Source organism: Pituophis catenifer, unplaced genomic scaffold (assembly GCF_029215685.1).
Source record: "Pituophis catenifer annectens isolate HBS135680 unplaced genomic scaffold, rPitCat1.0.hap2 SCAF_13, whole genome shotgun sequence".
Classification (NCBI taxonomy): domain Eukaryota; kingdom Metazoa; phylum Chordata; class Lepidosauria; order Squamata; family Colubridae; genus Pituophis; species Pituophis catenifer.
The window spans coordinates 25,581,599-25,720,838 of NW_027256893.1; the positions used below are offsets into that span (position 1 = coordinate 25,581,599).

Genomic DNA, 139,240 nt, shown 5'->3' on the forward strand with positions numbered 1-139,240 from the left:
GGTATAGTGGTGAAATTGCTGGCCTCAAACTTTTGAGTTCTAGGCTTCCCTTCACCATGAAAATGGCCAGTCACTCGCTTAGCTCAGTTCTCTGCATCGGGTGGTTGTGGGGAAAATGGGAAGCAGGAGATGTTCGCCACCTTGAGTTACTGGGTGTTGTGCCTTGTGATTGTTGACGACTGTATCTTGTCCTTTTATGTACACTGAGAGCATATGCACCAAAGACGAATTCATTGTGTGTCCAATCACACTTGGCCAATAAAGAATTCTATTCTATTCTATTCTATTCTATTCTATTCTATTCTATTCTATTCTATTCTATTCTATTCTATTCTATTCTATTCTATTCTATTCTATTCTATTCATTTAAAAGGTGGGATAAAATGTAATGTAGATATTAATTTACACAGCTCCCCAATCTCACTGGAGGCAAACCTGGACAGCGCCCAATAAGGCAAAACATATATATGTAGGGAGCTGTAACCGATGATTAGGATATTCATAGATATTGTTTATATTGTTTCTCGACGGCCGCTCTCCAAAAAACATGGCGCGTTACGGCTTCCGGAAGGCCCGTTCGTTGGCGCCTGATTGGCTGCCTCGGCGCGCGCGCGCGGCTGCTATTGGCCGAGTCGGAAGGGCAGGCGGCGGCCTGCGCGCGTGGCCGAGAGCGGCGAGGCGGGAGGCGGGGATGGGGACGGCCGGAGAGCGCGGCGGCGCAAGGCCGGAGGCCGGCCCGTTCTTCACCTTGGCCGAAGTGGCGAAGCGCAGCAGCGACCGGGAGGCCTGGCTGGTCATCCACGACCGCGTCTATGACGTCACCCGCTTCCTCGACGAGGTGGGGGGCGCGACGGCGGCCGGAGGCAAAGGAGGCGACTTGCCGGCTTGGCGAGTGAGCGGGCCGCGCTCCTGAGACGCGGAGGACCGCCGGCGCCTTGGAGCGGAGGGGAGGGGGGGGCGCTGTGCCGGGAGATCCGTTTCTGTGGCCCCCGCAGCGGCCTGGCTGGCTGAACGGCCCTTCCGCAAGCAGATGCCAGGCAGGCCTTCGGGAGGTGGGGGGGGGGCTTTCTTATATTTAAAGTCATATCGTTGAACATCAGCAAATTCTATATAGCGGAAGGTTCAAGCCAGGACTGGTAGTGCAGTCACTTGAAGGAAGGAAAGCAATAGAACCGACATCCTAAATGACACAAGAGCTCCTTGTTTTATTTCTTTCTTTATAGGAATGTCTTCAACTTTCTTCTTGTCTGAATATATTACAGGCATGAAAACAACTAATCACAAGGTGAAACCATAATAAAATTATCATAACAGTCCACTGATTGCTCAAATGGTAGAGCCACCTAATCAGCACATTTTGCTTCAAATCATCTTCTTCACTTCCTGTTTTACTGATGTGTGTGTGTTGAGTATTTACTAAGGTAAATTCGTTATTTATTTACCTTAGTAAATAAATAGTTAAATAATGCTGAGGATAATATAAGGTCGCTGCCAGTCAGCTCAGTCAAGAGGGTATCGAAGTTGTCCTCAGGAGGGTGCCCAGGGAGGTGCTCAGCCCCTGTGATCCAGAGCGAGAGTTTAGAATATTTGCAGGGCAGAGGTCAGAGAAGGGAGAAGCTAACTTGATCCGGTAGTGCTCTGGGTGCTGGCTCTGGAGCCTTCGCCACTCCTAAGTGGTTGTAAGGTTGTCCCCACCTCAGCATGCTAGTGGAACATTATTACGCTGCCTGAAATATCCCTTGGCTCTTGATTAATCCAATTTCTCAATCTTTTTTGTACATCCGATTATGCTTCTTGTTGAGCTGGATGGATTATTTAAGACATCGGGAACAACAGCCTGTAAGGAGGTGCCAAGAATAGAAGTCCTTGTGACATCCTGGCCTCCTCCAGTGAACTGGAAGTTAACTTAAACTCAAGGTCAATTTATATTGTGAGCTGCCCAGAGTTTGATGGCACCAAAACTGAATCATGTAAATGAATAAATTAGGCCAACAGTTTGTCATTGCCTAATCTCAGCAATGCAAAGGAGTCTATTGAATGTCTTGGGATAAGTACCTTTCACTTTAGAGGCCAGAGAAGCAAAGGGAAGAAGGGTGGTCAATTGCAAAGGGTGCAAATGGAGCCCTTATTGACTGTTGTCGATGTCTTCTTGCTTCCCCCTATGTCCACACTACTTTTTGTATTTCTCTGGGTAAAAATGTGAAATCTGCCACAGGGGGAAACGAATGACGTCAATGAGAGATTATTCCCTTAACCTCTGCTCCCCACCTCACCCTTGGAGGAGTTTTGCCCTGGGAGCAAAATCCACCACAGGGTTCCTTGCAGTGTGCTGAGGGTGTGTCCGGGCATGTTTTGCCCGCTTTGCACTCACTGACCCGACAAGTTGTCTGGCTTCTGTACTGCTGTCAGCTGATGGCATCTGCTCCCTGGGGGCAGTGGGGGAGGGGGGGGCGGAAGCAGGAAGCCAAACATCAGTTGGAAAGATCATATAAGTAGCCTTCTCAGCATACTAGGCCAGTTGTCCTGCTGCCCTGCCATTATCAACCTCAGTTCAGCCACAGGGATGCCATCCCTGCCATCTTCCTGAGGGAACCAGCCAGGATTAATGCTGGGCATTCGGCCAGCAGAGCAGAAGACTTTCCCTTCCACTTTTGCTTGGTGGTGCACAGCTGGCAGCCTGACAATCTGCTTGCCAAAGCCCCTGCTGCCATCCAGCATCTTGGGAGCAATGAAGAATCTTGAGCAGCTAAGCCCAAAGCAGAATAAAGAACTGTTGTCACCCTCAAAATATTAGGGGCAAGAATACGCCATAGAAGTCTTGCAAATTTCTTGAAACAGAGAAGTGTGTTCAACATACCAGCATTAATCTGGCCAGAGATAAGAACAAACTCCTTCCGGAGTAACCAGAACTGCATGGGAAGTCATGTCTACATGACTGAATTGCAGCTCCCCAAATCCTTTGTTCTGGCCATATTTCTGTAGACAGACGGGTGGGCAAGTTTAGATGCCTGGAGAAGACCATACAGTCTATATTTGCAATATTGACAGTATCTATCTAGCTGCTTGGCTGATGGAAGCACCTTAACATAGTTCCCATCAGCCAAAGAAAAGCCATCATCCCTTGGCCGATGGGTTTCCTTAAGCTAGTTCCCAGAAAGGACATGACACACAACATGTTTATTTACCTCAGAGTTTCTGTGTAATTGAAAGGGCTAGGACTTCAATAAGGTTGCATTAATAGAATGCAGGCCTTTAAAAGTGTACTAGGAAAAGGTCCTGTTGCTTTCATCTAATCAGTTTTACTTTATGGTAAAATATTCCTAGATCCTCAGTGAGAAAAACCTTGAATGCTTGCCAGTTCTTTATACCGTTAGAGGGGTTGTTCTTTCTCTGGTTGCTCCTCTTTCTCAGACTTTCTGTCCTTTTTTAGCATCCAGGTGGAGATAAGGTTCTGCTTGAACAAGCTGGTAGAGATGCCACAGAGAGCTTTGAAGATGTTGGCCACTCCATGGATGCTAAAGAAATGCTCAAGCAGTATCTCATAGGAGAGGTCCATCCGGTAAAGTCTGATTCATAAAATAAATTTGGGGTCCTTGTTATACTTGTACTGAAAGGTGTTCTCCTTGGGGAGCAGCTCCTTTTCTGAGCCCCTGTGCTTCCATGGCCTTGGGAACCTGTCTTCCTTTGCTTAGCTTATCTGAGGATTCCTGTTTAGCAGGCCAGGCCGTCTCCCTTGCAAGTTATGAGCAGGTTATGCAAGTGAAGTCAGGCTTAGCAAAGAGAGATGGATGGTCTCACTCGCCTTCCTCACATCTCTCCAGAGGAATCTTGAAACAAATGGCTAAGTGACATGGATCAATCAAAATGGATATAAAAATGAATAGAAGATGGCTTTGGTTGTTTCCCTTATCCAAAGACATTTCATTTTCTGGGTGGTATTCTTTCTTCAGGGCAGCGAAGACCTTAACAGTGGTTATCACCCTAGATGAAAGAGAAGATGTAATTTCAATTCAATGCATTTTTGTAGATTTTCTACATAGAATTGATCCTTCTAAGTGTATATAGATAGATTTATTCTATTCGGTCCTGGCAAATAGATGGGGAAGAAATGGAGGTAGTGACAGATTTTATTTTCCTGGACTCCAAGATCACCGCAGATGGGGACTGCAGCCAAGAAATTAAAAGACGCTTGTTCCTGGGGAGGAAAGCTATGGCAAATCTAGACAGCATTCTAAAAAGCAGAGATGTCACCCTGCCAACAAAAGTGTGTACAGTCAAGGCTATGATTTTCCCAGTTGCAATGGATGGCTAGGAAAGTTGGACCATAAGGAAGGCCGAGAAGGCCAAAGAATGGAGGCCTTTGAACTCTGGTGCTGGAGAAGATTCCTGCGAGTCCCTTAGACTGCAAGGCGATCAAACCGGTCAGTCCTAGAGGAGATCAACCCTGACTGCTCTTTAGAAGGCCAGATCCTGAAGATGAAACTCAAATACTTTGGCCACCTAATGAGAAGGAAGGACTAACTGGAGAAGAGCCTAATGCTGGGAACGATGGAGGGCAAAAGAAGAAGGGGACGACAGAGAATGAGGTGGCTGGATGGAGTCACTGAAGCAGTCGGGGTGAGCTTAAATGGACTCCAGAGGATGGTAGAGGACAGGAAGGCCTGGAGGAACGTTGTCCATGGGGTTGCGATGGGTCAGACACGACTTCGCAACTAACAACAACAAAATTCTATTCAGACTTAATATTGCATTCATTTCCTGTATTTTACTTTTATAATCATTCAATTATATGCAGCAGAATATTATTAGTTGCCACCAAGCTCCCTGCTGACTCATCTAGCAGCAGCCTGTCCCCGTCTCCAGGGGTTACGAAGGAGGCCAGTCATTCTTTCAGAGGAGGCAGAAGGGGTGGTTTTTGTCAGATGTGTAACAAGAGTCTCTCCTCCTTTCCCTTTTCTCAACAGGATGATCGCAAACCTGATACTTCCAAGGTAAGGCCCAGTCCTGGTAGTGTGTTTTCCTTTTTATTCTAGCAGGGAAGCCTCCTTCAGTGCCTACAAAAATGCTGTAAGAACCGAAACATGTTTTCAGATGATGGAGATGTTGCATGCTGCGGAGGTATGAGGAGCTGAAGGGGGAGGGGGAGAACTACCCTTATACTGCTGGCAGAATGCTTCGGATCAAGGCAGTGAGCAAGAGGCTACTGATTTGTGAGTTGTCAGCCACTCGTTTTTTTCCACAGGCAGCATTTTTCTGTCTTGCAAGGGGTGCCACCTTCTACCTTGGAAGGAAAACTGCCCAGGGACTTGGGGACCTGTTGTGCAGACTGGACCCATGTCCAGAGGCAGCAGAGTTCTGACTGCCAGCTCTTGAAAGCCTCCAAGAGGAAAGGGCTTTATCTTTTTATCTTAGTGGGCCACCTGAGGGGATAGAATAGGAGAAAGTCCTCTGGGGCAGAGGTCCTTGGGTAAGGCACTTGGCATTTGATGGAGGAGCCGGGACTTCCTGGTTCCTCTTGACTGCTCAGTCTTGCAGCAGAGGGCGTGTGAGGAGGTCTCACGGTATGCTCTGGTACAGTCACTGGTGCTGTGGGTAGCCCTCCTGTGGAAATAGCTGAGTGACCTCTTCCCTTTGGGTAGAGTGCCGTGTGGTGAGCAGAGTGCAGCCCTTTGTAGCAAGGGAATAAAAGTTTTCGGCAGCTTAGCTTGCAGCCCAGTTGGTAATTGTCCTATTTTGCCCCTCCCTCCCTCTCTTGTGTCAACAAAGGCTTGGGATGAGCATGATGTCCCATCTTGCAGCTCGCTAAACTTGTCCCGAGAGAGTCATCCACTTTCAGCTGCCGTGGGTGGCCTTGATTTCTCCCAAGGGGCCTGAGGTGAGGCCAGAGCTGAAAACAGCCTTGTACAAGAGCCCCTCCCCATGAGTCATATTGGAGGCTGTAAAGGCCCTTTCTGCGGGGGGCCTTTCTGTGATTCTGGGGGAGAAGCAGAGGCTTGGTGACATTGTTCCTGCAAGGATAAAGTCTCCTGGGCTGGAAGTTTAATGGGAAGAGGGGCACTGGGCTAAATAGTCCTGCCTCGTCCTGGCTTGGCAGCCTGTGGGGCTTTGCAGGGTCTTCTCGCTTCCCTACCTGTTTTTTCAAAGGCACAAGAGAAGTTTACCTGTGGGGAGAGCCTGGGCTGTGGGGGAAGCACAGTGCTCCGAGAAAGGCTCCCGAGTCCTGCCAAATCCCTGCTGTGGGCTCTGCTCACTCCCTCAAATCAAGGGGGCTGGCGGCTGAACTGACCCCTTGGCTGCTTTTCCTTTTCCTCTTCTGCAAGGCTGTCCAGCTGCCCTTTGCACAACTCTCACTTGTGGCAACCTTTTTGGTAACAGCCAGACGTTCCCCAGACAAATCCTGTCTTCACTTTGGGATCCGTTGTGGATCCTCTGGAGGCTCTTCTCAGCCCAGGAAACCCCCTCTCAAGCCAGTCTTCTCTGTGTGTTTTTCCTTCCTTTGCCAGGCCTAATCGGAGGGCTGCTCTTGCATGCTCCCCTCCTTCCTCCCTGTTTGCTCCCTTTCTGCATGTTCAGCTAACGCCAGATCTGTGAGTTTCAAGAACCAATGACATTAGCATGACTCAGAGGTACCGAATCCTGTCTTGGGCTTTTTGAGAAATGCTTTTCCCTTTTTTAGGGAAAAAGTCCTGAGATTGGACCTCCTGCAATGGGGACAGGAACATGAAGAGGTTGAGATTCAAATATATGGTTGTGCCTGCCAGTCCTAGGGAGGGGTTTAGGGTATGATGATGCAGCTTTAATTAGAAAAGGGGAGACCAGAATTGATTTAAAGGTTGCCTTTGACATGACTGTAGCTGGCAATCTCTTGGAGGCCCCTTAGATGGGATTTGGTTAGAACTGAGGTTGACTTTCGGTTGGTGGCCAGCTGTTTGTAAGGTGACCATATCCTGTCACGGGAAGCAAGGCATGGTAGCGATTTGGCTTTCTTTCCATCCGGAGGTGCTTTGTCTGTCTGTCCTTCTGGACTAGCAACAAGGAATGGAACTGAAAGACAACCTACTTCTAGTTCTGCTATTGATGTTTCTTCCTAGTAGCAGCTCCCAGGGAAATGTGGGACAGATCGCTTCTTCTGGGAGCAAGGCAGGCATCTCAGGTTGGCTTCAGCCAACTCCTGAATCTGCCGCCTTTCCAAGTGACCTGCCCTTCACAAAGAGACTGCCCACACGCCCAGCTTCTGAATGGCAGCCTTTCCCGCCTTTTGCCTCTCTTCCAGCTGGGCAGAAATCTCCTTGAATATCCTGCCACATCCCTTGGACATTGGTTCCACTCTTGAACTGCCTTCACAGTTTTCCTATCTGAAAATTGCAGCATAAATCTTCCCCTTGCTGTGTCTTTGCTTCCTTGCCTCTGGGGAAGATGGTGTAGATTGCTGGGAAGTTGGAAGGGCTGACTGCAGAGTGCTCTGTAGTGGCATTTCTCACCTTCTGAAAACGGTGGCTCCCTCAAGTGCTGTGTCAGGCCCAGGGTCTCTAGGGGGGGTGCCTTCCAGTCTGGGGAAAACCTGTGCCCAAAGCACTGCCTGTGACTGCGAAGGGCCAAACCTCGGAGCAACTTGGTGCCTGTGCCAGGCCCAGGGGAGAAAGGCAAGAGGAGAAGGAAACAGTGGCTGTGTTTGCACAACTTGCTTAAATTGGTTACCTAATTGGCTTGTTTTCTGACTGCACCATATATGGAGTCATAAAGTACAGACTTAGGCTTGGTTTGCAGTACACGGTATAAGGGAACTGGAGTGCTTTCTGCTCCAGTTTTGAGCAGCAGGATGCTTTTGTCACGAAAACTTATCAAACCAACTTTGATACAAACCTGGCTTTCTCACAAATTCTATGTTTACTCTTTCTCTCCCCTCCTGTTCACGGCCATTATCTGTGATGAATAGCAGCCCAAAAATGTGTCTCTGGCTTAATTGTCTTACTGCTCTTGCAGTGGGATTATCTGTTTGACGCAGTGAGTTTCTGTTTGTTCGGCTGGGGCCTTTCTGGCCAGTCATCTGAGAAGGTCGCCTGCACCTCCCTTTCTGAAGACAGTTAGCATCCGCCCCATCCAGCCATTCTGCGCCATCAGTCCTTTATCCTTCCCAAGGTCTGGCTTGGATTTCAGGACTTGCTCTTCTCTGGAAACGTCTCATCTTTTCACAGGGTCTCGTCTTAGGTTTCCATTCTTCCTACCGACGTGATAGTTTTTCCTACAGTGAAAGGCTGTTGACTCACCGGGTGAATTCAGACACTGGCTCCTTCCTTTGTGTTTTTCTCTAGCATTTTGGGGGATGGGTGTGAGCAGAGCGACACGTCCGGGTCCAAGCCACATAGCTTCTCAGAAAAACAGCCATTATTTGGGCTGAAAAAGAAAGGAATTTTGTCTGAGCTGCCATTGTCCCATCTTGAGGTTTGCTTTGATGTCTCTCTGTTATAACACCCCAAAGAGATAAATTCTTCCTAGAGGCTCTTTTGTGTTCCTTTGAAAAAACAGCCTGTTTTTGACTGGCACAGCTTTTATTTTTCTGCATATAACTGAAACGTGATTCACTGTGTCATCTACACACAGGACAAACTGGAAACAGTTTTCCACAGCAAATAAAGACATGAGTTGTAGACTGCTGTAGATATTAACCATTGAAACAATTCTTGCACTGAGAAACGATCTCTGAGGTTCTGGCTGCCCCTCCGACTTCTCCTTCACCACCCCCACCGTGGGATACCCTTTGCATCGTCCTGCTGTCGATCAAAGAGGAGGAGAGCAGCTTCTCTTGCCATTTGCTTGCACCGACCTGGCAAGGACGGCAGCAGTACAGGTGGTTAGCTTCCGTTTGGGTAACTTGCTGCATCTGATGTCTGCGCAAGGAGATCTTCCTATAAACTCCTTAGAGCTGGTAGGACAGACAGGGCCGTGGATCAATGAAAGGATTAAAGTCGAGCTAAATTGAGTCCCATTGGGGAGTTAGGTGTAACCTGACAGTTAGCTTTTCTTCATATCTGGCTTAGAAATTTTGCCTGTGAACAGCCATGCTGTTTTGGGCAGGCCGCCTCAGAAGGCGCTGCATTTGCAGGAGGGTCAGTAAGAGACTCATTAACAGCTTACAGCACTGTCTTTTGAAACTTTTCTTTGTTGCTCAGACCACTCCTTCCTTTAGTCAACTCTGGACAAGGCATGTTAACCCTCTTTATCTTCTGCCCTCTCCGATTCTGAACAAGGCCAAGCTCTTAGAACCAAGCTGAACGCAAGGTTGCTCTTAGGAGAAAATGGGAGGGGGAGCACAGTGGCACAGACCCCAGCCAGCAAAGTGGAAGGAAGGAACAGGTCAGGCATCTGGTTCTTACGATGGGCTGGGAAATGTTGTCATTCTCCTTTAGAAAGGCCCCCTTTGCCTGTTGTGGAGAGTGATGGGAAATGGTGACCTACAGAATAAATGGGGAGGTGGACCAGGGACGGAAACTAAGACACCCCTTCTCCCCAGGATGTGAGAAAGATGGGAAGAGTTTCCTGGCTCTCTTGAGCAATTGTCAGCTTAACACAAGGATGTGCCTTTTATCTCCCCAGGTTCCAAGCCCATTCCATGAGTCAAGGTACAGTATTCTGACAATATTGTAAATCAAAGAAATGCGCTCCCTTTGGCTTTAAAAGCAGCCTGTGGAAATGTGTGTTCTCCTGCCTCAATTGGAAGGCTTCCAGGCATTGTGTAACTAGTAAAATCTACCTCCCTGGTGGTGGCAAAGAGAGGAATCTTATAGTTAGCATCTTATAGTTGGCACTTACCTTAGACCCATACAATAGGACTAATGCAAATGTAAACATGTTTTACATTTCTCTGATAACTTTAGAGAATTTCCTTCGGCAATCTTTAACTGCTGGCCATCATAATGCTGTGCCATGAAGTGGGAAATTCTGTAACGAGTGATGGTGTCTGCAACATGTGACCGCATAGTTTGGCTGAACTGTGCAGAAAAGGCCATGTTCCCCCAAATACATTTGGCCTAAGAAACTGAAATACAGCAGCTGCAACTCTGAAGAGGAACAGAAAAAGCTGGGCTGGAGATGTCAGCCTTCTTGCTGAATTTCAGTTGCTAGAACTTTATGATAATTATGCCCAAGATGATACTGTACGCAGATGTCCTTGGGGACACTTCACCTTCGTCTTCATCTTGCATGTAGTAGTCAGAAGTTCTGAAAGCCAGAATCACGGAAATGTGGCTTACACCTTTTCTTTCTTCCTTGTTCCTCAGCATCTGGACGGTCTGGCTGATCCCTATCCTGGGAGCCTTGGTTCTGGGCTTGATGTATCGCTACTACATAATGGATGGCAAGTCCTCCTGACTTGAGTCTGTAGGAGTTATCTGCACCCACCTCACTCCATTGACAGCTGTAGATGTTTTCTAATTTCTGATGGCTTCCAGACGTCTTTCACTTTTATCAGTTTAGTGCCTCTGCTACCTGCAAAGCCAAGCAGGGATCTAGGAAAACCATCATCTTTGCTGTAAACTCCAGGAACTGTCATTCCACTGCAATATGCTTTTTCAGGCATCTGCTACAAGTCATTTTCATTTAAATGGTTCTGATGTTGTAGAGTGGCAGTCGCTGCTTATTCCAGCTTGTCTTATCAAGCACTGTCAGCAGCCAGTGTGTAGCCAGGTTTCCTACAAAAAATTACCCCACTGGCATCTGCCAATGGGACTTGCTTGGGAGGATTTTCTGTAAGCTTCTCCTATACTTGGATTTTCAAATGGTTAAATTAAGTATATAATTTTAATTGTGTTTTGGTTTACATAGTCCTGTTTCATTGTATGCCTATTCTGTAATAAAAATCTCTCTGGACCAGCCAGATTAATTTCCTTGATGTGCCCAGCTGACCAGGTGGTCCTTCTGCTGTTTGTGTATCTTTGCCTATAGAGGGGAGGAGAGCTTTTGGCTTCTCCATCAGTGTAGGACTATAGCCCTGAGCTGAAGACAGCAGAAGCAGGGCAGGGCTGAGCCAGATTCTAGTTAGGCCAGCCCATAGCACCAAGCCCAGGGCCTCGTGTGGCTTAGCTGGAGTCTCAGATGTTAACTTTGGGCAGAAGGACCAGGTTGGTGGCAGATCATTACAGAACATCTGTGTGGCTGCTAAGAGTAGCTACTGACTTGATGGCACATAACAAGAGGTCAAGAAGTACAGCAGTTGACAGTATGTTTTGCGAAATGAAGGTCTTTCTCTTGTGAGGGGAACACTTCCCACAAAAAGCATGGAGCATTTGCCACACCACTGAGCTGCACTTCTGTCAGTTCTTCGGCCCTGAGCTGAAACCGCCTCTTCTGTAAAGGAAGTGCTGGCGGGGTGGCTGGCCACTTTGAACAGACGTTTTCGACGTCTTCTCTAGCCAGGTTGTCTGGTCTCAGTAGGTTAGGATTTTGCTGGACTCGAGTTGTCTTTCTCGAGCCCCTGGCTTTGGATTGTTTTGCAATGATTCCAGCTTCTTTGAAACTGGCTTTCTAACAGCCAAGACCTGCCAGTCATACATACATGAGAGCCTGAAGGATTTGGCAATGTCAGTGCAAAAAAATGCAACTAGCAGCCAGATTGGCCGTAGGGGTGACTGCATCTGCTCTTGTGGGTTTGTTGAAATTGGCTGATAAGAAACAAGGTCCCTGCATGTCTATCTCTTTCCCTAAATCCAGGGTTCAAATCTTGTCTTGGAAGCTGATCCCACTGGAATAAGGGTTATGATGGGAAACAGGCAGCAGCTGTCTGTTTCTGAGAAAGGGATGGGCTTCAGCAGGCTTATCTGTCTGGAGAAAAGCCACACAGGGAGCAAAACCTGTGGAGACTTAAGGCACCCTGAGCCTCTACCAGAAGGGTGCCGCCTCAGCTCCCTTGGGCAGACCCCTTCGCTTGGCACTCTTAAAATCAGATATGGGGCCAAGCTGGTTGGTTGAGAGTCCAAATATAGAGCAGTAGGAGTCAATTAAGCAAATGGATTTGGCAGCAATTCAGTAGCAGATCCATTCTCCCCTAGCCAGCCAATTCCTGAGGCCTCTGCATTGGTCTTCAGTGCTCTCTCTCCCCAGGCCGGAGGATGGATGCTCTAGCCTTAACTGCAGATGAGTGGCAGTCAGAACTGGGTCGCTGTTAGGACAGGACACGCTTTATACTAAGCCTGCCAAATTCTTTCAGTTTCTGGAAAGTCCTCCCATCTCCATAGACATCAGCACTGCCTGACTTTGCACCCTGCAGGAGTGCCTCTCCCCTCCCCTCCCCAGCAACCCCCAGTAAGGAACATCCATTTTGGGTATGAGATCCTTGGCATCTCCTGCTGGGTAGGGAAAGAACAAACTGGAGACTGAAGAAGCACCTTCTCTTCTGCAAATGCTGAGCGGCCATGGCCAGTTTGAGAGACCAGCAGTCAATGGACTCTTGACCAGCCTCTATAGTGGGCCAACATGGGGTCTCCCGTGGTTTTGCACTGGTCAGTCCTTGCACAAGAAGAGGTTCAAAGCAAAAGGGGCCATACAGCACTTGGGGTGCAGTTTGGATGGCTCTTTCTCAGAGCCACAAACTTGGCTGACCTCTGGAAACTAAGATGAACCAGGATGGGAAATTTATTTATTTACATAATTTATAGGCCGCCCATCTTACCTCCTGGTAACTCTGGGTAAGAAATCACCAGGAAAAGCTGCCAGCTAGATTGGAAAATGCAAACCCACTCCAGAACCGGGCAAGGCCAGGCCGCCTCATGTTGAGGCAAATTAACTGAGTCGGGAACGGAAAGGGAGTGCAAGATGAGTGAGGACAAAGGGGAGGCAATCTTGAATCCCACTGAGCTCAGCAGCCAGTTGGGGGAGATTAAGCAGACCATCTGATGAGGCTAATAGAGGCTCTGTTGGTACTCCTGATTCCTGGGAGTCCTATTCCCACGTCTGTGCCAAAGGAAGTTCTAAAGAGGGTTCTGTCACCTTTAGTGCTACGGGGGAAACTGGTAGACACAGCGACCCCTCCCTGAAGGCTTAACCTCCCCCCCCCCTTAGAAATGAACCTTTCTACAAGGGAAAGTCAAAACCCACAAGGCTGGAGACTGGGTCAAAGGCCCTTCAGAGCAGCTCTTTTGGAGCAAAGCCCAAAGCGGCACCAGACCCTCTGCACTGCCCAGCTGGAGGTTACGGGAGCCTCTGCTGTTTTGTTTTGGATTCCCCCTCTCCCCACCCCAGCACTGGTCTAACAGGTGTAAAGCTGCTATGGGAAAATAAGGATGTTTACTCAGAAGTGCGTCCTGCTGTATCAAGTGTGGCCTCTTGTGCAATAAGCGTGTACAGTGTCCGAGCCTTTAGTCCTTCTGGGTAGATCTGCATACTTGCCCTGAGGGATTTACAGAGTAAACCAAAAACCCTGAGTAAGATCCACCTGCCTGAGAAACAGACTGTGGTGCTTTCTGACCTGCTTGCTGCCCTCCATCATCGGCTGAGCAACAAGTGATTCCCCCCTGCTGTCCTCGCTCCCCTTCTCTAACAGCTTCTTGAAGGATCTGGTATCCACACGCATGCATGCATTTTGCCTGGAAGAGTTTTTGAAAAAGTGATTTAAACGATTTTAATAGGCAGATTTTTGTAACCCAAATAGAACAAGTAGCCCCAGGTGTAATGGAGACTACAGTGTCTCTAGGCCTAATGCAAGCACTGTTTTTAAGGCCAGCTTGGTAAGACGAGATTGATGGGGGAGATGAAGGTGGTGGCTGAAGGGGTCCTGCAGAGTTTGATTTCCCGGACCAAGGTCGGAGCGGCCAGGCTGCCTCTGCTGCGAAAGGGCAGACCCCCCAAAAGGCCTGGGGAAGGAGGGGGGGCTGAAAAACCGGTTTTGGGCTAGAGAGGCCGGATGCCTTCGCCACGGAGCAGCGGGCGAGCTCGGAAGCCACGGGTCAGGCACATGCCACCCGCGCGCCCCTCGCCCTCCGCCAGCCCAGCCGGGAGAGGGCTCCGCGTGACGGATCCGAGGGCAAAGCTGGCCAGGGCGCGGCTCCGGCCGTCCAGGGAGCGGGGGTCTCTGGCCCGGCAGGCCTGGGAGGGGCTAGCTCGCTTCCGCCCCCTGGCTGTCCGCTTGCGGCGCGCCGACTGGCCGCCGATGCCGGCTTCGCGGGCGGCGCCATAAATAGCGGGGGCCGGGCGGCATTGGCCAGTGGCTGCTTGGGCAGAGGCGACACGCTCTTGCTGCTCGGTGTCGAGGAGCGCCCCGACCTCGACGGGAGGCGGCCAGAGGACGGGGCGCCCGGCAGAGCCAACAGCCGAGCAGGCTCAGCGCGCCGGTACCGCCCGCCATGCGCTCCACCCTGGCCTCCGAGAGCGCCCTGTGCGCGGGGCCGCTGCACGCCTGGCCGTGGTGCGCCTTCGGAGGGAGCGCTGCCACTGCCGTCGGGCCAGGTAAGACCGCGCCAGTCGCTGGGATGCCCGAGGAGGGGCGCCGCCGCTCGCGGGGCCGTTTCGCGTGGTGCTCCAGCGGGGACGGGGGCTCGGGAATCCCGCGAGGTCGTGCGGTCTGGGCGCTGGACAGCGGAATCGGTCAGGGGGCGGCGGCGGGGCATCTGCCAGGCGGAAAGTTCGCCAAGGAGTGCGGGAAGAAGGTGCCCAGCCGGAGAGTGGAGTCCCCCGACGGCTTCGCTCCCGAACTAGACCGCCGCCAGCCGGCTCTCCAGCGCGCTGCAGAGGTGCCACACTGCGCCGATCGGCCCTGAGGCGCCCCGGCTGCGCTCGGGTTGCGGGCAGAAGAGCAGCGGCGCAACGGGGGAGGGGGGCTGGCAGGGTGCTCAGCCCATCTTCCTCCGCCCGCAGAAGGGACTCCTTCCCCAAAAGCATGCCCCCCGCCTCCGCCCCCACCCCCCGCCGCTCGTTGCTGTCAGAGAAGGAGGGCTGGAGACTGATCATTGGGGCCAAATTCCATGGCAACCTTCAGCTTTGCTGGGTTCTGAAAGGGCACTTTGAGCGGGGAGCTTCTGTTAAGGGACCAGGGTTCCCACAGAAGAAGGTCTGCTTAGAGGAAGGGAGAAAAGAAGCTGGGGTTGAACTGGGCGTCCTTGGCGCTCTCCAAGCTTGGCTATTTTCGTTCAGATGTTTCCTTACCAAACTTAAGTAACATCATCATTAGAGGAAGATTTTCGGCATGTGTGTTTGAATTTGATTCCAGGGCAAAGATGAGTCCCTTCTGGGAGAAGGGTGGTATACAAATTAAATTAATAAATAAATTAATAATAAATAAATATTTTGTGGATGGAGGGGCCTGATCTTTCACCTTCTGAAATCACTCCTTATGGGCTCATTTTACAAGGCCAAAATTGGGAAATCAAAGGTGCTGCTTATGGGTCTGATGAAAGGCCCCATTATCTGGCTGCATACAATTCAGTCCTGCTCAGTATCAACAATTCAAGGGCAAATGTTTGGTTTTTTTCTTGATTGGACAAAATTAAGTGACTTTTACATTTGGAAGGCTTTGATGCTGCAGTGAAACACCCCATAGAAAACCTGATTCGCCTAATGAGTATCATTTTTACTTTCTTTTTCAATTGAGCTAAATGTTATTTAAATATTCCCTAGGCGACATAGTAGCAAAATTAGAAACTGATCTTAAATATAAATGTAAGAAATAATTAAAATAATGCTGTCTTATTATATGATACTGGAATATACTCAGCAGAATCAAGACTAGACATGTGAAGTGGATACCAGCCCCCCCCTCCGCATCCTGTCCTACCACTCCAGCCTGTCAGTTGCATCAAACAGTTGCTTTTTTTCTTAAATAAAGGCAACGCCTCCAACTTTTGTGTGTGTGTGTTTATACTCAATATGAATTATCAAAAAGGAGAGGCGATGGAATTGTCAATATATTTATTTATTGTAGAATTTAATCACTAGGGCAGAGTTCCCCAAACCCCGGTCTGTGGACCAGCACTGGTCCACGGCAGGCCAGAAACCGGGCAACACAAACAAGCAAAGTCCCATCCGCAGGATGCAGGCAGTGCATCAAACCTCTCCCTCTCTGGTTCATGGGAAGACCTCTCTCCTAGGAACCGGTTCTGGTGCCCAAAAGGTTGGGGGTCACTGTGCTAGGATGATGGCGAGGTTGCTATTCAGAACGCTTCTGTCTCCTGTTTTCCCTACTCTGCCCTCTGTGATGGGCTGAGGTTGAATGTTCCTTGATTCTTTCAAGAGGAATGATGCAGTCTTCAACCCTTCGGGGCTTCAGCATTTTTCCACCTGCCCTTTGCCTGGCCTAACAGTCCAGAACACCCGGCAAAAGGAGTTAAGCGTGAAGGAAAAGGGCGGGTGACATTTTTCCTGCTGGTGCCGGTGCACAAAGCGAAAGTTGCCGTCAGCCTGTTCAAAGTCATCATGTTTGGAGCTGATCCTTGTGGCTGGGCTCCCATTTAGACTCATCTGAGTAACTTGTGTTTGGCCTAACCTGCCAAGAGGGGGAATTGGTGCAGGGCCAACTCCATTGCTGAAGTAACTGCCCGCCTGTTCCTTTCGCTACAGCCGAGGGTGTTGGGTGTGTGGAATCGCACAGACTGAATCAAAAGACATACCAGCAGCTCCTGAGTCCCTATCATTCAGTCTCTGCCTCAGAGGTGAAACAGTTCTAAAGATGCCATGGGAGGCAGCCGGGACAAGAAGACAGAATAAAGAGCTTGCTGTGGGGGCAGAGTGTAGCTCTGGGTGGAGCCCAGCAGGTGGAGGGGAGACCAATGCCCCCTGGCCAAAGTCTCCTTCCCTTCTGCCATAAAAAGCACAGCCCTGTTTTTGTCAGGGGCCTGTCCGGCAGCGGAAACCCTGTTCCTGGGCAAGAGTTTGGGGGGGGGGAGAAGGGAGGAGCAGTTTCTTTACTGCCAGTTTTTATTTCTGGCCATTGCCTGATGCTCTGGGATTTTATTGTTTGTTTTGTGTGTCAGAAGAGAGATCAGGAGGTGCAGCTGGGGTGTAACAAGCAGCAAACAAGGTCTTTAAAGATGGCTGGCGCTGGGAGCAGAGGTTGCTTCAAGTTGCCACATGCCTTCCTGCTTGTAGCATCTTGAAGCAACTAACAGGTTAGTTAACTAACAGGATTAGGGTTAAGGTAGCAACTACCCTAACCCTCAGAAAGGTGAAGGAGGTCATCATGCAGGTCTTCCTGGCTGTGGAAGAGCATGGACAGGCACAGCTGTCTGCAGCTGGAGGGAGGGAGGGTTTAGTCCTAACAGCCCTGAACCCAAGGAAGACAGAGGGTGAGAAGGGAGGGGAGTATGGAAAGGGAGGGGCCAAGGAAGGAGAGGAACTATAGCTGTCTGGTGCCTTGAAGCATCTTGGCCTGTTGCCGCCCTTTTCCTAAGCCAGCAGGCCATAGCCCCTCTCCAGCAGGAAAGGCTGTGCTATTTATTTAGAATTTTTATGTGTCTGTTTCTCTTAAATAATCAGTACAGAAAACAAAAAGCCATAACCAAAATGAAAACTATCCCAATACAAAGAAGAAAAACCAAGGCCCTGTATAGCAGTGTGAGAGCATCCTGATTCTAAGGATGGGCGAAAGGCCAGGTTTCAGCAGTTTTCTGGATGCTAAGAAGGTTGAGGAGGTTCCATAGGTGCAGATTAGGCATACCTACTCAGTCCCATAAGGCTGCACCAAGGGGATCTGGAGCTGCCTACCCTGTCAGATCTGGTGCAACAGGCAGAGATGTCTGGTCTCTTCTCACTCATTGCTGAATTTGCTCCCCCATCTGACCAGATATCACCCCCCTCAATCGCTTATTGGCAAGACAGTCAGACTCCATGCATGATGGAGGGGATTCCAAACGTCCTGCCTTTCCTCCTCCTCCTCCTCACTTTACCTTCACCTGGCCAAGGGCAGCACAAAAGTGAAAAGTGAGTGCAAGGCTGGAGCTGAGCTCCTCCCTGAGCTGCCACGTCAGCCTCGGCCTGTGTGTCCACTGCTGTCCTTCTGCTAGGGATCCTGCTGGGAGAAACATTTCAGGAAATGCCGGGGAGTTGGCCCTGAATCTCCTGGGCTGTTGACAGATTTGCATTCTCTTCTGCCTTATTTTTCCACGTGATCGTTGGAAAATAATTTACCTCCTGACTCGTGATTGCCGCCTATTAGGAAACACCTGCTAATCTCTCCCAGCCCCTGAATAAAACAACTATTTTAAAATCAAACGGTTTAATCTAAACCAATATGTCAAGAGTCCTCCCATCTAGCTCTGGCATACGTAGTATGTGTGCCTTCAAGTGAGGGCTGACTCTGAGCAACTGACAGGTCACTGCAGTTTTCTTAGCAAGGTTTTTCAGGAATGGTTTGCCATTGCTCCTTCCTAAGGCTGTGAGAAAGTGACTGTCCCAAGGGCACTGACCTGACTTAGTGCTAAAGGCACGGCTGGAATTCTTTTATGTGTGGTTGAGATTCCTGCATCTCCCTAAGCCCTTATGGTTGTAAACCATGGTTTATGCTGAAGCATGTGTGAAGCAACCATTTTGGCTTGTAGTGTTGCTTTCGATACCATCGACCATGGTATCTTACTGCAGCGACTTGGGGGGTTGGGGGTAGGAGGCACTGTCTTACAGTGGTTCTCCTCCTACCTCTCAGGTCGCTCGCAGTTTGAATGGGCGGGGGGGGCAGAGGTCTACCCCGAGGCCCCTAACCTGTGCGGTGCCTCAGGGGTCAGTTCTCTCCCCCCTACTCTTTAACATCTCTATTAAGCTGCTGGGTGAGATCATTTGTGGTTTCAGGGTGAGGTATCATCAATATGCTGATGATACTCAGCTATACATCTCCACCCCAGACCACCCTGGGGATGCCCTTTCCGTAATGTCCCGATGCCTAGAGGCGGTAGGGGCCTGGATGGGTAGGAACAGGCTCAGACTCAACCTCTCCAAGACTGAGTGGCTGTGGATGCCAGCACCTCGTGTTCTAGAGGTCCCATCACTTTTGATGGGGGGGGGAGGTACTTGCTCCCGTTGAAAGGGCCCGCAACTTGGGTGTCCTCCTGGATTCCCGGCTGTCGCTGGAAGACCATCTGATGGCCGTGACCAGGGGGGCTTTTGCGCAGGTTTGCCTGGTGCCTTTCCTAGACCGAGATAATAATAATAATAATAATAATAATAATAATAATAATAATAATAATAATAATAATAATAATAATAATAATAATTTTATTTCTATACCCTTTGCACGGTCACTCATGCCCTGGTTACTTCTCGCTTGGATTACTGCAACTCCCTCTACATGGGGCTGCCCTTGAGGTGCACCCGGAGGCTCCAGCTGGTCCAGAATGTGGCCATGCGGGTTGTTACGAGAGCTACCTGTTACTCCCGCATAACACCTCTCCTACGTGAGCTGCACCGGTTACTAGTGGTCCTCCGGATCCGCTTCAAGGTGCCGGTACTTACCTATAAAGCCCTACATGGCTTAGGTCCGGGGTATTTGCAGGACCATCTCCTGCCCGCCTCCCACCGTCCTGTCCGCTCACACAGGGCTGTCCTCCTCAGGGTACCGTCGACCAGACAATTTCGGCTGGCGACGTCCAGGGGTAGAGCGTTCTCTGTGGGCGCTCCTGCCCTCTGGAATGAGTTACCCACCAAGCTCCGGACGGCCCCTGATCTCCGCTCCTTCCGTCGAGGCCTAAAGACTTGGCTGTTTCAACAAATGGGCTGATTCTGATTCTTGGGTTTTATTATTTATTTGTCCCTGTTTTAATTGGTTTTTAATTAGGATTTTCCTTTATCATTGTATGTTTTTTAACTTGTGTTTGCCGCCCTGAGTCCTTTGGGAGAAGGGCAGCATATAAATATTTGTACGTACATACATACATACATACATACATACATACATACATACATACATACAAAATAAATAAATAAATAAATAAATAAATAAATAAATAAATAAATAAATAAATAAATAAATGTGTGTATTTGGGGTTAGCTGGGTTTGGCCAGGTTAGCTTTAGAGTGGCTATTCTCAACCTGCTCTCCAGATGTTTTGGATCACAATTCCCATCTAACTGAATAAACTTTTGTGTGTGTATAGAACTTTCTGTAGTTAACAAATGGATGTCCTTTGTGGAAATGCCATTTATTCATAGCAGTATCAAAATATTATAAATTTTACAATATACTTCTTGAGGAAAAATAAAGCTTCCACAGCCTGCAGAAGAAAACAGTTCCAATGATTGATGGGAATGATGCCACATATGACTTAAATGACATTATTTATTGAACGTTCTTAATCTGATTACTGAATTAAGCGAGGTTACTGGTTCAGACAATATACAGAGCTGTAAATTAACAAAAGGGAGTTTCACAACCAAGTCAAAATCTCACAACCCAGCCAAGGCAACAGGCACTAAGTTAGCGCCAAGATGTGGAAATGCAGGTTTGCCTCCATTCACCTGGCTAAGCAGGATTGTGCGCACAGCCTGTAGCATTTGTGGCTGCCCCGGTTGTTTTGGCCGGGCTTTCCAGAAGTGGAGCAAAGTTGAGAGAAAGGCAGCCCAGGTAGCCAAAGCGGAGGCGGCTCCTGAGAAAACCGCCCAAGACAGAAAAGGCTCCCGTGGGCAGGCTGGGGGTGGGGGGGCTTTCAGGAAGGGCACCCAGAACTCGGGGAGGGCATTCAAAGCACCCCGCCGGGACGGAAAGGAGGGGCTGGTAAAGGGAAGCGTTCCCCCCACCGGGGCCCGCCTGCTGCCGCCGGGTGGGCCGGGCTCTTGGCTGCTCCCCTGGCTGTGACCCTTCGCTTCCAGCGCTTCCATGACGGCCTCCCTACACCCAGCCCGCAGGGCGCTGGGCAAACCCGGGACGCACGTTGGGTTGACTGCGTGCTGCGGTCCGCTGAACGAGTCGGACTCGACGGCGTGTCCTGGCGGGGGGGGGGGAATCGCTCCGACCTGGCGCCACTACCCCCCCCCACCACTTGGGCGCCACACCTCCCTACTCAGGCCCCGCCCCTTTGGCAAGCGAGGCTCTTCCCTCGGCTCCGCCCTCTCACCTCCCCCGGGGGGGGCACCGAGCAGGTTAATTACTGCGCCTCTGCCCTCGCGACCCCTCCCCGGGCAGTTTTAGGGGCGCAAGCGCAGAAACACTGTTTCGCGCTGCGATCCTGCCCTTCCCCCAGGCACGGCAGGCCCGAGCGCATGCGCGCTCCATTTCCCTCTCGGTGCGCAGGGGTCGAAGGATCCCGAAGGCCGAGGATTTCCCCACGTTCTCGGGCGGGGCGCATGCGCCTTGCACTCGTCGCCGCTTTCTCGGTCTCCTACGGCCGCCGCTCGCGCTCGGAGCCGGGCGGCGCACGCGCAGTGCTAGGAACGAGGGGGCGGTCCCGCTGGGCGGCAGCCACCGGATTCCTGTCAGGAGCGGCGGCGGCGGCGGCGGCGGCTGGAGTGGCGCCCGCGGAGCCGCTTCTTCGTCCGCACCCGCAGCGCGGCCCCGGAGCGGCGATGCCCTCGGACTTCATCTCTCTGCTCAGCGCCGACCTCGACCTCGAGTCGCCCAAGTCCCTCTACTCCAAGGGTGAGTCGGCCGTCGAGGCCGCGCAGGGCCTTCTCCGCAGCCGGCGCCGTCCGGGCCGGATTGCGGGCGGCCGAGCGGTTGGAGCCTCGCAGCAGGCCGTCGCCCGGTGTCTGCGAGCCCCGCCGGCCGCGCGGACCCGCTTCCCGGGAGCAGCCAAGGCCGGGCGGCTGTGGGTGCGCGGAGGCCTCGCTTGGTGCCGCCGGGGGACGGAGGTGGCGCCCGGAAAGGCGGCCCGGAGGCGAGGGAGGCCGGGCTTCTCGCCCTGCCTTCCTTCCTCTGGCGCCGGAAAGCGGAGCCGGGCGGCACAAATACACGCGGCGGAGAAATGCGCCCGGTCGGTGGTGGGTGGCTTTGGCCGAGCCGTCCCCCAGGGCGAAAGAGAGTCTGGCTACCAAAGAGGCATCAAAGGCCCCGATAACTGGGACAGGGGCGCCGGCGGCCCTCCTCCCTTTCCCCTCCTCTGGCTGAAGAAATAAAGAAAAACTCTCACCAACCTATCAAGAGGCTGGGAGGCCTTGATGCTGGGAGTGGGGCTGCGTGGGAAAAATTAAAAACCGAGTCTGCCTGGTTGCCCTTGAAGTTAGAGAAGATCTAGTAACCAAAAAAGTCCCATTAAATTTCTATTTTGGGGGTAGGTGACTGTAGGGTAGCAGCAAGTGGGCAATCTTAAGCGTGAGTAGCAAACGTAAGATAAGTTAAATTGTTGAAAATGCCTGTTAACAGAAATTGTGTAGACAAATACTGTTGGGTATTACTGTTTGCTCAATATTGCTTCAATCAATTCTAGCAGTAACTTCAGATTTTTATCAAGCTGTTGATTTATCACAGTTTACCTGAAGCTTTGAATTTGGGAAGCTTATTTTCAAATTGGTATTAGTGTGGGGTTTTTTACCACACTAGTAAAAAAAACTGTTTACTGTTCACATTAGCTGTTTTGTGGTGTACAGGAGGCTTGTGAACTGATAGGTAGTGCTTGACTGTCTTCCTAAAAATATTTTGTCATTTTTGCTATACATCCTTCTCTTAGTTCCCTTTTCTATGGAATATACTTTAAAAGTATCTTCTTATTACAAATAGTTGTTAAATCTTTAGCAAAAGTTACTCTGACAACTACAGATAACCTTTTATTTAATTTAGCTCAATGATAGCAATTATCATACTAAGAGCCACGTGGTGGTGATAACCAAGCAAATATACATAATCTTACAATGTATTTGCTTTCAGAAATAATTCTGAAAGAATGATAGTAAATATTATTCAAGTAGAAAATGCTAAGCAAACCTAAATCAAAATGCTGATTGTTGCAAATGCACTGAATGTTGTATGTTGAAGTATTAGTCATTTTGTAAATAAACACAATTTCAGTAATTTTCATAGCTTTAGGTAAATATTTTTAAACACAATATTCTCACCTTTGTGGGTGAGCTGTATCTTCTTCAATCTGGGGTCCTCTACCAGAGACCTGGGAGTTTGAGGGTTCTGTGCAGTATCTTAGCTGTTCTTAACAAGGCACTCCTCTGGAGAGAAAACTCTGAGGTGGTTTCTGGGATCTATTGGAGCCTCTCACACCCTCAAGTTCTAGCATTGCTGGATAGCTTTGGTCTTTCTACATCCTCTAGTTCCTACTTCAGGCCCTGGTACTTCTCCATCTTCTCATACTTCTTCCTGTGTCAAGTGTTGCCGTCACTTGATACTGCTACATCTCTCACCATCACTGTCTTCTGGTCCTCATCTACTACCATGATGTCTGATTGGTTGACTAGTATCTGTCTGTCTATCTGGATCTGGAAATCCTACAGAATCTTAGCTCTCTTATTGTACCCAACCTTCTGTGTAATCTCCCATTCTGTATTTGTGGCGGTCTAGCCCATACCTTATGCAGATGTTCCTGTACACAATGTCAGTTACTTGGTTGTGCTGTTAGTGTATGCTGTTCCTGCCTGCTGCCACCATGTGTTGGACTGTCTCTGAGGCTTCTCTACGTAGTCTGCCCCTTGAGTTCTGTCTAGCGTGGTAGACCTCTGCTTCTGCAACTCTGCTGCTTAATGCCTGTTCTGCTGCTGCTATGATCAAGTCTTCAGTGATGTCTTTCATTTCAGCCCTTTCCTGCCATTGATAGGATTTCCCAGAGTCTAGCACCTCAGCTATCTGTCCATAGTACATCTCTATCAGGATCTCTTTTGTCATGGCAGTTCCTCTGCTTGATATCGCTCTGCATGGGTGAGTGGGCATAACATTTGTATATATTTAGCATAACATTCTTTCACCCAAAATGTAACAATAAAAAAAGCAATGCAGGACATTTTAAAGCATGCCTGTCTTTTATCTAGAAGCCTTATCTGATTGACTTTATTTCCTTCTGTTGTAAACACAATTTAAAAATAAACTAAAGGAATAATGTAGTGCTTATCTAAGTACTTACTGTAATACATGCTTCATCTTCAATGTCATGTGCTTAAGGCAATATATAGTGTAATCCTCTTTGGTTTTGCAGTAAGCTTATAAAGTAGATTCTGGTAAGAGACGGGGTGCCTCTCAGGGGGCCTAATGGCTGAACAGAGTTTTCAATCAGATGGTGCTAGATTGATGCTTGGACTACTTTGGTCAGTTGCAAGAGTTGATATAACAAACTAAATAATGCACATAATGCAAAAATGCATTAATAAGGTTTATACTGCAAATTTGTTTTGTGGCATTGATTTTGTTCTTAGTATAGAAAGAAGGTTGCAAGTCAAAGATGTGGCAGGAAACCAGGAAATTTATTTATCTTGGCTGCCACAGTAAATACAAAACTATTGCCTTTCTTACTCTTCATTTTGCATTGCATCTGTTATCATTTATATCTTACATTATAATAATGGCAGCAACATGGATTAAAAAAAATTCTTGTATGGTAACATATTTATAGGAATGTACAATATATTTATTCAGTGGCTTGCTGCATTCAATAATTACTGGGAAACATGATAAAATGTTCTTGTTTTAGACAATTGAAGTTTAATTTGGCAATTTATATGAATAATTGATCCTTGATTCAGTTGTTCATAACTAGCTTTCATATTTTTAAAAGATAAATACAAAAACCAAATACACAAGCATTCCTGTCTAACCGAGAACTGTGGCATGGCAGGGAAATAGCAGTGGTGGACTTTCTGAAGTAGACTGTGTTTACTACCGAACAGACTATAAATTGAGAAACACTTCAGTAATAGCAAATCTATTTATAGTCATCTCTACTGAGAATTTGGCAAGGACTTTCCGAGTATGGGCATTATTGGAGCACAGAAAGAGGGTTAGACAGGATCTGAATGCTTTGGCATTAAGTGCATGCGCCTGGTAGTTTGCCCTAGCAAGGTAGAACCATCAGAGATTTCTCAATCTCCTTAATCCCCACCTTAATTCCAGAGACATGAGAGAGATTTGGCATAGCCCTCAGCAGGTGGGGAGCCTAGCTGACCTTGACTGATATTGAAGGCCCAAATAAAAAGGGTTGCATTTCTCAGCTGATTGGATGGGAAACTACAAAGACACTTCAGGGCTTCAGTCTGGGAATTTGAGAAAGATACCTTGGGAGAAGGCAGTAGAAAACCTGCCAAGAAAATTAGCAATGAAAATTTATAAAGTCACCATAAACTGAGAGCACAAAAGCAAGCCTGTTTGTTTATCAAATTTATATGCTGTTTTCATCTCATGGTGTGCTTTTTATGTGAAATAAGGCTAGTAGTAGATCATGATTAGAATATGGTTGATTCTTGGTTTACTTTCTCTTCTGCCAAGGTTCTAATGTCTTACTTTCCATTTTTTGATCCAGGAGCACTTCTTGTGGAGTTTTGCAAAATTCAGACTAGTTTGCCACAAGTTTAATTGAGAAATGGCAAATAAGTACGATTTAAGTACACTTAAGCAAATAGAATTGTTTGCTTAATTCTAGGATTGGAAATTAGGAGCTCCCACAAATCAGGGCTGCAGTGGACTGGATGTTCCAGTTTGATTATTAGGAATGAAAGAATTGATTTACTCTTACATATATTAGACAGAAATCCTGATAGTATTAGCAATGATTAGAACTGGGGATTATTTAATGTGTCTATTTGTCTTTAGATCTCTGTCTTGACACTAAAGCTACTCACTGAGCCATTTCCCATGCTTGTCCAAGCTGCTTTCCTGCTACATCATATGCCTTTCATACTGGAACAGTATAACAGGCTTCAGAAAAGTTTATTTTTGTTGAATGCTTTAAGCATTGTGTATTGTGTACACACTATCAATTGTGTGTATACACTATCAATTGTGTATTGATAGCAAACACTATCTTTGACAAGTAAATTTGCAAATGAAGAACACTAAGTAAGAAATCAACATCAGGGTTCTGTTCTTGGACCACAGCTTGTGCATAATTGGGTATGAAGAATAACTGATATGGAGTAGAAATAGAAGGGCTGTTGATCTGCCCATCCCATTTCTTCCCTTTAGAAGTCCAAGGTTGGGTAAATAGCATTCTCTTTCTATATTTCCCCCCATAACCACCATTATATGGTTCATTGTACATAGAAATAATTTGATCTTCTGTGACTGAGAGCGAATTTCAGCATTGGTCTCCAGTCCAGTACCTTAAAGACGACTCAGCATTGTTCACCTTTGTCATTGCTGACTATTTCTTCATGTTTAAGTATGTTTTTTTATTGCAAGTGGTTGCATTCATGGTATAGGTTTCTTCTTTTTAGTTCTGTAGGCCACATGTCTCTAATTATGGAAACAAAAGAGAGCAGTGAAAAAAGGAGAATTAACTTCTTGCCACATATTTGGCCCTTACTCAAGCAGATGGATTTATTTTAAATCCTTCAAGCAAATGAAAATGGGAAATGCCTGATTGGAAAAATGCAATCAAAGAATAAAGGGTTGCTCTATCTTTCAAGTTTAACAAGAGTAGGCATTGTATTAGCAAAGTTTGGAAATAAGGTAATAATAGAACTTGGGTGATTTTGTTTTGAAACTTTGGTATTCTTATAATAAGGCCCTGTCTCTTTGAAGTTCTATGTACAGAATATCACAAGTTGCACTATTTTAATTTCACTATCTGGAAGTAGATGAGCTTAATTCATCAAGGAATAGTAGAAAAAGATGCTGGGTTACATGTAGAATGTCCCCCCCCCCTCCCTTATTCCTGGCTGCTGCAATCCTTTCAAAGGTTAATGTACAACCAGTATCTTTTCCTACAATTTTGCTAAACATGGCGAGATCTACACTTGAAGAACCATAATAGAAAAAAGAATATTGATTTTTAAATGGCAGCAACAGTTCACAGAATAAATATTACTTAATAATTGCTTCTGAGTTCAATTAAGTCAGCAAGTTGGGAGAAGTCCTTTCTTATGCTAGTCTTAAATTATTGTCCAGCAGAAGTTTATAAATATTGGCTTGGCTCACTAATGGCATTCTTTGTGATTGTCACCAATCCTCTTTTCTCTTATGTCCTCAGTCATGCAGAGTGGACTTTGGAAAAAGGCAGGATCATCTTTCATTTATGCAGGGCTTTAAGAAGATAAGATTAAAAACCAGTCCTCCTGTCAATTGCTCCTACAGTTTGTTTCTTGCTTGGAAATCAAAATGGAAATAGAACATAAAAACATTGAATTGAATGCACTCATCCTGAGGAGCTGGTGAATGCATTTGTGGATCCTTGTGCTCAGCCTGTGGTTTATGATCCATCTAGTGATCAGAGATTGAGATTTACACGAATATCTCGGTATATTCCTTAAAAGAATGTACTATAATGGTATAAACTGGACCTAGGACAAAATGTTGAAGTGTGAAACATTTTTTATGTGGGATTTCTAACATTCATATTTAGTTGAAACTTTTTCTGAGAGTTATGATACTAATCTGATCCGTCAAGTGGAAAAATGAATTTTATGAGAAATGTTGCATTCTTCCCTTTCAGTTTTATTTTCCAAATGGTATAATGTTTTAATTTGAAGTTCTGCTATTCAGAATATCACAGGCCTTTTCCAAAAGAAAATTCAGTCATTAATTTACTATTTGAGGACCCAAATTTCAGAATGATTTAAACTGATGCTTTTTTTTTTTTTTTTACTATATGTGGCTTAAAATATATGTTGAACTTCTCAAAGACTTCACTCTGCCAAGCTATCTAAAGTGAAAAATAGGTTGAACATTTCTACACCTTGTGTGGTTGTGTCATGGAACTGTGATACTGAAGGAAACAAGGAAAATGTTTTCCCCAGGAAAAAAATGTTTTGGGTCCTATGGTAGTTTCTCTCTAAAGAGTAATCTTTCATCTTGTGCAGAGTAGGTGAGGTAGAGGAGGATCCCTCCTTCAGGCATTGCAGCGGCTGAGCTTAATTCTCTGTCCTCGGTCAGCATGCAGGGCACCAGTCCACATTTTCCTTCCATACACTGAAGTTTTGTACAAGGGTTTATTTAATAATATTGCATGGAGAAAGTAAGTAAAGCTAAACTGAATGCTCATTGTTCCTGTTGATTTGAACCACAAACTTACTCGAGGCTTTGCTTCTGAGTCAGATTCAAAAAATACTGGCATTTCTACTGTACTTGGGAGGGGACCTAGAAAGTAATCCATGTATGTGCAAATTGTTTTGGCCTCAGTGGAGATTGTAGGAACATCATAACAGTGATAGTTGTTATATTAAATTATTGGTTAATTTTTTAAAACTGAGAGTAGGACAGATTGATGGGATAAATTAAAATAGGCCTGTATGATCATGCTAATGATCTAATTAAATAAAGCTGATTAAAATAAGTAGAACATTATACTGTATACATAAATGTTAAAAAATGTCCTAAATAATTGCTTGTTTAGATTGGATCAAAATAATCACATTTCTTGAATCAGATTTTTTTTGTGCAATAGGAAATTAGTTGTAGATTAGTACACATATTAAGGGAACTTTTCATGAGAATTGGATTGTGGAAAACAGAATATGATAGAAAGTAGAACAGAATTCTTTCCCATAAACTTTTATTTTTCTGGCACAAAGCATAATTAGCTCTCTGATATTGGGGAGTAAATATATAAATATATGAAAGATTGGATCAAAGGTATTCAGTAATGCTTTTAACTGTCAGACAGCATTTTTTGCTTTTATTTGTGATGCAAAAATATGTATCTTTGTTCTTCTATAGGCTTAAAATATGCATGTTTCTTAACAATTTTGGTTTTACATATGGGAGACTAGTGACAACTGCCTTTATTTTCTTTATTTATGTTTTGTTATTAAATAGCAATGAGCATTTGGTTTGGATCATAAATGCCTCTATTTCTCATTGGCAGAATCAGTCTATGATCTCCTCCCTAAGGAGCTGCAGCTGCCACCTTCCAGAGAACTCTCAGTAGCATCCATGAGTCAAACCAGTGGGGGCGAAGTGGGTTCGCCCCCCCCGGGCGTAGTTGCTGCTGGTAAGTACTTCCTTTGGTTTAGATTAATATTTTAATACATATGAATATTATTGAACACATGAGCAGTGCTGGAAAAGTTTGTAGATATAAAAAAAAGAAGCAGCAGCAACACTGGATGTTTTGCCCACTTCATCATCTCCAATCCTTGCATGCCTTTTTTTAATGTGGTAATTGCTAAATTATAATTGAGTGTTAAATATACCTCCAACACATTATTTTTGTTAGAGAAGAATTAAAGGAAACCAAAGTACTAGCTTTAATTAAATCATATTTCTTATAATTTGAACATTTAGTTACTTAGGAGTTATATGAAGGGACATCAGCTGAATAGAATTTAAAATTACCATAAATTAAAATAAACTGGGAAATAATTTGAAAGAGTCTCCTACTTAATGTAGGCTTTAAAGTCTTTTCTCCTATTTTTGTATTTATTTTATATTAGAGACTTCTGGAGGGAGTTGCCTGGTATAAGCTGTCTTGGACAGTTTTTATCTTGGAATCATATATATTTGGAATAGACTTTTTTCATAGTTATATTCCAGATTTTCTCCACAAAGCTGTTGCCAGAATTCGGCAACTGTCTGCTTGATTTTTGAAAGTATAATTTGAATCAAGGGTAAACACTTTGCAGCACTGCTCATTGTTAATGTATTTGAATTTTTTTCCTCATGAAATCTGTGGATATAAGTGTAGATTAGGAAGACTAGTCATTAAATTCAAAGAAGATGTCAGTTAAAAAGTCCTGAAGCATACTTTCCTTTGATATATAAAGCTAATTAGTTAAAGAGAAAAACAGCTGCAAGAATTTTGAAAAATGCTAGCATTTTAAACCCACAGATCTTTAATGTTTTTCATGTTTGAGCTCATTTTCAAGCATCTGAAAAATTGGCTTAGGAGAACTAGTTGTCTGTTACTTGTCAGCTTTGGTTGTCTGAGTCAGACCAATTCCTTTCAAAAATGATGTGTGAGTTCATTCTAAAGAAATCTAGTATGCAGTAGTAGATTCTCTTGCGTTACTCCACACATTGAGCAACAAATTGTTTCCAAATACATGTAGTAGTAGAGTAGAACATAGTTGTGTATGTAATAGACAGATTTTTCAGTGCTACTTTCCAGAGAGTTGGCAGATAAGCAATATTATTTAGTATAATATTGGTTAAATTACTTGACTAAGTGGTAGCTTGTATTTAATGCCTTTATTATACTCCCTAAAATATGGGCTTTAGTAGTAATAATCTTGGTCTGCTTTTTAAAGAAAGATAATATATTTATATAGCAGGACTAAACATAGGAAGGTTTAATTCCAAATGTTGTATACAGTGGAAAATTAACTTGCCCTTAAGGCTGGCTTAAAAATTGCAACCTTGCCATGCAAGGAATCAGCACAGATGACAAAGAATGAAAACTGGAGAACAAGAGAAATCTTCTATGAGGCTTGCCAAGATCTTTTTTTTAAAGTGGGGAGAGTTACAGTCACTTAAAAACAAAGAATAAACAATCTTGTGTATCATAGGAGCAGGACCAATAAGGCATATTTTTAAAAGTTCAATTAACATTTGAATACCATCAATGTGCACTAATGAGAGTTGTTTTAATGACAGTCCTCTTTACATTTCATTTTGGTTACATTCAGATTTGTCCATCCTGAATCAGTTTTACTGGTGTCATTGACTGATTAAACAGTGAGGACTGATGAGAACTATTTCCCTTATTTAAGACTTAGCTTCTTTTGTTTTCTGCTTCCATAGTCATAAGGTGAGCCAATATCTGGTTGCAAATCTGGTAGCCGATTTCTTGAGGAACAGGATTGGTTGAGCTCAAGCATGAGGCCCTGCAAGAACAGACTTCTAGTTCTAGTTCTACTATTGATTGGCTTTTAATTTGCAAATCCATCTAAACCGGTTTAAAGCTAAGACATGGAAATTAATCTGTCAAGAGCACATTTAATTGTTTTAGCATAAGAGGAATGCTTCATGTTCATCATTCCAGATGCAAGGTGGCTCTTTTATCAACGATCAACTATCATTTGACAGCTGTTTTTACATGTTAAACTCTAAAGAGATGCCTCTGTCTCAAAGCCAGAGAACCATTAATAATAATAAAGGAGCATACATTGATTTTGGATGTACTACACAGTATTGTATTACTAACTGAGACCAGTGTGAAACCAGAGAATGATCCTTACTCTCCATCTCTGAGAAACAGAAAGAGAAGAGGAAGAACTCGTGTTAGTTTATGCCTAAAAGACAGGAGGAAATGCTTGGATATCATGTGGCAGCCATGGCCCTGGCCAGTTCTTCTCCTGTCATTTTGCCAGCGAGTGTGTGAAGAACTGGTGCACCAGTTCAGCTTCTAGTATGTATAAAAATAATTAATTAAATTTCTACTAGCTAATCAAAATATATAAAAGAAGCATAAAACAGGAATAACACTTGTTTAACCTGAGCAAAATCATTCTTGAGCCTATAAAGAGATAGATGGCCGGAGTATTTCTTAAAGGGAAGATCCATAACTCTGAACTGGAGGTGCAAGATGGGCTTCCTGATAACCTCCTCTAAAATTGTATGTTGAAGAAATTATGGTACTACAGATACTGGATTTCCTAGCTGCTGTTCAGTGCTTATATTAAAAGCAAATTAAAAAGTAGATGCCTTTGAGTTCATTTTGATTCAGGATGATTCCATGGACACATCTAGATAGTTTACCTGACGTGAACATGCAAGAAATTGCAATCTGGCAACTCTGATGTTTCCTGGCATTCCCTATCTAAATATTAACCAGGCCTAGCTTTGCTTACTTTTGAGCTCAAATGATCAGAGTTGAGACATTGAAATCGGAATTATTATTTATTTGTTAAATTTATTTGCCGCCTGTCTTGCCATAAGGCTGCTCTGGGTGGTAGAATATTATGTCGATCAACTTCAGTCCCATGGAATTTACCACTTAAATTCTAAACAAGTCTAAACCAGGAACCATTATTGTATTCTGCTTCGTAGCATAGGGCAGCTTGGCATGTCTGTGATGAGAAGTATGCGGGCATAATTGTAATTTTTTAAAACATCTGCCCAAAGTTGCTGGGGCTGTGCATTTATTTAATAATAAATATTGAATTGAAGTATATTCTTCAAATTGATGCCAAGTAATATCCCAAATGAGTCCTTTGCATTCTAATGGTGTTTCAAAAAATTGGAAAAGCACGCTTTGAAAGAAGAGAAAATAAATGAATCACTTTATAGTTAGATAGGTGGCATATTAATTTAATAATCAATAAGCAGATAAATAAAAGATCAAGAACAGCTTCCTCTAAGTGGTTTAGTTTGTGTTGGAAATAAGAGCTCATGATGGACAAAGAGATATAAGACCTGCTATTCTCCCCAGTGCCTGCTGAGTAAAATCAGTTGCCTGTGGCTCAGGACACTCAGGGGTCTACCCGGAGAGGTTTAGAGAAGGGGTTTCTGTCCGTCGGATATGATTTCCCTGAGCTGGACCTTTTTCTTGCTATTGGAGCTGATATTTGGATAAAGATATTAGCTATCAGGCTGCACTGGAATGAGTAGTGGTTGCAATGTTTTACCAATGCTTACCATAAGTATGCTAAGGAAAAAGCTGCCTTTACAAAACATCAGAAAAGGGGTGGGGGGAGTAAGTGTTTCTGTCCCTGAGGTAAAATTCAGTAAACTAAGAATAGCACTTGGGGGGGGGGGGCTTGGGGGGGGAAGGCTGCCCTCTCAAAGGATGCTGTTGGCATCTTATCAGCAGGGCCCAATGGCAGCCTCCCAGGGCTCTGCCTCAAAGAGCTGAGGGCTAGTCTGCTGCTTGACTGCCTCTAATTATCATTTTTGATTGTCAGACTTCCTAGTCTGAATTGATGAACATGAACATCCAGTTAAAGTTGCAGGTAAGAAATAACAACTTATGCATCTGTCAGTACAAATATTAAGTTATTCTCTGTGTCAAAGCAGATTGGACTCTGATTTGATTTTTTAAAACGCTCTTGTGGCATGTAAATGTAATGGGAAATTTTAAACTATTTGGGCTATAATATAAGTGACCAATCTATTCTGAATCTGCATTGAATGTTTAAAGTAAAGGGGGTTGCTTTTTGATATTGCTGGGATGCTAGTTGTTTTCTCTATTAATACACTTAACTTGCATTCTAGCTTCGCCATTCAGAGACAGGCATCGTGTGGTGGGTTGTGTGCTATCAATAGTGAAGACAAATAGTACCAGAGACACTTAACCCATCCAATCTCACCCAGGGTATAGGTCGGTCTCGTTTCAGACTTCTTCATCAGTCTCTCTCCTTTCCTTTTTATTTTGTTTTATAAATAGTGGATTGACTTAAGTTAACCTCTAATAAAGCTTTTGACATTGTATCAATAAATGAAGCTGGAGAAGATTAGTAAGCCAAAGTTGGCATGAAGGTATGGAAGCAGATTTGCAGCCACTTTGTCTGTGACTTTGACAATACAAGGTCTGGTGTCCCTCTGTCTTTACTTCAGAACTTCTAACTTTTTCTTCACTGACTCTGGAAAGTCCACTCGCCCAGTAATTGGGAAGAATTGTAGCCAACAAAAAGAAAGAAATCAAGATTCCTAAAGGTTACTTGTATGGGGGAATTGCCTTTGGAATGGATCTGCCCTAATCCGTGTTTTAGGGGATCCACACATTTTCTTTTCGGTCTCCTGAACAGTGAAGAGTAGTGGCAAATGTCTGCCATGCTTCATTCATTGGCTGCTTGTGCATATATTGTTTTGCATGGAAATGCTCAGAAGGACACCCGAGGCACTGGGCCCTACCATCCCTATATGCTGGGAAAAAGCAGTTGCAATATCTTCTTATCGCTAGACTTATGCTTAGCATCTTGAAAAATCTGGTGCCTCTGAAGGCCTCCCTCTCAGAGTGCCCTGAACTCTCTCAGAGAATGAAATGCTAATGCAGTAAACAAATGCTTTAAGCTTTGCCTAAAGATAGCCATTTTCTCTATGCCTACCAAAGAGCCTATGAAGGACAGAAGTTTTTTTTATAAATTTAAGTCTTCCAAGAGGGAAGAAGACTATTACACTTTTTCTAGCAACTTGAGCAGCAGCAGCTGTATCTTTGATTAGGCCAGCTTCTCTGCTCCTGATTCTTGAGCTCTAAGATCTCAGTCTCATTGCTATAAAAATGCACTGGGCATTTAGATTATATACTCTTAGTCTCTGGAAGGCAGTGAGTGTATCTGTGAACAAGGCTCAGTACTGTTTGGAAGTCACTCTAGTTCCATAGTTGTAACACAGAACAGAGTCGATGCTTTTTGTATTGTACTATGCTGTTTTGTCTTGCTGTCTGCTTGCCTAGAGGCAGAATAATAATCTGAACAATGCTACTAAAATTGCTACTATGCCTTTTTAAACTACACAGTTTGTTTCAATTGCAGAATGGATAGTATGAGAGCACCAAGATCTTTGGAGGATTTAATTATAAACAATTAACCATTTTATTGCCACAATACTCATAAAAATATTTGGCATATGATTATAATTGTAAAAAAGGATTTGGTGGCACTTAGCTTTGTTGATGTGTAATCTCGCATTTCACAGAATGCATAAAACTAACCTGTCCAGCTTCAGTTTTATTAATAATGCAATTTTGATCCTAGAAATTAATTTATGCCCTAGAAATAATACTAAACATTGGAGTGCCCTGTAAACACCTGTATTTTAACAGCGGGAAATGAGATTTCCGATAACCCTTTCCCCAGATCCAGCCAATTTTTGGACATAATTCTTCACGAATGTCAGGTTTGAAGAGACATTTTGACTCTCCTGATTTGGGATTAATTTGTTTTTGAAGCTGCTTTAGCATCAATTGATCAGTCAAGGTTTTGCTATTGCATACTAAACATGAATTCACATAACACCCTATAGTTCTCCCATATGAAAAGTGAGCATGCATTCTTTGCTGAGGTGTATTCAGTCCCTTAAAATGAAGTCTCGCAAACTTCAAATACAGCAGGAGGATATCAATCCTAGGTTACACTCTTTTCTGCTTGATCCCTGTACAGGTAGTCCTCGACTTACAACCACAGTTGGGACTGGAACATATCTGTTGTTAAGCAGTGTAGTCATTAGTAATTAGCCTGATTTTGCAACCTTTTTTTGCATTAAGTGAACCGTGAATTTGGCTCCCCCCATGGACTTTGCTTGTCGGAAGTCCCCTTGAAAGGTTTTAAGTGGCAATATTCTGGTCCCGGGACTTTGTGTGAATACCTGTCAATTGCCAAGCAGCCAAATTTTGATCATGCGACTGAGAGATGCTGCGGTAGGCATAAATCACTTCTTCAGAGCTTTTCTAACTTCGAATGGTTGTTAAACAAATGGTTATAAATTGAGGACTACTTGCATATTATAATTACTGTGCTTAATTGAAGTAACTAAACTTGCTCATTTTTTTAAAGCTTTGAAAGCCTCTAATTTATATCTTGACATAGTTTATTATAAAATCAATCAAGCAGTTTGTTTTATTTGCCCTAATCTATCCTAATTGCAACCTGAAACACAGGGCTAACAAAATTTTACAAAAACAAAGCTGGATCACTTGATTTCCTTTGTGTATAAGCAAAATCATTTTTTTTCCTTTTCAAATATCATGTAAAATAATATTTTGGAGGAGTTACTATTTATTTGTAACATGCTTCTCACTTTGTGTTAATATTGTTTAATAAACTCTAATAATCATTGTGTTTCTTGGAAAGATTTTTATTTTCATGTGAATTCCCTCTGTAGGGAATTAATCTGGCATAATGGGCCAGTATGGATTTGGGTGATTGTACGAATTCCCCTTTTTAAATAAGGAAATGGGTTGTCCTTTTCCAGAGGTGACCGTCTTTATCTCACTTAACCCACAGATAAAAATGGATGCTAGGCTAACAGACTGGTCAAAACACCCCAGTCAGTATTTTGGACAGTTTACATCAGAGATGAGTTAGTCTTCCTACTTGCTCTTTTCTTATGTAGAAATTAAAACATTGTCACATTTTGCATGGGTTTTCCAACTTGTAGAAAGTATTGTTTATGCCAATGCAAGTTTACAGCATTCTTTCTGCATGTATTTCATAATTCACACAGAATATCTAATCAAAGCAAGTGAATAGCTGAGTGAGTGAATAATTAAAGTATACATTTGCTCTGTTTTAATAAAGATCACTTTAGAAATGTCAACTTATTCTAACTCAAAAGTGGCTGCAAATCAGCAATTATAGTCACTGAAACAAATTTTAAAATTTTCTAAGGAAAGCACTGCATTAATGCATGATATAAAAAAAATTTATAATTAAAATGCAGTTTTGAATGACTGAATTTTCCAATTTCAACCACTGCATTTGTTGAGGCACAAGTTTGAAAATGGAACTGGTATCAATCAGTGCTCTAGATTACTTTAGCAATTATCTGGCAATGGAATGAGGAATCGTGAGAGAATACCTCACAGATAAAGGTTCCTCTGAATTAAAGCTAAAGTAGAAGGTTGATATGATTCCCTCTTAATATGTATTTCTTCCATCTTTTGATGATGTACTAGTATTTTCAGTTAAAGTGACCACAAAGTTAGATAGCCAAGATAATCATTTATTTATTTTCGGAATATTTTTTTTAAAAAGATTGTAATACTTTTAAATAATCACACTAAAAGCTGAGTATACACACTGCACTTATTCCATTTGAGGCCAGTGGCTCATAAAAAAGTATTCTTTTGCATTAAGAAAAATATTGCCCATTTGTTTACCTTCTAGAGAAGGTGCCGCTCTCAAGATTCAATGCTTCTTCAATTTATCTGATTTTGTAAGACAAGTTCACGTCCCAAGTTAAGGTTTGTTTTGGTTCTTGATTTCACAGCATTCTGGAGCATCTCCAGAGATGTTTTAGAGCCCATTTAACTCTTTTTTTTTTTAATTTGATTTATATGCCGCCCTTCTCCGGAGACCCAGGGCGGCTTACAATGCGTTAAGCAATAGCCTTCATGCTTTTGTATATTTATACAAAGTCAGCTTATTGCCCCCACAAACTGGGTCCTCATTTCACCTACCTTAGAAAGGATGGAAGGCTGAGTCAACCTTGAGCCTGGTGAGATTCGAATTTACAGTAATTGCAGACAGCTGGTGTTAATCACAATGCTTTTAGTCTGCTGAGCCACCAGGCCCTCTTGAGCTAATTGAGCAGTTACTCTTGAGCAGTTACCTTGTTATCCAGAAGATTTTGGGGCTTGTGGGGTTCCTGCATAATCATTCCTTTCATTTGCATGAACCTGTCTTGCCTCTTCCCTTGACAGGGGCTGCTCCAGTTGAGTTCCTCATTCTTTCTTCTAGCTTGAAGAACGTTGAGCTACTTTTGACTGAGGAAGGGATCTCTGCCTGCCCCTTTCTGCCCCCACCCCCCACCCTCCTCCAAGAGCATTTATTCTTTCACCTGAGGGAGCTGAAACAGCCTCATTCTCTCATCAGGACCAGGGCACCCTCCAAGTTAAAACCTTAGCCAATGCTTTTTTTCTTTTTCTTTTTTTTAAAAATTCATAAATGACAGTTGGTACCAGTTCCATTTGTTGCTGTTCAGTTATTTTATATTTCATTTCTCATTTGATAATTGATATCTGGAATAATCAGCAGCTCTCTTCTCATTTATTTTCTCATTATTTTTGTTCCAGGATTTGCCTCTGAAGCAGGGAGTGTCTGCATTAAAAATGACCTGTAGTTCTCTGCTTCATAGGTTAGAAACTTATTTTAATACTTCGTGGCTAAGCACAGTCCCAGGTTTTTCAACAGTTCAGATGCTGAGCAATTGGCAATAATGTGGCCTAAAATGCACATTCCTGGGGGTTTCTATCATTTTCGATGGTCCAGATGAGGCAATGAAAGCACCTTTGTTTGCTTGCAACCATTTTGTGACTTACAGATTTTCTGAAAAGTCTGATTGCTACTATGCACTAAAATAAGAAATATAATTTGGATATCTTTTCTAAATACTTCTGTATTGCTTAAGCCTTATATTACTTGAAGCGCTTAAATTCCAAAACAAGCCAAATTCTAAAATGTTAATTTGGGGAAAGAATCGGTTCACCAAATCACGCTACTTCAAAGGGACTGCTATAGCCAGCAGAGTTGGGATCAGGGACCCTGTATTGACTTGTGGATTATACACCACAGATGCTTCTTCAGCTCCCTCTTCCTCCGTGGGCGGTGCTTGCAGCTCCTTTACCACCTCTTCCGGCCCCACCATTTACTCTACCTCAGTCACTGACAGCAAAGCTATGCAAGTGGAGGGCTGCTCCTCAGCCATGGGGGTAAGTAACCGTGGGGTAAGTGACAAGCAGTTAATCAATAACACAGTCCAGCAGCCGCAGCCACAGTCCACCCCGAAGAGGCACACAGTCCTGTACATCTCGCCACCACCAGAGGATTTGCTGGACAACAGCCGGATGTCCTGCCAGGATGAGGGGTGCGGATTGGAGTCTGAGCAAAGCTGCAGTATGTGGATGGAAGACTCCCCCTCTAACTTCAGTAACATGAGTACCAGTTCCTACAATGATAACACTGAGGTGCCACGTAAATCTCGTAAGCGAAATCCAAAGCAGAGGCCAGGGATCAAACCGAGAGATTGTGAAGAATCGACCATGGATATCTTTGATGCTGACAGTGCCAAAGCGCCTCATTATGTCCTTTCTCAACTCGGCACGGAGAGCAAAAGCAACTTGAAAGCAGGAAATGGGTTGGTATCTGCCTTTATGTTCTATCAACATATGTTAAAGCAGACAAACAAACTAAAAACATAACTTTGATTTTTCCCTAGAGTTCAGCACACATTTTCACTGAGAGAGATGGGAGAGCTGATATTTGATAGTTTCTTAAGTTTAGCAGTCATTGAACAGGAACGGTTGTCAGCTTTTCCTTGTGGAGCGTGATTAGCGTGTGGGGAGTTTTTCAGTAAGAAACAGGTTTAAAACAGAGAGCTTAAAGTTGGAATCAGCTCCTGCATATTTTCCGCAACAGAGATAATTGTGGGGACTTAAGTCCACACTTCACCTGCTTCTGTTTCACACTCTGCATCAGTTAAAGGCAGCTGATTTTGACCTTTCATATTCTTTCTAAAATGTTAAGATGAACCACATTTGTGTTTGTGTCATCTCAGTTCTGTAACTGATCTTTCAGAAATAAATCTCTATCCTGTTTTGCTCTGTGCTTCTCAGTTGTGTGTACGTGTATGCGCAAATGTTGCCTGCAGCCTGCTTGGGTGGTGGTTTCTCATCTCTTCGTTTAATTGCATCTTGATTTAGGAACTCTGGTTTGCATCCCACTTCATGAGTGGAAAGTGCACATGCATATTATGGAAGGAAATTGCTGATTTTCTACCCAATGGCAGTCCTCACCTTTGGAATCCAGAGGATCACAAGATCCTCAGTGTTGGCCATGGGACAATACGAGATGCATTTGCCTGAGAAATCAGCGACCCTCCACCCTGCTGCAGCCTATTGCATTGCCTAGAAACCTAAGTGACACTTGTAAAGAATTCTAATTTTCCTGGGAACAAGCAACATCTTGGGGCGCCATTTTGTTTGATGCCTCATGTCGGCCAATAAATATGGAAAGCTCTGATTATAATTTATGTGTGATCGAGGAATCTAGCCCACTCAGTTCTTTGCAAGTCAGGGTTACATGCTTAGGTCAAATCATGGCTTCTTCCTCTGAATTTTAACAAGGTGGACAAGCATAGCTTTGCATTTAAGAAGAGGCAAGCCACTGGCTGGATGGTCAGGGCTTGTTCTCTGTGTCGGTGGCAATAGGAGCAGTTGGGCCGTGGTGTGGTAGATAGTTCCTCATAAATCAGAATTTTTACCACTCTGGTTTACTGCATGTGAATGTGGACACAAAGTCATGCAGTGAAATCTTTTGAGTTTGCCTCCTCCTTTGAAGGACTTCTCTTGTTTCTTACAGAAAAGTCTATTTCATGTTATCCTTGGTCAGAAAATATTGAATTACGGGAAGAAAGATTTGCCATGTAAAGGAAAAGCCATCTTGCTTTGCCTTCTCTTGGAGGAGGGAGATCATAAGAGACTCTCCAGAGTGAGGCTTGCCGCTAAACAACTTTCCAGGCTATGATTGGAGAGGCCTTATACAATGTGGCCCGTAGTCTTATATGACCTGTTCTCCTCACACAAAATTTATAAAAGCCGTACAAGGACAACATTAAAATGAAAACTGCTGATTCTGCAGATTATCCACATTATCAAAAGTCATCTTCAGACTATATTAAAAGAGGCTATTAGAAGAGGTGATTCTTCAAGAAATAAATTCATAATCTGAAAATGAACACTGTAGTCCTATGAATGTTGACTTAGAAATCAACCCATTGAATTAATGCTGTTGACTATTTTTATAGAATAAATACAAGGAGTCAGTGTTGTTTAATTTTTTTCCAGAACTGAAAGTACTTCAGCTGCTAAGTAACTACTAGAATATAGTACTGGGTTTAATTAAAATAAAATGCTTTCCTATCATAGAGATTCAGAGGCTGCTTTATACTGTGTCAAGTTGTGCATCGCTTCCGTATTTGAAAGGGGAAATGTGGTTGGGCATGCACTAATTGCTTGAAATGTGCCTTTTCCCAGGACTGCACCCTGGTGCACACTCCCAATCACCGAGGTCACTTGGATTCAAAGTATTGCCCAGCCCTAACATTTTCCAAGAGCTCCTTGACTAGGGGAATTAGGAATTGATGCTTTTTTCAAGGATTATCTAGTGAGTTTTGTGGTCAAGTAGCAGAATGAATCCTGGTATCAAGAATCTGTGGTGCATATGAAATCTGTGGTAAATGAAACCTAATTTGGTGGGGGGGAGGGCTGATGGGGATAATTATTCATAATCATGATCAATTTATCAATGTAATTATCTCAGAAGGCAAAATTGTGCAATACACATATCGTATAAAGCAGATGTCCTATTTTGGCTGCTGGAGCTCTGATGTTGAGCTCCAAAGAATGCTCCTTTCATGTATTTGGGCTTCTATTGTATGTCAGAGTTCCTATTTCAGATGACAGGTCCCCAAACCCTGGCTGGAGGCATCAAGAGGTTGGGGGCTTTTTGCACAACAAGGCCTTCCGGAGGTCAGATTTTGAATAATGCATAGTTACATTTTCTAAAGAAGGATGGCAGGAATTTATTTGTTACCCATTTCTGAAGCAATAAAAGCCAATGGAAAATGTGGTGCCCATATCCTCTAGGCTGCTCTTATGTATTTGCATATATTCTCATAAAATGGGAAAGTTCATTGTTTTCAAAATGCAATTATTATCTAAACCTCTTTTAGAAATTAGAATCCTGTGCAACTGTTACTATTTAGCCTGCAGTAAAGATTGAATATGTTTGTTAAGCATTCTTATTCGAAACAATGTGAGTTTTATTCATAAGTGCCCAAACAAAATAAGGCAGAATTTCAAGTTTAACAATATTGCATGCTGTGCCTCACACCTGGAAGTTGACTTGTAAAACATAATTTACTTCATAATACACATATTGTTTATGAAAGACTAGCTAGGAGAGCTTAACACATTGCACACATGTTTTGTAAATATCTCGCCCAGTACTGGTTCTCTCTGGAACACAAATAGAAAGACCAATTTCTTGTTTTTTGGATGCCTGACAGAGCAAAGGTATCGGGCAGAAAAGAACAAAAAAATGAGATGCTAGGATCCTACTCTAATTTAATGAAACCTTGCACAAAAAGCTAGCTTAGATTTTCAGGGCTGGTAGGATGCTTAGAGAAAAAAAAAAGGCAGGGGATCAAAAGATATAAAATAACAAACCGCTGTCATTGCTTGGTCTAGCACAATCTATGGCCCACTTGTAGGCTAGCAATTATTGTAACTCTGTTCCTGATCTTGAAGCTAGAAGGGTCACGATAAACATTTCTGCACTCAGGTGACTGGTCTACCTGGACCGGAAACTTAGCTGAGAGAAGCTTTTCTGCCATTTTTACCATCCCAGAAGTTAGGGAAATCAGGGTCAGACCTGTTTGTGACAACCAAAGTCAGGCTGAAGAGTTATTTTCATGGTTCCTCTGGAGTTTATTCAAACAGATTTTATTTATGGAACTCCCCTTGTGGTGTACCTTTAGCTGGATCATTTTGCATTTATTTCTTCCCAGAGGCTCTAAAGCAAATAAACCACTCTGATCCGTTGCCATATTGCCTCTGCAAACGAACTCCTGAAGGATCAGGAGCAAAGCAAGCTTGATAGATAACATAGAAATGCAGCATCTCACTTTGAATGCATGGTGTTACCAATGGGAACTAATTGCTATTCCCCCCCCCCCCGGTTTATTTAAATTTATTTATTATAAAACTAAACTCTCTTTTGATTCTTTTACTTCTGAAAAGTCATCTTCGTGTTGCCAGTAGAAAAATATGCATGTGATCTGTCTTTAAATAGCTCAGGAGAACTGCATCAAATATAGTTTTTTTCAGCCTGGTGGCATGAATTCTTTCCATTAATATATTTGTTCTCAAGGAAAGAAAGAAATAATTGCAACCCAGCTTATTTAAATGTCACAATTTCAGTTTCTCTCATTTTAAAATGCATAGAAAGTGCCATGCGTGAATGGGTTGACATGATATACTAAAAAAATTCGGCAGCCATTTTATACAGGATTTAGTCTAAATGTCCACAGCCTAGATAGCTATGTCACAGTCAATGCAGTTATTTTAATGTGCTGAAATTAAATATATTTTAATCTAAAAACATCAGTTTGAAAATGTATTTAAACATATACTTGCCTGAAGTATATAGCAATAGGGCCTAGGAAGCGTTTGGTCTAGAAATGATCAGGATTTATTTTAACCAGGTGACATTTGTGAAGATGCGCTAGGTTAACTGTTCCAGGAACTGGCATTTCATGCAAGCTGGTGAACTAAGGAGGTTGTTTAAACTGTTTATGATTAAAATATAACTATAAATTTTATCCTCTAATTACTAGTTAAAAATATAGGTTTTTAGGTTTCTGGCTATGTTCTTTTAATTAAGTGACACAATTTTTGTGAAAGGGAAGTAGAGAAATGATGTAGGTCTGCATGTATGTCTCTGTGCCTCCTGGTTTCCCTGGCCATTTCGCTTGTTTGGAAGGAAAGCCTTTGGTAACCTGTTTATTAATCTGCTTTAATATCTCAGAACCTCAGAAGTCCCCAAGGCGACTGGAGGAAAGAAGAGCCCTATGTTGTGTGGTCAGTACCTGAGCAAAAGTGAAGGCAAAGAGCTGAAGATCCTGATACAGCCGGAGACTCAACACAGAGCTCGCTACCTCACTGAGGGAAGCCGAGGCTCAGTGAAAGACAGAACCCAGCAGGGATTCCCTACTGTCAAGGTATGCCAGAAGGGCCTGAGAGCTGCCCTTCCCTCTGACCTTACTGGAGTTTCTGAGAGTGGGCTAGTCAGATTTCTCAGGATGAAAGTTGTCCAATCCTCAGGTTTGTGGTGATGTTGTTGTTCCCGGCAAAGGACTGGATATTTTTTGGTTTAAGACAGGGAAGCCTTTCTAGCTGGATGGAAGGAGTGTAAATATAGAGCAGGGGCTACTCTTGGCTCTTTATGTCAAATAAATGCACAGAGCACCATCTGTGCGGCCTCTCCTGAATGAAAGAGGGTTGCTGTCACTGGTTTTTCATTTCAGTCTCCTAGAGAATATTGCAATTCTGGTTGAAAAAAATATGTGATGACCCTTGTTTTGTGTGTATTACTTGATTCCAAATATTCATTGACTTTGCACAAACAAATAGAGCAGAAGGTGCAGTGGACCTCTGGGGTAATTGACTGAAAAGTAGACACTTAAATAAGTTAGTTATCTAGTACCATGTTTCCCCAAAAAGAAGACCCTGTCTTATATATTTTTGAACCCTGAAATAAGCGCTTGGCCTTGTTGCCATGTGCTCAAAAGCCCGATTGGGCTTATTATTAGGGGATGTCTTTTTTGGGGTGAAACGGTATGTTTTTTTCTCTGAAAAATGAAGATGTGTTTCATTTAATTCCATACTAATATTTAGATCCTGTGGATATATGCACAGTTTCTAAAGAATAGCATTAAATTCTTAAGTGGCTTCTGGCTTCATCATAAGCATTTTTCTACAAGAGAGTATAATATATAAAAAGTCGACTCTGTCTTTTGAAAATGCTTTCTTTTTGGAAACAACATTTTATATATGCTCAAAATATGAATACAATAAAATCAACTTGAGGGTTTGATAGTATGTATGTATGTATGTATGTATGTATGTATGTATGTATTTATTTATTAGTTCAATTTATATGCCGCCTTTCTCCGGAGACTCAGGGCGGCTTACAATGCATTTAAAAAAAACATTATAACAACATTTAAAAATTAAAACATTAAAACCCATTCACACCATTCATGGCCAGATCTCACAAGATCGCAACAGCGAGATCAACGGCCCCAGGCCTGCCGGAAAAGCCAGGTCTTCACCGCTTTTCGGAAGGCCAATAGGGTGGGGATGGTCTGGACCTCAAGAGGTAACTGGTTCCAGAGAGCTGGGCAGCCACAGAGAAGGCATTGTTTAGCTGATGGGACCCGGAGGAGACCAACTCTTTGGGATCTTACCGGTTGCTGGGAGCTATGTGATAGAAGGCGGTCTCGAAGATAACCTGGCCCTGAGCCATGTAGGGCTTTAAAGGTAACCAACACCTTGAATTGTGCCCGGAGACCAATAGTGAGCCAGTGCAGCTCGCAGAGGATTGGTGTAATATGGGTGTATCTAGGTGTACCCACGATAGCTCGCGCAGCTGCATTCTGGACCAACTGTAGTCTCCAAACACTTTTCAAGGGTAGCCCCATGTAGAGCACGTTGCAATAATCTAACCGTGAGATGACAAGGGCACGAGTGACTGTGAGGAGAGCCTCCCGATCCAAGTAGGGTCGCAATTGTTGCACCAGGCGAACTTGTGCAAAGGTCCACCTAGCCACAGCTGTTAGATGTTGCTCTAATCTTAGCTGTGAGTCTAGGAGGAAACCCAAATTGCGAGCCCATTCTGAGGGGGACAATTTCTCCCCCTCCCCCAGAACCAAGGATGGACAATCAACATAGTCTTTAGGAGGCAATATCCACAGCCACTCGGTCTTGTCTGGGTTAAGTCTGAGCTGTTGACTCCCATCCAGACCCTCACAGCCTCCAGGCACTGGCACATCACACCCACTGCATCACTGAATTGACGTGGGGTAGAGATATACAGCTGGGTATCATCAGCGTACTGCTGATATCTCACCCCGAATTGTCGGATGATCTCACCCAGGGGCTTCATGTAGATGTTAAATAGGAGGGGAGAGAGGACCAAGCCCTGAGGCACCCCGCAAACGAGGGGCCTAGGGGTCGACCTCTGTCCTTCAACCAACACCGACTTTGATTGACCAGAGAGATAGGAGGAGAACCACCGTAACACGGTGCCTCCCACTCCCAGCTCCCTTAGTTGTCCCAGAAGGATACCATGGTCAATGGTATCAAAAGCTGCTTAGAGCTCAAGTAGTACCAAGATGGAGGAATGACCCCCATCTCGGGCTCGCCAGAGATCATCCATCAGTGTGACCAAAGCAGTTTCCGTGCTGTAGTCAGGCCTGAAGCCAGACTGAAAAGGGTCAGATAATCCGTTTCATCCAATGACCGCAGGAGCTGAAGTGCCACCACTTTCTCTACAACCTTTCCCACAAAGGGTAGGTTGGAGACTGGACAAAAGTTCTTTAATTCTGCTGGATCCAGGGAAGGCTTCTTGAGGAGGGACCTTACAACCGCTTCCTTTAATGGTTGCGGGAAGGCCCCTTCTCTCAAATATGCGTTAACTAAAGCCTGGAGCCAGCCTCGTGTCACCTCCCTGCTGGCCAAAACCAGCCAGGAGGGGCACGGGTCCAACAAACAAGTGGAGGAACTCATCGCTCCTACAGCCTTGTCCACTTCCTCAGGAGTCACTGGCTCAAACTCCTCCCACACAATAGGACTAAGACCTGCCCCCGTCAGCTCTGTCGGAATTGCCCAATCAGAGTCCAGGTCCATCCGAATCTGAGTGACTTTATCTGACAGAAACTGCACAAACTCCTCAGCTCTACCCTGCAAGGGCTCCTCCACTCCCCCTACATTAAGGAGAGAACGAGTCACCCTAAATAAGGCAGCTGGGCGCGAATCAGTGGATGCAATAAGTGCAGAAAAATGTGAACATTTTGCCACCCATATCGCCACTAAATAAGTCCTAATATAGGCTCTTAGGAGTGTTCGGTCAGATTCGGAGTTACTGGTCCTCCAGCGTCACTCTAGACGTCTCTTCTGGCGCTGCATCTCCCGGAGCTCCTCGGTAAACCAGGCAGCTTTCCTGGATCCACCGCCATGGAGAGGTCACAAAGGCACAATCTGGTCCAGTGCCCCGGATGCTGCCCTATTTATTTTATTTTATTTATTTTTAATTTTTATTTATTTTTATATGCCGCCCTTCTCCGGAGACTCAGGGTGGCTTACAATGCGTTAAGTAATAGCCTTCATACTTTTGTATATTTTATACAAAGTCAGCTTATTGCCCCCACAAACCGGGTCCTCATTTTACTCACCTTAGAAAGGATGGAAGGCTGAGTCGACCTTGAGCCTGGTGAGAATTGAACTCGCAGTAATTGCAGGCAGCTGGATGTTAAATGCTACCTTAGTAGGAGGCATTAGCCTCCTACGCCACTCATGCTCCTATTCCAGGCAGCTACCAGGGTCTCGGCCGGACTGTGGACAAGGGAGTCAGGTATCTCCCCAAGCTCCTTCTGGAACCCTTCAGGGTCCATTAGGCATCTGGGGTGGAACCACTTAATCGGCTCTGCCTCCCTGCGATGGAGGAGTGGCGCCCTGAAGTCCAACTCCTAACTAAAAATATCAAAATGTTTAAAATCCAAAGAATTCATCTGTTTTGCTCAGCAGAGGAAGACTGTTGGTACCAGTCAGTGTTCGCTGTTCAAAAAATGTTTGTGCTTGCGTTGTTGGCAGATTAATAGTGCTTCACGTGGTCCATTAACTCTTGGTTTGTGATTCCAGCTGGAAGGTCACAACGATCCTGTGACGTTACAGATATTTGTGGGTAATGACTCTGGCCGGGTGAAGCCCCACGGATTCTATCAGGCCTGCAGGGTCACAGGGCGGAACACCACGCCTTGCAAAGAGGTGGACATCGAGGGCACGACTGTCATTGAAGTGGGCCTGGATCCAAGTAACAGCATGACCCTGGCGTGAGTCCCTTTTCATTGCCCTGCTGGTGCCTTTGTCAGTCTTGATAGACTTCCATCCTGCCTTGCTCATCTCTGGGAACAGTGTCAGGGTTAATGTCTTCACGAGAGTAAATCTGACATTGGGATTCTTACTTATTTACTAATAAGATTTATAAGGGCCCCAAACACAAAGAGTAGCACTCTGGCTGATGTTAGACCCATTTTTGGCTAAAATTACATTTATTTCTTTTATGTACACTGAGAGCATATGCACCAAAACAAATTCCTTGTGCGTCCAATCACACTTGGCCAATAAAAAATTCTGTTCTGTTCTGTTCTGTTCTGTTCTGTTCTGTTCTGTTCTGTTCTGTTCTGTTCTTAGTAAAAAGAAGTATGGAGGTTCTTTGAGAGGATTTCTCTCCCCTCTCAGGCTGTGATGTGAACTGGAAGGAAAGCTTGTGGACTCTCATCATCAACCTTTAGCGCCTTCCTTGGTGTTCTGGTTATGACTAACAGCTTTCCAGTTCTTTATCAGCAAAAGTGAACAACTCTTCTGATTATTATCACACACACACACACACACACACACACACACACACACACACACTCACTCTGGGTAATCTGTATTCTAATTGCTCTTGACAAAAAGTGCCTTCCCATGATCTCTTCTGAAACTGTTTGAACTTCACAGGAGAGTCTGTCTCTGCTTTTCCACACAAGCCCTTCACTCAGGGCCTCTCTGAACACAGCAGAAGGGGATAGGCAGATTTAGTGCTGGCTCTGAAAATAGCCACTCTACAGAAGTCCCTCGGCAAGCTCCACATTCCCACTCTTAACGCCTAGAATACTGCAAGTCTCTCTTTGGAAGTTGGTCCCGTTTGACATCTTATCCTGAGTCAAATGCTTTGTTTTCCCTGGGAAGATGGATTTGGGTGAAGGGTCTTTTAGCTGGGCCCTAAATTCTCCTTCATTTGGGAAATGTAAAACTTGTTTGAGGAAAGCCTGTTTTCCAATGCTGCAGTGTATAAATTGTTCATTCTCACAAGAGGGAGAAGCAATGTAGTTTCATACTGATGATTAGTTGGTCCATTGATGAGCATTCAGCCAGTTGACGCAATTCCCCCTAGTAAAGTCAGATCTGAACCCTGAAGTAAATCGGTAATGCCATTTCTGTTTCTTTGTTTTGGAATATTGTTTATTTCTATGTTTAAATATATCTGCAGAGAGAGGATTAATCTTAGTGCTGCTTGAAAAGGTGGGAGGGAGGCTGTTGGATTCCGGATGGAAACAGAATACATAATAACAGAGTTGGAAGGGATCTTGGAGGTCTTCTAGTCCAACCCCCTGCTCAGGCAGGAAACCCTTTACCATTTCAGACCAATCATTGTCCAATCTCTTCTTAAAAACTTCCATAGTTGGAACATTCACAACTTCTAGAGGCAAGTTGTTCCACTGATTAATAGTTCTAGCTGTCAGGAAACATGGTGGACTAACATGTTTCTGCACTGTGGGGACCCCTCAGAGGCAAAGACTGACAGCCGGGCACTGGGCCTGAGATAACAGACTTTTCCAGACAATCTGAACTGAATTGTCATTAACTCATTCTATTAATTGCATATTGTATGGCAAGTTAAAGCTCTCAGGACCTTTTGCTTTTAACAGAGAAATCAAATTGTACACCATTTTAGAAGCCTGGGAGTTGGGTGGCATATAAATTTAACAAATTATTTTTATTGCAGTGTTTTCCAGGTATTTAAAAACCAGCATTGTTAGGTGATTCCAATCCTTCTACAAAAACTAGCCTCTTATGTCCATTGCATGCAGTGATGTATTTTCATCTCTTAAACTAAGGGTCCTAATCCCTGGTCCATGGATCAATACCAGGCTGCGCCATGCTAGCAACCAGGTCGCACAAACAAGCGAAGCCCCATCCATGACATGCAGGCAGCACGCAGAACCCCCCCCCCCCGATCCGCAGAAAATATCTTTCTCCATGGAACCAGTCTCTGCTGCCCAAAAGGTTGGGGGTCCCTGTCCTAAAGCATCTGTTGTATTGTCACCTTTTGTTGGTGGGAAAAGGAATTATCCAACAATATCTAGTGACGGTCCATGTAACAGATATCTTGTTTTCCAAAGTAAAGTTGAATGCTTGATCTTGGACAGGTCAGCTTTCTTACTACCACAGCTACAGGGCATTGAAATGTGATAATTTGGTGGTTGCTTCTGTTGTCACTGCAGACTGCTGCATCTCTTGAAAAGCTTGCCACTTCCCATGTATTGGCAGGACTAAAATAATGAAAACATTAATCCTATGTTGCTAGGGTGGACTGTGTTGGAATTCTGAAGTTGAGGAATGCAGATGTTGAAGCCCGAATAGGCATCGCTGGTTCTAAGAAAAAAAGCACTCGAGCCAGACTGGTTTTCCGTGTCAACATCCCGCGGAAAGATGGTTCTGTTCTAACGCTACAGACTCCGTCCTCGCCCGTTCTGTGCAGTAAGTGGCAAAGTCGAACTGTAAGGCAGGGCTCCTAATGACCAAAAGCCTCCTTACTTGTTGAGCTATCCTGCTTATCTACAGAGGATTAAACTTTACCAAAACAAAACCACAAGCTATTTTTAGTATTTACTGAAACAGAACTTAAGAGAATTTGCATAAAATGATCTATTTTAGTGACGTGAAGAATAAAACACGGATAAACAGAATTTGGATATTACATTAGGACCTCAGCTCATAAGTGTGTTCCATTCTGAAAATGGCAACAGCTGGCCATGAGTTCTCAGGGGAGGGAATTGTGCTGTACTTTCCCCTGTAAATGGAAAAGGAGTCTTACTTTTTGAATCTGACTTTTGCTTAAGCTTTTCATAGCATTTGTCCTTTCCACATATAGGCTGTTAGAGGCCTTAGGGTTATAGCTGATTGTGTGTGGGTATTTTCAGTTAAATCTCATTTTCTTTTTGGCGTAGCTCAACCTGCAGGTGTGCCGGAAATCCTCAAGAAAAGCCTGCATAGCTGTTCAGTGAAAGGAGAAGAGGAGGTCTTTTTGATTGGGAAGAATTTTCTGAAGGGAACCAAAGTGATCTTCCAAGAGAACATCTCTGGTGGGTATCAAGGTGTATGTGCCAAGGTTGGGCAAATGAAGCTCCAGGGGGACTGGAACGGCCAGCGTGAGAGCTGTGACTTCCTCAACAGCTGACTGGTGCCTTTGCATAACAACTTTCCTGCCTTGCTTTCAAACAGATGAAAGCTCCTGGAAAGCCGAGGCAGAAATTGACATGGAGCTGTTTCATCAGGTACTTGCTTCCTCAGGGATGTAATTATCCATTTGATCTTGAGAATATTAATTTAGGCATTACTATTAAAACGATCCCATTTTATGATATGTTTTGAAAGTGAGGTTCAGTTAGGCATGTAGATGCATTTTATTCCTGTGCTTAATGGGAAGGATAAATTTTCTGAAATCTCTGGAAGCTTTATGGCTGAATGTAGATTAAGACTGTGGTAAAAGCAATAATCTGAGTTCAGATCTTTTAAGCAAACAGAATTAGAGGGAAAAGTAGTATCAGATTGGAGTTTGTTGTTGTTGTTGTTGTTGTTGTTGTTAAGTTGCTTATAGGTGAGTTATTTTCTGCTGCAGCCTTTTGCTTATTTTATTTCTCTCTCCCAGTCTTTCCCTAAATTGCAAAATTGTTGTGCATTTCATTTCTTCTTTAAATTCTCTTTTGTGTGGAAGCCATTCCAACTTTTTTGAATTTGGCCATTTGGGAGTCCTAGTTTCAGCTGTGATAAGATGTCAGACTCAAAATGGTAATTTCATGTAAGGTGATCAGTTGTTATATTTAAACAAATCTTGCAGTAAATCTGCATTCAGATCAAAAATATAAGCTCCAAATGTAAAATTATTTTATAGCCCTTATTTTCTGCCTCAGGAAGGCCAGCAATAGCCTTTATATACCATTTGACAGTGCTTTACAGCCCTCTAAGCAGTTTACAGAATCAGCTTCATACCTAAATGAAATCCTCTTCACTTCTGTGGTGGAAAAAGGGATTGGGCTTTGTTGTCCTCACAGAAGCAGCTGTTAGCAAACTAGTAGTACTCTTGAGTCCAAAGAACAGGGCAGGTCTTGGATAGGGAGTTCCCTATCCATTCCTTCTCCTTAGTGGTTGTTAGGATTGGGACTCTGGTGGAAGTTTTCCTCAGCTTGGAAAGTCAGATTCACGTTCAGAGTTTGTGTGATTGAGTGCCAATGTACTTACTTGCCTTTAAGAGCTCCGTAGAGGAAACTTGAGTTTGTTTTGAGTCCTCTGCCTTTCCCTCTGTTCCCCCCTTCGATAAATTTTAGCAAAGGAAGTCACCAGCAAGTTTTTGTTTGTATGCCAGATTTCTGAAATGAAGGAGAGCTAGGAACAGGAACAGCCGGCCCTTTTTGATAAACATCTAAAATTTCTTATGTCAGATATCCCAGATTGGAGGCTGTTAATATCTTGCCACTTTTTTTTCCTTTCAGAATCATCTGATTGTGAAGGTGCCACCTTACCATGACCAGCAAATAACTACACCTGTTTCTGTTGGGATTTTTGTCATGACCAATGCTGGGAGATCACATGACATACAACAATTTACATACACTCCAGATACATGTATGTAAAAAGCACAATATTTGCAAGGTGTGGGGTCTTAGCCAAAGTTTGCACTGCTGGGCCAGGGAACACGAATCATTGGACTGAGGAAATCCTGGGCAGTGCTTGCAGTTTGAGAAAGAGACTGTGTGCAACTACCACAGATTTCAGGGAGCTGTGCTGAATGTTTCAATCATTGGCCTTTGGTTCTTGAAATGTGTACTCTTGTGCTTATTGTTGAACTGAAAAACTGGGAAGCTTGACATATAATTTCCTTGCTTACATCTCTTTTGAATGTTCCATTTCTTCGTCAGCAGCTCAGACTCTGAATGTGAATGTGAAGCAGGAAATATCCAGCCCAACCCAGCCCTGCTCTTTTGATGATGCAGCCAAAGGTAATTCTCAATTGCAGCCTTTCTTATCATCTTAGCCGAAGACTTTGTAAAACTGCTGAGTTCATCACATTGAAAAAGGGCCATCACAATTGAGTGACTTATTTGGGAACTTTAGGGCTACAGATGTTTTCTGTTAATGTGTGCCATTTCTCCTTAGATCTGTTTCCCAGCCAATTTCCAAAAATGCATTACAAAGTCTCGTGAACCTCTAACTTAACTCTGAGAATGATTTTTACTGTGGTGAGATATAAATGTAATAAACAAGCAAGACAGAGATTACCTGGCCTAACAAGCAGGCTAAGGTGTTTGTGCTGATAAGCTGAACCATAAGAGATGTGTCAATCCTCAGAGTGACATGGGTGTTTGTGTGTGTAGCAGCCATTTGGGTTGACATTGGCTTTCAGGAGTGTCTTTTACTGCAGAGACAGGCTAGTGCACAGCCAGGACTTGTCAGGAAAGATCCTCAGCTCTTCTCTGCATTAGATGCTGTATTTTTGAGTTTCATCCTCCTGGGGCTGACTTAGGGAGTGAATTCTCTTCTTTTCCTCCTGCAGCGAACTCCAGTGGCTGCAAGCTGGACCAAGTGAATCTTCTCCCCAGTGCCTTGGTAACTCCTCTCAGGTCAAACAGTGTCGTTAAGAATGAAGAGGCTGCTCCAATGGAACTTGTGGCCGAGAAAATGTCTCTTCCTGCCTTTAATGTAAGCAGCAGATGAAAAATGATTCTGGGCATATGTCTTTTATAAAAAAAGAAGAAAACTATAAAGATTTTATTCAGGACATTTGTTTAACATCAAATGTAGTTTGATATCTAATGTGACAGCTTTGGTAAGACTACAAATATTTCTTTCACTTTTTCCAATAGATAGGAGGAGTTTAACTGAAATGAAAATACTTTTTTTTCCCTTGCTTGTAAATAAGCAAAGGAAAGATGTGATAATACAATAATATGCCGTCCTTTTAAAATTGAACTGGCATAACAAACCTCATGTATTAACAGTTTTGCCCACCAGAAGAACTGTTGGCATTCTAGCAAAATCACCTGGGGAAAAAGGCTTTATGTCTTCTGACTGTGGTTTTAAGATATTATAATCCGTTCTGATAAAACAACATAACCTTCTTCTTCATGGTGGTGGTCATAACAATGCAAATTAATGGTGTAAGGAATGGATTTCTAAAAATTGGAAATATTTTCAGTGGAAAGTATATAATGTAGAATTCAGGATAGTTTATTTTTCTCCTTGAATTATGGTTAGGCAGTGAAAATTCTGAATCTTACTGCTATGTGTGCATATTTCTCTTCAGACAACCAGCGCCATTGGGCAAACTCAAACAACTTTGGAGACCACCATATCCAGCATCTTGGGGAACGGCCCTTTCTCCTCTTCTGCTTCTCATTTAGCTCAAGAGAGCGAAAAGCAGCCCCTGCAACCAAAGTATCCTCCTGAGACCAGGCCTACCCTTCAGGCTCCGGACCTGGTGCAGTCTGGCAGTTTTCCAGCCGCCGCTGCTCCGAACCAACTGCAGAACAGCGACACCCTCCTGCAGCAGCCCTCCCAGTTCCCCTTGAGGGAGCCTTCCTCCAGAGAGGCTTTGCAATCGGACAGCACAGCCATGGCTTTGTCCCAGCTGACGGAGGCCCCCCAACAGCCACCTCCCCTTCAGGAGTCCAGCCAGGCACTGCAGCAGCAGATCTCCTCAAGCATGTTCTCCTCAGCCGGCGGGGTGAGCCAGCTTCAGAGCACAATCCAGCAGCTGCAGGCGGGGAGTTTTCAGTCCAGCCCTGGTGGCAGTGGCAGCAACAGCAGCAGAAACGTTGACCTGGTTCAGCAAGTCCTGGAAGCTCAGCAGCAGCTGTCCTCTGTCCTCTTTTCAGGCTCCGAGAGTGAGGATGTTCAAGAGCAGCTCAATGTAGAAATTTTCCAGCAGGTTAGCCAAATCCAGAATGGAGTCAACCAGGGCATGTTTTCTTCATCAGACACCGTTCACTCAAGAGTAGAAGACCTTCTCCCCAGCGGAACCGAGACCATGCACCCACAACCAGAGACTTCATTGGCTGGCCAGCAGCAAGTGCAGCAGCAGGCGCAAGCGATGGAGACGTCTGCTGCGATGGTGATTGACATGCAGCAAGGCCTTTGCCAGGCCTCCAGCCGCATGCCATCCGACTTGTTCGCCTCCTCTTCCTCCTCCTCCTCCTCCTCCTCCTCCTCGGGAAATGGAAGCATCCAGCAGTCCCCAGTGTACCCGCCAACTTCCCATTTGATAGGTGGGCTGTCAGCAAACGAAGACATGCAAATGCAGTGTGAGCTGTTCCCTCCCACCAGTGTCTCCAGCAACGACGCAGGTACTCCAGGGCAGCAGCAGCAGGAGCAGGTGCCCACTGGCGGCTCTGCCTTGTTCCCTGCTTCGGGCTCTGCGGAAGGCAAAGAAGTTTCAGGACAAGCCAAACAGATGCAGAGCACCGTGTTTCAGGCGATGGTCCAAATGCAACACAGTGGGGAAAGCCAGGCCCAGGTTGCTCTTTTTCCTTCCTCAGAGGACATGATGGCTGCCGTTCAAGGCGCCGGAGCCCAGCAGCAGGGCGGGGGGCTCTTCCAGCAGAGTGGAGAGATGCTCTCTCTCCAGGCCGGCAGTTTTTTGCCCCCGGCTGCCCATTCCCAGCCTCAGCTGTTCCACTCTCAGAGCCCCATTGGGGACACCCAGAGCATCTCTCAGGAGACCCCCAGTTCTCTTTTCCACAGCCAGAATGCTGCCTCTTCTTCTGAACAGCTGCAGCAGCCCATGTTTCACTCCCAGGGGAGCCTAGGAGTTGTTCCGGACCAGCAGGCAGGCAGCCTGTTTCTCTCCCAGAATGCTTTGGGCTCCTCCGTTGCGCAGGAGGAGCAGATGCCATTCTTTGCCACACAAAGCTCTCTTTCTCCCTTGCAAGGCCCGGCCAGAACTGAGCAGCAACCCTCCTTCCAGCAGCCCCACCTCCAAGGCCCTCTGCTCACCCAGGAGCAGCACCAGTCAACACATCAGGGCCTCTTCCAGGCCCAAGTAACCCTAGGCCCCCTCCCTCCCTCTGGGGTGCCTCCCAACCAACAGGGGAGCATTTTCCAAGCTCAGCATTCACTTGTGGCTCTTCAGAATAGTGCCTCCACCCAAGAGCAGCAGCAGCAGCAGCAAAACATGCGGTTCAGTCAGAACACCATGGGCTCCGTGGCTTCTCAGAAGCCAACGCTGCTGTTCAGCTCCAATCCCAGCACGATGACCAGCCAGGAGCAACAGCAGAGCCAGCCTCTCTTCCACCCCCAGAGTAGCCTGGCCCAGAGGGGCCAAGAGCAGCAGCCCATGCAGTTCCAGAGCCAGAGTTCAGGCTCCACCCAAGCTGAGCCTCCACAGCCACCACCAAGTTTATTCCATGGCTCCCCCCAGATCCAGCTGGTCCAGGGATCCCCCAGCCCTCAGGAGCAGCCAGTCACCCTCTTCATATCATCGGCTTCCATGTCTGCCTTGCAGAGCAACATGAGCCAGCAGGAGTTGCAGCAACCCACTCTGTACTCCTCACAGAGCAACCTGCCAAACATCCAGGACACTTCATCGCCCCCCCAGCAGCAGCAGCAGCAGCAACAGCAAGCAGCCTCTTTGTTTCACAATGCATCTGCTGGAAGTTCCATCAGCCAGCTGCAGAACTCCACTTCATCCCCACAGACCTCCGGGATATTCCTCTTTGGCATCCAAGACAGTAAGTCTGAGTGTAAAGAGCACTAGATTTTCCTTGCTGGTCTGCCTCTAATGTTGGCATTCTGTTTTACATACCTAAGCTATGAAAACACAAATACAGACTTAATTCAGATCAAAATGCTGTGGGGTTTTATGGGCATTGTAACTACTTGGGTTGAAATTCGCATTCAAATTCATGATTCTGCTTAGTTCTCCCTGCTCAGCAAGTTTACACTTGGCTCTGAGTGATGTTTGCAAGACCATGTTGGTCATCAGCCTTGATCTAGATGCATTGTTGGAATTTTGTTTCTTCAGCAGGTTGTGGCCAGCTCTTAACATCTGGACCGGGCTCCGTGTCAGAGCAGATGATGACCCTCAGCCAAGCACAGAATGAGGCACAGCCATCTGTCACAGCTCTCCTATCCCAGCAAATGTCAGAGAGTCCTCAGATTTCTTCTGCAATGACCACCAATCAGAATATGAAGAAGATTGATGACTTGCTTGTATCCCTACAAAATCAGGGGAACAATACCATGGCTGGCTCCTTCTAACAAGTGAGGTAAGCCAGAACCTTTTCTCAAGCTGCAGAAGTTTTTAATTAATGAAATTGGAGAGCATGTAGCATTCTCTGTGCTGTTGTTTGCCTGGAAAGGAGATGGGATTAGCGCTCATCTTGCGAGCCGATTGAGCACAGGCCTAATTCTTGAATCAGGCACTTGTTTTGGGGTTCTTTGGAGGTAAAGGCAGCTCTATATCCAAAGGTGCTGGTTACCACTGAATGATTTTGCTTAGAAAACTGTGTGGATGGACTGTGTCGGCCATAATATATCATCTTAGTCATTACTGCTAGACACTTTTTTCTTTAAAAACTCGAGGCAGTTGAAATTCTGCCAAGTTGAATGCAGTTATAAAAAAGGCACTCTAGCACTGCCATGTTAACTTCAGCATTATTGGGCCCCAATCCAGAGTGAAAGAGATCCCGATAAACTGTGTCCTCTTCTGTCATTGATTCAGTTTCCCCCATCTTTACAACCCTGCATAATCTCCTCTTTCAGAGAAGCAATGATTGCTGCTTGAATTTAGGCTCCTGGAAGGACCGTCTCATCCCAGTGGGATTGGCCCGCCCCACTGGTGCTGGCAGAGCAGGCATGGGTTGGGCCCATCGGCCAGGGCATTCTGTCTATTGGGGTCCAGGAGTAGAGCCTTCTCTGCCATTGTGCCTGTCCTTTGGAATGTCTTGCCCCCCGAAGTGAAGTTGGCGCCAACCCTCCTGACTTTCGGCAAGAGCCTAAAGATCTGGCTCTGCCAGCTGGCTTGGGGTTCCAAAGGAGGGGCTTCAGTGTTGGGGTGGTTAATAGAGTTAAAAGAGCTCCTACCCCCTTCTCGTCCCTCTCCATTTTAGAGCTAGGTTGATTATCCAGATTTTTTATATCATTATATCATTATATATATTTATTATATCATTATATATATATTGTAATATATATATATATATTACAAACTATTCTAAAAATACGAGTTCCAGGTATATTAGTAAAAAAAAGAGAGGCAGACATACTGCGAACTCCAGAACTTAAGATTTTAAAATTTTAAAAGAATTAAAATTTTATTTTACTAAGCTTTCGTTAGCCATCTGCTGACATTGTCAGAGTATTAAACTACCATTACAGAGATCTCTGCCTTTATATGCCATTAATCAATTTAGCCCTTGCACGTGTAATAGGCCCTTCCAGCTGTCTCCCACTTGTAATCAGCTGTGTTGTTTTTGCTGTCATCATCCTGGACGATGGAGGCTTGGGGTGCAGACCACGGCGGCATCACCAGCTGCTACACCCCCCTCCGATCCCCACACAAAGCAAACTGACACACCATGAACACATGGCAAGAGCTCAAACTTGGAGCCAAACCAAAGCCCGGGATGTGGCATCATAGCCATCTGCTCAGGACATTACATCAAAAAACTCAGGATATCACAACACTAGAACTCAGGATGTTAACACACAGCCCATTACCCAGGTCATTAAAACACAAAAGACTAATGGGCACACATCAAGGACCTCACCCACACAGGATGTTACGAAACAGCCACTAATCTGCAAACATCAACTCCATCAACTAATCAAGATGTAACAACACTGGCAACCAACCCACTCACAGCAACAAAGCCAGCACCCCACATCTCCCCACCAGTATTTATAGAGAGACAGCAGCTCCGATCACGCTTTGCTCGCACAGGCACGAAGCCGAAGGCACCAGCCTGAAGATGACGAGAGTTGCCTTGTGGTAAGATGGGTGGCTAATCAGTTTTACAAAGAAATAAATGAACCTAGCCTGCTTAGCAGCCTGAAGAGCCAAGAGAATCACGACTCTAACCTACAGGTAGCAGATCTCACAGCTTTGCTCTACAAGCTCCAAAGTGTCCCAAATTGAATCACCGGCTACTGTTTCACTCATCACAGGGTGGCAGGCTGTGCCCAGCTGGCACCAGAGCCAGAGCAGATAGAAGCAACTATGGTGAGGCTGCTGGTGTTTTGTCCTGTTTACCTTCTCATGGACTTCCCAGACAGGAGTCTGTGAAAGCAATAAGCATAGAGAAGAATGGAGTGGCTGCCATTGTAGGGGCTCCAACATGAGCCCTTAAGAGTGCTGGGTTGTATCCACTTTTAATCTGATGACAGCCTTTCACTGAGTACCTTTTCACGGAGAAAACTCTGTTGTTGAAGGCTGCTGAACGCAAGGGAGGGAGGGTGAGTCTTTGTGTTATTTATAAATGTCTTTTTGTTTTCTTTCTTTCATTCAGAAATCCTGCACTGGACAGACTGCATTATCTCTGGTGATTCTGGAGTTTAGCAAAGTAGCGTTAACTCTTTGTTGAAAGATGGCCGGAAGCAACATTTTCATTCTTGCTTTGGAAGAACACCACTCTGGAAGTTCTGCTGAAGTGGGGGGCAAAGCCAGGTTTTATGTTATCCAGGCATGAGTTGGACTGTTATCCCCGTCCCCAGTTCTGAGAGGGATGCGGAGTTTGGCTGTCACGTGTCAGCAGCACAAGACAAGAACATTGGGCTTGCTCTCTCCCTCTCCCATTCTTTTTCTGGTTTTCACAATTCTTTGGGTGCATTTCCTGTGTCCTCAATCATTTGACGGTTTCCCATGATTTGTGGCCAAGTATGGAAATGGTTTCCATTGAAAAATGTGGTTTGAGTGGTATGGCAAAGTCTTCTGTGTATGCTGTGAATCCCACCCAGGATCATGGCTTGTTGCTGCACGTGTTGGGTGGTGAAAGTTTATGTCTGGATTGGGCTCTGAAGCAGCAGCTGCTCCCATCAGAGTGGTGGAGGATCCCCTGGGGTGGGGGAGGTTTGGGGAGCACCAGGAGGGCCTTGCAGGGAAGGCAGCCTCTGATCGGGGCTGTGGCTTGCTGACAGCTGGGCGCGAGTGACCTCAGTGCTATGCTGTTCTCCCTTCTCAGAAGGAACCAGTTGCTGGTCTAAGGAACTGGGCTCTTTTCGGAGTCTGCTTTGATCAAACGGTGGCTGACTCTTCTTAAAGCTTCTCACTGGAGTTTCCCACCCTTCTATTTAAATATTCTGCCATGTACAGAATTAACTTTTTGGAGGACCAGAAAACGAGAAAAAAAATGTTTGTGGTGAATGCATGGCAGGATTTAAGGAAGGAAGAGTAGAGTTTAGGTTGCTTTTGACACCATTGCCATTGCTGGGAGATGGAGGCTCCATGCTGGGAACATGGGACCTTCTCTAAGCTCCATTTTGAACTCAAAGCTGGGGAGCAGCCTCGCTCCTGCCAGAGGTGTTTGATAAAAGGCCAGTGCGGTCCAGGCCATGTGATCCTGGCATGCTCTCCTGGGGTTCACTGCCTGCAGCCACCTCCAGGTCTCTTGCACATCCACCATGCGTGGGGTGTCTGCCACTCCAGAGTGTCCCTGTGCAGCTCTTGCTGACCTCGGGGGCTGTTTTGAGTATGCCTCAGCTGTTTGTCTTCTGTGTTGAGAAGAATGTCACTTGTCTCCCTTGTGAGGGGGGGCCTTTCTCATGCTGTGCCAGTCCGTCTCTTCTGTTAGTGGTCCATGTGTTCTGTCCCAAGAAGTTTGGGTTACGTTTTCAGTAGTACAGGCTCTTTTGCCGATATGAAGGGAACTTTTCAGAAAGAGACCTACTCGAGGTCATTTAATTTTGAATACAGTTTTCAGTCGTTCAAGTTTTGGATGGTTTATATCCAATGTGTGTTTCATTTTTTGGAAAGCTCTATTTTGTATTTAGTAAATGATAAACTATTTTGCTATTTGTACTAGATGAGTACATTGGCATATATATATATATATATATATATAATATAATATATATATTATACACACATACATTCATACACATATATTCTTCTTGCCACAGATTTTTGTGGCAAACGTGAGTTTATAGTCTCTTCTCCCACCACATGGCGTCTGGTTATGGGGGAAAGGGGACAGATTTGTTAAATCTTCATGGAGTGTTTCTGTAATTTTTGTGGCAGGTGTTCCTTCTTCTGGCCATTCCATCAGTGCTGGCTGGCCGTGAAGGCAGCTTCATGGCCGAGGGATGGACCTCCTGCTGTGGGGGACTTGGCAGGGGAGTCCCATGGGGTGACTTCTTAAAAGCTGGGATTTGATTCCGCTTTTATTCTCTGTTGATGTCTAACATGGCTTTTTAATTTATAACACTAATACTTTCTGCTTTCCCTCTCTTGTAAATCCTATAGATTCCTTGAACCTAATTCTGATGCTGAGAAAGAGAGATGCACACATGTGGAGGGAATTATGGGGAGGCAGAGAGGAGAGTGCAAAAGTTCCCAAGCCAGTTTGTTGTTTTTTTTTTGGGGGGGGGGTATGTGTCACAGTCTGAGGTCAGCTCCTTGTTAAGAGGTCTCCCATCCTCTCTGAAGGGGGGATGAACAGGGGCTGTCTGGTGAGCTGCTTGGGGCCAATGCTGAGACATCTGGGACCAATCCTTCTTTGAACCGAGGTTCTGCTGATCCTCTTGCCACCTCTTGTGACATCAGCATCTGCTGCTTGTGCAAAATGGTGAAACTGATACTTTGTTAGTTGGTTTTTACTTTTCCTTGGTCCAGTTTAGGTCAATATTTAAATGTGCAACATTTTGAATATGTGATTTGGTTACCAAATGTATCTTTTTTGAGCAAAGGGGCTGCTCAGTAGCTGGCAGAGGCTGGTCCTACATCTTTGCTCCTGCTTTCTGTGGGCAAAGGGAGCGGAATCAGCAGAGCTTCCCTTGGCAAGCCCTTCACCTGGCTGCTTCAGCAATCCAGCTGGAACTTGCTGCGTTTCTGCACAAAAGCTGCATTCCCCACCTCGCTGTTTTCAGGGCACTGGCACAAGGAATGTGAGGGACACTGATGAATGAGAAGGCTAACGGGGAAGAAGGACCCATCTTTTCTTGTGGGAGATAGTCCCTGCCTTTTATGTCAAGCTCCCTAGCTAAAGCAGGGATTATGGAATTCATTTGTAGAATTAAGTAAGGCTTCATGGTTATAAGCCCCAGGAAGATGATTACAGTTTAAAAGAAAGTGTAGTATTTTAAAATACAGTACATCTCCTTTATTAAAGTTTATATTAAGAATTTTCCCATACAGGTAATCCTTGACATACATCCTTTCATTTAGTGACCAAAGTTACAACAGCACTGAAAAAAGTGTTTTACAACCGATCCTCACACTTACCATGATCATATGATCAAAATTCCAGCACTGGCAACTGGCGTGCATAGCTGCTGGTTCCAGCATCCCGGGGTCAAGGGACAGCCGTTTGAGATCTTCCCAGCCAACTTCTGACAAACAGAGTCAATGGGGGGAAGACAGATTCAGTTAACAACTATGTGATTGGCTTGACAATCATGGAAGAAAAGGTGGTAAAATTGGGTGTGATTCACTTAACAATTGCCATTCTTAGCAATGGAAATTCTGATCTCAGTTGTGGTCATAAATTGAGGACTACCTGTAGAATAAAAAGCAAATTGAAAGAAAAAAAAGTGCAAGAAATGAAAAAAAAGAAAAGAATTTAATGACTTTTCAACAGGTTTGGTTTAATAATCCCTCCTTAGATATATCATAAAATGTATAATCCCTCAGTCCCTTATTTAATCCACGCCTGGTTTAATCTTCAAACCCATAAACCACTTTCATTTCTTCTTTCTGGAAGAAGTCCATACGATTTCCAATCATTCAAAAAAAGTTTTTTTTTCTATGACTAAATACTGTAGGTCAGTTTTACCATTTCTGCAAATCCTGACATTTTCACAATCCATTCCTCCACTGTGGGGATTTCATTAACCTTTCATTCCATAGTTGTGTTTATGATAATCTTGCTGCAATTATCATCTATAAGATCAGTCTGCCATGCGTTTTTTATAATTCATTTTCCATAAGACTGAATAAAGAGAGTTCTAGTTTCTTGGAAATAGTAATCTTTTAAGATTCTTTGCATCATTGTGTGAATTTGTATCCAAAGTTTTATTGGCTTTCTTACAAGTCCATCATCATTATAAAATATCCTCTCGTGTTTTTAACATTTCTAACACTAATTTGAAATACTTTTATATTTTTTGATAACTTTCCTGGTGTCATAAACCAATAATACATCATTTTATTTAAAAAATTCCCTTAGATTTATAACATAATGTAAATTTAACATCAATTACCCAAGTTTTCTCCCAATATCAATCTCTATGTTATATCTAAAATTAACAGACCATTTTGTCATGCAATCTTAAACTTGTTCATCTTCTTAAGAAAAGTTTATACATTTTTCCTATTATCCCAAAGGTTCTTTTTTCAAGAGGCAACTCTACACCAGAAAGTCCGGCTGCTTCTTGAAAAAGCACTTTTGGGACAACTGTGACCTAGATGACTGAGAATCTCCATAGATTTTTCTATTACACATTCTTCATTTCTGTACATTTCAATTTCAAATTCCAAATTATATTTTTCAGTTCCACTTGTCTTTTTATCCAGATTAACTGTACCTATCCAAACCATTGAAAGCTATAGCCCTCTGAGATCAGTTGTTAGTCATTTCTTCATATATGCTGCTGGTGTTCTGTAGAATACTTCTTTGCTAAAAGTCAATAAAGGTATCTTCAGGCACAACCAGTGTTTATATTTATTTCATATTCTCAAAGCATTCTTTTTCACATAATTAAAATCCACATTGTTATGCTACAAATAAAAACCTACAGCAAACAAACCTCAGATTATGACCCTCCATTTCAAACATTCTTTTTTTTCTCAGCAAGACCCATCATTTCATCCAAATTAAACAACAGACTGCAAAGTATAAAGTCAAGCAATCCTAATGCTCCCTATCTTTTGCATCCTGCAGAATTTTGAATTTAACCCTTGATTTTTTGCCATGCCACATAAATCTAGATAAAATTATTGCTGCTTTTTAAAAAAAGCATTTTTCAAAAACTAGGATTGTTTGAAATAAAACATTATTTTGTTAATGTATTTGTTCTCACAGAAATTCTTCAAAGCTGTGCAAGTTGCAACTTCTCCTTTTTTAATAACACACAATTCGTATTAGCCATAGTAACATCTAACTGATTAAGATTCTGCCTAGAAACCTGGAGATTGTGAGTTCTAGTTCCACCTTAATCAAAAGCCAGCTAGATGATGACTTTGGGTTAGTCACTCTCCTTCAGACCTCAGGAGAAGGCAGAGACAAACCACAAATGAAATCTTGCTAAGAAAACTGCAGGGACTTATCCAGGCAGTTGCCAGGAGTCAAGACTGACTCAAAGGTGTGCACGCGTGCACACACACACAGACCTAATTTTTTTCTCAGTCTGAAGAAAAGCCAATAGTCACTCATAGGTGGGAGTGGATCCCAATCTTTGCAAGCAGCTTCTGATTTAGCCATAGCGAGCAGGCAGTTTCCCAAAGGACGAAATCCTTTTTCAGCTAGACTTCTGCACGTCCTGAAGCAATTACCAGGCTGATCCTCCCTTCCCCTCTGCTATAAATGCAGCAGCCGGCTTAGGCTGTTGCATTTGCGCTCTGTCGGCTTGGGGGTCAGCCTCCCTCTGTGGCAATGGAGTCTCCTTGGAGCCAAAAGCTTTGTGAATGCTAGAGAGGCTCTCCCTGCATGCCCCAGCTTCCCCAGAGTGTTGGTCACCTTGCAAAGGAAGCTGCGTGGATCATGGGAAATGGAGGCTCCAGGCTTTGCCTTCTTCCAGTGTCGTCCTACTTTCCTTCCTCTTATTTCCTGCGTTCCTGCTTTGCTTTGGGCAGGACAGAGATCAAGCAGCCATTGAGCAGCCCCTTCCGGACCCTGCAATGTGAATGTAGCCTGATTTGGCCCATTGTGCATTTGTGTATCCCTGGCTTGTGTCAGTGGGTTTCTCAAAGCACTGATAACCAATTTTCAATTTATTCTATTGAAGGGGCTGGGGTGGGGTACTTTGTTTGCATTTGTTTTTTTAGCTCTTCTGTGATAACTTGTTGGATATTAAAAGAGATATTTTGCTTCAGTTGGGATATTTGTATACTTGCAACTATATTTCTGTACACAGCTGCAGTCCAGAATAAAACTTTGAAAGTTTTCATTTCACGGTGTAAAACTTGTGCTGTTCTTTCCAACATCTTCCATGTAATAGCATTAATTCCCTGAGTTTTGCAAAGTGCCTTCCTCTTAGGCTCAGAAGCTGAAGAACACCAAGACTGCATGAACATCCTATCCATTCCAAAGCCTCATTTTTTCTGTTGCGCTCTCCATCTGACTTGCCACTTGGAGCTGCATACTTGGTATTCCTCAACAAATTTTGGGGTTGTCTGGGGATGCTTATCCTGGGAAGAGCATTGGGAGAAGTGCAGATTTCTGTCTTGCCAAAGTGGAGGGGGGAGGGAGTATGCGGGAATAAAATCTAGGTTTGATGATCTTCTGAACTTGGCCTGTATTTGCCTTTCAACTTGGCAGCTGCCAACAGAGATGGAACTTTTTGTTCTGTTTTATGGAGTCCAGACTGAAAAATGCTCGTGATAACCATAATATGTTGAAATAAAAATGGGACTGCCCCAAGATGCAGTTTGGGCACCGAGGTTTTAATTGTAATCATAATGGCCATACAAAGTGTAATCTCACCACTGCATTGGTATCCTCTATTAATTCTGCATTCTGAAACTTGAGTCAGTCGACCTGATGTGTCTCTCACAACTAAAGGGACTTTGCTTTACTCTGCTTTTTGAGTTGTACGTGTCTCTTCTGCAAGGCCAATGGCCATTTCTAAAACAACCTACAACTGCAGAAAAAGTGAATGAAAGCGAATCAGGTTACCTCGATGTAAACTGCTTATTTGGAAAACGGCAGTACAGGTAGTCCTCGAGCTACAACCACAATTGAGCCCAAAACCTATGTTGCTAAGTGAAACATTTGTTTGCCCCATTTCACGACTTTTCTTGCCATAGTTATTAAGTGAATCATTGCATTTGTTAACTTAGTAACATGGTTGCTAAGTAGATCTGGATTCCCCATTGACTTTGCTTGTCAGAGGGTTGAAAAAGGGGATTGCATGATCCCAGGATACTGCGACTGTCATAAATATGAATCACTGGCCAAGTATGAATTTTGATCACGTGACGGGATGCTACAACGGTCCTGTGAAAAACGGTCATGTCACATTTTTCAGTGCCATTGTAACTTTGAACAGTCACTAAATGAACTGTTGTAAATCAAGGACTACCTATAGCTATTATGGAGTGCATAATATTCTTTCACAGTCTGGCAAATTAACCACAGAACATTGGCGCAACGTACATATTCAGGGCTTTTATTTCACTAAGAACATTTACAGACAGAAAGGGAGGGGCAATGATCACTTCCTACCTAACATCTGACAGATTAGTCTCAGCAGTTGGATTTGGGATTTAAAAAGCAGGCACTGACAGCACTCTAAATATGCAAAGAGAAAAGGCCCCCAGGTTTTAGGCAACGCGAATGCTGAAGCAATGCTAGCAGACTTCTCTGATCCCATTGGCGGGCAGCCCTTCAAGGCAATCGAAGCCCCAATTACACCACCAAGAGAAAGAATAGAGTTGGGTGGAAAACCTGCCTAAAGGATCCGACATTGCCTTAGCTGGGCACTCAGGCAAGGCCCCGTTGAGGAGAAGCCCCTTTCCCTGCACCTGCAGGGGAGAGGGAGAAGCGGGCTCATGGCCACTGCAATCCTACACAGCTTCCCAATGGGACAATTACTTCTCCTGAGCCTTGACCTGGCTGTCTGGTGGGAATGGCTTCCCCAGGTGCTGGCCAACAGTCAGCCCGTATTTCTCCTTTTCCTGCTCTTCCTGGACATCTTTCTTCAGCACAAACCCCTTAGCAAAATTCAACTCAAAAAGGCTGTTTGGGGCAAAGCTGAGAGGCTTTTCTTCCCAGATGGCTGCCAGTCTCTTCTTCCAGTCCTCCAGGATTTGGGAGCGGACGTCCTCTGGAGTGTGCTGACCGACGCTGAAGGCAATTTGGGGAGCCAAGACTTGGAAGCCACAGAAATGAAGGGTGCCACTCTGCATGGGTAAGAACCAGAAGGGCCATAATGCTCGCCTGGAGCCAGGCAAATGCACCATCTTGGCATTTGGTCTTGGAGGAACCACCCGTACCCTGAACGCCTTGCCAGGTCCACAGAACCAAGGCCAGCAAAAGGCCGTTCCGTTACTTCAGAGTAGTTTATTTCATTATAAACAGAAAACTTGCTAGAGACTAAATCAACTGCCTGCATAACTACTAGATAATACCTTGTGAAATGCAGGGGGGGGTGTATGCGTGTCCACCTTTGCCGTCTTCCTGCATACCAGAAATTCTCTGCTCTTGGGAAGGTGCCCCTCCCTCCTGGGACTTCGGACTGCACACAAACTTTTCTTTAGAAATGCAAGAGACACTCCCAAGGCCGGCATTTCAATAAGACACTAAGCAACCTCCCATCCTCAGTCCAGATACTGAGCTGTTGCTAAGATTGGCCCTCACCTGTATCGGCCAGAGCAGGATGTTAATGTCTCCATTGATGCCTGCTGGGGTGTACATGGAGTCCATCCCGCCAGTGGTGAAGGACAGCACAGCCTTCTTCTTCTGCAGGCAAGCAAAGCACAGTCAGGCCCGGCTTCCCCAGCCGGCTTCCCCTGGAAGGAGAGGGACCGGCAGGGTCCTGTCACCACCACTGCTGCCTGACTGCTCCAACCCCAGACCAGGGGAGGGGGGGTTCTGCCATGTTTCCCCTAGCAACAGACGGCACTGAGGCTCAGGGCCAGCATGAGGGGCCCTTTGGGGTGGCCAGAAAGCGGTGGCAGCAAAGTGCCAGTTGGGTTTGCATGGCGGATGCCTGCCTGCCGGCCCCCTTTTGGTGGGTAGTGCAACTGCTCCCTGGTCCCCTGCCCAGCCAAGGCGGCCGGCTCCCTTCAAGCAACCCCAGCGGCACTTCCCTCCCCCCCCAGCCGCAGCCGCCTACCTGGAAGGGCCCCTGATCGTACATAGCGCCGTAGGAGTAGGCAAAGCCCTGGATGAGGATCCGGTCGAACCAGCCTTTCAGGATGGCTGGGAGGCCAAACCACTGCAGAGGAAACTGGAAGGCAAGCAGAGTCTGGCTCATCAGGCCCCCGCTGGCCTGGCTCTGATCCCTCCCAACCCGAAAGGCGGCGGCTCGGCGAAGCGCTCTGCCTGGGGCTTCGGCGGCTCCCCCCGGAGCGTCAGCCAGGAGATGCACTAGCCGCGCGGGCAAAGACCGAGCTTTGGGCGGGCAGGCAGGCGGCGCCCACCTGGAAGATGACGAGGTCGGCGGCTGTCAGCTTGTCCACCTCGCCCAAGATGTCGCTACTAAGGCGGCCTTCCTTCCAGGCCAGCCCGGCCTCCTTCGCGTAGTTGAGGTTGCGCGGATCGTCGGGGTCGCCTGCGGGGGTCGAGCGGAGGTTAGGCGGCGGCGGATAAAGCGGTCGGGAAGGGGGCGGCCGGGGTGGGGGTGGCGGTGACGGTACCGGCGAAGTCCGTGCGCGACAGGACCGGCTGGAAGTGCTGCGCGTAGAGGTCCGAGACTGCCACGCTCCAGCCGCCGCTCTCCAGCGCCTCGACGGCCGCCCGCTGCAAGGCGTGGTTAAACGAGCCCGGTTCCTGGTGGGCCAGCACGATCAACGCCCGTCTCGCTGCCGGGAGAGGAGGAGGAGGAGAGGAGGAAGAAGGCGCCGCCTGGCTCGGCTCCCACCGCGAGCAACCAGAGGAGCGGCGCCCCGGGCAGAGCAGGAGCCCGCCGGGCCAGACCCTCCCGACCCGGCGCTCCGGAGGGGCGGCGGCTGGCCGAGGGGGCCCCCCCGGAGGGAGACTTACCAGCCATGGATGGGGATCGAGGGCACCGCGGCGGCAGAGCGAGCGAGGAGGCGCCTCTAGCAGCGGCCGGCGACGGAGAGAAGCAGCGCGTCGGGATCCAGCGGGCGAAGCTGGCCTGGCAGGCCCCGCCTCGGCCTCGACCCCCGGCCTTTGGGGGCGGCGATCCCCACCGCGCCTCGCTCCGCCTCCCGTCGGGGAATGGGAGGCCCCTTCCCAGCCCCGGCCCTCCGCGGCCACTCAGTGGGTGCGGCCGGCGTCCCGGAGGTCTCCGGAGAGGGCGCGTCGACAGCCCCTTTGCCGGCCCTTGTCCCGCTAAGAGTGCTGCTCTCCCGGCCTTAGGACGCCTTTCCCCCAGGACGGAAGAAGCTGGGGAGCCACTGCCGATTGGCCTCTATCTCTGGCTCCCAGCAGCAGCCCCACCGTCTCTGTCTCCTTCAAAGAGGGGCAGCTGCAATGGAAGGAGCAGTTCCAGGAGCATTAAAACGAGGCGGCACCGGCTCCCCTGGGCCCCTTGGATTGCAGGCCCCGGTGGCAACCGTGCTGGTATCCACAACAGGAGAAGGGGCCCCAGAGGGCCTTTGTCCACTACAAACAGGTGGCTTCCTGCCAGCTCTGGGTGCCCCACCCATTGGCCCTCATAGCCTTCAACCCACTGAAACACCGCACCCAGTTATGCAGGAGCGGCTTCAAAGACATCAGAGACCTTTGCTGCCAAATTTCCATATAGGTTATTCCATATAGATTTCAGAACACAAGGCAGGAAACCCTGCTGGACTTGTCTGGTGAGGGTGGGTCCTAGGAAAGGAGCCAAAGCAGTGCAGACCCCTAGGAGGATGGAGTGGCCTCCACAAAGCCCTACTAGTTTTGCTGCCAATTCTGGTGGGCTCTGTGGCCTGGGCTCACACGAGACCCCCGTCAGAAGAAAAGCAATGGGCAACATTTTGGTTTTTGGGCTGAAGGGGTTGCGGAGTTCAAAGGCCAGCACGCCAACCCAGGCAACTGGGCATTAGCATGTTCCGAAAAGCACACTAGCTCTTCCAGGTTCTGTGCATTTAACTACCTGTGGCTGCTGAAATACAGCACGCTTATTCTTTTTCACAGGAAACCCTGCTGGAAGAAGTTTTAATTCCTTTCTTTAGTTTGCAAGTGATCTCTCGAGGGACAAAATCAAACACTGTAGGACAAACAAATTTGCTGAGTCTCCCAGAAGGATTGTTTCATCATATGCATGCTTAGAGCCAGAACCCCAAAGGAAGGTTGGTGGCATCAGTTAATGTTAGGAAAGCCAAGATGCACATTTGACAGATGAATCACACTTTAGCCTTGAACGGCTACGGTGAAGCATTTGGGAGCTTACCTTGAGCATCTTGGAAGAAAAGTAGCACAAAACTGGCCCATCTCCAGCCATCCAAATCCCTTCTGGGTTGTTGATGAAAAAAAGGAAGGAAAATGTAGGACCTCTGTGCCCCTTGGGCTGTCTAACCAGAGGGGAAACTAGGGAAGGGTCTCTGTAGGGAAAAGTTTCCATCAGCTACACCAAGCATCACTTGAAAGAAGCCAAATTTATTTTCTCCACATCTAAAAAACAGCCATAATTGAAGAAAAGCCAGGGTTTATTCCAAATACTGCTGCTATGGTTCTCGAGAGTCCAAGTCAACTTTCTCCAAAAGACACTTTTCCTGCAGCCCTTTTTGGATTGCCTCACAACAGCCCTTTCACCCATGTCCAAAGGGCTGAATCTGGCCTCTCTCCCTCACTTGTTTTTCACAAACTTCTTGCGACTCATGTTCGGGTTCAGGCGCCTCTTGCCCGCACCCAGTGCTGCATCCCGGATCTGCAGATTGGCTGCCCGGCTGTGAATGTCATGTTCAGCAAAGGGAGAAACTCCAGCCACATAATCGGGGTCAAAGGCATTGGTCTTCTGCCTGGCCTTGCGGGAGAGCCGCTGCTGGGGGAAGCGCTGATCCTCTGTCAGGTGGGGGTTACTGGCGTGCTTGCCTCCTTGCGGAGATGGCAGGGAGTGCTGTGGAGACAAGCCCGGCAGGCCGTTACCCCCCTGGAGGCAATGGCCTTCCCTGGGCTGCAGAGGCCCTGAGCAGCCTTGATCTGCCCAAGCGGTTCTCTGGCCTGGGGCTGGCAAGCAGGGAATGGCTGCCTAAAGTAGCTCAGCTGCTCCCAGCCCAGCGCTTCTCATGGGGGGGAGAGGGCGGTAGAGAAGAGGCCGGCTGAAGCATTGGCAGCCCCCGCTAGAGGGGAAAGGGCAGGCAGAAGCAGGCCACCAGGATGGGGCACTCACCCGGAGGCCACGTGGATTCAGGACTTTGGGGTTCTGAGAAAAATGCAAGTGGAAGCTGCCATCGTCTTTCACTGTCACGGCCACTTTCTTCAGCGTCTTGTTCCCACAGTGGGGGCAGAAAAGCCGGGTCATTTTTGACGTTGTCCTAGAGAGCAGCACATCAGCCCCATGAATGCCCCATGGCTTCCCAGCTAGTAGTCAGCCTGTGCGCTTGCAAACCACATACCTGAAGCAACCATGGCAACGCAGGATATAGCTGCGGGCATGCTGGATCAGGAGACCATTGAACGCCAGCACATTTAGCCCCATCTGCAGCAGAACGTTCTGGGAGGGACAGGGAAAAGGCAAGTCATGGGGGATCAGAGCATGGCAAGGCCCAACTGGGGTAAACAGGGGGCTGCCTGGTCTCGCCTGCTTGCCTGCATAGCAAAGTCAGTGGTGACGCAGCCAACCTGCACCTTGGCAGGCTCACTCCCCCAGCAAGTGCTCTTCTGGATCTGCTCAATGTTCCTCGGCGTGATCCAGCCCTCCTCCTTGCCACTCTCCTCCTCACTACTCTCCTGGCCTTCAGGGTCCTTCGCCTCCAATAGAAGAGGGTCTGCTTTCTGTGAAGGATGGAATAATTGGACAGGATCTCTGTCCAGCCCACTGAGTCAAGGAATCCTCTGTGTGCCAGTCATGGAGCCGCAAGGGAAGGGAGGCAGTGGCTCTCTTACCAACAGGCCTTCCAGGTCCTCCTCTATGTTAGGCAATGGGTTCCTCCAGAACAGGAAAGAAGAAAACTCAGTCTCTGCAAGTGTTACAGGATCTGCTGGATCTGTTTCTGCTTCCAAAGGGATCCTCTCATTCCCTGGGCATTTTGTCTCAGGGTTGAAAGTAAAAAAACAAAATGAATCTCAGTTGACGCCGGGCCTGTGTAGCAGCCTCCCCAGGGCACCTGTCAGTCAAGGCAGCAGCTGTCCCAGTAACTGGCAAAGAAGCAGCCCTTTCTCTGCAATCTTCCAGCCTCTTGTCTTTGGGAAGGTTTAGTAGGAGGCTCCCAGTGGAGGCTGAGCACCCAGGCCAGCACTGCTCCTTCCCACAGCCATCAGCAGAAAGGAAGCTGCTTCCCAGCCCTTCTGCCCCCACGCCAGACCCGGCGTGGCTGCTTCCCACAATTACCTTGGGGGGAACATGGAAGCCAGGAACATCAACCGGTGCTTCAGGGTGGCGGTTTGTTAAGCTGAGCTGTACCTGCAGAGTCCGGGGCAGGGAGAGACGGCACCGGGTGCAAGTCTTGAGCGGAGGGCAGCAGGCCCGGCTCAGCGTCCCCTTCCCCACCGAGCCCCCGCCTCGCACAAGCAGAGCATCTCGCAGGCGTAAAACTCGGCGCCGGAGGTACCTGGGGCCGCGGCTCCGTCCGCAGGGGGCGCCCGTCGCCATGCTCGGCCTCCAGCTGCAGCGTCAGGGCCAGCACCTGGATGTCGGCGGCGGAGAGGCTGCGGAAGTCGCCCGTCTGCTTGGAGAACTCGCTCACTGCGGGCACAAGAGAGCCGGGCTTTCCTGGGGGCCGACGGGGGGCGGGGGGCCGGGCCGGGGCAGGGCAGGGGAGGGGACTCACCTAGCCGCACGTGCTCGGGGAAGGGCTCCCGGAGGAGCAGCTCGAAGGGCAGCCCCGCCAGCCGCCGCCGCGCCGCCCGGTCCCGGATCTCCGCCAGCACCTCCCGGGTGGTGTAGACGCGCCTGCCGATCTCCTGCGGGGACAGCGGGTTAGACGGGGGGCTCCCCCTCCCCCCTCCCCCCGGCGGCCCCCGCCCTGGCTACCTGGAGCGGCGCCCCCCGCAGGAAGGCGCTGGCGTCGGCCACGAGATGCTCCACGGGCGCCATCCTGAGCCCTGCCAGAGAGCAGCCGCGCGCTAGAGAGGCACTGACGCCGGAGGAAGTGCCGCAGTTTCCGGGTGCCCCCACCCCCACCCCGACTCATGCGGCCGCTCTACTCCCCCACGCTCCGCTCGCTGGTCCGGCCGTGCCCGGGTGACCCGCCGTCACGTGACAGGCTCCAGAGGCGGAAGCGCTCGGGAGCCGCGCCGGGAATCCCCAGCCAGAAGCCCCGCGGGGCCCCGGAGGTCGCAGCGGCCGCGTCGCTCCGCAGGTGGGTTGAGGGCGGCCCCGGCCGGCAGGAGAGCCCCTGCTCCGCGGCCCGGTCCCCGCCGCCCGGGCCGGCCCGGGCCGCTCCTCTCCGGACTTCGCCCCGGCTGACCCAGGCGGGGCCTGTTTCGCGCCGCCGCCGCCGCCCTCGGATTCCCCGGGCGCCCGAGCCGCAACCCCAGGCGGGCCAAGCGGAGCGCCCGTAGCCGCCGCCGCCTCTTGCCGGCCGCGCCGGGACCTCGCCGCCCCCTCTGGGCTGCCCCTCTGCCCGCGTTGCGGCTCCGGTGCCCGCCGGTGTCTTTGCCGTGGGGGAGGCTCTGCGGCCGGCCCAGCCTGCAGCTGAAGCGCCCCGCTGTCGCCTTGCAGGTCCGGACGATGAGATGGCCTCCGAGGGGCTTCCTGGGCAGAAATCTCCGCTGACTGTGAAAGGTGGGTCCGCTTTGCCCTTCCCCAGCCCCGCACGTAGCTGCCCCCTTTCCGCCAGGGGAGGGAGGGAAGGGAGGCTTGTCTCCGGCCCGGCCAAGGTGCGTAGGCAGCAACAGATTTGGGCTGCTAGGGTGTCAGCCTTCTTCCTCCCCCGGTTGTAACGGGCAGGGGAAATGCTGCCGTCTTTTCTGCTGGGGGAACCCCCGCTCAGGCCGGAGCTCTGCCTCTGACCCCCGGATCTCCCCTGGCCGTTTTCCTCCTAAGAGCAGGAGCGGTTCCTGAACTGTTCCTGAGGGTTTCTAGCCGGATTCAGCCGCTGTAATGGCTTCTGTGTGCAGGGAGACGTTTCACTCCAGCTCGGGTTGCCCAGCCTAGGCCTTCCTGGGGTCTGCCCCTTCCCTTCCGTGCAGCCCTTTAAGGTGCCATAATCTAGCTGCAAAGCTCCCTGCGTGGTGTTTCTTCCTGTTTAGTGACCTTGAAAACCTCAGTCGCTCCTGGCTTTCCTCTAACTCCGTGTCCTTTGGATCCAGGAACTCAGCCTGGTGCAGGTGCAGCATAGTTGGGGGAGCCCCTCGGCACACCCCTCGCCTTCCACACCTGCCTGGGTGGCCCCTTCAGGCTGGCCAGCTGCTTCCCATGCCCCCTGAGTGCCACTAGGGGGCTCCCAAAGCCCAGCGGCTTCTCCCACAGTCTGGCCAGCCACTGGTGCTGCCCTGATGCCCTCCCTCCCAACTCTCACTTTGGAGGTTTCCAGGGAGCTTTGGCTCCAAATGTGAGGTGCCTAGAGGGAGCTCCCTCAGTTGGGTGTTGTGGCCCATTGAGGCGATAGTTGCTTTGCACCTGTGAAGCTTTGCCTAAACACTTTCAATTAATTGAAACAGAAGTTGGTGTGCTTTCTTGTCCCAGGCCCTCGGATCCTGCCAGGCACATAAAGGATGACTGCTGCTGTGTGCAGAGTGGCCTGATTGATGGGGAGGATGAGCAGAGGTCGGGATGAGTGTGGGCAGTCATGTCTACCCCTTCCTCCCACAGTTGTTTCAGCAAAGCCCAAGGCCCAGGGCCGCCAGTCTCGGATCACATCCTTTGTGGAGGTAGTAGCAGATGGACTTGCCAACGAGGCCAAGAAAACAGGGAAGCAGACCGGGAGCTCCGAGCTGCTCTGGAATGAGAGCCTGGTGCTGTAAGGACCGGGGCCCTGAGCCGTTTGGGGGAGGGGACGGACAGCATTGCTCCGGCGGCCGTACATCCCTGCTCCAGCTGGGCTGCCTACCATAGAAGCAGCCCCTTGCTGACCAAGGGCTGGGGGCTGTGCCAGGCAGATCTGCAGGAGGACTGGGTGGTGATTCCTCTGCTATAGCTGCTTCCAGGTTGGTCTGCTCTTAAGAGCAGAACGCTGGGTGCTTCTGTCTGCTGCTCTTGGGTCCTGCTTAGATTTCCCCCTTTTTTTTTAATGGTTTGCGTGTCAGCCTGGTCCCAGGGGCTCAACACCCCATCCTTCTCTTCCCCAGGAATGTCACTTCTCAAAGCCACCTGGATCTGAAGCTCTGGAGCTGTCACACCCTGCGCAATGAGCTGCTGGGAGTGGCGTCCGTCAGCCTCTCCAGCATACTGAAGCAGAGCAAGGGGCAAGGTATCTCTCTGCTCCACTGAACCCTGCCCTCGCTGGGCCTCCTGGCAGCAGAAACACCCAGCCAGGAAAGGAACAAGGCCACCTTGTGAACAGCTGGGCGGCCTCCTAGGCCCACAGTGGGGCGATGGCAGCAGCAGCAGCTGCTGAAATGGAGGTCATCTCTCCTCTGGCTGCTGGCCATCTTCTGCCCCCCTTGGCAGTTACTGGGGTGGCCCTCGCAGCCGTGGTGCATAAAGGTCTCCATTCAGGGGCAGCACAGCGCTCGGTCTGTTCAGCCCAGCTCCTCTCCCCGCCCCTTGGCTCCCATGAAGAGGAAGCAGTCTCCTGAGTGGGGCTGGGCTGAAAGAAAACAGGGAGAGCCGGGAGTGGGGGCTCCAATCTTCTGGCCTGGCAGTGTTGGTTCTGCTAACTTGGAGATCTCTACCACTTGGGGCAGCAGCATCGGATTGAGCCGGGAGCCTCGTGTGCCCTTGGAAGCACTGGGCCTTTGGAGGCCACCCTGCCTGAGGCGCCCTTAGTGGCTGGGGCCAGAGGGCAATAGTGGGGTGAGCCTCCCCTTTGCCATCTGCTTGCTCACCTGAGCCGTCCTCCTCTGTGGATACAATGCTCCTTTCATAAGGTGAAAGGCAATTTGGGGGAGCAAATGGATACAGAAGGAGAAAGGAATTTGCCTGGCCTCAGCTGCAGGGAAAGGCTTTGAACGCTGCAGCTGGGCCCCGGGGCTCTGGGGTGACACTTCCACAGCTGTTGTAACTCAGAATAGGCGAGATGCTGGGTGATGGGGAGGCCTGGAGGAGGCCTGGCTGCTCCATCGCCTGCATGCCCCAAGGGACCTGCTGATGCTTCCTCCTGGCTTACCCCAGGAACGGAGCAGCCAATGGACTTCACATCCTAGTGAGGGAGAGTGAGGAGGGGGAAGCCAATTGATCCTCTCTGAAAGAGCACCCTTGCTTCCGCTCCTTGCCAGGCTCTGCCCAAGAGATGCCCTTTGATGGGAAGAGCGGACTTGTGGGTGGACTGACCACTGGTGGATCTCCTGGTTGGCCATCCTTCTTTAAGCAATGACCAAACCGGCCAAACTCTGAGGCAACAGAGCCCCCCAGGAACAGCCTTTGACCCTGCTGGGAAGAGACCTTCCTGGGGTCCTGCTGAGCCCTGTGCCCTGCCAATCACCCCTCCTGAAGCAACTCTTCCTGAGTCCGAGGCTACCCGTTGGCCACTTCTGGGGTGGAGGGGTGGAGAGAGACCAACAGCCCTCTGCAGCTTGAGCAGGGGACGTGATTAGAACACATCCAGCCCCCTCCAGCACCTCCTTGCAAGGGCCTCTTTGCTCTCCAACCTTAAGGGGGAGGGGTCTCCCTTTCCTGCCTGGCCTGATGAGCCCAGCCCCAGCGGTGTTTTGCAGCTGGGCTGGGAGGAGGCTCTGTGCCAAAGCTGGGGGGGGGAGCAGTTGATTTCCTGATCATGGTTGTACCTGGAGCGGGTGGTGTATTGGGGGGTGGGGGTGGGGAGTTAAAAAACCCAGTCAGCTCTGTGGGTGAACTAGTGAAGAGCTGAGACAGAGTCCTGCCTGTCCTGCTTCTCAGTTTGTATTGAGGGGTATTTTGAGAACCCTCTTTCAGCCCCCCCTCCCCTTTTGCAGCTCCAGCCGGTGCAAGTGATGGCATGCAAGGGGGGAGGCTACTGAGCAAGGCTTCCTTATCTCCGCAGACACCAGCCCTGCAGGCTGCTGCTTGGTGTGGAGGCTGTCCTGGCCAGGGAGGGCAGCCCCTCCACCAGGACTACCCCGTGGAAAACTGGGTATTGGGGGCCCTTCTCTCTCTCGCTGCACACACAGAGTTGTTCAGCAGCCTTTCGGGACTTGGAAGGAGGTGCTCAGTTGCTGCTTCTCGAACTCATGCAGCCTTTACTTCCATCTTTTTCCATGGAGCCTGTCTGGATTTCCAGATCTTAAAATATAGAATCAACACTGAAAACAGTTTTCCAGAAGAGAATCTGAGTCCTATTTAAAAAAAAAAGAATGCCATGTTTTATCACGCAGAAATTATGGTTCTAAAATTCTTTTTTTCCTTTCTGGCAATTTTTATGTACTAGTTTGTGATTAGTTGCAGTTCTGAGGCCCTTTTACACTTTTCAAACACTGAACTACTTCTCCCCACCCCCCAGCCCAAAATTCAGACTCTTTCCATTTCTCTCTAGACCAAACCTCCTTTCTGTAAGCAGCATTTTCCCCAAGTTCCATTCCGTTCCTCTTTTCTGGAGTCTCTTCCTCTCCCCCACCCCCGACTCCTCAGTCAGCCGTGGGAGGTGCATCGGGGACCCTTTTTCAGGAGGCAGCTGGCATGCTCACCTCCCCCCCCCCCCCCCGCTGTGGCTACTGCCCGCTACTGCCCCGCCCCCCCATGGGAGTCCCAGCCAAGGGAAGCCCTGCTACTCAGAAGCCAGTTCAAGGCTCAGCCTGCTTTTGGGACCCTCTCTGGGGAAGCCCCATGGGATAACTGAAGGGGATCTGGCCTTGATGGGACGCACAAGTGGAGCTTTTCTTAGGAGGGGATGCGCTGAGTCCTCTGCTTGGAGAGGGGGACTGTCATCTATGGGGGGGGAGATATCTGGGAAGCAGCAGTGGGGAAGTGGACTGCTGAGGTGGGACAGAGCAGAAGTGGAATGTCTTTATGGGGCATCTCCCCCAGCATAAAAGGAGACATCTAGGGGGCCTGCTGGGCTCCCTTCTGGAAACCAGGCTAGTGGGGGGTGTGGGGGTGTCTCTGCAGGCTGTCTTGAGTTAGAGTTCGGCCTCAAATAGCAGGTGGGCTTCTGCTGGCCCCAGAAGAGGGATGCAGCCAGAACAGGGGGCGATGGGGAGGCAGTGGCTCCTGCGGGAGTGGTAAGGGTGAAGAACCAGCTGCCCGATGAGAGCAGAGCCCTGGGGTGAAGCCGGCTCAGGCATTGTGGGTGCTGATGGGCAACGGCTTTCGCCCTCGCAGTGGAGAACAAGCCGATGACCTTGAACCTGCAGGCAGAGAACAGAGGCGGTCTCCTCTCGGGCGGCGAGCTGACAGTCTTTCTGGATGGGCCTGGCATTGAGGTGGGCAGCCTGCCTAATGGCCCCGTCGCAGCAGCCGAAGGTGAGCAAGCAGGAGCTGCCTGGGATGGGTGGCCCTCCCTGTTCCTGCCTCCTTCTGCAGTACCCGGGCTGTTCCCTGAGGAGCCTGCAGGAACCTTGTGCCCCACCAGCCAAGCCCTCTGGGGGCGAGGAGCAGCCTCTGGTCAGACTGAGGTGGGCAGATGTTCCTGCCCTGGGGCAAGCAGGCCGTGGGGAGGGGGGGACCGTTTGGGGGCTGCTAGTGCAACTGGTGCCTTCTGGGAATGGGCTCTGAGGCCTGTTAGAAAGCACCAACCCAGGCAGCCGCCCTAGGCAAAATCCCCTAAGCCCAATTGCAAATTGTTCTGGGCCCCCCAGAGAATCCTGAACCTTTTCTCCAGGCCTGTCTTCTATTGCAAGCCTCCAGTCCTGGGACAGGAGGGGGGGAACAGGATGCTGTCCAGGCTTGGCTCCGTGCGTTTCCCAGCTTCTTGCTCTTTCAGGGCCCCAGGGAACTGGGAGGGAATCTGTGGGCCCAGCTGCATCCCCAGAGAACAGGCCCGAAGCCTCCAGCACAAACTGCCTTGGTGGTTGGTCCAGGTAAGCTCCACAAGGGTGGAGAAGTTGCCTAAAGGCTCCTTGGGCTCCAGGGGGAGGAGAGCCAGCCCTACTGCTCCCCCCTGGCTGAGGTCCTGCGGGGCCCTTTCAGAGCCCCTAGGCAGGCTCCCTGTGGGTCACTTGGCTGCAGCAAATGCTCCCGGGAGGGTGAGGGCAGTTCATGACCTCCTCCCCAAACGGGGCACTCCTTTTTGTGTGTGGGGTGGGGGCTGACTGCTCCATTCACTGCACCTTTCCTGAGTGAGGAACCGGGTCTGGGAGGGGAGCTGCAGATGGGTGACACAGCCCCTGCTGCTCTGGCTCCTTTGCTGTTCTGCCCTTGTGTTTCCTGGGCCTCTGGCATCATGGCTCTGTGCCACATGCAAGCACTGAGATGGGAGAACTGAGGGCCTGGCTTGCTCTCCTGGCCAGTGGTTGCCCCCCCCCCCCCGCCTGTTGGCTCTGTGGGCCCAGTGCCCCCCCCCAGCCTTCCCCTAGCAACACCCATATCATTTCCCTGGTCCTATTTTAAGCTCCATAAGCTTTGCCATGTGACTGCCTTGGTTCACTTCCATGAGCTATTAAAAGACGGTGCCAAGTTCGGAGCCCGTAGGAAGGCTACATTCAACCATCTGCCAATCAGTTGTCCTTCGGAAGCAGCCGGGGGGGGTGTGTCTGGAAGCTGTGGGGGGGGCACCTGCCTTCCTGCCTTGCACAGCATGCCAGGGGGAGCCTTCTGCACTTGTTCGTGGGCAGCTTTTGCAGTTTTCTCTCCTCTTCCCCGTGCCTAGCCTGGTGTTAGTTCCAGGGCATTTTGGGTGTGTGGGATCATACCACCCCCATCGGGTGAGTCAGTAAGTTGATTATACTGTAATTGTATTAATTGATCTTTGTCATCAATCTTATAACATGGTTCTGTGAGTGCCTTAGGAAAGGGGACAGCCCATTTTTCTGGAGCCCACCTGGCTGAGGATTCTGGGAATTCGAGTTCCCAGAGAGAGGCCTCCCTAGTTCCGCCCTGGAGCGTTGAGTGGTCCTTGCAAGTGAGGGTGCCCAGCAGGCCCAGGGCTGGGGAGACCAGCTTTCCAGATCTTACCCTTCAGCTCTGAGCCGGGCCTACGCAGCCCACCTCTTCATACCAAACAGCTGGGCCCCTCCCAGGCCCCTGTGAGATGCTGGGGCCCGGCAGGAGAACGGCGGCCTCTGCACCAAGCATCTCCTGAGGCTGCTAAGCCTTGGCACTCCCAAAAGGAGCCCCATCAGACCCCCAGAGGGCACAAGGTGGCCTCCCGGGCACTCTGCTCAGCTCCCCTCTTGCCCAGGAGTCACAGAAACTAAACCAATGGTGCAGTGGCAGCCCCTCTTTGTGAGCAGGCCTGGAGTTGTGGGCGCAGGGGGGGGGGCAGGCTGTCAGTGGTGATCTTCCCTTTCTTTCTTCCCCAGAGCACCCAGGTCGGCAGCGGAAGCCCCCAGGCAGAATGTGGCCACCCTGGAGCACAGCCCGAGCCTGAAGATCCAGCCTCCACAGCTGGGCAGAGGCCAGGAGGGCAGCCAGAGCAGGGCAGGTTGGCCTGGGCAGAGGGGTGATGCCTGTCCAGCAGCCCCTAAATTGATAGTTGCATTCTGGCGAGGGGGGCTCCAGATGTTGCGCTCTGGCCGGGGCTGTTGGGAATTGTGGTTCAGCAGCCCCCAGAGGCGCCTGGGGCATCTGCGCCACTGTGGGGAAGGCATGGAGGAGGGTGTTGTTGAGCCAAAGGAGGGGCTCTGTCTTTGCAGTGAACAGAGAGTCCGAGAACCCCGCAGCTGAGACTGAGGAGCAGCGGGCTGGGCCCCTGGAGGCATCCCCCCAGCCCAGCGTGGCTCACCCACCCCCAGAGGCAGAGGAACCAACCCCAGACGTCCAGGCCTCCCAGGGGGCAGTCCAGGCGCTGGAGACTCTGCCAGCTGGGTAAGGGGCCAGGGGCCAGAAGGGAGGGAGCATCTCTGGGTTTGTCTGGGGGGGCTTTGGGGCAGGCCTGGCCTGGAAGGAGAGGCCGGCAGTCTGGCGCAGGGCTCTGGCCTCATTCCATAGAGGGCTCTTGTGCAACCCCCCCCCCCCAGCACAGAGGCTTCCCGCATTTTCTGATGGAAGGGCTCTTAGTACGGTGTCTCCTGGGTGGGTGTGTCACCGCCAGGTACTCAGTGCGTTCTTGTGTAGTTGTGTGAGCCCTGTTGTGTTTGGCTCAGCAGATGCTGGAAAAATCCCAGCCTCTCAGAAGCTCTTTCATCCCCAGGTCTCGTCTGGGGCTCGGCTGCGGTGGTGAGGGGGGCAAGACTCCCGTGTGCAGTCCCTGCATCCCCTTTCCCCCCGGGGGGGGGGGAGTCCCCAGTGGCTTCACACCCTGACTTGTGCTTGCCTTCTGTTCTCCAGCGGCCCGGAGCTCAGCGTTGCCCAACCCCCTTGGCCTGGGGGAGGGCTTCCAAGTGCTGGAACTGGGCTTTGCAGAGAAGGCCCCTCCCCAGCGGACTTACTGGCTGCCCCCACTTCCTGCCCTCCAGCCCAGCATCTGGTTCCTATCAGCAGTGCGTCTGGTCCAGGGACAGCCAGCCGTCCTCAGTGACCCAGGGACTGCGCCCGCTCACCATTCCCCTGTCTCTTGTGCACACAAAGGCGTATTATGCTGCCTGCCACAGGCACAGCACAGGCTGCGGTTCCTTGCGCAAGGCCCGGCCTCTCGCTTGGATGGCAAGAGGGGCTCAGCGTGGCTGTTCCACTCCCAGCAAAGCGTGCCTTGGTTGCTGCGCTTGGTCAGTGGCTGGCTTACAGGTGCCCCTTTGTCCTCCCTGGGAGGGGGCTCCCCTTTGGGGCAGCAGAGATTGCATTCAGGCACTTGCTGTGAGTCCGCACAAGGCCCCGCTTGGTTTTCCAAGAGATTCCGAAACACACGGAGAGGAGAGGGAAGCCAGGAGTCTCTGGGAACGGTCTCCGCGGTCCGCTCACTTCCTCCTCCTCGCCTACAGGTGGGAGCAGCGGGAGCTACCTAACGGGAGGGTCTACTATGTGGACCACAACACCAAGAGCACCACCTGGGAGCGCCCCCTTCCACCAGGGTAGGTACTGCAAGTGGCAGGGCTTGGCCCAAGGGATGCCCCCGTGGCACCCAAAGCCCCCGGGGAGTCCGGCTCCAGGGAAGCTGGGCCCCCAGCCCTCTCTCCAAACACCCACTGGCCCTGGCCAGCAACCCGGAGGTGCTGAACGCCCACCCACATGGGGGACCCCGAGGGAAGCCAAGTTAACCTGGTGAGGGGCTCCTTTTATGTGCAGCTGGGAGAAACGTGTGGACCCCCGTGGCAGGTATTACTTTGTGGACCACAACACACGCACCACCACGTGGCAGCGCCCCACCGCTGAGTATGTGCGCACCTACGAGCAGTGGCAGAGCCAGCGCAACCAGCTCCAAGGCGCCATGCAGCAGTTCAGCCAGAGATTCCTCTACCAGGTAGGGGCCTTCACACACACACCCCCAGGGCCCCCTCTTTCTCTCCGAGGCCAAAGACCCTGCCAGAAATCAACACCTGTCCCAAGGAAGGCTGGCTGGTCCCGCAGTTCAGGCAGACCCTTCTTGGGAGTCTCCTCGGGCGTTCTTGGGATTGGAGGATCCCGGGAGTTTTCTGGCTTCACTGAATCTTCCTCAGGCGGCAGCAGGGGCAGCAGCACAGGATGGTAAGTAGGTAGGTAGGAAAGGAAAGGCTCCATTCCCTGGGTTTGGGAGGGCCAGGGATGCTGGGGGCAGGTTGCTCTGAAGAGGCACCTCCTGTTCCCTTCATTGGCAGCACAGTCCTGGGGATGGGGTGGTCAGGATCAGGCCCCTGGCGTTTGGGCAGCAAAGTCCCTAACAAGCTGCTGTGTGCAACTTCGTAGTGTAAGCTAGGACTCAGCCCCCCCTTTGCTGGGTGGGAATTAGCCCCACGCACCTTTGGGGCACAATAACTGCTTTTTCAGCCTCCTAGCTCTGACTACTCTGGCAGGCCTGCTCTCTCCGGAGACCCTGCTGAGAGCTGGGGAGGGGGCTATCTAAACAACCGGCTGTGGCGGCTGCTGCTGGCAGCTGTGTCGCACCTCCCGGCCCGGCCCCTTTGCCCGGAGTTGCATAAAGGTGCTTTGTACCGGCCTGGGCGGAGGGGGGGTGCTGGGGCGACGCCTGTCTGGGTGGCATGAATGTGCCCTCTCAGGCCGAGCCTGTCTCGCGCCCAGCCGCTGGTTTCACGGCCCCGTGCGAGGGGGAGGAGGCGGCAGTGGGCGGCAGGCCGAGCCAGGAAGCTCTGGGCGTGGCGGACTTGTGGGAATGATTTCATTGGAAAGGCCTGCAATATTTTCCCTGTTGCGTGTGGTTGGAGGAGGCTGGCCGAGGGGCTGCGGTGGGGCTCATTGCCTCAGCCAGCACGCGGCCAGAGGCGCTCCCACTGCTGCCCGAGCAGGCACACGCCAGATGCCACTCGGCTCCCTTCTCAGGCCCTGGGCAAAAGGGGCACGGCGGGCAGAGCCAGCGGTGGGGAGAGGAGCCACCGGCGGCTGCCGCTAAGCCTTACCGGCCTGGCACTGGCTTTGCTCCTTCCAGTCCTCCGGCACGGCTGCTGACAATGATCCCTTGGGCCCACTTCCTTCTGGCTGGGGTAAGTACTTCAAACTCCGGTGCAACCTGCTCTGGGCTCTGAATGCAAATCCTGCCTTTGATGTAAACCTGCCTACTTTCTTGTCTCCTGCACTGAGGGAGCCTCTGTTGGAATTCCTCCATTCACCCCTTTCCTTTTCACATGTGGGGCAAGGTTGGAAGGGGAAAACTCTGTTTCTGATGAGCCCAGCTTGCCTGGGAGACCCCTGAGACCTGTGCAGGTAGGGGACGCTGCTGAGATGGAGACTGAGGGAGCCCCAAAGTCTGTGGCAGGAATCTTGGGGGGTGGGGGGGATGAAATGGCCTCATGGCAGCTTTGTGGCCCTTGCAGTGCAGCACAAGCTAGGGGGCCAGGAACCCACCTGCTCAGGAGTGACCCACACAGTCCTGTGGTAGTGAAGCCTACTGAGAGCTGCCTTGGAGCTGGACCAGAGTCCAGGAAGCTCTCGGTGCGAGTCCTCCCTTGGGCAGCCATTCCCTTTCAGCCCAGCCCACCTCGCAGGGGAAGATGAGAAACGACAGCATTCTGTACGCTGCCTGGAGTTGTGCAAAATACAGCTGGGTTATCAATAAGGCTTTTCTCCCTGCCTTTCAAGGCTTGAGAGCCCCCGATCTGAGGGCCGAAGAGCCAAATGGCTGTTCTGGGGTGTTGTGAGCAGGGCGGGGAGGGGGCTGGGGGCAGAGCAGAATGGCAGCATCTTCAGAGCGTGAGGAAAGGAGCAGTGAGGAGAGGGGAGAGGTCTGCCATGAAAGCCCCTCAGCAAGACTCCCGGCCTGGCTCCTTGGGTCCTGAGGCTCTGGTGGCGAGAGAGCCCACAGACCATGTGCAGAGGGCCCAGCAGCAGCTCCGGGGAAGTGAGCACCCAGCCCTCGTTCCTCTGGCACCCTGAGCCCAATGGGAAGAGCGTGGGCCCCCGGTACATTCCAGGTGCCTCTGCTCTCTGCTTGACCTTAGCCAGCAGCACCCCCCCACCCCCACCCCGGCTTTTCTCTGGGACTGAGCAGTTGAGCGCCCATCCCTGGGCCGGCCTGCCCTTCTCAGATAGGGGGTAGAGAAGGAAGTCCTTCGGGACCCGTCTTATGCAGGTTCAGCAAGGGGGGCCCGGGGGCCCAAAGGAGGGCAGGGCTCTGCACCAGGCCTCGAACAGACCCCCCCTCCAGGCCAAAGGTTGTGCAGAGCAGCCCCCGTTTCCCTCCTGGTCAGGCTGTTGGGGGCCGTTGTGCCAGAGCTTTCCAGGGAGCTCCTTGGGGCCAGAAGTGCCTCCCCATCGCTCCTTCCCTTACAGAGAAGCGGCAGGACAACGGGCGAGTGTACTACGTGAACCACAACACCCGCACCACACAATGGGAAGACCCTCGCACACAGGGGTGGGTAGCACATCAGCACGCCTGAGCCGCCTTCCGTGGCTTGCCAGACGGAGCCCCAGTGCCCCTCTTGGTCCACTGCCTGGAGAGCCAGGCTTGGGTGCTTCTCCCCCATGTCCTGCCTGCTCCGGGAGGGGCCTCGAGACGGAACGGACCGAGCAGGGGGGAGGAAGGGAATGCGGCCAAATCACCAGATGGGCATCCTTCCCTCCCGTGGCCAGGATGATCCAGGAGCCGGCACTGCCCCCCGGCTGGGAGATGAAGTACACGAGCGAGCGGGTGCGGTACTTTGTGGACCACAACACCCGCACCACCACCTTCAAAGACCCCCGTCCCGGATTCGAGTCTGGGTATGTTCCTCCCTGCCTTGCGACCTCTGCAGCTCCACAGGGCCTAGCGAAGCAGGGGGGCTCCCTGGAGCTTGTGCTGTGTTTGGCCAGCTGGGTCTCCAGGCACCCCAAGTGCTCGCGGACCTTTCATCTCCGTCCTCCCTCCTAGGAGTAAGCAGGGGGGCTCCCCTGGCGCTTATGACCGGAGCTTTCGCTGGAAGTTTCACCAGTTCCGCTTCCTTTGCCATGTGAGTCCTTGGGGGGGGGGATGTCGGCTGGGGAAGGGGGGCTGCCAGGGCAGCCGGCAGGACCCTCACAGCCCTTTCTCCCTCACAGTCCAACGCCCTCCCCAGCCACGTGAAGATCAGCGTCTCGCGGCAGACGCTCTTTGAGGACTCCTTTCAGCAGGTGAGGCTCAGCCTTTGTGGGGGAGCCCCCTTCCACCCCCTCCCCCGTCTGATCCTCTTTGCGGCTTCTCTTTCCAGATCATGAACATGAAGCCCTACGACCTGCGGCGCCGATTGTACATCATCATGCGTGGGGAAGAGGGTCTGGACTACGGGGGCATTGCCCGGTGAGTCGGCAGGGCACGATGGGGGTCGGGCGGAGCTTCTGTTCTAACATCCCCCCCCCCCGGGACTTTATCCAGTCATGCTGGAAGGTGCGGAAGATGCAGGCAGAAAGGAGCAGGGCAGCCACAGACTCCTGCCTGCCGCAATGCCCCCTGCCAGGGCACCTGAAGTGTCTCTCGGTGTCCCGCCAGTGGTTTTACCCTATGGTAGGTGACCTGGTGCTGTTCTACCACAGGGTAGAACCACGGACGGGATGCCGGGGCCTGCACCGAGCGAGGCAGCTGGGGCTTGGGGAGAGAGCTGGGGGGGGGCTGCTGGGAGGGGGGCAAGGAGCTTCACCGTCCGCTCCTCTCTCCCCAGCGAGTGGTTCTTCCTCCTATCCCACGAGGTGCTGAACCCCATGTACTGCCTCTTTGAGTACGCCGCCAAGAACAACTACTGCCTGCAAATCAACCCTGCCTCCTCCATCAACCCCGACCACCTCACCTACTTCCGCTTCATTGGCCGCTTCATCGCCATGGTGAGCCAGTCCCACTCTTCTGGCTCCGGGGAGGGGGAAGACAGAGACTACGCCCCCCCCCAAGTTCTGCCCAGCTGGCTGGGGTTAAAGTCCAGGCATCCGCCTGTCTTCAGGGCTTTGGGCAAAGGTGGGCCAGTGGGGACGGGCAGCAGCCTCCAAAGGCAACTATTTTGCACAGGGGGAGCTCTTTCAGTTGAAGCGAAAGGGCTCCCCACCTTGGTAACTAACATTGAAGGGGGAGCCTTAGTCTAGAGCAGCCAACTGAGGCAGGATCTGCTGGCACAACTCTGGTAAAAGACAGATGCTTTTGGGGGCTCAACTGATGCCGTTTAATACCATTTATTAGTCCGGAAGGGTGGCACCAGACGCTATCCACCTGTGCCAAGTGGACATTTCCAGCACAGCCTGCCCTCTCGTGGAGCCTTCTTCGGGAGGCCGCCTCCCCGTAGAGGCCGCCTTCCTTTCCTCTTGGGGAGGGAGTGTCAGGTCATGGGGTCTGAGTGCCAGCAATGGAGGGAGGGAGGGAGCAGGGGCTACAAGACCTGGGCGCTTTGAAAAGGAAGGAAAGAAAAAAAATCTGGAAAAGAACACAGCACGTTTTGTAGCAGTGAACACATTTCCTTTTCTAAACAAAAAATCAGTATTCCCTCTCTGCTTAAGGCTGCTTTGTTTCTTTTAGCTTACAAATCAGGCATAACTGAGGCTGACCGAATTGCTGAGGCAAAGGGGCGCAGACAGGTGGCCTTTGTGTTCCCTCTCCAAATGCAGCATCACTGTTTTTTAGCAGAGATGGAGGGGGCAGTGCCCTCTTCACCCGCCTCCTCGCTTGCAGCTCTGGAGGGGGCTGCAAAGTCAGGCGGCCCAGCTCCGGTGCTGGCTGGAGCTTTGGCTCTGCCCCCCTCACACCCTGTGGGCAGCTGCAAAAATGCCTGGAGCGCTCCAGACCTTCCGGCACCCCTTGCCATGGGCTGGATGACATTAGTGGGGCTGGGGGCTTGGGGGGGGGAGGCAAGCTGGCCTGCGGCACTTGGGGACACTGCAGGGTTCCTGGCTGGGTTGGCGAGGGCACTGAGCTCGATCCCGAGGCAGCCAATGTTTCCGTGCCATGTCAAGGTAGATGACACGACTGTTGCTCAGAGTTCAGGAGATGCTGGACCGCCGATCGGGGTCTCGGGGACAGGAGTGATGCTTTGAGGGGTCTCCTTTTCTTGCAGGCACTCTACCATGGCAAGTTTATCGACACGGGCTTCACCCTGCCCTTCTACAAGCGGATGCTGAATAAGCGCCCCACCCTCAAGGATCTGGAGTCCATCGATCCCGAATTCTACAACTCCATCATCTGGATCAAGTGAGTTCTCCCGAGGCCCCTCTGGAGGGCTGCTATTACCTCGGGCCCTCCCCAGGGGGCGCCATCAGTGTTTTCAGAGGGGCAGGACCTTCCTGTAGTTCTGCTCTTCTGGAGGGAGGGGGATAAAGGGGGTGGCTACTTGGGGTTCAGCTTTGGATGTCAGGGGGCAGTTTAAAAGTCAACATGGGGAGTGATCTCGGGAGGCTTGATGACAAGTTCCACTTGGGCACCTTTGTGCCTTGTGGGAGGCGTTTTGAGACCCCCTGTCCAGCCCCTCCCCCAGCTTCTCTCTGGCGCTTGCAGGGAGAACAGCCTGGAGGAGTGTGCCCTGGAGCTCTACTTCATCCAGGACATGGAAATCCTTGGCAAGGTGACCACCCACGAGCTGAAGGAGGGCGGGGAGAACCTCCGGGTCACCGAGGAAAACAAGGAGGAGTACATCATGTGAGTTGAGCCTTCAGGCCAGACAGGAGAGCGCCTGGGCGCTTTGGCTGCGTGCTCCTTTGGGGCGGTGGGAGCCCCTTCCTCTAGACCGTGTCAGGGGGACACCCGCAGGGCAAAGCAGTTGGGCCAGAGAGTTTTGCCAAGGCAGAAGACTGCGGGGTGCTGGGGTGGCTGAGTGGCTCTCTCTCCTGGCAGGCTGCTGACCGACTGGCGGTTCACACGGGGTGTTGAGGAGCAGACCAAGGCCTTCCTGGATGGATTCAATGAGGTGGCCCCCCTGGAATGGCTGCGCTACTTTGACGAGAAGGAGCTGGAGGTGAGCAGGCCGCCACGTGGAAGCAGGGACCTTTAGCTCTTCTCTCAGGACAGCTGCCGGTCCCGGCCCTAAAAGCCAAAAGCCCACAGCCTCCTCTGACCGAGGGAGGCTACAGATATGCAGTCGGGGTTGGCTTGGCTTTTGGGGTCCCAGGTTTTGACTCCTGAAAGCCTCTTGGAAAAGTCCCTGAGGTTTTCTCGGCAGGCTTTGCAGAAGTGGTTTGTCATTGCCTTCTGCCTGGGGCTGAGAGGGAGTGGCTGGCTTTCATAGAGCTCACCGTCTGCCAATGTTTTACACACAGCACTAAACCGGCTCTGCAGCCCGTCAGTCAGATAAGCTAAATCTCTTCCGAATGAGAAGGGCATTCTGGACTGAGCCCAAGGTTGCCTTCCAAACTTTCCTTGGAGGGCCAGTCTCCCCTAAGGCCAGACTGGCAGCTCCTGCCATGCTCCCAGCACTGGCAGAGCCGGTGCGCCATCCAAGTAGGCCGATGCAGGTGGCCTTGTTGAATTCCTCTGCAAATGCACTATGGAAGCATCTTTGATTCATGCATCCTCGGCTTCGTCAGTCAGCGAATTGTTGCCGTTTCCTTGGGCAGCTGAGCTGGCTGGCTGAGAGAGTCTTGCTGTCTTGCTGCTTCCCCCCCCCCAGCTGATGCTGTGTGGCATGCAGGAAATTGACCTGAGCGACTGGCAGAAGAATACCATCTACAGGCATTACACCAAGAACAGCAAGCAGATCCAGTGGTTCTGGCAGGTGGGTGGCCAGAGGGACCAGGAGGGCTCTGCAACCTTTAGATCCTTTGGGAGAGTCCACAGCTGGGGTGGGGGAGGTGATCCCAGGACTGGTCAAGAGACCTACCATCACCTCTCCCATCTGGTGGTTGCAGGTGGTCAAGGAGATGGACAACGAGAAGAGAGTCCGGCTTCTCCAGTTTGTGACAGGGACCTGCCGCCTGCCTGTTGGAGGATTCACAGAGCTCATTGGTAAGTCTGCCCTCCATGGAATGAGGGGGGAAGCAGGGCCCATTTGGGATGTCGGGCATCCTGTTCTCCAGATGTGCCCAGTGCATTTCCTTCACTGCTCCTCTCCATCAGGCAGCAATGGACCCCAAAAGTTCTGCATTGACAAAGTTGGCAAGGAGACCTGGTTGCCTCGAAGCCACACGTGGTGAGTCAGCATGGCAAGACCTGTAAGACACCCCCCCCCAAAAGTGAGCAGAGCTGTTCCTGCCAACCAGCCCTTGCCTCTTTCAGCTTCAACCGCCTGGATTTGCCTCCCTACAAGAGTTATGAGCAGCTGAAGGAGAAGCTTCTCTACGCCATTGAGGAGACAGAGGGTTTTGGGCAGGAGTGAGGCCAGTCTGGAAGGAGCCTGAAGAGCCATCCTGCCTGCCAGAAAGGACAGAATCTTGGGGCACATGGCATGGAGTGATCGTCTTGGGGACCACTGGAGCCAGATCATGTAGAGGAAGCACCCCCCCCGGCAAGGCTTGGGGGGGGGCTGGATCCCAGAGCCCCCTCCTGCTCCCTCCTGAGTTGCATTTCCCTGGCCATCTCAGCCTCTTATGGGCACTTTGGGTCTCCTGCAGGCCCACCTTCCCCCTTCCTCCTGTCCAGCTATTTCAGCTAGGGCCTTTCCTCACCCACAGAGCACTTCAGCAGCAGTTCCCCCCTCCCCCCTCCTGTCAGCCTTAATATTACCATGAATGTCCGAGCTCCAGCTGGGCTGCTGCAACTCATTGGGGCAGCTTCCACTAGCTGCTCTCCAGCCTGGCACAGGAAGTTTTGACTCAGGGCAACCCTCCCTGTTTCCAGATTGTGCCCAGCAATCTTGGCTTCTTTGCAGACCAGCTCTTGCTGTCAGGGTATAAGGAGCCCCGGCTGGGAGGCAGGCCTGGAGTCTGGCCACAGCAGGCCCTGGGAAGCATCCTTGGAAATCTCCAGGCAGAATTGACCAAAGGGCTTGCGTGTTCCCAAAGGCAGGCAGCATCAGGGACAGTTGACGAACTTCCTCGTGGTTGATCTGCGTGCGAATGTCTGAATTCTGCGACCGATTGCACCAGCTTGTGTTTGTGTGAGGGAAGCTGGAGGGGCAGGAGGCAGAGACCACTCCAGCCCCAGGAAAGGTGGGCTTGTGCATCTTAACGCTCTTGGGGGGGCCTTTGGCCTCCATAGAGGGTATGTGTACGAATGTGTATAAAAACATGTATGTGAATATATAAATGTGTATATAAACGTCTCTGGACACCAAGAATTGCAATAGCTTTTGATGGGATCTTAAGTAGTTTTGTACTGCACCATCTGCCTCAGTGATACCACCTCTGTTCAATAAACTATCCGCAGCTGCTCATGTGTCTCTGTGCTCCAGGTACCTGATTGGAAAGGACCCGATCAGCAGGTGCCTCATTTTCACGTGAAAGTGGGTGGGGAAGGAGCTGCTGGGGAAGGGACGCTATGCTGGGGAAGAGGAGCTTCCTGCCTCTTCGGCTGACTCCAGGAGCATTGTCTGCCTGCATGCTGGTAGCATGTTCATCGGGTGGGCAGTCTCTCCGCCTGCCTCTCTGCTGAATGGCACCAAAGCTCAGCAGAGCGACTAAGCCTCTTGAGGCGAAACCTGCAGCCAGAGGTTCCTGGTGCAAAAAAGGACTTGTTTCCTCTGGCTGGGTTCTCCCTTACCCGACAAATGCTTCAGCAGGGGCCCTGGGCCAAGGCAGGCATCGAGGGAGTGTGCCATGAGCCTGGTGAAGCCTGCTGGGCGCTTAAATGCAGAAAGGCAACAGGAAGCCCAGGTAGACCAGGAGCCGTAGGAAAAGGGGCCCTGAGGCAGCCCTTGGCAGGACCCAGGCCAGTCCATGTATGCCCTCTGAGGGTGGAGAGGGACCTGGTCTGGCACAAAGGGCTCTTCTCCCGTCCTTGGCTCCAGGTGCCTGGCCAAGGAGCAGCCAGGTTTTGCTTGGCCTAAAACCAAGGGTTTCTGCTGCCAAGGCAGGACCCTCCTCTTCCCTGGGGGAACAGAGGGAGGGAGGCCTGGTGAACATGCGTTCCAGGATGGAGCTTTTGCTTCCCACCAACTTCAAGCTGCCTGTGGGGGTGCTGCCATCTCCTCTGCCCCCGTGCCATGTCTTGCTGTGAAGCCAAGGAGGAACATGGCACGAGGGGTGTTTGGGCAATCGGGCTCCTCCTTCAACATCCCTCCAGTGGAGGAAACTTGGGGTGAGATGGTCTGGCTGCTGCCCTTTCTCCAAAGGCAACGGAGGTTCCACCCTCCCAGCCACGGCTGGTTGCAGTGCCTTTCTCCCAGTTGAGCAGAGAAGCCCCAGGACCATCTCAAGCTCAGTAGGACCCATGGAAGTGGAGCTCCATCTTTGTACAGGGATGCGGCCTTTTTGTCTGCCCCCAGATTGAGGGGCTTTGTCTGAATTGCCAGCGCAGACCTGGTTTGTGAGGCTCCAGAGCTTTGGATCGGTCCCTCTTAGTGGTTGGCCAGAAACCGTCTTTTCTCCAGGGAAGAAACAAAGAGGCGGACCACCAGTTTCAGGTCTTCCGTCCGTCCAAGTCAGGATTGGCAAGACAGTGACAAGACTGGGATGGGGGTCTGCAGCCTTAAACACTCAAAAGAGCCATTTGGACCCATTTCCCACAGAAAACACTGGGAACCACAAAACCCTTCCCGTGCCTATTTCTTGAGCAGCCACAAAACTAGCATATGTAGTTGAATTAAACGTTCTGTTTTCTTCTGAATTTTTTTTTTCTTGGATTTATTAATGGTTGGCCTACCGGGGGTTGAAAAGCTCAATAAATCGTGTGTGGGTGAGTGTTGTACATTGGCAGGTGTGACACATATTTTGAGTGACACGGAGCCGCAGCAGAGGGGTAAAAGAGCCACATGTGGCTCCAGAGCCGCAGGTTGCTGATCCCTGGACTGGGATTAGATCATGCAATGATCTGAATTGAGATACTTTTAAGGGCCTCACGTATTTTGAATATACTCGGATAGTGAGAGTGGCCAACCCCAGCATTTACTGCTTTGTTCACATTACCAAAAATCTGAAATCTAGGACAAGCTAAATTTACAAACTGCAGCAATTAAAAACTAAAACCAACAAACTTCTATATGTAACCAGGACATCCTTCAGGCTCTTTGGGCCAAGCATTTTCTGAATGTGACCACCATGGTCCGTTAGAGCTTAGCAAGTTATTTGGGTCCTTCTCTTCCCCTGCACCTCGACAGCGGCCCTGAGGTTCTGAGAACCGTCTTTGGCAGACACCAAGGAGACTTGCCTCCCTGGCAGCTGCAGTTCTGCTTATTTTTGATATAGTTGAAAGAAGGAAATGCAGAGAAAAGCACAACTTTAAGGCGCTCTGCTCAAGTGTAAACAGTGCCACGGCGCCTGCTTCCCACAGCAAGTTGTGCTAGAGTTGCCACCTGGTGGTGCAAACCACAAGTGCAAAAACCTGGGTTCTAGTTTGTTTAGAATGAGCTTCTTGCTGCTCCTCAAGACAGAAGAGGCCAGAAAGCCGCAGGGAAATCCAGCCGGATCTATCTGGCTTGCGCAAACCGGTAGTGCCAGCGCCAGCAGGCTCTGCCCACCCACCCACCCACTGGGACAACATTACATCCCGTTTTTGACCCTCTTAGCATGCGCAGAAGAGGCGCTCCTGTTCCTGAATCAGTAGCGGAGGTAAGTGGATTTCATCGCTGCCAGAAAGCGTCTTCCCTGCCCCATGTTCGTCCCCAAAGGAAGCAGACACCAGAGCAACCCTGCTTAGCTGGCAGGACAGTGGCATCCAGGGAACACTCCGCTTCCTAGCAGGAATGGAGAGGAGCTTCCTCCTCAACAGCAGCCCACCCGCCTGTATGGACAGTTGGGATGACATTCCAGGTGTCTCTGCCAGTCAGGCAGGAAGATGTGAGCACCACAATGGAAGCTTGAATTTAACTAGACCCTGGCTTAAAAACAAATCCTCCCCAAACTGCCCCCGTGGGTTATGATCCCCTCCCCTGGTCTGAAGCCCACCACCTCCCAAGTGTAGCATCCAGATCCCAAAGGATCCAGGATTCTCTTCCCCATAAGGCAGAATGAGGGCCCATGAGTCACATTCTGGCCTGTCCGGCAGCCCCTGCAAGCACATTTCAGGCAGCCCTGAAGTCATCTGGCTCTCGGTCCCTCCCAAGCCACAGACAGGGAAAAACCTTCTGCCAGAACAGCCTGGTGCAATTTAATGCTTTTAATTTACAAATAGAAAACATGATTGCTATTACTACTTCTTCTCCTTCTTCTCTTCTTTCTTGGCCTCGCTTTTTTCCTTCTCCTTTTCCTTGTCATCTTTCCTCTCCTTCTTACTCTCCTCCTTCTCCTGCCCCTCCTTCTTCTCGGCATCTCTGTTGGCAATCTTGTTGTTGATGAGGTTGTGCAGTGCTACTACCGAACGGATCAGGGAGGCCAGGTAAACCACCACCATCTGGTCGTTGGTCTTCAGGTAAAAGGCCTTGACGAACTCTTGCAGATTGACATCTGGCAGCAGGTTGAAAACATCCTGGAGCTGGTAGATGATCTGGTGGTTGATGGGAAGCTTGCCAACTGCCACTTTTTCTAAGTAGCTCCTGATATCCAAGAGCTTGGAATTCAGTCCCTTCAAACCGTGGACCTGGTTGGTGATGCGCTGGGAAAGCGTGCCCACGGTGGTGTCCTTAATGTCACTGGAAGAGCCAGGGAGGAGGAATCAAGTCATGCCACTGCCATCCTCAAGGGGGCCCTTCTGGGTCATCTGAACCCAGAGGGCGGCCCCTGATCTGGGCTTCAGAAAGGAGAGTGGGACCCACCTGGCAGTTGGTTTTTACCCATCCACCCCAGCCTCTGATCTGGCTTGCAAAATGAAGCACAAGCTACAACCTCCCAAATTTTTACCGCAGCAAGTGCTCCACACCGACTTCTTCAGCCTCCTCCGCTCCGATTTCACTGGTTACATGCTCAAAAGTCTTGGATGTTGGGGTTCCATCCTTTAGGGCACAAGAGGAGACAAGTGCCATGATGCTTCTGGGCAGGAAACGAGACTTGGCAAGTGGTGCATTTAAAAACCAGGGACCAAACGTCTGCATAACGACCAGAACCCAACGGGCAGGGTAGAGCCCCACCGCCCAACGAAGGGAAAAGCTACGCCAGTCCTCCAGGCATGAGGTACAGACCCTGGGGCAGGGGGCTTTGGAGGAATCAGGTGAGTCCCACAAGGAGACTCACATCGTGGACCTCTTCCACAGAGATGTAACCTTCGGTAGGCAGACCCAGGTCCTTGGGCTTTACGTCGATGATCACCAGCACCTGCATGGGAGACCCTCGTCAGGCCCATCTCCAGTGCGGACACCTGAGCGCCCCCCCTCACCCACCTTACCGAGTTGGAGCAGTAGCGCTTCATGAGTTCGTTGATGGCGATGTCGTTCTTGTGCAGCTTCGGGCCGGTGTGGTACCAGCCGACGATCCGCTCACGAGCTGGGGGGGGGGCGAGGGGAGGTTATCCGGAGCCTCGGAAGGGCCCCTGGGGACCCGGGCCCGTTCGGCGGTGGGGGGGAAGAGACTCACCGTTGACCTTCTTGAACATCCCGTACATGTTCTCCAGGTAGTCGTGGTCCAGGAACCAGACCGAGTCGTCCTTGTCGTCCTCGTCGAAGGGCACTGCGGGGGGAGGGGCAGGGGTGAGCGGGAGGGCAGGGGGGAGAGGGGGGAGGGGGGGCGGACGGACTCACCCGCGAAGCTGTTGGAGACGTCCAGCACCTTCTTCTGCCACGAGCCCAGCAAGACGCCCACCACGCGCTTCTGGTTCCCCACCTTCCCGATCCTGCCGAGAGAAGCGGGGAGGAGGCTCAGGCCGCGCCCGTGACTCAGCAGCCCGGCGGGGGAAGGCCGGGGAGGGCCGGGCGTGCGTGCGGGGGAGGGGGCTCCTCACCGGTTGAAGTGATCCACCACGCTCAGCAGCACCAGCGGGTGCACCACCACGCGCTCCACGGCCAGCTCCGGCATCGCGGCGGCGGCGGCGGCGGCGGCGTCTCTCGGTCCCGGCTCTGCGGCTCTGCGGCTCCCGGCGTGCACCGCGGCCAAGTCACGGCGCCGTCCGGGGAGGGCTTCGTGGGAGCTTCCGGCGGGGGCGGGGCGAAGGAGGGCTGCCGCCGCACTTCCGCCCTTCCTCCTCGAGCAGAAGAGCCGGCCGGAAAGAGCGGCCCGAACGGACGCCTGTCGTTCCGGATCCGGCCGGGCGGGGGCGGTTTGCCGCTTCTGGAGCCGCCGGTGGCCGTTTACGGGTTACGAAATAGCATTGATTTTATTTTACGTTATATGTCGCCTCTTATTTTATACTTCGTTATTTTCTTTTATGGGTTTTTTTGTATCTTTTTTGGATGTTGGTGTTATTTTCCTGGCAGGATCTCTGCCGCTTTCCAGCAGGGGGAGCCGTTGAGCCTCCGAAGGGAGCTCCCTTCCTCAATCTGCATAGAAAACCCGATGTTCAAATTAAGGAGCTCAATAAGTAATTTAGCGCATTGATTTCTGGGCATATCTTAAGTGCCATTACCAACTACGGATATTTTAAATGCTATTGCCTAATAGAAGGCATGTTTTAAGCACCTTCTATTGATTTTATTACTGGCTTATTTTGCTGCCTTGGTTTAAGATCATTTTAACTACTCAGTAATCAAGAAGAAATATATTGTTGGTGAAATACAGTCAATTTCCTAAAAACCTTTGACATCATTAACTAAGCCATTGTCGCTGTTCAACCTGCTTTTGGGACAGTGGAACCCACCCCCTGGCCTTGAGCCCCCATCCCCCACTTCGAGGGCTCTTAGTATCCAGCAGGGATTCCCCCCCTCCCAACTTCATCAATTCATTGGCTAACAGCAGATTTAAAGGGGAGGGCAAATTGGGAAAACTGATGTTGCAGAAGGGCGCTTGGGGCTGGGCACTGGATGGCTATTTACTCAAGATGTTTCCGGACAGAAATCCACGTTGACGTTAAGGTGCCATTGATGGGAAACTTTAATAGTATGGCGGGGGGGGGGGGGGGGGGCGGTGTTCCCAGAGAAAGTGCATTCATTTGTCCAAGTACACTTCATTGGTGGATCACCACAGCTGTGAGCCAAGGAGAGGAGATTTTGAAGGCTGCTCAATTTCCAACCTTGCCAAAAGGAAGCTGCATTTGCTTGCAATAATAGAGCTAATTCAACCAGCTTCCAGGGTCCCCCCCCCCACATAAATGGAATTGAGCTTGCAAGCTTTGGGCACAGGCTGGAAATTTGTGGAAGTTTGTGACATATTGTGAACTGTCAACTAGCCCCAGATATGGCTGGGTGATTCAGGGTGAGCGCTTAACAAGCAGGTGATTTCAAGGGGGCATAAGAGTGCTGCCAGGCAGAGAGAGAGAAAGCCCAGTGGGTTAAACACATGAAGTCTGGCCCGTAACAAGACCAATTCCCAAGGTGAAGGCTGGTGCTGGGGGGAGGAGTATGGATCCCACTGGAGCAAGCAAGAACAACTGCTGTGCCGCTCTTTCCAAGTAGGCCCAGCAACGGCCACAGCTGCCTCCAGTAACCTGAGCATTAGCTGAGCAAAGACTTAGGAGCAAAGAGCACATACAGGGCACAGGCTGGCATCACACCTGAGAATATTACAGTTGAGTGCCAGAGATTTATACCTGGAAATCCACTTCTGAATAGAGGTTGCATTTCCCCAGTCGGAGCACGGGCCTTTAGAACTGAAATGCCTTTTTTTTTTTGCCCAGTGAGGGCTCTAGGAAAAGACAGATGGCTCCTACAAATCCAGAATGTGGATTGTCCCTTTAGGACAGCTAGCTTCATGGGTGATGTTGCCCTAGTCAGGAGGGATGCCAGGCTCTGCTGGCGATGGGCATGCCTGCTTTCAGAAGCTGCATTGGCTAAGCTTGTTGGTTATTTAAAGGAGCAGCCTCAAGCTGTCTAGTGAGCAACAGAGGAACAGTTTCTTGCTTCGGGTCCAGCGACATAAGGTGAACACCTTGGGTGGTCATCTGAACTCAGATGAAGAGGACTGTTTATCTCATCACCTTTTTTTTTAACATGCCACACTGTCTACAATTATAATAATTAAAACTTCTAATGAAAAAAAGGCTTCACCTGCAATTATTTTGCACATCTTGAGGACTAGAAGATTCCTTAATATGAAGCTTTATTTGTAGCAAGCCAAACTTCAAAAGCTTTCTTATTAACTGTTGTCAGTCCTGTGATTTACAAGGGCAATAACAATCTGGAGGGGGCACATTTATCATAAGAGTGCTGCACACCAGGAGCCATTTTCTGCAGCAGTAAAGCCAAGTAATAAAATGAGTTCTTTTCTTCTCTAACCTTCTTAAGATGTGTGTTGGGGGGGCGCTTTTTGTAGCTGTGTTCCTGCAGCTCCCCTCTGCCTGGGAAGATGGATGGCTGATTGAAGGTCTGGAGCAGCAGACGCCCTGAGTGAAACAAGCACGCTTCTTTCTATTAGTTAGCAGGATTATTTATTCCCCCACACTTAATTTTTATTTTATTTGCATGACACCTTTGAGATTGGGTAGGAGAAACTCCTATCTTTCCTTCTTAGGAAAACTCAGATAATGCTGATTTAAGATAGATGTTTACCAAAAGATCATTCTTCCAGTCTGTAGTGCAATTCAGTTATTATGCCATTCATTTCATTCATTCATTCTTGGAAAGGCAATGCTAACTTTCATTTGTAGCACACTTTTGCTTTGCCCCCTGGAGAATCACACTCGAGGCACTATCAATTAATTGATAGTTAAATTAGTGGAATTATAAGTTACCAAGGAACCAGCTTTCAAAATCTATGTGTACATTTTCTTTAAAACAATAAAATTGCTTACCTAATTATTAAAATAGAAAAAATGTCAAAAATTATTCAACACGGTTTTCATATTTCTCATTAGAGTACATCACAATGAATACTTAGTTTTCCATGTGTTTTTATACTATCCAACTGAAAGGAAATAGTTTGAAATTTGTATGCATTGACATGGCTTTCTCAAAGACAGCAGCTAACATGCTTTCCAAAAATCAAAGGAGCAAAAAAACAGATTGAATAACATCACCCAAATTCAACTATACAGTCCTTGTTTCTAAATATCAAAACTGTGAGAAGATGCAATGAACAAACAAGGTAGATACATTTTGCTCCTAATGATAGGGGAACCCAGAAGAGTGAAGAGCCAATTCTTGCCTTGCAAAACTCTCTGTGCAGGGGAAGCTTTCGCCAGAGCCCCGGCGTGTGAAACCAGCCCTGGGTTGCCCAGCAAACGACATCCCACCAGTTGCCTTCAGTGGCCAAAGCCAGGTTGGCTAAATGGGTCGAGGGCTTCTGCACAGAGAGAAAAGGAACATCAGTTTTCAATGAAGGAGGGCCCTGGAGGATCACGGTGTGCCAGTCAGGTCCCAGCAGCAGGAGTTATGGGTCTGAACTCTGAAGCCAACACATCTGGGGAGCACCTGGTTGGGGAATGTTGTCCCAGGTGGAAACAGTTACTATAGCAAACCTGGACTGTCTCCTAACCAGTGGAGTCCACATCTGGATTGTGTAAGCTCTGCCGATTGGTCCAGGCAGGGTAACATCCAAGGCAAGGAGAGTCTTCAGCTGTTTGCTCTGATTTTATGATGGTGCTTAAAAATGGAGCCAGCCAGAGTTTGGCCCCTCTGATATGGCTGCAAAGAGAATTGGGCGCTGCTTCTTATGCTTACCATCTTGATTGATCTATTGTCTCTGACATTTTAAGTTAAAAATTATAACTTCTTTGCATTCCAAGGCATATTTTAGATGCAAGTTTCTAAAGACCTAAAAACTGACTTTCTGCAGCAGTTTGGGGGTCATTTTTATTTTTTAAAAAGTGTGCTTTTAAGTTGGTTCATCTGTTAACCAAACCCCTAAACAAATACACAGAGTTGCAGTTGTGTTTCCTGTTAATCATGCATGCGAAACTGCACTGAAGGAACCAACAGAACACACGACAAGAATAAAAAGTATGTTTTCTTCCATCCTGTTTATCTTGCTTTCTTTTATAAGAATGAAAAATTATGAAGAGAACAGAAAATACCATCAGGCTACTTGTGCTAACTGCTGCTGACATTCATGGCAAACAAGCAAACCAACAAAAAGCATTTCTGATTATTTATTGCAGGGTGCAACTGAAAATTTGATTCTTTAGCTTGGAGGTATTGAGAATTTTCTACAAAAAAGAAAGAAAGGGTGATGAAGTGCCTGACTCAGAATGAAAGAAAATATGTAGCTTGAAATAGTTGCCTCCTGATCTGGGAAGGACAATTTATTACACAGTTGCACTGAGCCATGAATTCAAAGAAAAGAAGAAGGGGATTACTCTAACTTTCTGCCACCTTTTCAAAAGTACTTTGCTGACTCAACTATTTCTAAGACAAAGATGCAAAGTGTTTCTTTTCAGACACGTCTTGCGTTAGGGGCGTCTCCTCTTTGTACCCCAGGAAGAGTTTGCAGATGCCACAGAGGCTCAGGAAAAGTCCAAGAATACAGAACAGAGCTCTAGATTGGATCACAGGCATTTCCCCAAAGAGCTAGTTTTTACGAAAAGAGGCTGGGGGTGGGTGGGAGCACCCACTTAAGGCAGCTGGTTCAATAGCTCCATCACAATGTAAGCCAGAATGCCCAGCTTCACTAAGCACATGGGCAGTGGCTAGTTTCTCTCCTGTCTTCTCCAAGGCAGTTACTCTCATTTCTACAGGGTAACCCAGACTGAAGGCAGGGCAGGTGTCACCAAAAGCTTTGATTTCAGTGCCTGGAATGGAGTGTTCACACACTACTGGGGGCATAAAAATTTAAGCCCCCCCCCAATCCCTCTGCAGTTGCCTAAAGTGCTGGGCCAGGATTTCTGGGGGGGGGGGCTTGGAGCAGAGGGCCATTCCTGCTTGGGACTTCTAATTTCCAAGCCCACCTGTCTGCTTAGGGAGCTCCTTTCATTCATAGATATTTAGAAAATATAATGTGGCTTTTTCTGAAGACCATTTCTCAATTTGTGAGAAAATGCTATTCTTTTTGCATATTTGTGACTCTACTGTAGCCCGTTTAATTTTCTTTTGCTCTTTCCGGATGCTAGAAAAGGTTAACTGGTTCTCATCTGAGCTTGGTGAAGAAGGATGTTTCAAGAGAGGGCCCTAGAGGGGTTTGGGGAAAAAACTTTGAGAGGGGATGGGGGGGGGTCCCTGCAAGTTTGCCCAAAAGGATCTGGTAAGTTGGTTTATTGACATGAATATTGGCATCTGCGGTGCCAAGCAAAAATGCCATAGGGAATCAGGGGGTTTAATCCAATGGAATAATTAATTCAAAATCTCAGTTAAGGCCACACATGTTGACTATATTGGTAGAGCATCATAGCTTTAATATTAAATTCTAGCCAAATTGTTAGATCGGGCGATGGAAGAAACAGGACTCAGTGCTAACAGTAACAACAGCTCTTTATTAGTAGATCAGTACAACCCAGCAGCAGGCTCCTCTGACTGCTTGCCCTTTTATAGGGAGTTGTCAGACAGGTTGTCCAATGGGGTTTATGTATTATCCTGCCGGATTGGCAAACCTGAGTGAAGCCTACACTCACTTCTATTCAATATGTAACACAAATATTGGGGGCCATTTTGGGTCTTTAAACGTGGAAGGAAATATGTCTCAGTAAAGAGGTGACTCCTGACTCCAAGACTGCAAAAACCCTGGTGCTCTCCAACAGACTCCAGCAGCTGCATTTGCTACTCCTGTCCTGTATTATCTGGTGTGTATCTATCCATTAGTTTTGCCGTCACAGCCCATCTGTCAATCTCTGCATTGTTGAGGACTTCTCACCTGGTGATGCAATTAGAAAACATGTCCAGGCAACCCTTCCCTAACCCTCCCAGGCATTTAACTATTAAAAAATGTTGGCTGCAAAACAGCGCTGAAGCCCAGCTCTTGCAATTGGTACTCCTAATTTGCACCACCTCTCAGTTACGATCAGTTATCTTTGGGGAAAGATAAAGCCTGGCCACTCCTGCTTCATCCACAGCCAGTGCTGGGTTTCAAAATTTTTTACTACCGGTTCTGTGGGCGTGGCTTGGTGGGCGTGGCAGGGGAAAGATACTGTAAAATCTCCATTCCCTCCCCACTCCAGGGGAAGGATACTGCAAAATCCCCATTTCCTCCCGATCAGCTGGGACTTGGAAGGCAGAGAATAGATGGGGGTGGGGCCAGTCAGAGGTGGTAATTACTGGTTCTCCGAACTACTCACAATTTCCGCTACCGGTTCTCCGGAACTGGTCAGAACCTGCTAAAACCCACCTCTGATCCACACTCAAAAAAAGAAAAGAGAGTCTGTTTGGTGTGGTGAAAGCACCAGACTAGACACCAGGGGACAGTGAGTTCTAGTCCTGCCTTGGACATGAAAGCTGGCTGGGCCAGTCACTCTCTCTTAGTCCAACCCACTTCACAGGGTTGTCGTTGTTGCGGGGAATATAGGAGAAAGGAGTATTAGATATATTCACTATTTTGAGTTATTTATAAAAATAATAAAAGTGGGATGAAAAAAATCTAAAAAACAAAGCTTATAAATGGAGCAGGTAGTCAGTTCATGGCGCTTTCCTCTGTCTACAGTAGTGTTGACATGTGCAATGTTATTTTCAGGAATAAAACAGCATGCTGAAAAAGAAAGAAATTTACTTTGAAAACAGCAGAGGCAACTTTTGCAAAGAAAGAAAGAAAGAAAGAAAATGCCTTTTGATGTGAGATATTCAGGTTTTAAATGCTGTCTTCAGCAAGATTCTGGGGATTATTTTGAAGGAAAACTTGCAGTTTTGGAAATATGAAATATAAATTCTGATTCTAGAATATCAACTGAAAAAAGCTAGTACAAAAGTCCCTTCATCCTGATTTAAATTCAGATCTGGCAGTTTTAGTAGCATTTATTTGTTTTATTATCATTACAAAGAGGTTTAGCATGGTCTATAAAATATTAATATTTTTTAAAACAAACTGGCCCTGAAGTAAAATTGTAATTATTAACAGAAAAAGTTAAATGTATGCATGTGCATGCCAATTTATGAGTTTAAATTAAATATTTTTGTTTATCCAGAAAAACTTATGTAAACTTCTCCCTAGTGAGAAGCAAATTAAAGCATTCTTTACTAGCATAACAAACAATATGTCATTATAAAATTACCAAATTACATGGACAATTAAATTGCTTAAGCAAGATATAATGTCAACCATGTTACAGTAATTTATACACATGTTTAGCTGGAGCAAGCTCAGTGCGGCCGACTTGAATGGGAACACTTAGGCGAGAGGCCGTCTCAAGTGGAACCAGGGTCACCAGCATAACCGGCACAGCCTCACGTGTCTCAAGCATGTGGATGGCCACCATTTCCAGGGATCTCTCAAGGTTGGTCCTCCTCCTCCCAGCCAAGGAGGGGCCATTATTGGGGGGCAACTCTTCCTTTTTCCTTGGCCGGGAGCAACTTGCCATTTTTCCCTGCATCATGAGGGAGCCTGGCTGGAAGCCAAGAGGGGCCATCAGGCTGTCTGTCTGTCTGCCTGCTTGCCCTTGATGGACGGGCGGGCTCAGGGATGGCGGGGTTCTCCTCTAGGATCCTTGGAGAGGCTCCTGGCAGTGTCTGGGAGGGTCTTTCTGACTTCCAGTGTGGATGGTCTTAGACTCCCAGGCATGGAGGTCCCCTGTCACCCCAATCCTCCTCCCTTTTCTTTTCTGGGTGATGAGAGGATGATGGCTCCACAGAGGATTGTAACCAGAGGGTGTAGAGGTCCTTCTAATTATTAGGTCCTTGTAATTGTTTCCCCAAACAGCACCAACATTTCTGGAAAGTTGATTTCAGTGTGTGAAAGCATTTCATTCTACAGGCAGAACCAAAGCTGTGAAGCGTTCAGCTCTTGAACTGCAAAGCGCCGTGGCTGCTCTTTGGCTGCTCCTTGGGCACTCAGCCTGAAGGGCCACAGGAGGGACCCAGAGCAGAAAGGAGCCCTTTCCTGTAGAGAGGCTCCTGAGCAGTGGCTGGAGAAGAAGTGGCTGTGGCCTGAATAAGGGAGAAAACCAATGAGAAATCCATTGGAGAAATGTGGTCCTTTTTACTTGTGGAGTTTTAATTCTCAGACCTGGCTTTTCCTGCAGATGTTGGATGTGTTGCTTTGATCTCTATAGACAGATCATTCAACATTCCTTCCTCTGTAGCTTTTGTGCAAAATGACCTGTTTTATTAATGCTGCATAGACTTTGGGGAGAGCCAAGCAGCAGCATGTGCATGAATGCATAGACATATTTTAAAAATCATCAATGAATAGAACAGATGTGAAGTAGCCACTGGATAAAGGGAGATGAGCAAACATAAATCACTAGTCACCAAGGGGACATTTTCCTCTGAACCCTTTTATTTCAGCTCTTTCGATTCTCCCTACTTTTAAATATTGCTTCCTTGTCTTATGCTTTTTAAATTTGTTTTGCTCAACACGTCTAAAGACCTGAAGTTTGTGCTTTTCTGTACTTTACCCAAAGTACAGAATGAAATTTTTGTTTGAAGTGGGAATATAAAAAAAATAAGTTAATGCACTACCAGAGCAAAATGATGGTCTGTGGTAGCCCCCCCCCCCTCACTTTTGCAGAGACCGAGCTCAAATCTACTCCCTAGGGAGGGGTTTTGGTGATTCTGGCCCAGGACAGCCCCAAATGGTCTCCCATTTTGTAGCTCCTTCAGTTGAACAAAAGCTCTAAACTGCCTGTTTAAGCCAAGCCCCACATCCATCTTGCATCCTAGGACTGAAGTGGGGTAGCTCCTCAAGGCCCTTTGGATCCTTCCCTTCTCAAGAACAGCCCCTGACTGGGGGTAGAGGAAAAAGCCCATGTCCTCCCAACCTGCACTGGCTTTCTATGTTACCCCAAACCAGGGGGCCAGGCAGGGAAGGCACTCAAGTGATCCATTAGGCAGACCAGCTTTTCAGGTCCTGGCCACCCTCCAGATGACTTGTTGGCCACCTTTTTTATTTTGATAAATAATCTGAGGCAGGTAACAGACCTTAATGCTCCTTTATCTTCCTCTTTTCCCCATAACAACCCTGTGAGAGAGAGTGGTTGGCCCAAAGTCACCCAGCCAACTTTTGTGCCTAAGGCGGGACTAGAACTCACCATCTCCTGGTTTCTAGCCTGGTGTCTTCACCAGGAGACCAAACTGGCTCTCTTTGAGGTGGCCAATATCCCAAGTAGTCCACAGATGTACTCAGGTTTTTTCAACCTGGAAACAGGCAAATATTGTGGTCTGTGTTTGTGTGTGTGTGTGTGTGTGTGTGTGTGTGTGTGTGAGAGAGAGAGAGAGAGAGAGAGAGAGAGAGAGAGAGAGAGGGAGAGAGACCGACAGAGAGAGAGACACACACACAGAGAGAGACAGAGTGAGGGAGAGACAGACAGACAGAGAGAGGTTCCCCTGTCCTACCCTCAGTGCAGTAATGGACCCTCGCACCTGAGCAGGGTGGGGGTGGGGTGAAGGGCTTTCCTTGACAACAAAAGTAACCATGAATAGGAAGGAACCCGGAGAGAAAAAGTCTGCTCAGCCACCTCCAACCGCAGAGACCTTGTGCGTTTCCAGGAGGCCGTCTCAGGATAATAAAGGAGGCTTCTTCATGCATTCAGGAGGATAATGTGCACTGAAATATGAATCCACGGGGATGGCGTGCCTTCAGAAATCTCTCCCCTGCATACAGCATAATCCAGTATTTCATAAACTCAGGAAAGTATTAAATAAAAATAAATTTCAAATGTCTGTGGCCTCATCGCAAATCACTCTGTTGAATGGGAAAAAGAAAACTTCCTTTGGCCAGGAAACCGTCTTGTGTTAAACAGCACCAGAAAACAACATTATTATTGTAGGAAAAGCAAATGTCAGCTCCATTTATTGCAGTGGCTGTGTTGCTTCCAATAACAATTTGGCATTTTATTTAGTCTGCAACAATCTACATTTTAAATTTAAAACAAAGATTTTTTCCCCCTCTGAGGTTTGAGTGCCAAGCAAAGCAGAGCAGAGTGGAACATCTGCTCCTGATTAAGTCAGGCCCTGAATACAAAGCAAACATGGATTTTATCCATAGTCAACAGCATTTACAAATGTAAAGGGAGGAAGCTACTGCGTTTTTGAAGCATGGGCTGTTTTGCGAGAAGAGAAGCAGGGGCACCACAGCAGATGGCGATAATCAGTTCCACCTGGCAAGGGCTTCTGATTAAGAAGATGACGTTGGCACCCTGGCCAGCACATCTGGGTCACAATGGCACCCTGTCTCCACGTGTTCTTCTTTCAGGGGCCCAAATTCTCAGTGGGAAAGCCCCTGGAAACCATGGGGGTTGAGGGGCAAGACCTGCCGCCTACTTGGCTGGGCTCCTCCTTCCTTTGCTGAGCCCTCTTGGCCTCCAAAGGCCTGCATGTAGGGCAGATCCCCTCTCTGCAGATTCTCCAGAGTGCCACCCCAGGGAGTCCAGGCCACACTCTTCCCAATTGACGTGGCTTCTTCAGACCCTCTACCCTTGTTTGCCCTCTGACTTTGAGCTGCTAGTGCTGGCCGTAGAGACCTTTTGGACAGAGATGGGCCTGCCTCTTGCTGGCTGACTTGTGGCAAGGGTCTCCTAGACAAGGGTCTCCTGGGCAGGCTTTGGGGGGGCTGCATGCTAGGGAAGAGGAAAGAGAAAGGCAGGGCAGCAGTTCCTCTCATTAGCCCAGGAGCACTTCAGAATAAGCAGGGAGGGGCTGGGGGCGGCGGCTATTCAGAGCCAGGGGAAGTGGATGAAGCAGCGGCAAGCACGACCCAGCAGAGTTGCGGGGGGGGGGCTCCCTCCTGGGGCTCCTGAGGGAAAGGATGCAAGAGGCTGGCTAGCAGCATTTTTGGAATTAGCATCCTTGAAAGAAGTGTAAGGGGGAAAAAGCCATGTGGAGACACCTGGCATTCTGGCCTCTTCCTGGGATGCTCTAACATGGAGATTCTGATCTAAAATCCTGCTGTTTTCTGGCGGTCAATTCCAGAACTCTGATAATGCGCAGCTTGCAGGCTTTTTGCTATTCCTACTGGGAATATAATCCCCACATTAGTTCCATATTAGTGCCTTGTTTGGCAATGTTAAAAAGCGCCAGAAAAAGGTTAACTAGAGTCAAGCAGGCATAAGAGAGCTGTGATGATTAGTGTTTGGGGAGCAATTTGGACAACAACATTTCTGCTTTTACCAAAGAATTGATTGGTGTCTCTCCTTTCTAGCTGCATTTTACATTTGAATAAAAGAGCAGCAGCAAAAGGCACAACTGTCGGCTGTTGCTCCAATCCAGCAAAGCCGACACCACCCTAGAAATCCCTGGCTCAGGTGGGCTCATCCCCCATGGCCTTGTTCTGGAGAGCTTCCCTCTGTGGCACCAAGGGGAGAGCAGCAGAAGTCCCCTCCAGCCTCCTTTGGCAACCCTTGACCAAAGAACCTTGGCAAGGCCAGCCTTGGTGCTCCAAGGCAGAAGGAAGGCTGGGCGTTGCCTGCAGGCCAGGTGGTGGGACCTGGGCAGCCCCTCCGTCTTTCTAAATAGGAAGCATCTGTGGCTGAATCTCAGCTCAGCCGCATCTCATCCTGAGAGCATCTGCGCTGCTGTTCTCCTTTTGTTTCTCAAGCTTGCATGGATGTCAAAAGAAGCCATCAGATCTTAATGGTTATGTTTCATTATAATTAGGCACTTAATTTGTTTGAACACAAGGGAATAAAATATGTGGATCAAAAAATTGAAATGCACTCTTTTGTGGGTGTGAATTAACTTTGCTTTCCTGGGCAAGGAATTTAAGCCTTTGCAGAGTGATTCAGAGAAAAACCTCTGCCTCTCTGGTCAGCTGAGGATTCACCTCTAGGCCAGGCACCTCCGAGTCCCCACCCTCTTAGTTGACCCAGTGGACAGAGGGAACTGTTGACTTGGCTGAATGTTGGAATGCAGCCAGGTCTGTTTGCAGTTTAACCAGAAAAGCAACACAGCAGCACAAACTATTTGGCAAGTTGGTGAATTCTCAGGTCTCCCACAGAAATACAGAAGAGCCTTGACTGGGATCCGAGAAGCTGACTCGCGATCACTATCAGGAATATGGTTATAAACCCTGTAAGTGATACAGACAACTGTCAGTCTTGGCTGGATTTCTGTTCCTCAGTGGGCCAAGCAAAGCAGTCCTTAGGCCGTGGCCTCGTATAGATGCTAAACTTCTTTAGTTTAGTTTAGTTTATTAAATTTCTATACTGCCCTTCTCCCGAAGGACTCAGGGCAGTGTACAGCCATGTTAAAACACACATAAACTCACAAAATTTAAAAACAATTTAAAACGAATATGTTAAATTTGGCCCACAAAGTTAAAAATTGACAAAGAACCCAATTTAAAATTCATATTCTAAGCCAGCCTGGCCTGTTGGAACAACAGGGTCTTAAGGGCACGGGAAAAGGTACGAAGGTCGGGGATCCTACGAACCTCCAGGGGCAGCTCATTCCAGAGAGCAGGTGCCCCCACAGAGAAGGCTCTCCCCCTGGGGGTCGCCAGTCGGCATTGTTTGGCCGACAGCACCCTGAGGAGGCCCTCTCTGTGGGAGCGTATTGGCCGGTGGGAGGCTACCGGTGGCAGAAGGCGATCTCGTACATACCCAGGTCCTAAGCCATAGAGCGCTTTAAAGGTGGTAACCAGCACCTTGAATCGCACCCAGAAGACCACCGGGAGCCAGTGCAGCTCGCTCAAGTGGGGTGTTACATGGGTGCGCTGTGTCGCACCCATAATTACCCGTGCGGCCGCATTCTGGACCAGTTGGAGCCTCTGGGTGCTCTTCAAGGGGAGCCCCATGTAGAGAGCATTACAGTAGTCCAGACGTGACGTGACCATGCGCAAGGCGTCCCGGTCCAGAAAGGGATGCAACTGGTAAATCAGGCAAACCTGATAGAAAGCTCCCCTGGCCACAGCCGTCACATGGTCTTCTAAAGACAGCCGTGCATCCAGGAGAACACCCAAGTTGCGAGCCCTCTCTGAGGGGGTCAAAATCTCGCCCCCAATAGTCAGCGATGGAGCTAGCTGGCTATATTGGGACGCTGGAAACCACAGCCACTTGGTCTTGGAAGGGTTGAGTTTGAGAGCGAGAGAGAGAAATGCCTTTAGCATCTAGAGCAAGGGTCAGCAACCTGCAGCTCTGGAGCCGCATGTGGCTCTTTCATCCCTCTGCTGCGGCTCGGTGTTGCTGGTCGGCTCCACAACTGATAGGGCTTTCGGTTAGGACAGGTAGAGGAAAAAGGACGTCACGCTAGAGGAGACTCTATGGTGGGGGGAACTGGACTTCCAGTCGGCAGAGAAAAAAAGGATGCCCCACTAGGAGGAGTCTCTATGGTGAGGGGGAATCGGACTTCTGGTTGGCTCCAGAATTGAATGGGGAGGGGGGCTTCCGGTTAGGACATTTGTGGCTCTTTGAATGTTTAAGGTTGCCAACCTCTGATCTAGAGAAAGAGGGAAAAAGCAGCATTTGCTTCCCTGTGAACTCTTCTGGGCCAAAGTGGCATTAAATCCACCCTATCTAATGGCCCCCAAGCCAAGGATGCCAGAGATGGGGAGCATTCCTCTTGGAAGAAGTGGAGATTCATTGGCTGGGGGATCTGGCCATCCTGCTGGGTGCCAGGAGGGCGGGCATCTTCACAGACATCTGGGTGCCAGGAGGGTGGGTAGCCCCAGATGGCTGAGATGCCAACAGGCCCAAGTGAGAATTTTAGGAGGCCTCCCGCGCTGCCCCTGAGGACTTGGGCAGTGCTGCGTCTGAGAAGCCCTGCTTGACAGGGGGCTCCTGCTTGCAAACCAGAACCCAGAGTCTGAGAACAGACCTGGTCCCTGCTCAAAGTCAGCATAAAGGTCGACTCAGCCTTCCATCCTTCCGAGGTGGGTAAAATGAGGACCCAGATTGTTGGGTGCAAGAGGCTGACATTGTAAACTGCTTAGAGAGTGCTGTAAAAGCACTATGAAGTGGTATATAAGTCCAAGTGCTATTGCTATTGCTATAAAAAAAGGGGGGGAGGAATCATTAATTTCACAGGATTTGGGATGATGGCCACAAAATGCAGTGCTAGGAACTGATTGAGATATTGGGAGGAAAATATTCATGAAAACTGATTATTTGAGTCCGTTAATTAGGGGATTTAAAAGAAAAAAAAAGATTAGGCCTATGCGATTTCTCATATATTATTATGCCTAATGTTCAGGGTTATGTTGAATGGGCAGCATGAGGTAAAACAAAATTATTGTTTTGTGCAATAAATTTGAAGATGACCTAATCAAGCCCTGGATATTTGTATTCACATATTATCACTCCTTCATTGCTAGAAGTCATTTATTTCATCTTAGTAATGTGCCTTCTTTCTGGTCCAGCAGTTTATCAGAAGTGTTAATCCAATGGGCAGGAAGTGTGTGTGGAGGTGGGGGGGCAGAGGTGTAAGACAGAGAAAGCAGATTTAACATTAGCTTGGAAATATTGCACAACTCATTAAAAATGTAATCATGCGTAAAATGAGATCAATGGAAATTTATCTAAAAGTGCAAGGAGAAGGCATTTTCTCATATGATCCAGGATTTAATAGACTGGATTTTAATTTAGTCAGTTTGCAACCAAAATCCCTCCAGGCTAAATAAAACAGCTTCCCCTCCCAGTTATTGTACAGACAGCTAATTTTCTGCACCCTTCCTTCTAATATTCAATCTTATCTCTTGCCAGATAGAGGTTTCAATATATTGCTAAATTTGTTTTCTTTACATTTCCCATTACAGCTTTTCATTTGCATGATAAATGATCAGAGGTGGAAGTAGGAGAAAACCAAGCCCAGCTCTTTTATTCATCTGGGCAGAAGAAAGGCGGCTGCCCCCCTTCCCAGTTCAGGTTGAGTGATGGGAGCCGACCCACAGTGAGCTGCCCAGCCAGGAGGCACCTCTGGCTCAACAGGCAGCCTGGCTGCTGATGGGGAGCCCGGGGAGGTGGTGGTTGGCCACCTTCTGCATCCACCCGGAGGAGGCAGTGCAGGGTGTCTTCACAGACACACACCCTCCCGGTTGGCTTTCCAGCCAATGATCTGAGTTGAGGGGAGCTTCCAGATGCTCAGCTTGAAGGGGGGGGCTACATGGTTGCCTTGCTTGGTCCCTGGAGGCGTGTGGGAAGTTTGCAAAGGGTCTCTCGGAGAGCCTCATTTTGGGCCAAGCTGGACTCGGGGCTTCCCAGGGTTACTCTCTGCAAGTTCCTGAAGGGAAGCTCACTCTACTCTCCAGGAAGGCCCCGAAAAGCGCTGGGTCTGCCCTCTGAGAGCCTTTTCAGGGGCCCCCTCCACCCAGAATCCATCTTCATCCCAGCAGATCCCACACTGATCCACTCAACCAAGTGAAATAAACAGGGAACCACGACGCTCCCTTTTCTGGCAGGGATGCCAAGGAACAGCCCCCACTGGGGGTCTTGGTTTTACTGCCCCCCAAGGATGGTTTCAGGGGGGCACGGCGGCAGAGAGCTTCCGGGGGTGGGATGGTTCTGCTGTAAACCTTGCTAGATGTTGGAGGTATAGGACTTTATAATATTATAAAGGGTGTTTTAATTGTGACCATACGCACCATATGGTTTACATTGACCATTGGTTTCATGTAATATTAATTGCTGTTTAGTTTTTTTGTTTGGTATAGTTTATTCAATATTTATCAATTTAGTTAGTGTGTCAGTGTAGATGCTATATTGTTAGTGTATCAATGAAATTTTCCCTGGTTTTTCTCCCTAACACTCAGCTTCAGCCACCGCCTAAAGAAAGACTCCATCCCCAAGAAGTGGGGTTCCTCCATGGATTGCTCCAGCCTTGATGTGGATCTCTGCAGGGCAGAGGCTGGAGCCTGGTGGTCTGGAGGCTAAGGGCGTGTTTGGCCCTTTAACTGCCCATGCTGATCAAAGCAGGTCAAACGGGCCTTTGCCCAAACTACTGTTGACCAGAAAAAACCCGGAAAGTCCACTTGCCTCTTGAAAAAGCATCTGTGGAACAATCGTGACCTGGATGACTGAGAATCTCTATAGACATTTAGCTTTAACTAGATAGCTCCACTGCAGAGGCCCTTCTGTTTCACCTTTGATGCTGAATAATGTCTTTGCTTAAACAAGAAAATGATGGTGCTAAAGTTTGCAGGTGGAGATGATGCTGTGGGGAGGGGGCCTCTGGATCCATCCTCCAGAGACTAGCCAGAGCTCCTATCTCAGGTGGGAAGGGGAACGGCTTTCCCCCTCTCTTCCTGGCCCTTCACCCACTCACCCACCCCCATTTCATAGCTCACAGGCATCTCTTTTGCAAGGGAGGAGGGAATCGCCTGCGACCAGAGCCATCCCCTCAACCTGCCTCCTGTTTTGATGAGAACATCCTGGAATTCCCACAAGTGTTGATGTGCTTCCAGGATATGGTTTGTGCTTCCAGTGAACCAACTTAGAATCTGTAACCTTTGTGCTAAGCAAGTAAATAAGCATGTTAGGATTACGTTACACTGTCACAGAGTCCTTGTTTCTGCCGCAGTCGGCTAGCAGGGCACAACATCTACAGCATAAACCCTCCAAGGCAGGCATCTGCTTAGCACTTGTAAAACAGCCCTGATAGGAACAGCACTATGTGAATGTGTGAATGGCTTAGCACATCAGCCTCACTCGGCTTGATCAGCCTCTGATTTCAGCAAATGCAATTCTCCTTAGTCCCCCTCAAGGCTCCCTTGATGGCAGAAGTGGAGGCGCATTGGCAGCCTTCCTTCCCCCTGGCTAGTCTTTGATACAGAAGAGGAGGAACCCCAGGATATTGGGGGTGGGAGATGATCACAAATATCTAAAGCTGCATTTCCTCTTCAGCTGCTCATGTAAATCAGCAATAAAATGGAGAATGGTTTTCTCCCGATTGGATATAGTGATCTTTTTAAAAAATAGCTGTTGTGTTTGCTTTTTAAAACTTAATCATATGCTAGAAAACCCTTTTATTCCGCATATATGAATTCATAAACAGAAGGAAGAAGGTGGGTCAGACTGGGTCTTCTAGAGGTATCCAGGCTCACCCTTGCTTACATTTTATTATCATTCTCATCATTTATTTATCCCAGAATACATCATAAATCTGATATCATTGTTTGTGTTTCTTACACCATTATCTTTAAAAATTTATGCATCAATGTGCAAGCAAGCAAGAAGAAAGCTTTCCAGACCCAGACAGCAGCCCAGCAGCCCCCGGAGTTGAAAAGCTGGCCGAACTGGGTGGGCCTTGGGGGGCAGGGAATGCAGCCCTTTTCAGGAAGGGCCTGACCCAGAAATGGGGTGGGGGTGGGGTCTCTCTGGGAAGTCCCTACTGAACCAGGTCGCAGCAGCAGCGGGAGCCCCCTGCCCATCCCCCCCAGGCTTCTTCCCGACCCGCCTGGCCCGCTCAGCCCCAGAGCAGAGGGGCCGAAGGAACCGCGGGGCGGAAGCGCGCTCGTCTGGGACAGGCCCTGGACGGAGGAGCAGCCCAGAGGGCGGCCGGGGCGGGCTCGCTTGGGGCGCCGCCCGCCCAGTGTGGTCCCCGCCAGGCAGCTTGAGCCGCGCCGGCCCGGAAGGCGCGCCCCCCTCGCCGCTCCGCTAATGAAGCTCCCGGGCGGAGCAGCCCAGGCTGGTAAGAAGCGGCGAAAAAAGCGCCGCGAATCCTCGGAAGCTTTGCGCCCGATCCTTTCGCGCTTCTCTCCGCGAGTCCCAACCTCGGGGCTACCGGAGGAGGCTGCGGATCCTCCCGCTCCTCGAAGGCACAAGCGCCTGCCAGCCGGGAAGAGGCGCCTCCCTCTGTGCCGGGGGCGGCGGGCTGCAGGGGGGCCGTTCCTCTGCCCCTCCTGGCCGCCACGAGGAGCCACCGCGCCAGCAAAGCCAGAGAAGGGGAGGGGTGTCCCGCTCCTACTGGCCGCCTGACCGCCCACTCCAGCGCCCGGCCCCCGACTCGGAGCAAAAAGGGAAGCTGCCGAGGAAAGGACGGCCAGGCGGAAAGGCCTTTCGGAAGATGGTGCGACCCCCACCCGCCTGTGCCAACCAGCTTCCCCCACTTCCAGGCTGAAGGGGCGCGCAGAGAGGCGGCTCCGGTACCGGAGGGCTTCCCTCGGCCTCCCAAATGGCGGGGGGGGGGGTGTTTTGCGGGCAGAAGAGCGGTCTACCGCGGTCCTCCGGCCCGACTCCTGCCTGCTTTCCGCTGGTCGCGCTGCCCGTTCAAGGACCGGCCCGGTCAGGCCCAGCCCAGCCCACCTGCTGTGGTTGGTCGGAGCGCAGAATTCGCGACCGGCCGGCAGGGGGCAGCCTTTCCCCATCAAAGGCGCCTGGGATCGCCGGGTGAGCCCCGCGGGCAGAGAAAGGAAGGTGACGGCGGGGCTAGGTAAGCGGGGCTGGGACGCCGCGGGAAACGCCCTGCTCGCAAGGCAGACTTCCCAAAGGGGCGGTTGGACTCGGAAGGCCCGGGCCCGGGCGCAGTTCGGGATAGCCATGCTGGCCGGCGAGAACTCTCCTCCCCGCAGCTTCTGCCCTCCAAAGCGGCCTTTAGTTCCCGCGGTCAGACGGACGAGGCGCTTCGGCGGGGGAAAGGGCTTTTTCGGGCCCCGGCAGGTTTTCTAGAAGTCAAAGCGCCCCCGTCCCCCCACCTGCGCGACTCCCCCTCCCTTCATCAGCCCAATAACTGAGTTAAATGCTGCCCAATTTGGGGCTCTGGGTAACCAATGCTTTGCTTGGGAGGGGGCTGTTAAATTACCGCTCAGCGCTGTAGCATCAAGCTCTCTCCTTGGCATTTTTCAGCACTGACTTCCATTTTGTTTTGAACATTTAATATTTCAGCAATTCATTACACATATTTGCAACGAGGCCATAAAGATTCATAAGTTGGGCTAAATCTCCCGGTAGTTCAGCAGCGGCTCAGAGGAAAAAGGCAGCGGAATGCTTTTGCTGCAGTTTTCAGGGCAAAGAGCAAGCGAGAAAGATAAGCTAACTTTCTGCTTTGAAATAAAGCGCTAAACTTCCAGACGTTCTCTGTATTTCTAATGCTTCTCAAGATTGAGCTAATACAGGAAAAATATTTCCATCATCTCGTGCTTTGCTTTGGGCCTGGAAAAAGGCAGCAGCAGCAGCACCCTTGGTCCTGCTCCAATTACATTGGTGGGGTCATTATAGGGAAATTAACCTGCTTCCATTATTAATGCCTCATTGGCAGATCAGTAATCCAACACCTCCGTCTTTTCTTGGGAGGCAATGAAGTGGGCAACACAGTTGTGAACATGCTGTTTAAAAACTATGTTGAGATGGTCGTGCCAAAGTTTTCTTTTAAAATGCAGTCGTGCTTTTTCTAAATGTCCCCAAAATCAGGATTTGCACAACATATACTTTAATCTCAAAATGTGAAAGCTGGTTTTAACATAAACAGGGTTTTAGTTTATTTTTGCTAAATGAAATAGGGACTAGAATTAATGAAGGGTTTTGTTATGAGTGTTAACATGTTTGTAAATAGAAGCCTTGTTATTTTTTCGCTTCTTGCCAATATTGCTGTTATTTGTTCCATTGTTCCTGTGAATAATATAACAGAAATGCTAATAGTTTAACAGCTGTGCAAGAATTCTAGCCGGCCCCTTTCGGGAGTCAGCCCTTGCCCCTCTGAGAGCTGTTTTCAGAATGAAGAGGTGTCTTCCTCTTGGCCTTTGGCTCAAATTCAGACACACAAATGGCTGCTCAGCATTGCATGTCCAGCTGTGCACACACACACACACACACACACACACACACACCCATGCTGCAGAAAATCTAAATCTTCTGCCCAGTTCAATTCAGCATTCCTTCTGCATGGGGGTGGGGGGATACAGTTTTTAAAAACCTTCTTTCCTTTCTTTTGGAGATTAGGGCAAATGTTGAAATGTATCAAAAACAAACAAACTGGAACAAAGTACATTTGTCACATTCTTGGACTCTTTTTTTTCATGCCTACTTCTTTATGTTGCATTTTATAGGCATGCTTCTCATCTCCTGCTGTTTCTTATGTGCAGATCTCCAGTTTGGTAGGATGTGAATATTTCCAAATGGCTAGAAATCAGATTCGTGTAGAAAACACAACCCCACAGTGTCTTCTGAGACAAATACAGGTTTTCTGGGCTTAAAACCCAAGAATGTTCAGAGTGCTAAATGATGCTAGTTAAATGCCCCAGCTGTGTTCCTAGATTGCTGCAACCAGGAATGACAATGGCTGGTGGCCAAAGGACCAGAAGTGCCAGCATTTGTCAGGAGACGGCTGTCTGAAGGCCCAGAAGTCCCTGCCAAGCCCAGGGAGGCTGGCTGGGGACAGCCCTGCTCCCTCCCACCCACCCTAGGCTCAGCAGGATTGGGCGCCAGAGGAAGATCCACCTAGCGCTTGGCAAATGGCCTTGGGTGTCCTCCATTGGCTTCTTGGGGATGCCACCCAGAAGCCCAGCTGGTGAAACTAGGAAAGCACAACCTCATTCTCCTTCTTTGACTCTTTGACTCTAAACATTTTACACATAGTCCTTGACTTAACAACAGTTCATTTAGTGACCGTTCAAAGACAATGACACTAAAAAAAGTGACTTATGACCATTTTTCACACTTACAACCTTCGTAGCATCCCTATGATCGTGTGATCAAAATTCAGATGCTTGTATTGGTTCATACTTATGACTGTTGCTGTGTCCCGAGGTTACGTGATCACCTTTGCAACCACCTTGACAAGCAAAATCAATGGAGCCAGATTCGCTTAACAACCGTCTTACTAAATTATCAACTGCAATGATTCACTTAGCAACTGTGGCAGAAAAGGTCGTAAACGGTGCAAAACTCACTTAACAAATGTCTCACTTAACAACAGAAAATTCGGCCTCAGTTGTGGTCGGAAATTGAGGACTCCCTGTACTTGATTCCAGACAAACACCCCCTGCTGCCTACCTCCCCCCCCCCTTCAATGTTCTCCAGGAAGTTCTTTTCCATTTCTTCCCTGGAAATAAATGGCAGCTGCTCAAGAGTTGCAGTGGGGGTGGGGGGGCTCTTCTGGTATTGAAAACAAGCTGTGCTTTCTGCAGGAATCCTCCGATATTATTTCTGGGCTGGTTGGGGGAAAGCTTGACACTGTGTGCGTGTGTGTGTGTATGAAGGGACACATTGGGTTGCGGCACCTGCTGTGTTGTCTTTCTGTCTCAGCTCAGACCATAACACAGCCGGTCTGTGGGAAGCCCCTTTCTGAATAAGGCACCCCCCCAGATGAGGGGGCCCACTGCAGATCCAGGCTCTTGCCCAATGGAGCCCAAGGGACTCTGCTTGCTGTGCTGGAAAGGGATTTCCCAAGTACTACCTGGGCTGCTCTTGGCTGCCTGGCTTTGTGCTGCGCTGTGGCAGAGGAAGAGTTAACTTCTACACTGGGGCGGGGGCGGGGGGACAGGCAGCCCCGAATTCACGCCAGCAGAGCGAGGGTTGACCGCTGTCAGGCCGTCTGATGTGCGGCTCAGCAGACCTTCCTGCCATCATAAATAAAACAAACAAATTACTTTTTTTTCCTAGGGTGGAATAAGCGCGGGATGGGAGCAATGGGGATGGAGGGGGGTGTGTGTGGCTGATAATTTGGAAGTGGAGTGAAGAATTAGGAGGGGGGGATGGTGGGAGTGATCTTCGCAACTGCTCTATGAATCTCTGGATGGCAGCTGAGAACAATGGGGAAGCAAGCAATTACCTCCACTCCTTCCCTTCTCCCAGGCGTAGGAAATATATTCCTGCCTGAGACCCCCCTTTTATGCCTCTAATTCAATTCCTGGACGAAGCGAGGGAAGGCATAACAAAGGAGGGGGGCTGCTTAACAGTTGCTGCCCTCTGGGGACCACAGCAGTTGCAGTTCAGGCCCTGGTGGATTGGGGGGGGTACCTTGCCAGCAGTGAGGCTTCCACTGCTCCCCCTTGATGGTCCCCAGTGTTCTATTCAGGCCCTAGATTGGGGGTCCATCCAAGTCTGAAGCAGAGTCTGTCCTCACAACCTCCTGCCAATGTGCTGACAGCAAAATAAGACCCCTAGTAGCCCATAAGCCATGAGAATTGTCCTGCAGCTTTCCCAGTTCAGTTTGCCACACGTTCCCCATCTGCATCCCCGGCCAGTGCATGCGTGTGAGATGCAGAGGAGCTGCGTCCAGCCATTTGGGGCAAGGAGGAGGAGGAAGGAAGCAGCTTGGCCTGGCCTGGGGAAGGGACTCCTCCTCCTCCTCCTCCTCCTCAAGAAATGCCTTCCTTGTTCCCTTGTGGAAAGGTTGGCCTGGGGCTCCCCTTGAGCAGTGTCTCTTGCGGTGGCAGGCTTGGCAGGGTGCCCACAGTCCCATCCAGAGGGCAGCATCAACAGCCCTGTGTGGCTGCAGCTGGAGGTGCAGCCAACTCTGACTTCTGGACTGCCCGCTTGGAAGCCGCCATGGGGCTCTTAGTGCCAAGCAGCTTGGGTTAAGGCACCCCGAGTCTGGCTTTGATTAGCAGGGAGATGGAAGGAGAGGCTGCGTCCTGGGAAGCGCTGGGCTGGAAGGGGGGGCTTGTCACAGCAGGCTGGAATAAATCATGATACAGTAGCTCAGGCTACAGGTCACAAATCTTCTTGAAGATAAAAGAGAGGCCTCTTGACCAGGTCCCAAGCGCTGCTTCCATGTGCTTTCTGTTAGCAAAGCAGAGCCTGGAAAATTTATCAAGAGGCGCAGAGCACTACAAGGTGCACCAGGGACACTGTCCAGATGTCCCCAAGTAGTTGCTGTTCCCTCCCCCATCCTGGTGCCTCCATCCGCTCTCCATGGCATGAAGAGCCACTCTAGGAACAGCCGACCAGTCGGAGGAATTCAGCCGGGCTGAGAAAGACAGAAGAGAAGGCCTGGACGTCCAGAGCTTGTGGCCAAGGAGCCTGAACCCTGACTGCCCTTGTTTCCCCACCAAGATGTGGCCCAATCTTGAGTTGTTCTGTCAGGGCAGTGGGGGTGCTGAGGAAACACAGAGCAGGAAGAAAGATGGGCTTTCAGCAAAACCACAAAGTTCTACTGGCTCAGAGGATCACTTTGGGTTGCCCCACTTTGGCCCAGCTACATTGCCTGGCTGCCATGACCCATGACCCCTGCCTGTGTAGGGAGCCAGGCCAGCAGCGAGATAACAAAGGGGTAGAACAAAACTCCCCCCCGCCCCACTAAGGATAATCATGTGCTCTTGCCTGCACCCCCCTCCTCATGCCCAGGGATGAGCAAGGAGGACCAGCAACATGGGGGGGGGGGAACGCAGGGCTAGAAATACTTGCAGGGCTGGGTGGGAATCCAATCCCCCACCTCAGAAATCATCTGCAAACTTTTCAATCCGCATTGTAGATTCAGTGGATTTTGTCGTAATTTTACCAACCAGAACCAGATGTGCTTTTCTTTTGACAGAGTGGAATAACAAAATCATATTTGTTCAAACCATAAGGCAGGTAATAAATAACTAGAGATATGATGTTACAGCTTAGCATTCTTCAAAAGGAATGATGAATATTGCTGAAGAATTTAATTTGAGATATAAAGGCAGCATTTGAAGAGAAAACCAGCTGAAGTCTTGATAACATTTCCTTTCCCACTGGGCCAGAGCCAGGGTTGGGGCCAGAACAAAAGTGGTCTTCCACAGATGTGGCCAAGGGGCCAGTCCCATCCGCGAGTGCATTGCGGAAACTCTAGCGTCCTTTGGGAAGACTGGCTCTTGGGATCAAAGAGGAGCAACAGACGTTGTTGGCATGGCAGATGTCTGCCCTCCAAATCTGGTGCCGGTTAGAAACCATTCATCTTGGCGGCTTCTGCCATGCTCCCCGTCCAGCAGAGACTCCTGTCCCTCAGGGCCGGGAGAGCAGGCCAAAAAGGGCTGAGCAGGGCGGCCCAGCTTTCTTTCTCCCATCAGCCTTGGCAGTTCTGGGCCCTGAGGGGTCTCTTGCTGGCCCTATGCTGACGAGCGAAGGAAGCTTCTTGGTGAGTTATCTAAGCACACTTTCTGAAAGTGCAGCTTCCAACGAGAAGACCTGCTGCTGCCCATCCCTAAATTGTGCCTCATCTTTGCCTTCACTCCTGGGAAATCCACAAAGCCCCCCCCCCCCGGTCTTTCTTTTAAGTGCCGGGAAGCCCTCACTCTGTGGGAGAGAGGGAATGAGAGGCAAAATGTGTTTCCATTTAGCATTTGGCTGTGTGAAAAAGATGGCTTCTTTCAGGATAACTCCTTGTGCCAAAAGGTTCAACAAGGAGCTCTTTCTCCTAAGCCCAGGAAACCTTCCTGATCCTGACCCATCCCCAGCCCTGGCCAAGCCAAAATAAAGTTTGGCAGATGAAGTTTATTGGCAGATCTGGAAAAATCAGCTTTGGTCAGATTTGCAGATAATGGATGTCTTATTTGATGTAAAAGGTAGGCAGGCAGGGGAAGGGAAAGGGAAAGGGGAAAAAGACAGAGAAGGAAGGAAGGGAAAGTTTTTCACAGAAGTAGCCCCTGATCAAAGGTCCTTTCTTTGCACATGTGGACTTCACACAAGCCAATGGCCTGGGACGGGCTCTGCAGAAGGCAGTTTTCTTAAGGCTCCTCTGTTGGTTACCCTCAAAAGGGACCAGCTTAGGAGCAGCAGGGGTGGCTGTGCCACTGAGGGAGCCCTGAGGGATGGCTGTGTGGCAACAGATCTTGGCAGCTGTATCCAGCCTTGCCTGTTGAGAGAGTCTGATACATGTGTCTTTGATCCCCAAGATCTGAATTACTAAAGCTGATGGCCACAATTAAAGGCAGCCCTGTTGAAAACCTGACCTCCGTCTGCTCTCAACTTCATGTAAACTTTTCAATATGCCTGTAATTTGGTATTAAATTACCCGTGCTTTATTGCTTTCCAGCATAACTCTGTCCTGTTGATTTTTAAGGATACGAAGGCTAACATAAAAGAAAAATGGCACCATATCTGCATAATTATGTCATGATAGAATTATTTTTCTGCACTTAGAAAGCCTTGCATAGCTTATGCCTCTTTGGAGAAATGATAACAGGGAAGTGGAAGTCCTCTTTCCCCCTTGGCATGCATAGCATCAGGAAGGGTCCTTTTGGGGGAGGGGAAGGTGCCCTAAAAGGGCTCCTGAGTCTGATTCCTCCTCAGCCTCTCCTCCCCAAACAGCCTTCCCTTGTGCAAGAAGCCAAACTGTCCCAGACTCAGACCGGCTCGCTTTCGGCCAAACTGATCTTCCTCCACCCCCACTTGAGCTCTGTGCATAATTTCCCCTCCTATTGCTAAACTCTGGAAGGATGGAGCAGATATTTAGCAGCATTGCAAAGAACAAAGGCGGTTGGTTGGTTGACAACCCTGGCTGGCCGTGACCCCTGCCAGAGATAAGGATTCCCCTTCTGAAGCCAGCACCTGCCTGCCTGCCTCCCTCCCTCCCTCCCTCCTCCCGATTTCTGAAGGAGCTGGTGAGGGAGCAGCCTCTTTCCTTTGTCTGTGGCTCATGACTGGAAAACACCCCAAGAGATGCCCTGGGATTCATGTCAGTGGATCGAGGCTGAATCTTCTGCATGGGAAGAACGGGGGCAAGCGATGCCTCCACTGCTGCCGCTCAGGGGAGCTGCTCTTCCTGGGGCACGGCGGCAACCTAGGTAGCTACTTTGGGGTTTCTTCTTCGTCCCAGGGCTGCTGTTTCCACAAGGCCAGCACCAAACTCTCTGGTATGCAGGCCCAGTGTGCTTGAGGGCAGGGAGTAATCTGGGTGAAGGACCCAGGGACGGCCGAGGGAGGAAGAGCCGAGAGCCGTTTGATTAGCCGAGGCCTCTCTTGCGAGGGAAACAATTGAGCCAAGGGGCCAAGATGGAGGAGCTCTTCCTTCCTCAGTGCTGCTCTGAGAGGTTTTGCAGGAGATCCTAAGAAGGTGGTTGAGCTGGCTCTCTCTAAAACGTTATAAGGAGTAGAAAAGGCTTTCCTAAAAACTCCGTCGTCTTCCAGGAATTCAAACCAGGAAAAGAAAACATAGAACTGTAGCCAGAATCAAAACCAACAAATGCCCCTCCCCCCCTGGCCATTGTCATCAAAAGGTGGCATTAGAGCCATTGTCCTAACTGACTTTGAGTGGCACCTTCCCCAATACGGTAATTGGATTAAAACCAAATAGGAAGAAGAAAGAAGAGCTGTTCTCAGGGTCTCTGGTTGGGGAAAGCCGGAGGAAGGAAAGCAAAGCTTGAGACAAAGGATCAAGCCGTCTCTCTCCCTCTCTCTGCCTTTCACGCTTGGGGTAATTCCTGGAGCAGTTCTGATTTCCAACCTTTTGCTCTGGTTGCAGTGCAGTTGCTGTACGATGACTGATACAGAGGCTCTCAATTATCAAATCATTTTATTTCCTATTGAGTTGCAGGTAAAGTGGGCCCTGGAGATGCGACGATCAGGATTGCCTCTAACAGAGGAAACTGCAGCTGGAGTGTGTTGGAGGGAAGTTTAGAAAGAAACAGGATCTGCTCGGCTGCTCAGACTTTAGCATCTTCCTGCTTAGGTAGAATAAAAACAACTCTGCACCAAGAGCCGCTGTGTCTTCTCCTGTTAGGTGGCTCTGGCCCAAGAGCACAAAGACCTCCAATTGGGGACCCTCTCTGACTCAACCCTATTAGCCAGCGAACTGAGGGGGGGCTTCTGGCAGAAGAGAGGGGCTGGGAAGACTCATTGATCCAAATGGAGTCATCCAGGTTAAAATTCCGGCCTCCCCTAAGAGGCTGCATCAGAGGAGCCCGCCTGCCCTTTGATTGATGACGGAGGGCAAGCATCTCCAGAGGGGAAAGCATCAGAGGAGTGGGGGGAAGCTGGCGGAGGGGAGACGTGGTCAGGCCCAATCCTGGAGGGTTTGCAGCCAGGCAGGAGGTCAACCTCGTTCCTCTCTCCCACAGGTCAAGGCACAGCAGGTGCAGCAGCTGCTCTTCAGAATCTGCCACAGAACAGAGGTCGAGTCTCCTTAGGGCTACCAGGTTTGGACCCAAAAGTGTAGGCAACCAGTTCACGGCAGCAGCAAAGAGCTCTCCTCTTCTGCCTAGTGGTCGTCTGGAGTTTTGCACCCCACTTGTTATTCTTCTGCCCCTCCTCCCCTGAGGATATTATGGAGAGCAAGGAATGGGGGACCCCTCCCACCTGTAAGGAAGCAGCTGATGCCCATTTCTCTTTGGCCACTCCTGAGCAGTGCCCAGGGCCTGGTGCCCCTGCCATGGGTGGGGTGTTTGCCCTGCTTTTGTTTGCATCGAGTCAGAATGCATTGTGCTGTTTCCTTCCTAGGCAGGGGGTGGCACTATTTCCACAAAGTTGTGTGGCAAAACTCTTGCTCAACAGGAAGTGATTCCCACACATCCCCTCTCAAGTTTTCTGCATCTTGTGTGTAAACTGTTTTATGCAGGAAAAATTATGGAGAAGCAAGCCCCTGCCCATAACTACAGCAGCCGACTGCCACTCCAAAGGGCGCCCTGGCCAATGGGGACCTCAGGTGGCACTCCCCCCCCGCCCCCCCGGTGGATGTCAGCAGAGGAGCTGAGCATCATCTTGCAAGTCAGTCAGTGGAACCGTCTAATTCAGGGCTCAGTTGTGCCCTGATCAGAAAGGAAAGAATTTCTTGGCAGTGCACCTCAGCCGTCTGGGCCCTGGAAATGACATAGCTCTCCAGTCCCTGGAGACCAAGCTTTAGGCACTATTTGGTACAGATGATGCAATTCGGTCTTTCCCAGGAGCTCCTGCAACTGCCTCGGCTGCCTCCTTTTGCTGACAAGCTCAGCACCAGCCCAGCCTGGCTGCCAGGCGATGGTCTGGGGCCCAGGCTATCGGCCCTTGAAGACGGCAGGTGGCCCCTGCCAGTGCTGTTCTGGGATCAGCTAATGTGGCCAATTTTCCTGCTCGGCAGAAAATGGGCATTATTTCTTGTTTTTAAATCACAAATCTGGCAGTGCATCGGTGTTTCTGACTCTCACCCCCCCCCCAGGGTTTCAAGGGGGGAAAAGCTCCCTTCATCCTAAATAGACTTTGTCTTCTAGAAGCAAAATCCAAGCACTCTTATTATGAACGAACTGACATTGTCAATAGGGGGGTAAGGATGAAAACCTTGAGGGGTATCACAATTACTGTTTGGATGACAGCAGCAAAGATAGCGTGGTTCGAGCATACCCCAAAATTAGCATAATTGGGATTTTTTTTCTGCATTATGCAGAAATTCTGCAAGTTGCTTTTATCAGACCCTGAAAGGGAGGAGGTCATCCCCCTTGGCTTGCAGCCTGCCATAGAAAGGCCAAGGGAGAAGGTGCCCTGCGTTCGGCTCTCCCTTTCCCAAGTGCCAGGGCAGATGGGGGAGAAAGGCAGGCAGGCAATGAACGACTGAAAGAGGCCAAATTCTCTCTGTTGCTGGCTTGGTTTGCAAGGGCAGAGAGCCAATCCGTAAAATCCTCAGCCTGTGTTTCTCATGGCAAAAAGGGTTGCCTGGTTTGCGCTGGGGGGAAAAGGGGCCAGGGAGGAATTATGCAGAAGGCAGAAATGCTGGCTCTGGTGGGGAGAAGCAGCAGCCTTCTCTCCCTTGGTGGGATTATGTCCCTTCTCATAACCGATCAGCTGCCTGATCAGAAATTCATAGCAGAAGCTATCTCTGGCTGCCTGATTGAATTTAAATAGCTAAAAGGGGGCTTGGAACTATGGCAATCCCTCTCCATCTTTCTCAGTTGCCGACCCGTCAAAATGCCAGCCACCACCTTGTCATCCTTTCCGCCATTTCTTTTCCACCCACCACCATTTTATATTCGGCATGAACTAGCGTGATGCGAAGTTATCAGGAAATGGAGGATGATAATGGCAAAGACAGGGAGGGGCACAGGCACACACAAGGAGGGAGGGGCAAGGAGGCGGCAGGCACGCTGAGAATTGGGAGGGCAGAAAATGGTAAATTGCTGCTGTCATACTCTCCCTGGGACAGTAAAATCTGTTTCTAAAGGCTCTCCCCTGCCCTCTCTCAATTATTTTTCCTTCTCTGAACCCCCTCCCTTAAAAGGAAATAATTCATGATAAATATCCAGAGGGCAGCTGGAGTAAATCAACAGAACGACCAACCACGAGAAGCTCTTTGTGCCACGAGCAACAGTGTCCGTTCATCCGTCCCTCCAGCTCTTCCTTTCAGGAGAGGATGGAGTCTGAGCCTAGGGGCCCACAAGCACAACCCTGAGATGCTGGGGGGAGGGGGGAGGCTGCCAGATGGGTGATGGACCCCCCCCCACCCAGTCACAAAAGGCAAGGCAAAGTCTTTGCAGAAAGAAATGGCCAGTCATCTTCATGGGACTCTCCCAGCAACAGGGATGCAACGGCCTCTTGCCCACATGCCTTCTGCCAGAAAGTGAAAACAACGGCAGGGACAAAGTGACCTTGGCTGGAAGGGCTTCCCCTCCTTCCAACTTCCCTCGGGTGCCTGGACATGACACTCCTCTGGGGCTCCTTGCACACAGGTTCCAAGCTCTGTCTCTTGCTGCTTGTCAATCCCCCAGACAAACCAGGCACAACTAGATGAGGTAGACTTACTGTTACATTCACAGACTCTTGCAAGTCTGAAGGTACAAACTTCTCAGTGCCACTTTTAACTGCTTGATCCATTAAGGCAGGTCCTTCCTCAGTTTCTTCCCCTGACCATTAAGTCTGGTGGCTCAGGGCCTGGTGGCTCAGCAGACCGATAGCATTGTGATTAACACCAGCTGTCTGCAATTACTGTAAGTTCGAATCTCACCAGGCTCAAGGTTGACTCAGCCTTCCATCCTTTCTAAGCTAGGTGAAATGAGGACCCAGTTTGTGGGGGCAATAAGCTGACTTTGTATAAATATACAAAAGGATGAAGGCTATTGCTTAACACATTGTAAGCCGCCCTGAGTCCCCTGAGAAGGGCGGCATATAAATCAAATTAAAAAAAAAAAAGTCACTGGCCTCCTGCCTCTCTTCTCTGATGCGTCCCTAGGCTGCATCTCTCTCCCCTCCCCTTTTCTTCTAAATTCTTCCCACATTCCCTTGCACCGCCCTGGCTCCGAGGGTCAGGGGGCAGGTAGACAGGGCCAAACAGAATAATCATGTAGGGAGAAGATCTGGCAGCAACTGCTGTCTACTTCCCAGCGGCCGTCCAGCCGTCATGATGTCCCTTGGTAGAATAAGAGGACGAACTTCTGCTTGCAACTTCCTGCTCGGTAAGGACACCGAGCAGGTCCTGTGCAATGACTGTCAGCAATTGGCCTCTGCAAGAAGGAAGCCTTTCTTCTGCTTGGCAGCCACAGTAGGCAAAACAACTCCAAAATTAGTTTTGCCACGATGTGGGGAGGCCAGCATAATAACCTTTCCTTTGGATCATCTCTAATTTCCACTCACTGGGCCAAAGAAATGAGTTCGGGCTGTTCTGCATTAATAACAAGTGACCTCTCTGAATCTGAGACCAATTCACCATAGGCTGGCTTCAGTTTGGGGAGGGGGTTATTGCTAGCTCGCTTTGTTGCCCCACTGGCAGGGTTTCAATTACCTATGGGGCTGGGGAATGGTTGGGAGAGGTGGGCTGAAGTATTTTTCTTGTGGCTAAGAAGTGTGTAGCAATTGGGAGCTGCCTAGAGTTGGTTATAAGATAGGCGGATATAGAGATGTTTTAAATAAATAAACAGCTTATCTCAAGAGATGACAAAGGCAGAATTAATTCGAGTCAAGGGCTGAGACTATACTTTTCAGTGAAAGAAGAGTTCCTCATCTGGTAGTCACCATGATGGCACTGGGGCTCCTGCTGATGCGTTGCTCCTGGTCTGGTGGGGTTCCTGGGTCACCAAGATCCTTGGCAGACTAAACACCTCTGGGTGCCAAGAAATATAATGCAGGTATTGCATTCAGTAAGGCTAGGAGATTTGAGGAGCCAGTTGAGTGTCACCCTGGACTCAATGGCCCAATTATTCTGCGGAGAGCAGATAGGGCTTCAATTTGTGGGTGTTCAGAGAAGCTACAACAGGAGCTCAGGGATTGATATCAACCTCCAGCCATGTCTGAGTGGTTCTACTTGGATCTTCCTTCGTAGGAAACACTCCAGCTTCTGTGCAGGAAGTGAGCATAAAGAGTGCATCGTAGTATAACAGAAATTAAATCCACAGCCCTCCTCCTGAGCTTGCAAATGGCTGAAATCTAAGAACTAAGATTATTATTACAGTTAATGGCACAGTCAGTCAGATGTTCAGATTTGGATTTGGTATTTTTGTCCACTATCGAGTTTTTCCCAAGGACCTGGGATAGACAGATGTTGATGCCTGATGTTGCTAGAGGTCTCATTGCAGGATGGAAGCTGTTCCAACCAAAGCTGACTGATGGTGAATTTGTCAGTGCTGCTGGTGTTCAAGTGGTGCTCCAGATGTTTTGGGATTGCAACCAAGGCGCCTATTGGTCCTACCTTTGTTTTCTTTTGCCACAGTCATTCTGTTTCTATTTGCGGGTCTTTGTATGTTATTATCTTCTCCAGTTCTTTCTCTTCTATTCTGCTGTTTCCAGGAACTGCCATGTCCATATAGAATAGAATAGAATAGAATAGAATAGAATAGAATAGAATAGAATAGAATAGAATAGAATAGAATAGAATAGAATAGAATAGAATAGAATAGAATTCTTTATTGGCCAAGTGTGATTGGACACACAAGGAATTTGTCTTGGTGCATATGCTCTCGGAGTTCATAAAAGAAAAGATAAATTCGTCAAGAATCATAAGGTACAACACTTAATGGTAGTCATAGGGAAACAGTCAATATAAATCTTAAGGATACCAGCAACAAGGTTACAGTCATACAGTCATAAGTGGGAGGAGATGGGTGATAGGAACGATGAGAAGATTAATAGTAGTGCAGACTTAGTAACTAGTTTAATAGTGTTGAAGGAATTATTTGTTTAGCAGGGTGATAGTGTTAGGGGAAAAAACTGTCCTTGTGTCCAGTTGTTCTGGTGTGCAATGCCCTATAGCGTCATTTTGAGGGTAGGAGTTGAAACAGTTTATGCCCAGGATGTGAGGGGTCTGTAAATATTTTCACAGCCCTCTTTTTGACTCGATAAAATACAATATCATTTTGTTTTCCATAGGTGTTCATTCTTAAAACTCTTTTTCTTTTGCTCTCCTTTTTTTTAATGGAAAGAAGATAAAGCATTACCAACTGCTCAGAGGGCATTAAGAGAAAACACAAAGCAGCTGATGGTAGCTCTGCCCAGAACTGCCCCGTGCCCCACTGAGCAAGAGAGGCAGGCCTACCTGGGAAGAAGACACCCCCCCCCCCACCGTAGGATTGGCGGGAATTGGAGGCATGGATGGCCCTTAAAGAGGACTGTCTACCCTTTCCCTCACTCTCTTTGATTTCATAGAGGTGTCAAAACCTCTCAGAGGGAAAAAAATCACATTGACAGCTTTTAATACTCCCCTTTTTGTCTTCAGAAATTATAAACATCTGAAGGAAATTAAAGGGGGGGGGAAATCCCTCCAGATGCTTTCCAGATTTGCATCCTCCACATTAACCGCCTTCCATCCTCAGACATTCTGTTCCTTATTACAGTTGAAAGGCAGGTACCTGGATGGGAGGGGTTAATCTCAAATTGCTGGAGGTTATGAAGTCTGTTGGCGCTGGCATCATCTCCCTTTGGAGCAGGGAGCTTCCTTTGGGAGCACAACCTTTCTTGGAGCATGCCAGGAAAGCTCCAGTGGGGAAAGAGCAACCTCCAGGGCAGCAATGAGCTTTCACTCTTAACCCTTTTGTCTCCTTGATTGGTGGCCCAGAAGCTGGCCTTGTGGGTGGATGGGGTGGAGGGTAGAGGAGATCAGAGGTGGGGAAGGACAAAGCAACTACTGGCTGGGGAGGGGCAGATCTTCCACTGGGAGGGGAAAACAGTTCTGCTTTGGCCTAACAGGTCATCCTTCCCCATCAGCCTGGGAGGGGAAGCTTTGTCCATGGGTGGTATTTAAGGTGCCCCAAGGAAATTGTTGCTGACATGCTTTGTCTCCAGAATCCACATGGACTACTATGCCAATTTGGTGCCGGGGCCACCTGTGGAATGAAGGGTGGCCATTCACATGCCAGCCTGGCCTTGTTTCTGGCTTGTTGGAGTTGGCAGGGAAGGTGGGTGGCATCACGGTGCTCCCTTCGGGGCCCCACCTGCCCTTTCCCGCAGGTCTGAAGCCCACAAGAGGGGCAGGCCCAGAGAGAGCAGGATGCAGAGCCGGCTGAAGTGCTTTGGAAAGCACCCTCAGGACCCTGGCTGGTTCTGTTGAACACTGTTGAACAGTTACAAGGCCTCGGGCTCCAAAGTGGCTGGCTTCCTCCATTTCCTGCTTGCCAGCTCTCCCCTCCCACCTCCGTCTTCCTCCTGGCTCAAAAGGATTCTTTGCTTACTTTGTACCCTCCTCAACAGGGAATTCCCATCTTTGGTCCCCACCCCCCCACCCCATTTGGAAAATGAAGTCTGGAGGTGGCCCACTCTCTAGGGCACAAATGGGGGCAGGTCGCAGGGGGACCTCCAGGAACAACAGCACTTGGGAACCCGTAAAATCAGAGAGATGTGGAGGGCAGACACCACAGGAGCATCTTCTCTGGGCCTAAGCGGGCCAGGTCCAAGCTAGCCAAGTCTCGAGCCAAGAAGCGTCATCTCGTACCCATGGCTAGCCCGGCTCGGGGAGTCGCGGATTACCATGAGCTGAGGCACAGCAGTTTTCTGTGCTCCCTCCAGAGACCAAGACCCTTAAGCTCCCCGCTCTGGCGTTTGTTAGGCCGGCATCAGCGGCACCTTGGCACGTCCGGGGCAAATTCCTCCTGTAACTGGAGGGCACCAGGCGCTCATCTGTCTGGCCGCCTTTCCTGCCACTTCCCGCTGCCACGTTTCCAGAATCACAAAACCGCCAAAGGCCACGGCACAATCCTTTTTGGGGTTTCAGGACCGCGGCCGTTGTGACTGCAACGGTTTAAAAAAGAGGAGGTACCGGGACACTTGGGGAAAGGCGGTGCCGAAGAAGTCAGCTCATTTGGACACGACAAACATCTGCATGTTCCATTCTGGAGGAAAAAAGCAGGCAGGCAGAAAGCAGGATGGCAACCTAGGTCTGGAATATGCGACAGAATTCAACTTTACAAAAGAAAACCAAAGTTATATTAGGCAAAATGCACGTTGGATCCCAATCTGAAAACAAGTGTTGCTTAAGGATGCGCTTAGCCTGGGGCTCTGAATTGGTCTGTGCGCCCTTTCTGGCAACATGGATGTTGCCACCTTATTGAGCTCCAGGCACAAAAAATTCGCCCATTGCCTTAGTGGCTTAAAAGTAGAAAAGTTTGAGAAAGCCAGCTGAGCGGGAGTCTGTGCTTTCTTCAATGACCCCGTTCTGGAGCAGCCCCTGCCCCCGGAAATGATCCTTGCTCTGAACCACACCTGGGACAACAGGAGGTTGTTTGGGCTCCCTGGTTGCAGGGTCCCTGGTAGAGCTTTTCTGCACTTTGTAAAAATGCCACACACTTTGGGAAAAAGGATTGCCATTTATAGTCGGTTTTTGACAGTTGTATAAATATTAAAGGATATTACACCCCCCCAGCTGATTATATTCCTCCCAACATTTTGCAATAAATCTCACCTTTTTATGATGAGGGAGGGGCTCTTAGGCTTAAATATTTTACGATGTTTGGAGATATTCTTTAAACAGCCTGGATTTATTATTAATGGTTTAAACACTTATAACAGCCTAAAAAATTCTGAGGTATGGTTCATGCTACAGTTATAGACCAAGGTTATTTTTTCAGTGTGGAGTGTTTTCTGCTGACAGAGACAATGGTTGTTCTCTGGGTGCTGGAAAGCTCCTCTTCCCCCCACCCTTGAAAAGGTGAAGGATCTTTCTCACTAGCCAGGAGTGGGAGGAGGGGAAGTGCCGAAGGGCTGGTGGCACGATGCCCACCACATCAAAATCTCACACTGGCTGCTTTGGATGGACGCTCCCAGGAGTCCCTCATTTTGGTGAAGGGTTGTGGCAGATGATGTGTTGGAGACTCTGGGTGCCTCTCTGAGGGCAGCAGGGCCTGGGGAGGCTACCTTTTTTTAAGGTAATATTTTTTTTGTGATAAATGATTTGCGTCTTCCACATTGACTTGGACAATGTAATGAATATGTGATATCAGCAACAGCCAGAAAACAGAGGATGCACCTTTCTTGCCCACCCCCACTCCGTTGTTCATTGGTGTCTAAGGAACAAAAGGCCATCGGGTGTGTGGGTGGGTGTGAGGCACTCCAACAAAAGGAGCCTGGTCAGAACAACAGCTTTGTCAATCCAGAGTGATTTGGGTTAGGGTTTTTTAACACTTCCATGCCTTGACAAACGTAATTGGTTCACTTGATCCTCAGAACTCAGTTGGGGGTTAAATTGGAATCCAGACATCAAAGAATTCCCCCCCAGCAGAACCAAATTTTATCCATTTCCCCCAATTCTCTTAATTTAGCAAATTTCACCAGACAATGTATTTCCTGACCTTTGAAAGCTTTCCCAAACCCACAACACCAGCCCAGACGCACACGGGGAACAGTTGTTCACCCATCAGTATCTCTTTCTTGCAAGCTTTCCTTGCTGTGCTTTTCCACAAATGCAACACATGGCACATTTATGGCTGTGTTGGTTTTTACTTGCTCGGCAGTTCTCCATCATCGTTCTGCCATAACACAGTGTGGCCCTTCTCACAAAGAACCACGGCTCCAAAAGCTGGTGTCCAAGATACCGGGGGTGGGTGAGTGGGAGGGTGGGCGGGCTGCTGTTTGCCTTTTACCCCCTCCTCTCACCCCACCCCCACCTTATCAGATCCTTTTTGCAGCAGGGTATAAATCTGTTTTAAAATAAGAAGACAAATTGTGTTTCCTTGTTTGTTCTATTTCTTTTGCTTGGTGAGAGCATGGCCCGGGTGTGGTTTCCCCCTTCACTTGACCTGTGTTTTTGCATTGCATTGCATTGCCGCAGTTGGTTTCAAATTGCATTTAGATGAAGTAACTGAAGAAAAGAAAAAGCACCATTTACTTTTTTGTTGCTTGGACCTTTTGTAGGAGGAGGAGGAAGGAACAATTGCAGTGGGGCAGCAGCAGCATTTGTGAATACAGAACAGGGGACACCCCTTTTTGCAAGCAGGGAAGGAGGTAAAATTACACAGATAATGAAGTTCTGCACAATTACACTATCTGGGATTTTAGCTATCTTCTGGAAAAGAATGTTGGTTCTAACACTGAAGCTGGAACTCAGCTGATGATGTCCAGCTGATTGGGGGGTGGGGAAGGACTAATGCATCAGCCTCCTCACCCCCAAAGCAGCCAAGCAACTGACCACAGTTCTCCCGTTGGAAACCTGCCTTTGGAAATGGTTTTGCAGCCAGCCAGCCAGCCAGCCTATGTAGCAGGCAGCCTTGTCATCACCTATTTCTGGCACAACTCTGGTATTATTGTTATTATGGTTATTATTCCATCCCCATCCCCACTCATGAGCTGCCTCCTCTCCCCAAGCAAATTGCCTCTGCCTATCTGTCTGCTGGTCCTGGAGCGAGGCAGATAAAGTGCTTTCAATCTCCATGTCCTGTTGAAGGGAGGCGAAATGGGGGCAGGCTGGTCCCTGTGGCCCAGCAAGTCTTGGCTGCATCTCCCCCCCCCCCCCCAGAAGCTGCATCTGAAGACTTTGGAGCTCGTTCAGGAAGGGCAACATCGTCTCTTGCTTCCAGGCAGTTATTAACAGTGGTGCTGTTTGTGGAGGAGTCCCAGCTGTGGCCTTAGCAAAAAATGTTTTGCTTATTAGTGCCCTATGGCAGCTGAGCACAGGAATCCCGCCCCCCCAGGACAGAAGATGTAGGGCTGGGGAGGAGCATACGGGAGAAAGCACATCCAGGGAAGGGAAGGGAAGGTCTGTTAGGACAGCTCTTTGTTGTTGGAGGAAATGCTGGATTTTGATGGTTGAAGAGAAAGCTGCTAATCTCTGGAACTCTTGCACATTAAGGTGGACTGACTGGGCTTCCGAAAGCCCATGGAGGGAATTGGGGAGCCCTGCGGCCTTTCCAGGCAATGTCACAGCCACCCCTTTCTATGTCCCTCATGCTCTTTTTGTTGTCCTCTCAGGGTGCAGAATTTGAACTTAATATTCCATGAATATTCTTCCGAGCAGGGCCCGGTTTCATGGTTCTGGTTGGCAGCACATGTTCGGCTTGGAGAAAGGGTTGGGACCAGTGGGCCTCGGAGGCATGCCCCCCCCCCAGCCTCAGGAAAAAATGGCAAGTTCAAGGGAGGGGCTGCCTACAATCTGGGGGTGGGAGGAGAAGAAGATCTGGGAGAAAGCCCCCAACCTGGATTTGGGCTCCCAGTCCATCTCTCCTCCTCCTCCTCCTCCTGTGTGGATGCGTGGCAGAGCCCTGTGTTGCCCAGGGAAGCTCTGGCGGGAACAGGATGGCTGGGCAGTAAAGAAGCCGGGCGAAGCGGCCTTTGGAACCTCTGTTCCCTGCTGTCCTCCCTGCGCTTGTCTGCTTCAATGTTAGGGCTGAAGTGAAATGTTTCCACAGAAAATGCAGATTAGGCAGCCACGAGGCCTTCCGGAGGCTGCTGGCCTTGGAAAGGCTGAAGGAAGACGTTTCTTTGAAGACGGCAGGAGCCAAATCAGCTTTCACGATCCTTCGGGTCCGTGTTCTGAAGCAGCAGGAACACAATTACGTTGAAGAAAATTTCTTCTGTTTGCCATCTTTCTTCGGAATGCCCAACAACTTGTGCTGGCTGAGGCATTTTAGGTAATTAAAACAGATTATTTCCTTTTTAAAAAGTCAACTATATATTTTAGCGTTTAGAAATTGGATAATGTCTGGAAAACCGCTGGAGAGGATCTCTCTGCCCGAGGCTTTCCAGACAGCCCTGCCAGAGGGAGATGGATCAGCCTGGGGCCGGCCTGGGTCACTAGGCCAGATTGGTGCTCCTGCCTGTCAAAAGGCAGGCTTGGTGTCTGAACGCTGCCCGACCTGGGGCTTTTCAGTCGGTGGGATCCAGAATTTAAAGGATGGAGTCAAAAGAGCAGCTGCTGAAGCAGATGGAGGGACAGGGGGAAGACCCCTGCACAGAATTCTCCCGTCATTTTGTTGGGAGTAACCTCATTCCCAAAATAGGGATTTCTTATTTCTTCAGTTTCCTTACGTGGTCTATAACAACTTCCTATCCTGGAAAGAAAGATGAGGAGGGTGGAATATGAGTTGGTGAGGAAGCAGCCTATTCTCTGTTTGCATTTTTAATCCTTTCTTTTTAATATCTGTACTTGCAAAAGTTAAAGTGTTGCAAGGCATCTACTTAGCAGCTATTTTCCTTCACTTGCCATGGTCTCATTTGGGACACCCTCTGTAATAGCTAAAAAAAGTAAAGTGTCATTGAAAAGTTAAGGTTGCATTGTCACAGAAAAAGGATGATTGTCTTATGCCAGAGAACGTGATATGTCTTAACTGAGTGACCCCCTCCCTCATACAGTTAACTGACACAGATTTTTTTTCTCTAGGATGTTGAAAAGGAACTGTGATGTTGCTTCTTTCTGCTTCCCTCTCTGGCTTGGAAACTTCAGTCAAACCTTCCCATTTATAAATTGGGACCAAGATGCTGTTCTGCATCTACAGTCACTTGCAGAGTGGTTTGTGAGTAAAAGTTCCCACATCTGTAGGAACAGAGAGATTGCTCAGGCTCAGTAGACCTTTCCTGACACTAGACACCTCTAGAGCTACAGCCCAGACAAAGGGGCACATCTTCAAAACTCACTGGGAGAAGGGTGCACATCGTCAGGCAGTTCCAGAAGTGAACTGATTTTGCAGCTAGAGAAGTACAGAATTGCATCACTACAGTGGGAAGGAAAGGAGTAGGAAATGTGCTTCTGGAATTTAAGCCCTGGGTGTGGTTTGCTCTAGGCATCACAATCGCTTCCCTGCCCCATTGCTGATGTGCTATTCCATCTGACACTGTGATGGCTGTTTTGAGAGCAACAAAGAGCCTTGTGATGAGAAAGAGAAAGAAAGAATCAAATGCTTCCCAAGGTGATTCCTTGCTTGTTATTTACTGAACTGTTATAATATCAGCTAGAAACCCTTGCAGTTTGGGACAAATACAACTTGGAGGCATCCTGTGCCCAGATCTGTCTCCCTTCTTTCTAGAAGTATCAAGTCTTTGAAAACAAGTGGAGGCGTCTGAGATGATGGTGGGCAAGAGGAAACCTTTGCTCCTGTCTGCATCACAAATCCAGGGAGGACCTTGGCTTAGTTTTCAGGCTCTCCATTCAGGAGGAAGAACTTGTGGACTGCTCATATCCTTCCCTTGATTGTTTGAAGGCCCATGAAGTTGTGGTACTCTGAACGATGGGCACGCGTGACTCTCGCAAGAATCTCAGTGCCCCCTTCCGTCACCTCATCGTAATGGGGGCTCCTCTAGTGAATCCATCACTACCTGCCTTACTGATGCCTCTGTTTGTTGCTGTTCCTCTTCAGGTAAAGGTCCGGCATTGCCTATTATAAGATTATGATTGCTGCTCTTGGTTCACCCCTTGCATGTTTGGTACTTGGACTGAGAGGCTTCTTTTTGGTATGTGTTGTACTCCTGGAAAGGGGGTGCTGTTTGGGGCTGCCTTCAGGGTTTTGACTCCAGTCCCTTTCTGCATCCAGATGCCACTTCTCTGAATGATGGGAAACACTGGATGAGACCTCTTTGCTTCATGCCTAGGAGCCTCTTGTTTCTGTGAACCGGAAACGGTGGTGAAAATTGACTGGGAGGGCATCCACTTTGGAAATCAACTCTTTCCCCCTCCCTGTTCCAAGAGGGCCTGATGGACATTCCAAAGTGGGTCTTTCCTGCCACTTACATTTCCTCACACATCTGCAGTTGCCTGGAGTTGGCTTCCACTTGCCTCCTGGCCCAGTTCCAGCCCGTGGAGGCCAGGCCTCCCTGTGAACTCCGTGTGTGACAAATGTCAGCCAAATGTCCTTTGGTGCAGCTGTGGGTGCCCTTGAGGGAGGTATGGACTGGCCGTGACATTTTATTAGGTTGATTTTTACTGGTGTAAGTAAAAGTTGTGAACAAGAAGAAAGAGGAAAAGGAGGAAGCAGCCCATACATTAAACTAATAATTCTAGGGGCCAACGAACAAGTCATCCATGCAGCCTAGAGAGTCACTCTGGTAAACACATTTATTTTGGTTTATGCTACTCTGGGAGTCTTGGAACTACGGTATCTATTTCTTTAATTGGTTGGCTTGTGTGATGATGAGAGACAAATAATGTTGGAGCTTTTTAATTTTTAATAAGGAGATGAGGATTCCCTCTATGTGTTGTGCCAGTCCTGGGATCTGTCTTCCAAACCAATATGAATCTGCAAGGAGTTGTGAGGCAGCAGCTCTTGAAAAGTCTGTTTTCTCTTGGAAGAGGAGTTTCCTCAAGAGATTTCAGAGCTGGGGCTTTTAAACCTGGTTTTCTGCAGCTGTCCTTTCCATCTTTCATGTTTCTGTAAGCATTAAATAATTGCAGATCTTTTGGACTCTAATGATTAGTTCCCCTCTGTGCAGGGGGTGAGGGCAGAAGAAGCAGACTGCCAGGGAGGAGGAGGTAAGTTGAGTCACAAGGGGGGGGACTGAGTCCAGGTAGGGTCCTTGCTGTTCACAGGCTGTTAATGGAAAGATGCTCTTGGTGACTGTAGGTCCATGTCAGGTCCAAGCCAGGAGTCCCTTCGGGAGTCAGTGTTTGGAAGAGTATCAGCTTACTCTGCCTACAGCTTCCTTCTTGTATCTTCTAAGAGGGAAACTTTGAAGAGGCCACTGGCTAACTTGATGTATGATGTTTGGGTGGGTGGGTGGGAACAAGTGGAACCAAAAATGGTACTTCCTGAACAAAGAATCCTGAGAGGTTGGGTTTTCAGCCATCTTACAGTTTAGGATAGTAGAAGGAAGACTGAAATCCTTGGTACAGAAGGTCCTGCTGCTTGCTTGGAGAGGCTGTTGGCTAGATCCACCTTTTCAGGGTTGATGAATGAGACCTGCCATGAAATCACTTCCTTGTTGCTCTTCCTTGTTGAGAAATAGGAGTTTCTCTGTTTCTTTTGGAAACAATAGAAGGCATAATCTTCTGTCAGAAAAGGTGGAGGTTGTACTTTTGGTGCATTACGAAAAGCCAGTCTTGTGGGGGTCATAGTGCAGGCTGTGATAGTAAAAAAAGTACGCATAAATTAATCCTCTCTCATGCCTCCTCCCCACAGCCACCATTGAAAGGTGAACCTTGGTTTTCATTCCCAAACTAAGAATGTTTTTGGAGTCAGGATTAAAGGGTTAAAGGGAGAGGATCCCCTTTCAGAAACTATTCATCAGAATTTTTGCGGAAGTAATAAAGAACATTTAAGATCAGCTGTTGGCTTTCAAGGCTGCCTAGATCCCTTTCTTTTGCCGTGATACCTTCTTCCTTAACTGAGGTCTGCTGTCCCGCAGTGGACTAGCAAAGGGCCACTGGCATTGAGGACTTAGGGGTACGTAGCTTCTGCCCTGCTTGTAGGGCACATCAAAAGCCTGCTTTGACTGAAAGATGCCTCTGCATGTTGTAGCCTGTTCTACAAGAACTGCAATCTGACTTAATGTGAATTAACAAATTACAGTGTGATCCCCTTTGATGGTGTCTTTTGGCTCTTGTTCCGTGTGCCATAGAAGGATTGGGAGGGTGGGGTGTAGGCATTGATTCTCAGGATTTGAGGGAGCTGGAAAGTGGCTGTGCCTCATGGCTGAGGGGATGCAGCAGTGGAGTTTCCCTTGAGGGAGGGAGCCAACTGTAGAGATTTAGTCCTGTGAAAACTGAGGATTGAGTACCAGAGCTTTCCAGGCCTATGGCGTGCAGAGGGAAAGCACTACTTTCTCCTCAGACAACTTTTGCGCTCTGCTTTCAGGGACCATCCTCTCATTTTTGCTCCTTCTGAAGAGAAGCCTTGCAGAGACTATGCAAGGGGTCATGCTGCAGAAAGCGTGCTTTCAACCACTTTTTAGAGGTGAAATGAGTATCAAGTCATTCTGAAACTCCAAAACATATTTTTAAAACTTTCAACTATTGTTGAGGGGTCAAGGTCTGCAAAAGGGAGGTTTTCAAGAATGCATCTTAGCAGACTGAGCAATAGAGATGGAGCTCCCATGGAATGCTTACTGGATCACTGTAAAGCCCAATAACAGAAGCTTAAATTAAGCTGCAAAAGCTGTTTTGCAGCAGAATCACTGGGGCTTGGAGCTGGTGTTTTCCCACTGCCAGATTATATTGCCGCGCCCCATCTCCTGGATTGTCCTCTCTGTAGAAGTTTGCATGAGCAAAACATTTTCAAATGCATCAAATTATTGGGGTGTTTTAATTTGTCAGGGCCAAAACTATTTAATTCAATTTTATCTGGTTTCTTACATTTTTTGTATCTATGTATTTTATTGTTTGGCTGTTCACCGCCCTGAGTCCTTCGGGAGTAGGGCGGTATACAAATCAAATAAATAATAATAATAATAATAATCTCTCTGCCACAGTGACTAGTGACTTCTTAAAAAACAGCCCAAGGGCATAGTTGAAACAGGAGCCAGCTTGGGTTAGATGCCTATTTCAGGCTTCTCTTACATCAGCACAGGGTCAACCTCTGCAGAAATTGACTGGTTGCAGAAGGTTGAAATAGGAGGACAAGAGCAGAGCAGAGGCGAATTCTGTTTTTTTCTGCTCCTCCTTCCCCTCACTTTGCTTCTGCCCCCACCTCCAGAGATAGGGAGGGGTATACCCAAGTCTCTCTTCTGGGACAGGGGTCTGGTGGGCATCATCTTTGACTCTCTAGAAGTGGCGACATCTGGTTCAGTCTTTGTTCACGAGGTTTATGGGGGCACTCAATAGTCAAGGGCCAAACGACATGCCATATTTCCATATTTCCTTACATCAGTAGCTGATATCAAGAGGTTAAGTGAAAAAGTAAAGTGGGGAGAGTTAACTCTTTATCTCCCAGGAGTTTCCCCTGGTCTGTTTTTGTCTGAAGTCTGTTTGCATCTGTACAATGGATTAATCATCAGTCAAGGCCTTTTTGGTAAACTTTGCCTTGCTGATGCCAGAATGGCAGAAATGGCTCTCCAATTCCTTTTGCAATGGAGCCCTTTCCTCTTTCTTTTTAGCTTTTGCTGCCACTGTCTTGCCTTTTCACCTTGCAGGACTGTTTTGTTCAGGGGTCTTTATACAATTGCTACAGCTCATCCCCCATGTGATCTAGCATCCAAAACAGCCTGTTGGAAATCTACAGAAATCCACAGTGGATTCTTCAAATTTAAGAATTAAATCTATTGCTCGGGTGAAAACCGTAAGGATAAATCTCATGCCTGAGCAAAGTTTCATGGATGAGCGATAAACCCCCAAATAGGTGCTTAAGTGAAAAAGCTGCTAAACCCATTTTGATGGTAGTTGGAATGCAGTGCGCTAATAAAGGACAAGAAAGTGTTCTTTTTAACTTGGGATGGGGTGTTTTTTGTTTTTTGCTTTTGTTCCTTTGCTCTAAAGATTTTTAGCCATTATTTTGAACAGTATTTTGTAATAAATTCGTAGTCGATATGTTTCTGAGGGCTTTAGTGTCCATTGAAGTGTCTTTCTCTGAGGGTGAGAGAAAGACGGGAGAAGAGAAATTCTTTAAAATTCTAAGGTGTTTCTAGAAGGGGAAGGGGAAGGGGTTGGCACATTCTGTTGCCCAATTATTTTGAACTGTAACTTTAAAAATTACGTGAGGTTGGCTGGGTTGGATTGGGTTGGCTACTTTTCTGTGCAGACAGTACAGAGCTCAATTCATTCTTGCAATGCAAAGGAGGAGAGAATCAGTGATTATCCCACATGAGTAGCATACCAGGTTCTCCACCCACCCTACCTACCCCAATCTTTTCATACTTATTTTGTCCTAACCTTTGATTTCGCTATATTGGAATTATTTTGTCTTTCGGAAAGTGAGAAACAGTCCATGTTTGTGAGACTCTCAAAAGATCTGTGTTTGTATGGATGTAATTTTCAATTCCTAATGCTTATTTAGAGGTGGTGCTTGCATCTGAAGGCAGTTGAAAATGGAACAAAATCCAGAACGCTC

The 139,240-nt window shown here is 48.7% G+C and overlaps 6 protein-coding genes across 9 annotated transcripts; 3 read left to right on the forward strand and 3 right to left on the reverse strand.

The window, feature by feature from the left end:
• Nucleotides 1-688: 688 nt before the first annotated feature.
• On the forward strand, nt 689-10,873 carry CYB5B (cytochrome b5 type B). Of its 2 annotated transcripts, XM_070952969.1 has the most exons (5): nt 689-838; nt 3,431-3,559; nt 4,965-4,991; nt 9,595-9,620; nt 10,278-10,873. In XM_070952969.1, exons 1-5 carry the CDS (start codon nt 692-694, stop codon nt 10,366-10,368), a joined length of 420 nt encoding a protein of 139 aa, XP_070809070.1. In that variant the 5' UTR covers nt 689-691; the 3' UTR covers nt 10,369-10,873. The 2 variants fall into 2 exon arrangements, with proteins under 2 accessions (XP_070809070.1, XP_070809071.1); XM_070952970.1 differs by lacking the exon at nt 9,595-9,620.
• Nucleotides 10,874-21,442: 10,569 nt separating this feature from the next.
• Nucleotides 21,443-64,566, forward strand: NFAT5 (nuclear factor of activated T cells 5). Of its 3 annotated transcripts, none has more exons than XM_070953129.1 (14): nt 21,443-21,540; nt 28,853-28,978; nt 38,157-38,718; nt 43,170-43,362; nt 47,063-47,253; nt 49,554-49,726; nt 50,197-50,331; nt 50,471-50,523; nt 51,739-51,871; nt 52,165-52,245; nt 52,800-52,945; nt 53,550-55,971; nt 56,265-56,508; nt 58,750-64,566. In XM_070953129.1, exons 1-13 carry the CDS (start codon nt 21,468-21,470, stop codon nt 56,498-56,500), a joined length of 4,524 nt encoding a protein of 1,507 aa, XP_070809230.1. In that variant the 5' UTR covers nt 21,443-21,467; the 3' UTR covers nt 56,501-56,508; nt 58,750-64,566. The 3 variants fall into 3 exon arrangements, with proteins under 3 accessions (XP_070809230.1, XP_070809231.1, XP_070809232.1); XM_070953130.1 differs by having other exon boundaries at nt 21,466-21,540; nt 56,268-56,508; XM_070953131.1 differs by having other exon boundaries at nt 21,466-21,540; nt 52,168-52,245.
• A 1,195-nt stretch (nt 64,567-65,761) lies between these two features.
• Nucleotides 65,762-68,439, reverse strand: NQO1 (NAD(P)H quinone dehydrogenase 1). Its single transcript, XM_070953132.1, has 6 exons — nt 68,320-68,439; nt 67,974-68,138; nt 67,758-67,888; nt 67,451-67,564; nt 66,973-67,074; nt 65,762-66,515 (listed from the first exon to the last, which is right to left on the reverse strand). Exons 1-6 carry the CDS (start codon nt 68,324-68,326, stop codon nt 66,204-66,206), a joined length of 831 nt encoding a protein of 276 aa, XP_070809233.1. The 5' UTR covers nt 68,327-68,439; the 3' UTR covers nt 65,762-66,203.
• A 1,427-nt stretch (nt 68,440-69,866) lies between these two features.
• NOB1 (NIN1 (RPN12) binding protein 1 homolog) lies at nt 69,867-72,500 on the reverse strand. The gene is made up of 9 exons (XM_070952746.1): nt 72,419-72,500; nt 72,216-72,348; nt 71,993-72,130; nt 71,777-71,844; nt 71,332-71,478; nt 71,035-71,220; nt 70,842-70,939; nt 70,616-70,760; nt 69,867-70,342 (listed from the first exon to the last, which is right to left on the reverse strand). Exons 1-9 carry the CDS (start codon nt 72,479-72,481, stop codon nt 70,073-70,075), a joined length of 1,248 nt encoding a protein of 415 aa, XP_070808847.1. The 5' UTR covers nt 72,482-72,500; the 3' UTR covers nt 69,867-70,072.
• Nucleotides 72,501-72,576: 76 nt separating this feature from the next.
• On the forward strand, nt 72,577-90,379 carry WWP2 (WW domain containing E3 ubiquitin protein ligase 2). Its single transcript, XM_070953128.1, is given in 25 exon segments — nt 72,577-72,696; nt 72,698-72,746; nt 73,109-73,171; nt 74,201-74,348; nt 74,677-74,798; nt 77,783-77,923; nt 78,384-78,480; nt 79,921-80,042; nt 80,254-80,425; nt 81,478-81,567; nt 81,782-81,956; nt 83,076-83,130; nt 84,416-84,497; nt 84,716-84,844; nt 84,993-85,071; nt 85,160-85,231; nt 85,309-85,397; nt 85,756-85,915; nt 87,130-87,263; nt 87,567-87,707; nt 87,903-88,023; nt 88,675-88,779; nt 88,913-89,009; nt 89,121-89,193; nt 89,280-90,379. Coding segments are annotated over 25 exon segments (2,736 nt in total). The 3' UTR covers nt 89,380-90,379.
• A 2,841-nt stretch (nt 90,380-93,220) lies between these two features.
• Nucleotides 93,221-95,105, reverse strand: PSMD7 (proteasome 26S subunit, non-ATPase 7). Its single transcript, XM_070952702.1, has 7 exons — nt 94,968-95,105; nt 94,768-94,859; nt 94,604-94,696; nt 94,416-94,513; nt 94,265-94,345; nt 93,935-94,026; nt 93,221-93,726 (listed from the first exon to the last, which is right to left on the reverse strand). The coding sequence occupies exons 1-7, from the start codon at nt 95,039-95,041 to the stop codon at nt 93,288-93,290; spliced, it is 969 nt and encodes a 322-aa protein (XP_070808803.1). The 5' UTR covers nt 95,042-95,105; the 3' UTR covers nt 93,221-93,287.
• Between the last annotated feature and the right edge of the window lie 44,135 nt (nt 95,106-139,240).

Bases quoted from the DNA above. Each gene is read 5' to 3' on its own strand.
- CYB5B (XM_070952969.1), top strand. From the start codon at position 692: ATGGGGACGGCCGGAGAGCGCGGCGGCGCAAGGCCGGAGGCCGGCCCG. The intron at 839-3,430 runs GTGGGGGGCGCG...GTCCTTTTTTAG, and splicing joins TCACCCGCTTCCTCGACGAG to CATCCAGGTGGAGATAAGGT. The intron at 9,621-10,277 runs GTACAGTATTCT...CTTGTTCCTCAG, and splicing joins AGCCCATTCCATGAGTCAAG to CATCTGGACGGTCTGGCTGA.
- NFAT5 (XM_070953129.1), top strand. From the start codon at position 21,468: ATGCCCTCGGACTTCATCTCTCTGCTCAGCGCCGACCTCGACCTCGAG. The intron at 50,332-50,470 runs GTGGGTATCAAG...GCTTTCAAACAG, and splicing joins CTTCCAAGAGAACATCTCTG to ATGAAAGCTCCTGGAAAGCC. The intron at 51,872-52,164 runs GTATGTAAAAAG...TTTCTTCGTCAG, and splicing joins TACATACACTCCAGATACAT to CAGCTCAGACTCTGAATGTG.
- NQO1 (XM_070953132.1), bottom strand. The intron at 67,565-67,757 runs GTGGGCGCCGCC...CTTGCCTTCCAG, and splicing joins CCGACCTCGTCATCTTCCAG to TTTCCTCTGCAGTGGTTTGG. The intron at 67,075-67,450 runs GTAGGCGGCTGC...GCTTGCCTGCAG, and splicing joins ACGATCAGGGGCCCTTCCAG to AAGAAGAAGGCTGTGCTGTC.
- NOB1 (XM_070952746.1), bottom strand. From the start codon at position 72,481: ATGGCGCCCGTGGAGCATCTCGTGGCCGACGCCAGCGCCTTCCTGCGG. The intron at 72,131-72,215 runs GTGAGTCCCCTC...TTGTGCCCGCAG, and splicing joins CCCCGAGCACGTGCGGCTAG to TGAGCGAGTTCTCCAAGCAG. The intron at 70,940-71,034 runs GCAAGCAGGCGA...TGTCCCTCCCAG, and splicing joins CCACTGACTTTGCTATGCAG to AACGTTCTGCTGCAGATGGG.
- PSMD7 (XM_070952702.1), bottom strand. From the start codon at position 95,041: ATGCCGGAGCTGGCCGTGGAGCGCGTGGTGGTGCACCCGCTGGTGCTG. The intron at 94,514-94,603 runs GTGAGTCTCTTC...CCCCCCCCCCAG, and splicing joins GATGTTCAAGAAGGTCAACG to CTCGTGAGCGGATCGTCGGC. The intron at 94,346-94,415 runs GTAAGGTGGGTG...TCTCCCATGCAG, and splicing joins AGCGCTACTGCTCCAACTCG to GTGCTGGTGATCATCGACGT.